The 144,179-nt window shown below is 41.2% G+C and overlaps 1 protein-coding gene across 1 annotated transcript; it reads right to left on the bottom strand.

Annotated features, from left to right (window-relative positions):
* Positions 1-34,006: 34,006 nt before the first annotated feature.
* On the bottom strand, positions 34,007-143,859 carry plcl1 (phospholipase C like 1). Its single transcript, XM_086144826.1, has 12 exons — positions 143,096-143,859; positions 68,733-68,807; positions 68,346-68,633; positions 66,966-67,256; positions 63,864-64,255; positions 62,002-63,118; positions 61,732-61,908; positions 50,231-50,593; positions 48,928-49,131; positions 40,707-40,782; positions 39,986-40,095; positions 34,007-38,212 (listed from the first exon to the last, which is right to left on the bottom strand). Exons 1-12 carry the CDS (start codon positions 143,273-143,275, stop codon positions 38,015-38,017), a joined length of 3,471 nt encoding a protein of 1,156 aa, XP_086000952.1. The 5' UTR covers positions 143,276-143,859; the 3' UTR covers positions 34,007-38,014.
* Positions 143,860-144,179: the final 320 nt, after the last annotated feature.

The raw sequence follows: 144,179 nt of genomic DNA, 5'->3' as shown, positions 1-144,179 counted from the left end.
GGCAGCCACAGACGCCTATGCCATGCCTCATGATTAGCATTGCCTGCTGCGCGCTTTTGTTTTTTGCTTTGTTTGTTTGCCACTGTGCAGAAATATTTCTGTGGAATTTAGCGTGATTACACCACAGGTTAGCAACACCCATCCATTACAGCAAAGAAGAGCCTTGTATTTAGACAGCCTCAGCGGCAGCTATATTTATCAGCGAATGCCCGGTCAAATTTACTGCAGATCTTTCCCCACACATTCCAACATACAACTCGCAAACCATTCTTGACCTTTTTGCACCATTAGAGAACCCACCTCCCCAGAGCCGCGTACCGTTTGACTCTGCACTGGCCAAGCCAAGACCATAACAGATGAGGGAAAACACATGCAGAAGTTTTACTCTAGTAAATCCACTCAACAGAAAGCCATAGCTTTCACTACACCAAAATATAAATGAAATGTCTTTGCCTAGAAAGTGGAGAAACAAACAATGAAGCCATTGGGGACTCATATATCAAATTAGATTCATCAAATCAAGAAAGAATAAAAAAATAAATAAAAATATCCCCTATTGAATTATGACAAAGTAGATAAGGGAGCAAGCTTTATATCGCATTCTCTGCAATGTGACATATCTTGGAAGGATGAAGGAGTAGAGACCATCAAACCAATGGCTGATTAGGACACAGCGTCGACATCAGAGTTTTTGGTTGTAGACCCACAAAAGTCATGGCTTTCAAAATGTTGCCAGAGCCACATTTGAATAGCTTAATCTAAGTCATCTCAATTACTGAACAATGTACATTGGAGGGTTTTCGGTTGTCAGCAGTTTGCAGGTAGGTCAGTACCAGAGAACCATTTGGTTTCATATTTTAAATATCTCTTGACAAAGACAAGACCTTATGTAGTTCACTGGTCAGTTCATACCGCAGCAACCCGCAAAACTAAAAGCTGTAAGCATACGAACCAGCTTCACAGGTGAAACCTGCTATCGTAACAAAACCAAGCAGATCACACTTATACAGCCATCGGTGTCCTGGTAGTAAAAGTATGACCCAGAAATGTCGTCATGTTCACTTCCCGAAATCACAACAAATCTGAGACATAGTATCCAGTATTTAGAAATGCAAGCAGTCTGGTGCCAAACCTGGTGAAGCAAGTCCTAGAAAATCATTTATCAATATTCAATCAACTTCTATGTCAAAGAACTCACACTTCTATCAATTGATACGATAAATCACTTCTTGACTGGCTTCATGCAGGTCAATGTCATAAGGTGAGTTTGTATTGGTATATGGCCAAACTAGTCAGGATAACAAGACAATAATGTTGCCAGCTGTGATTGCTGTAACTCTAACATTGTCATCATAATCACCCAAAGGGCTACAGAATATCTCGACAGACAGATTGACATGGCTGATTCCTGCTATTTGGATGTAAGTAATAGCTTTTAACATCCTCTGCTAAAGTGAAGTTTGACCTGCGTGGGAGCCAGTTTCTTCATGCCTTCACTGCTGTCTGATAAAACCCTTAGCAAAAACATAACAAATTATAATAAGACTGAAACTCTGATCAATTGGACATTAGATTAGCTAAGGAAAGTTGATTTGCCTTAAATTAAGTGCTTTTTCTGCAGCCGAATAGATGTACACTTTTTGAACTGTTTGCCATCTGGCTTGCGGTTCATAGAGGCTCAGAATGAATAAAGGAAAATCCTTGGGCAGTCTCACTGAGTATTGAGCTGAAAATTCAGGTGAGTTTACAAGATGAAGTGTAATGTCATGGACTTTGAAGTATTTGGTTTGCAAAAGAGCACCTTTGTTGCTGCCCGAGCTGTGCTATCCCTTCCATTATTATCCCACACGGCTCAACACACACTTGTTTACCATGTTTTGCAGGCACTGAATTTTAAATAATGTAGGATGAGAGGGAAGTGGGCACTGTGTGTGTGTGTGTGTGTGTGTGTGTGTGTGTGTGTGTGTGTGTGTGTGTGTGTATGTGTGTGTGTGTGTGTGTGTGTGTGTGTGTGTGTGTGTGTGTGCATGCGTGTGCGTGCTTGCACCAAGCAGTGGGGGCTCAAGTCTGTTTACAGTTTCACCTTCTACGGACTCACCTATATTATGGGAACAGATTATACCTTACTACCATTCGCTTTTAGATATGAAGGTTAGGGTTTGTGGTTTCAGTAAAGTCTCCAGGAAATTAAGGTAAATCAGGAAAACTAGTCAATGCATGTGTGTGTGTATTAACACTAGCTGAGAAAGGAGAAAAAGCTTTGAGAATGGAGGGGCGAGCACAGAGGTGAATCTGGCAAATCATCATTTTGACTTAAAAACACACACTCATTATGTTCAGTCATGAATAATTTTGCGCCGAAACACTAATTTTGCATTAGACCAGGAGTACGCTGATTCCGCTGCTCGGTAATATTCATGCACTCCTGGGGATTTTTTTTATCCACCACATTGTGGGTTTTTTATTTATTTTTTTATTTTCCTCCATTTAGAGTTGATTTCCTGGCACAGGGAGCGACATAGTGAATATAGGTCATATAAGCACAAGGCTCACTGGTGGCACTAAGGACGGTGCTGTGGGTCTCCAGGCGACAGACTCGGTACCAGGGGAGCCCCCTCTGCAGCAGCTTGGCTTGAGTATGTACAAACACTCAAGCACAAAGTGACTGGCACACCACATTGCTATTAATACAACCACCAACCATTTTAATATTTAATTGCTTTGATGGACTGCATCTGTGCTGCTCTGTGATGCAAACATTATTATACATACTAAGTGGCTTAATTGCAATTAGAGCTGAAAATTTAATTAAAGTCAACAATAAAGGAGATCGCAGCACTTTTTTTTTCCTGGGCAAACCCTCTTCCCTCCCCTCTGTGCAGTTTAACTCCTTCAGTGCTTGCAAACATGCCTTTGTCCAGATGCCCCTGCCTGCATATTGGGTTTTTACCAAAGTAGGAGCCAACATTTTGTTCAATGATATTTTTATTTATTGGTGCATTTTTAGAATTTTAAGACGATGTTTAGCAAACTGGAAAAAAAGGACATTTTACCAACTGTCTGCTTAGTTTGAAACCCAGCCATCCCCATGTGTATTCCTTATGATCCCTGAAAGTAAAAAACACATATATTTTGTAACCCATTACTGTTCCTGTCACTCCAGATTGGGAACTAGTTAGTTGGGGCGGCCTAATTCAAAGCATCTCCTGTTAATACATCGCAGTATATTATTTTTATCATATACCAAACAGGGAAACTCAAAAAAAAATATCCAGTGTCTGCAATTTCCTGTTGCTTTGATGATCAGACACACACACAAACATGGCCGTCTGTTGGTGTGTGTATTATTCATCAGGAGCGAGGCGTGTCAGTGTGGAGTGTTTGCGGCCTGGTGTGTAAACAGCTGTGTGCTGCTTGACATGCTTTTGCACTCACAGCTCAGCATAAACCGGGTCTAGCAGTGCTGATCGGACCAGAGCTGAGGCGACAGGACAGCCAGCCAAACAACAACCACTGGCCTGACCATGCTCTACCCCCCCCAAACCCTCAGCACACACACACACACACACACACACACACACACACACATTTTTGCAAATGCAAGATGATAAAGGCACTTAAATTGTCACATAAACTGACAGACTTTCACATGTGGATCATATGAAACACATACAGCCCCACAAGCTGGGTTGAAGCAACAAATCAACACAGCAATACAGTACATAATAAATGAGTTCTCTTGATTTATGTTTCCAGTTACACGAATCTTCTCAAACTGCTGGCTCCATGTCTGGAGATTAATAGTTGGGTGGATACCAGAGAACATTTTCCTCAATAAACCCAGAGAGAAAAAGCACTTCTTTGGTGACAGCCTGTATAATGTTCAATCTCAAGTTATTCTATATAAACGATGACAGTGCTTTTGTGTGTGTGTGTGTGTGTGTGTGTGTGTGTGTGTGTGTGTGTGTGTGTGTGTGTGTGTGTGAGAGAGAGAGAGAGAGACAGAGCGAGGAAAGCTTTTTCATCTTTTCATCTTTGCCACTTAAGGAAGGATTTCACAGTGATGGACAACTTTTATAAGTGAGCGCTCTATTCATTTTTGTAGGTTTTTCTTTTCTCTTCTTTTCTTTCCTTTTCTTCAGTTGGTCTGTGATCGATACAAACATTCTGGGATTTATCCAGAATCTTCTTTCTATCTGGATTCCATCTTCAGTGAGGACATGCATCCACAATGAAGCCTCATCTACGTTCTGGTTACTATCCCGACAAAACTTATCACATACATCACTTCTCATGCACTGTTGGGGAATGTGTGAAAAAAAAAACACCCTCTGGATTTTTCCTGGAGGCTGCCCCTCCCCCCCACCATCACCACTGCAACCCCAATTTTTTAATTAGAGGCGTGAACAGGCAGCAATAAGAAGCTTTTCAAAAAAAAGAAAAATTCACAAAATATTAACACACTGCTACAGAACAGCAAAACTTTTACACACACTTTTCACAGATCTCCAAACACGTATATGTTATATGAGGTTCATAAACATGAGTCATACCCTGAATGTGACTTTATGAATATACATATGAAGTGCATATCATGTATGTTATTAAATAGTTAGTTATGCCCTTTAACTTACTGACATCATCATGTCTCATATTGTGTGTGCATGTACAGTGTACGTGTGCATGGGACTGAACATAAATGTTAATTGAAGGTTCATAAAACTTCCGTTGTGTTTATTAATGCAAAAATGCAGCTAGCAGTCATAAAGCAAGTTGAAAAATTAATTAAGATTTATAAATGTCTTCAGTAAGTTAAAATAGTGCAAGTTTATCATTGTGGCCAAGATGAGTCATTGATCAGTGGCTGTCACGTAACCAACAAAATTTTAAAATCTGGCCTTGTTTATGTAATTTGTCCCTCCTTAGGTTCACATGATAACATGTTTTTGTTTAAAAAATGTTTATGCTACTTTAATGAAGTCTGATGAGTGTCAGAGTGTGTATGACTGTGATGCATTTCTGTTTTCTTCATGCCAGCAAACCATTTATCAGTTAGTTGGATGTTTCCAGTGACATATACAGAATGCAACATTAGCAAAGACAATACATATATAGACTTTCTCTATTGGAAACCTATGACATAAAAGGTGGTGCTCACATAGCAGGGCATGTACTTTGAAAATAAACTTAGAAAAATATTGAAATGGTAAATATTGAGATAAGATTTAAATTAATCTAAGATTTAAATCTCACAGCAAACGATTTACCCAGATGCTTCCCAGTTGAGGTTTCTAATCCAATTTATACGGTATAATTTCTATTTAATCTTTACAAGAAAAAACTCCTTCGCCATTTAATCTTTAACCTTACAGGGAAAGCAGGGAAGAACTTTAGGAAAAGCCTCCGTTAGAGTTTCATGATGCTCTGATGCTCCCAGAACACAAATGATGCTCCATGTACAATTAGAATATGATTTTACAAAGCATTTGGAGCAGGAATATGATACTAATTAATTAATAATCCCACATGTAAGATCCTGACATTTTTTGTCGAGAAAACACAGCTCTAAGACTCTAAATTACCAACAATGCAACTTTGTATATTAATATTAGTATAGTAACATTATTTGCTAGTCTTAAATAAATGCCAGGCATTAAAAAGATGTCCCCCATCTGGCAAGACTGGCAGGGTTTTTCCTTCAGAGTAGCACTTTTATTATAGAATGAAGTAAGTAATTCAGTGTTTATATGATAAAATTTTTTCTCAAATGCAATTTGAAATTGAAAGTAATGCGATTAATATCGCTTTTGTACCCCCATCTCTCCGAAGCCTCATGTATGCGAATATGATCACGAGTCTGGCTCCACGACAACCGTTCTTGTACACATCAGCATCTGTGGCATCACATAGAGGCAAGAGTTCCTCCTCAGCTATTTCACATCAACAGAGCTCATTTCACATTCAAACATTGAATCCGACATATGCGAGATTCAAGGGATTATTGATCCACCAAGACTTGTTCCGCACATTCTGCCAACTCATAACTAAATAAAGACAGAAATGCACAGGCTCCTTCATAAATACACATTCATTATTATGTCGGGCTATGAGTGCAGCTGAAAGTCTCAGTTGGCTTGGCGAGGTGTCTGCTGCTGCCTTCATCTCTTTGTATTTTGATGTTTGTCAGGCGTGTACGCACAAGACGTGTGAGCACTCCAACTTTCATTTGGAGTAATGCTAAGAGCAGCGGCGGTAGCTCATATGCAGTCTTGCTGACAATGATGGAGAATGAGTGAAACTGACTGACATTGAGACAAAAAGATGAAAAGCAGAGGGGAAAAAAAGAGCAGGATAAGAAAGATTAAGTAAAGAAGTGCAGTGCGGAGAGGTAGTATATGTGGAGAACGGCTTCGAATCGATGCGGAGACTAATGTATTCAATGCCCAGTCTGTTTACACAGCATGTAGCAGGCCTGATGATATCCAGACTTTTGGCCACAATCAAATGAAAACCTTCCACCAACTGCTTCTAATGCTCATGTCTGAGAAGTTCAAAAGCGCCCGCTCTGCAAAATGCATGTGAACAAGCTGTTTTGGGGCACCATTACAGTATGTGAAAATAGTTATGATACCGTTAATGTACCTCTTAATGGTTAAGGGAAAACTTTAAAGTAGACGTATTCTGCCTCGAAGGATATCTGATGATATGCTGTTTCTTTTTTTTTGTTCATCCATTCATTTGTTCAACTTCTTCGAGGAAATGGCCAAAACAAAGAATGCATCATTCATTAATCAGACGTGTTTCCCTCCGGCTTTGAATTCTTGCTTATCACCTCAGAAGCTTTCTGACCTTGCTTTCTCACAATGCTCCTTTGTTAAGCTGAGTGTTCGAATGGTTGACAGTTGTGGAGGAAAACACAAGTAGTTGCACAGACATATATCCTGGTAAATTCTTAAATCTGTTGCACTCACACACTACTCTTACCTCTTTTAAGCATAATCATTGGTATTGGTATTTACCATGCTATCAAGTGCAGACGAATAGTAACGTTAGATACGCAGATATCCTGTTATATCTGTCATCAAACGCATACTACACACAACTATTCCCACGCTAACATATTTATTGTCTTTATTTGATTATCTTGATTATCTTTATTTATTAATTCCTGCAAATCCCTTCATATTTATTTATTTTCTTACTTTCTGTGTTGAGCATCTGGGATCATGCAGTTGCCCTCGCTCCAGGATTCATAAAGTATTTCTGATTTTTACAGCAATATACTCGTTTACAAACATATTGTTGCATGTTGCAGGTTGGTATGCCTTTTACAAAGAGATCTGTATAATTTTTTGAAGTGTGTATAAAATTATGTTGATATACGTTATTATAAAGTAGGCTATGTACAATATACTAGATGTGAAATTCGAGCTCACTGTGTGTCAGACAGCATTAAGTTGTATATTAAGCCTAACTGTAGTATCCGTATGAAAGATTAGTTTGCAACACGATGATAAAAGTGGACAGGAAAAATTGTGTTTGTATACAAGGTTGATAAAAGGTGGCCAAGAATGGATGCAAAATAGAGTATTATTGAAGACGTTACATTGCTTTTTTTAGCTTACCACTCACTTCAATGTGCCTATTTACTGCATATGATGTACAACTACAATTGCTCGTGACTCGATGGGTGTTGTGTGGAAATAAACACAAATTCCCATTTGACTTAAGTCTCATCTGCATACAGAGGGGTATTTATATGCATTGCCAAGATATTAACCTGTTGATGAAAGCGTGATAAAGAAAATATAAATGTTTATCTACCATATCAAGAAAAGTATCTCTTGTAACAAATTGTACCTACAAGTATTGTTTTTGTACAAGTTCCTTTGTCATCAGTTTCTTAGTATCTGCTTAAGTTTTCTGTAACTTTCCTTTACATATTTCATCATTTTAATAAAAAACATTGTCCAATGATTGGGAAATAATGTCAATGATCGAAAGTGACTCTTCTGGCTCTGTTTCGTCATCAAAAGGATTGTTGAGGTCTCTGAAGTATTCCATCCACTGATGACAGGATTGAAAGGAATTGCAACTTGTGTATGGCCACAGGAAACAATCTAGGATTTAGAAAGTACATGAGGAATGATTTTTGGGGTTGACCATTTCAAGGATTTTAATATTAAACATTTTTGGTAAAATAATCAGTCATATTTCTTAAAATTCCGCGGTGAGATTTTAACCGCTTTGCAAGCAGCTGGTTGAAGAGGCGTCACTTTCTCCATTATTTTCCTCCGCTGGGACACCGTCGCACTCACATGTTAAGCAGAAGTCGCTTGAGTCATGTGACATCCAGGAAGCAAATAAATAAACTAGCAGGATTAAAATACAAAACATTCACAACCTTGTTTAATCAAAGGTGTGCTCTCCAATAAAAGTCTGTAATCTGAATGGATCAAGGAAGTACCTTTTAGCATCATTAGCTAATTGAATCCCGTATTGATTCCATATCAATAATAAGTGATATATGGGGCTTGAGTAAGTTACTGTATATTAGGTTAAGTAAAAGGCACAAGGTCATGTGCATGAGACATTTCACGTTCAGTTACCATTGATCTGCTGTGTTTTATTAGAAGGGCCAGTCGTAAAGAAACTTTTCTTTTGGAATTTTCAAAATACATTTTACCATCTACCTGGTCTATTTAGTCTATCTTTTGGTAATTATAAAATATTCAATTCATATGAGATATTTTGAAGACTTTGCATAATTTTGTTAGTGGACATTGGTTTAAAAAAAAAAAAAAACACATAAACAATTGAAAACCTTGTGCTGTTCTTGTCATTTCAGCGATTTTTATTGGCTGCTCAAGGTTTAAAGTGCATAAATAACCCCTACCGCAGTGTGTTTTCAATGTTTTTATGACGGCCGAATTCTGATGCACTGACAAAGGCTGACCCCTGATGGTATGATATAAATGTTGGCAAAAACATGCAGGAACCCCCTCCCCACCCCAAATGTACATCACTGTGCATGTGTGTTCATAATGTTTAACCATTTGTAAGCATTACAAGATTAGTACATCCAATTATCTTCCACCCTCAACACTGATATGAACAAATGCTCAAACCATAACTTGGACTTAATAGACGTATGTACAGTTGATGTATCGCACAGCTAATTTTATGATTACATTTTCAGTGACCAGACCTTTTCCTGTCTGCTAATTGCAGCAGGTTAAGCAGCAAACAAGGCAATACAAATCTATTGAGTCCTGTTCCATATACAGATGTCTGTTCTCTGTGTTTACTGGACTCCATCTACAGTATATTCCATGATGTGTTGGCTTTGTGTGTGTGTGTGCGTGTGTGTGTCTGTGTGTGTCTGTGTATTTGCACATCCATTAACTATGAACTCTCACCTCTTCCTATTGATGGCTCTCATATGACCACCCTCTATAAAGCAGCATTTCCATCAAATAAAATACACGCTCAGCAGTACAGCAGGTACTTTTTTTACAACTCCAGTAAAAATAAAAGTGTTTTATAGTCTTATTGTTTTTAGGCAATAGTTAACGATAGGGATGAGGAGGTATTTTATAGACATTTTTATGGGGGTCTTCTTTATAAAGAATCATCGGGTTAGAGATGTAAGAACACGACTCACGCAATGCCCTGGACGCGACTCTCATGCACTGTCCTGGATCGAATTCGACCTGGACCCGTATTAAAATCAAAATTGGTTTAATTAAATTCAATTTGATTGGAATCACCAACTATTCTGAATCAAAAATGTGTTTTGTTAGACAAGCTCCACATTGATTTTCATAGGAATTCCATTGTGGACTATGTTGACTCACTTTTCGATTTGATAAAATATAGTGAGGTATCTTGTTGAGGAATCTAATAAAACACACCTTCATCTTGGCAGCTATTAATAATTATTATGTGAGAAGCAAAAAAAACTCCCGATGTAATTATGGACAACATCCTAACTTATCCTAATGCCTGCAGAGCAATAATGCTCAACCCAGAGTATAACTTTCGGAGCTTTTTAATTTCCCCGAGGGGAAATAACTGATCAAACATTTTTATCGAACAAGCCCCGAAAGCCTTTATTAATGCATGTATGCATATTTCACAAAGAACATACACTATTAAATAACCACATAAATAAGTAGCTCGGAATTTAAATTAATTAGGCATCTAAAATCAAATTCAAAGGGAATGCATCAATTAGTATTATTTAATTCATATTCATTTAAAATGTAAAAAAACGATAGATGGTGAAGAATCTCAATCATTAGCGGTCTTTTTTTCATGATTGACAGTTAACAGTATTTATTAGAAATGAGAGATGAATCAATGGAAATCAGTCCATCCTCACGAAAGAAGGGCGAATCCCAGAACATCCCAAGAGTAAAGACTACTTTTAGTAGTTCAGTCACCGATACTGCCAAGGAGGTTAGTCTCACCGAATGCCACTGGTGTGTTTGTGTGTCAGCGGGATGATGCAAAAAAATTCTCGTTTCTGCTATGTAACAGAGAGACGCCGCTGGGCCTTCTGCAAACCCAAGTACTTCAATTTATCCAGCTACAACATCAATGTCCGTACACTTGAAGTTCTTTCCATTTGAATCTGCTGTCCAATGGGCATATTTGTTCCTCATCTTAAACTCCTCTCCAACTTTAAGTTTGGCAGAAATGAGCCAAGAAGTATTTTTTTGAATGCCGGCTGATTGGCAGTGCATATGTATGTCCACCCGGCACCGGCATGCAAAATGTTTTTCCTTATACACATTCCAAAAGTCCCTCCTCATCTTCCGCACACGCGTTCCCCAAAGTTCATGAAAACCAGCCCGGTAGTTTTTTTTTTTAAATAATCTATGCTGACAGACAGACAGACAAACAAACCAACAGACATGGGCGAAACATAAACTACCGATGTAATTAAACGCATCCACAGACAGCAGGTTTCTGTGGAGCAAGTTTCAAACATGGAGCAACTGAAAGACCTTTCCGTTGCTGCACAACAGCAGAGCAATGTCAAGTGAGAAGAATGCAAAGAAACAGGATAAATTGAAAAAAAATAATTAAGGCAGGGGGCTCACTGTCAAAGTTTTCACTCTATTTTTATTCATGTATGTTTGTATGTATATATTTATTTATTGTCAATTATAGGAGTCAGAACTGGATAAAGATGCACTTTTCAATCTCTTGGAACTGCCATTTACCAGGAAGAAACCGTGAAGCTCATTATGGGCAACCTTCTGCCTAGACCAGTTGGGGTAAAAGAGAGACTGCTCCAGAGAAGAGGGTAGAGATAGAAAGCAAGTATGGGTTGCAGACAAAGGGTCTGCATGACTAACATGAGTGTTGGGAGGGACGAGCACAAATGATGTCTTACTATTAACTATCAACAGTAGTGCATACACTTACGCGGTAATAACTGAAATTATAAGCATTACCCTTCTAATCGCACCTAGCCCCAACCCCCTTCACCCCCCACCAAAAAAAAGGATAAAAAGAATGTATGTATATGATTCTGAGATGACTATTTGGTTGAGTGGTCACTTCTGGCTTTCGACTACTGGTACTTCGGATTTTCAGTGACTGAATTGCACTTCTTGTAAGTTGCTTTGGATAAAAGCGTCTGCCAAATGACTGTAATGTAATGTAATTATATAATAATACCTTTAATATTTATAAAAGAAGAGATAATGATGGACACCTGGTAAGACCGCTGTAGTGGATCGAGCCAAGATTACTGGGAGAAATGAGAGAGTGGAGGAACGGACTCTGGAGAGGATATGGCATTTCTGTCATGCATTGATGGAGGAATGCAAGGACTTTCAATACAGGAAAATCGGGAGGCATTAGAAAGGTGCATTATGGGATACCCTCAGCCGATGGCAGCATAACCAGGGGCTACCCCAGGACCCATCAGCTTTGCCAAAAAAGATACATTTAAAGAAGCGTCTGAAAGGAAGAGAGGAAAAACGTGCTAACAAACTAATTCTAGCCAGGACCTATTTGTATTTGTCAGTAAAGGAGATACAGTTAGAAGTGACACTGATTCCTTAGCAGTCTTTAACACTAATACAAAGACACGATCGAAATCCCTGATATTTAGCTTCTAAAGCGTCATCACCAACTCAAAAGTTCTCCCTGATAGTAGTTGTCTTAAAAAAACAACTTAAACTAACAAAACTGAGAACTGGTAAAATTGTGTGTTTGAGCATATCTTTGCTTCCAACGTAAAGTTAGACGGTGCCTGTTTTGATAATTGGCACGTTTAAAATGTTTTTCCAAATACATCTGTCCGGCCAACTGGTTGGGAGCCCATAGACAACATTGTAATAAAGTTGATTAAAAAATAATATTGGTTGGGGATGTGAGGTTTTCACGGCACAGTTATGGTGCCTCTGCTGTTTTGTTGTGGCAACAGATAACAACTGTTGTGTGTGGTTGGGGCTTTGGTTATCCTCCTGTCCCTGCCTGTTGCTGGCCAGTATATTTAATGTTCACACACTGCGCGCGGCCAGAAAAGGCCCACAGTTGGCCCAGAGCGAAGGCGCCTGTATGGGTCAACGGCCTCTCCCGCCTCGCCTTTACCCATCCCGACCACAGCCCGAAGCCCCGCCCTGTCTGCCTCCACCGCAGAGTGACCTCTAAGTGTGTCAAGCTAAACCTTGGGAACAAACCCCACTGGTCACCGCACCGACACCAGAGATGGGGCATCAGCCAGCAGGAGGACAGAGAGTGAGAGTGGAGGCTTGGTCGGGTGAAGACAGAAGCGGAGAAGTCTGGGAACTGCAGTGGCCATGATGTTATATTAATCCAAGTTATAATATACATCTTCACCGTTGCTGCTGCAGCATTTTGTTGTCATGGGACCCAAATGTTAAAATAACTTTTGTTATTTAAGGTTAAAATAACTTTTTTTCAAAGTTTATTTTTGAAACTTAAAATTTTCTTTTTAACTGCCGGCTATACCCGACATGGGCCGCAAACATACACCAGAAACCCCACAACCCCACAAAATTTTCCATTGTATATTTATATAAATGCACCTCAGCATTCATGCTTTTTTTGACTATCAGCAGTAAAAGCCGTAAATCAATTCATTTTTACTATCTTTAATTTGTTTTGATTTCAATCTTTGATAAATGTTCACCTTACTATTGCTTTTTAAAAAGATTAATTTGGAGTGCTACTTTATTATTCTCTAAATTATATTGAAGAAACATTGCAGATGAGGCCACCTCACACTGTTTCAGGATCATTCTCTGATTCAAGGTCAGGAACCAAACAATGTCCAGTTTAATGAACACAGACAACAAGCCTTTTGGCTTTGTTTACTGTTTATATGTTTTGTTTGTTTATTCTTGCTGCAGTGAACCATTCAGCAAAGTTGCCTGACTTTCCTAGTAAACAATATGGACAGTCGCTGCCTCCTATGGAGATACAACTGCATTGGTCGAAATGTAAGCACCGACACACGTATATTAATATCCATACATGTGTGTGGGTGCTTGTGGTTAGAGAGAGAGAAAGAAAGAGTGATAAGACATGTTGAGAAATTAAGGTATTGCTTATTATAACCTACATTTTGTTGTATAAACATTACCGAAAGACTCACTATACTAAACTAAAAGAGAGCTAAAAGTATCATATGTTTCATTAAATGTTAAGCCAGTAACTTGGAGTCAGATGTTGTTACAATGTTACCAAGAACTTGTAAAATGTAAAAAAATAAATAAAATAAACAAAAGAGACATGAAAATCATATGTGCCTTTCATCGTGGGCAAGTTGGATCACCATCAGCAATTATAAAATAGATTTAAGAAATATTAAGACATAAAACTGAAAAAAGAAAAATATGACAATTGATTGAAACATTAAAATCAGTTGTTTTAAACCCCAGAATGAATACATTATAGTGAGAAGGGAAAGCACTATGAAATGACGTAAGGAGAAAATAGAGGGTCCAAAAGAGAGGGAAAAATTATATATATTTAATATACATAGATTTATAAAAAGAATTATATCTATGAGATACATATATTTATTTATTTATTTTAACTTATGCCTTAAACAAATATGAATTTTAAAAAAAAAGATGATTGAAAAGCTATGGGAAAGTCATGGACACATTCGAAAGGTAGATAGACGGACCTTACAGGATTCCTTTTAGCCTGTTTGACCCCTAAAACCATTTTTATAATACTGACTGTGTGTGACTTGAATTTATTGAGACTTTAAGCAAGAGAGTGATTTAAAGGATGCATACACACATGCATATACACACAAATACATACACATATATACGTACCTGCAGTGCACACATTTGTTTGCATGTATATGTGTATTACTGTCAAGTTGTTGCTTCATAAGAGAAATACAATATTCCATCATCAAACTTTCTTAAATATATTGAGTGGTAATTTCATTACAGTCATTGGTAATTTATACTTGTAAGGTATTACATTATTGATTACTTATACAAGCAGCCAACAAATTTCAGTTCTTTCAGAAATTGATTGTATCAAACCAAGACAACTTGAAACTAGTGCTGATAATTGGATTATCACCTTTTTTTGTGTTTATAAAATACTGTTTAAAAGGAACAAAATAATCAAGACATTTTCAGAAACATTTCAGGGTGATCCAATTCATGCCAAGCATTTGAACCCAGAGCGGTTATCATAAAACATTTGGCGGAGGAGCACGGCATCCTATACTTAGCAGGGTAATGACTGGTGCCGTTTTTCATGGATATGTATTTTGATTAGACTGTCATTTTGAGGGACGTCTGCAGCTGCCACAAGGCAGCCAGATACAGTTCACATGGAAAACAACAACAACAACAACAGAAAAATAACATGCACGCTGTACCCAGTGCCCTAACTGCCTCTGACTTTCCGTACCGATACATGCACACACAAACACTCAACACACACACACACACACACACACACACACACACACACACACACACACACACACACACTAAAACAGAGAAAGAAAAAGAGAGAGAGTGTGGGCAAGGAAGAGAGTCAGCCATATTTGTTTAAGAGACGGAAATTTATACATGATTATGTTGAGAGACATTTCACAGCAGCCTTTTCTTCCCCTCTCTTACCCCCCAACCTCCCACCCCCCCTCCCTCATAGATAAACACACACACACACACACACACACACACATATACACGGTTCTGATTGGCAGAATGACAGTCAGGGGCCAAATCCAGAGGCCAGCAGAGGTGAGAAGGGAGTTTTGGTTGAACGTTGAAAGAGAACAGCTGACCTGGAGTTTTGTCAGGCCTCTACTGCTCTCTGTTGGTCACACAGGAAACCTCCGACCTCCCGTCATCTAGAAGAAATCTCAACATTTGCTCTTCCTGGGTTGTGGAGTATGATTTTTTTTTTTTTTTATGTATCTCTGACCTCATGTATGGGACATTCTCATCCTCTTGATTCCTAATGCTCCCCGCTCTATCATTTCAAAGCTCCCCCAAAAGTCCAAGCTGGAGTTTATTTGATTGCTGGTATAACTATGCACCGTTATTGTGGGATAACAAAGTCCCAAACGGCGTGCATTGCAGAGAGTGGTGTAACACTCAGTGTACATCCACACAAGCAGCTTGAGTTACAGTCACTGAACGCCACAACCTGTTATTCAAGCTCGTCTCCCACAAACACACCGCGTCTCTCTGGTTTTGCTCCCTTTCATCTCAACCTAGTTCTGCTTGTTGTGGCGAGGTGATCTTGAAGAATATACCACTCATGCATACAGCACACACACACACACACACACACACACACACACACAATTACAACTTGTCTATGCAACACAGGCATGCAATTGTTGCTCTACCCAGCAAAACATACAATAAAGGATGAAGACAAGAAAAGAGGAAAAGTCAGAGGGGTTTCTGCTCATGTTTCTAAAGTTTCAGGGATCACAAGGGTCCACCACATTGTTAGCGTCTTTTAGCTTTTTTTAAAATCTTTTCTCTCAGTTTTTGTTTGCTTCCAGAATTTGGTACAAGTAAGATTTAATGGGGCTGGGGTTCTATCATGCTGTAATTTCTACGCCAAAAAACGGATCAAGACAGTATTCAGGTTCAAACTCTTTGCAAAATTTGCAATGATTCAAAATCATTGTTTCATATTCAAGATTAATTGTTTTATTTATTGACATAACAGATATTATCTTATAATAGATTTCCAGTCGAAGGCTTCACTGTAAAGCCCACTTTCCGAAAGCATGGTTTGTCCCCCCCGCTCCCTCACAGGGTGACCTCTGCCGGTGATTCATGTTCAGCATCTCACCCGAGGGCATAGACGCATGAGGATAAAGGGTTGAAATGCAATGAAGGGAGGAAGAAGAGGCAGAGAAGGGCTCCATCTGCAGAGCCATATAAATGCTGATCTCACGTGCAAAATATTAAACAAGATGCTGTAGATTAAACTTCCCCCCATGGTAGTTAAAGATGTTAAAACAGTCCAGGTGTGTCTGTTAACAACTACTTTACATATAAAAGGATTCCACTCCAAACTCCCGAGCAGCCACTTTATACTGTCATAATGCAATTCATTACGGGATTAATGTTCTTCAGAATGTGTTTTCCCCCCTGCCTGTTGTTCATAAGGAGCCGTGGCCTTATCAGAGGGGCTATCTGAGTTCTGTGTGCCCAGGAGAAGAGGCGGGGAGGGGAGCTATGGAAGGTATGACACATTGCTTGGTCTGAAGCCCAGGCACCCAGCTCCTGTTACCAATGACAGAGGCATGGCAGGAGAAAGCACAGTGGTGCTGGCAGGCAGGAAAATGCGAGATGAAGTTCTTTGTGCGTGCGTGTGCGTGTGCATGTATGAGTGTGTGCAGGTTTCAAGAGTCTCCCCACAGTGAGCATCTCTCTGTCTCGGCCCATTATTCCGTCTGTCTCTTCCTCCGAGGACAGTTAGTGTCGTTTTGCAGGAATTGTTTGAAACCGGCTATTCATACGTTGTATATGAGACTGCGGGTTTTTGATTGATATATTTTGACCTTGTGATGTCCAAATATATCCCTTCCATTTGTGTCACTTGCTTTTTTTTCACATCTCCTCTCCAATTACAAATTGCTCAAGCCCGGTGAAAATCTGAGTTTCAGCCCAAAGTCACATTAACAGCATTTTGAAAAAACAACATCCCTCATCGTTAAAAAAAAAGAAGAAGGAGGGTAGGTAACCAGAAGGGGGGGGGGGGGGGGTTGAAAGAGAGACACGGGGGAGAGGGACAGAGGCTGGAGGAGGAAGAAGATGTCAAGTCAGAGCGAGTCGGCAACATGTGTTATTTATTTCCCCATGTAAACACAGAGAGAAGGCAGACATAATCAATAGGAAACTCCAGATTGTAAATAGACGGCTCTAATAGCCTAAACACTGCCCACTATAGTTACACTCACACACACACACACACACACACACACACACACACACACACACACACACACACACACACACACACACACATACACACACACACACACACACACACACACAGATATGAGCAGCACTTAGACTCCACACACAGAGTTGGCGGGGAGGGCAGCAGAGGAGGGCGAGATGGGATGGATAAATGCAGCAAAAGAGAGATTTAACAGCATGGAGAGGGAAAGGGAGAGGGAGAGGGAGAGCAGGAGGAGGGAGAGGAGGGAAGAAGAGGCCAGGCTGGGCAGCCCACCCTTATTTACCAATAAAGAGCCCTGATGAGAAGATAAACACAGAGGAGACAGTCTGGGCGGAGGGAGAGGAGGCAGAGAGGAAGGTGGGAAAAAAAGAGAAGGGATTTGTGCTTTTAACCTCCACTTTGTCCCTGCAATAAATGCATGCGGTAGAAAGGAAATAGGAATGAATGACGAGATTGGGAAGGTTCCCCTGCATGCAGGTGGTGGCAGTGAAGGGGCAAATGAAATGGGTGCATGTATTAGTGCAATAACTGGTGAATCAACAGCAGCCGCTGCAGAGCCCAGTTGCTCTTTCCTGCATTTTCTTTCTGCTCTTCTTACTAATTACAGTGGTAACTATGACCTAGCCAAATTCATAAGGCAAGGAGACAGTGATTTCCTCTAGAATCTAACTAATTGTTTTCATCAATCTTATCTATAAAGTGACCTCAGCCTGCTTTCATATATGTGGATAATTTACCCATAATATTGAAGAACATTCATCCACTAATTGTTCATTCTGATCATAATTTTTTGATCACATATTTGAAAAAAACAGAGTGAAATGTATTTTTGTTTGGAGGTAAATTATAATCCACTGATCTATTTAATGGCTCAAAAATGTTGTTGGAGGAAAATTTTATTATCATTGATATCATTACTATTATTCTTATTATGGGTAGAGGCAGTATTTACACATTACATTATTATAATTATTAGCAGTGATGGTTGTATAAATATAAGTATCAAAGGACAAATGAGGGTTTTAGGTCATTTTATAATTTCTCAAAGACTCAGTATAATGCATGTGTCTTTGGCTTTTAGTAAGACGAGGAATTAAGACAAAATTCGAAATAATGGTTGCTGGCAGTGGATATAATTTTGTTCACCTTGCACATTGAACCTTTAAAATGTCTGTCATAATTAGCAAACTGCATTATATACGACAATTACATTTCCTTTTAATTACAGTTCTCTGGGCTAGTACATCTCAAATAAAGAATTGGGTAAAATGAGACCAGTCTCGTTCAAGACCCCAAATTACAGCTAATTTGATGATATGATTAGAGAGCAATCTCGTCATAAATATAAACTCTGAGTCTGACGTTGACCCATTACTTTGATGTCAGAGCTTCTCAAATAGGATTTTGTTCCTAATGTGTACTTACAGCACAAGGGGTGTATTTAGATCCCCCATTATAGCCAGAACGTTAATCAATATTTTAAAAGTTACTTGTGTAAAAGAAGCGGCACTTGATCTCACTGTATCAGTGTTCTGGCATCCCTAAGGATGTGGCTTTGTGTGTTCTTAAATCCAACGCGTGTGTGTGCATGTGTGTGTGTGTGTGTGTGTGTGTGTGTGTGTGTGTGTGTGTGTGTGTGTGTGTGGTTTTGGTTGCTCATGTGGTGTCAGAAGTCATCAGGGTGAGGCTGAGTGGCGACCCCATGACCCCCATCAGAGATCAGACGTGAAGCACTTAGCGGTCGCCTCCCCTCTTCAGCCCCCCTTCCTTCCTCCGCCATTCACGCAAACAGCCTTCTCTGATTCCACCGCTGCTGCTAATAAAGGCAGCAGGAGACTAATTCAAGTCAACAGTTGAAGGGGAGTCCTTGGGAGGAGGGTGGGGGGAGTAAAAGGCTATCGTGTCACTCGATTCGCAGCTCTGTGTTCTTTAAACAACTGATATTATCCCAAAAGTCAAACGGGAAATGAATTCCAACTGGTCAGCTGGACCACAGAGCTGACGCTTTCGAGACAAACAGCCGCCAGTATTTTTGCATGCAAAAAAAAAATTGGCCAAATAATTGAGAGTATAACTTTTAACATTCTGAAAACAAAATACGTCAAATTTATTGCAATGCATTTGTCAAGATCATTCGCAAACCTTGTTTACGTGGTAATGGCTTGTGTTATATTAAGTATTATTGGCTCATCAGAATCAAAGTTCTGTGAGTTTTTTAAAGTTGCATTTGTTAGCATTAGTTGCTGCTTTATTATGCATGAACTTGTAATTAATTAGCAGATGTTTAGTCTATAGTATCAATAAGTCTTTCCATGTTTAGCAAAGTTTTAAGTTTGGTTAATTATGTATTTATGTGTTTCACGTTGGATTGAGTTTCGATTAGCAATAAAGATCAGAAATTCAAATCAGGCAATCCATCAGTAAGCCTCAGGCAACTCAATAGTTACTGTTGATTCAGAGTTAGTGTTTGCTAATATCATTAGTGATTTATTGGTGGTGATTGTTGAGCAATTCTCAAGTGTTACGGTATTGATATGTTGAACCACATGATTTTGTGGTTGTTGTATTACTATAGTTATGTAATCCTGGTAAAGAAATATCAGGTGGATCACACACGGAGCCTTTTCTTTCCCACAGAGATTCAATTTACGATTGCAGAAATGTTTAATAATGTCAAGCAAGCTTTTGCTTAGAGGTTAATAGCACTTAAAAGCAGGCGTGTGGGCTCTCCGAGACGAAGGCCTAGAACAGCCTTTCAGCATTTTGCGACCACGGGCCCCAAACCATTCACTATTTATTTTGAATTGATTCGACACACCCTAATCCCATTTGCTCAACGCACCTCAGATTATGTGCCGCAGACCATCGCAGCCCTGGCTTCCAGCCGCCATTTCCCAGCATGGGCGCATGTTCTCTGATGCTCCAATTGCTCCACACCACGCTGACATATAACCCTTTGCAGTTGGAAGTTTTTCTTCCCCAGCTGTGTCTTCCTTCTACCCAGTATTGCGATTAATGTCATTTTTATCTCCAATATTACCCTCCTGCCCCTGGCTTGCTCGTCCTGTTTCTACCAAACTGTCCACTCTCACTCCACAATCCGCCACCTGCGATTCACCTGTGATCCACCTGATTTCTGTTATATGTTTACACCTGCATTCTTTGCTGCGAATGTTCTAAAAGAGTAACACTTAAACTATTCTTGCCTGGGAATATATGTTGGGTTGCTATTTCTGAGTGTTGGCTTTGTGTTTTGGACTGGCGTTTGGAACGCCGGACCTTCAAGTTTCCAATCATGGTTTTACTGTCTTTTTTTAAATTTTGTTATTTGTTACACTGTCTTTGTTAATTATCCTGATGTGTTCAATGGTGAAATGTATTTCCTGCCTGTTTATTGTCTTCAGCTGAAATTTACACTGGCCACGTCCTCTTTATCGTCCTCTCCCCCCATCAGATCCCCACCCGTGCTTGTGTTCCACACCTGCCTCGCATTCAGCCAGTAGTTTACGCTACATTTAATTATTCCATTGTATCCTTTTTGGGTCCTAATGTTTCCTCTAGTCCTTGCGTATTTAAAAAAAAACATGAATCGCATCTTGTCGTTCTTTCTCCAGCTTCTCGCCCTCGTCATCCCTCGAAAGTGTACTATCAGTGCAATTAGTTGCCGGTTGCATTCCCATAAATGTCAATCATCACATCGCCAGGGACTCTCTTGAAATCGTTTGGATGCAGTTGCTTGAGGCTATACACTAATCTCCTGCCTCCAAACAGGAATATGTCATTACTTACAGCAACTCGCGTTAACTCAGATACCAGACGGTTTATTAACCGATTAAAACATCACAGGACTGAACACGTTTACAGCAAGAACATTTTTCTTCTCCTTCCTAAACAACAGCTTATGAAACCATTAGTTGCCAGTGCTGGGAATGCAGGAGTCACTGCACAATTCCCTCCGTTTTTGCCAGCTTCATTATATTGACGGAGTGGGACGGTCTTGAGGGAAAAAAATGATAGTTTCTCAGAGTAATAACAGGCCTTGGGATAAGCTATGTTTAAAAGGCCACCACAATGGCTACCCTGTCTTGCACCGCAGCACCCTCATGACCCCGGCTGCTAGGGACGGCACTGGCCAGACACAATTAGCGTCTGGCCAATTAGAGTCTGCCCAATGCCATGTGTGGGAGGATGGATGCTTGCAGTGCATGCATGGACTAACGGGCGTGTCGACGTTTGTGTGTCTGCCAGTCCGAACGTACATGTGTGCATGGCATGTGTGCACATCAAACCCGCATTCCATGCTCATTGTTGGCGGGCGTGCGCAGTCTGCCTGTTGAGTCAGTCGTGTCCCTAAATAACAGCGGGTCAGACTATTGGTCGGTGAAAATATGTCGTAACATGCTTGACATAATTTAACACTGCTGGCACCGGCAGAAATAGCCCTCAAGGGGGGCATCGGTGTTGTAACCGTAGTCTCTGCAGTATTCCACACTGGGACCAGCGGACGTGGGTTTCTTGGCGGCGCTTTGATAGCAAACCAGACAGTCATTAACTGCCCTCCTCGCCACTGCCCGGTGAGAAAAGTGTCTTTTCGGTAGCAGACTTTAAACCGAACTCTCATGGGAATGTTGGTACCCACAGACATATTTTTCTTGTGCGGGGGGAGGGAGCTTAACCATCAAAAAATAAGACGCATCTAGCTGCAATTTCATGCTTCTTAATAGCGCTGCATTTGTTCTTTTTCCTTTCTGGTGAATTATTTCTACACTTAGTGTTGCTGATTGGACTGAGACTCATCCTGTGCTCTGAACAAATCCAGATACATTTTGCATGTAAATCACATCAAAAATCACATCTCACACATCCAGGATTATAAAGTATGAGGAAATAACTCTTCCTGAAAGTATATTGTTGCTTCTAGGCACACTGTCGTCTCTCAAGAGTGTATCAGCTGTACTTTGTCGTATTAAACAAAGGAGTTAAAAGAAAATGCACAAAAGAAGACACAAAGCTTATGCATATCTGGACAATTTGGCCTGGCAGGAGAAAGGGAGCTCTGAGAATGTTTGTCTTTGTGTGTGTATGTGTGAGTTAGAGAGTACGTGTGTGTGTGTGTGTGTGTGTGTGTGTGTGTGTGTGTGTGTGTGTGTGAATGTGTGTGTGTGTGTGTGTGTGTGTGTGTGTGTATGTATGTGTGCGTGTGTGGTTGGGTGGGTAAGACATTCATCTTACATTTCACTGTCAAAGTAAAGAGAGATGAAAAAAATGATGCCATATTTTTTATTTTTGCATGCTTTTGGATTTCACTGTCTTTTTCGCCCTCTTGTAAATTCAAAGGACAAATCCAATAGTTATGAGTCAGCCCACAAATTTGATTTTACACCCTTCTGATTTTTTTTTAAAACAATGACCTGGATTTTTTCTCGTTTTTTTTTTTTTTTTATTGTTTTTGAATTAATCTGATTTTTTCCACATCTTTATCTGTTCACTTGATAAGACGCTAAGGGGAAGCGACAGTGCAACGTATCAGCTTGCATCAATCAGGTTTCTTCTTAAGACGTCCTGACGCTCAGGTTTATATCCACTGATTTGGTTGTTTTACAAAATGTTTTTGATCTCAGGAAGCAGACTCACAGGCCCGGTAAATATTATATTCATTTGTAGCTTTTCCCACAACACGTTCATTGAGCAAACTGATTGAATCTGAAAGACTTTCTTCAACCAACTTGGTTCACACTCATCCTGATTACTTATTTTGCTTTGGATTATATTTAGTGTTTTGGTTTCCTCTTCTTAAGGAAGTCTCTGCTTTGGATTTCAATTTTTGTTTTTCTGTCATCTACATCTTTAACAAATTATCCACGGATTGCTTTCTGCATAGTCCATGTGTTGTATCAACAAATGCTCAAATAACTTGGTGTTGCATTCAATGACATACAGTTTGGAGTTTGTAGATTGCAACTCCTTATCCATCTCACATCGAGAACCCTGCTTATCCTCTTATGATTCGGCCTTTGTTGCTTTCCAAAGAATATGAGGACTCTCTTTGAGTAACCCCACTATGGGATGATTTAAAGCACATTGTATTCTATTCTATCTGTGGGTGAAGGATCCATGGTTATGAGGATGCGCCAGTGGAGTATGTGATGGGGCTTTTATGCAATGGTGGCTGAGAGGTTCATTTAATAAATCATGAGAATAAATTATATTAAAAAAATTCATTGATTCATTCGCTCATTATCAATCCTGCTAGATCCCCCCCCCCCATTGGCATCAAACCAGGGAACCTTATGCTGTGAGCAAATAGAAAGCAAAGATTGAAATGACTGGCTGGAAATGTGAAGCAGGAAATTTGTCCATCAGTCTGTTTAGGATCTGCACAGTTGCAATTTACAGTCTGTCCTCAGGATAATGCATGTAGTGATGTGACCACTGTGGCAGGCTGCGCTTGTTTGATCGCCATGTTTAGCAAGCATGGCCATCAAATCCATTGTGCTTAATTAAAAAATCCACTACACTTAATTAATTAAAGAAAGGAGATTAAACATAAAATAGTTCAACTGTCTTCCTTATTGGTGTCCATTGTCTAGGCCCGGGGCCCCAGCACCGCATGCAGCTTTTTCATCCTTACACTGCGGCTACGAGCGGCTTGGGAAAATAAATCATAAATATTTAATTGAGGTGTATTTTATTTGTTCCTTTTTTTATTTTAGTTCTAAGTTGGAAGATTATTGTGATCTTGTAATATTGAAATTTAATTATATTTATTATTTTTCACCGCTCAAAATAAATGTCAAACTCGCGGAAGCTGGAATACTCGCCAGCCGGTATAGTCCCGATTTGCAGATGCTGTGCGAAGTTCAGGAGCAGAAGTCCCATTAACCAGGTAAAACACATAATTATGAAGATATTTTCCAAATATTTATTTTTTATTACTGATACAGTGATTTTTTCCCCAATTTATTTTTGAAATTCAGGTTAGGGCTACGCTACACGCTCTGAAAGCCCAAAGCTCAAAATGTTCAAAATGTGTTCATTCCATAAATAAAATTTAATTTTCTGTGTAGCACTTTGTGGATTTCATAAGCAACACACTACACACTTGCATATACAAGGTGTAAAGGGAATAAAAAGCAATATATATATATGGTACTTCATGGTACAATATGGTACTTCATTTGCTTATTTGCAGCTCCCAGTGTTTTCTTTTCCATGGAAACCGGGTCCAAATGGCGCTTTGGGTGTTAAAGGTTGCCGACCCCTGGTCTAGGCCCAGCTCACCTATATCTTTGCAGTGCCCATCTGTTCACCTATCTTGTGTTATTCTGTCAGCATCAGAGCTTTTGAAGGCACAACAATTTTATCTCCAATTGGTAGCTTCTTTCTGAGTAACTGTGCGTATGTGTGTAATCAAGATAGAGATTCAGGCTGAGATGACCTGGAGTACCAATGCTGTCCTCATAACCAATCTATCTTTGAAATGTGATGCTTTTCCATATCAATGCGACGTTCAAAAAACTGGAAAATAAAAGTGGTTAAACACTTGCTTTAACACAATGACAAGTGTTTTGACATTGGTTTGTATTTTAATAACAGTCTTCCATTGTGAATTACTTGTTGAAAGGATTCTTAATTCAGCCTGACTTTGCAACAAAACCACGAGGCCCCAAAAAAACACACACACCGTATGTTGCATGTCCACCCAGCCACCCACCAGCAACTGATATCTGATCCCCTTCATGTTGCCTTTAGTTCCAGTAAATTGCCTGTGGCTTGTCAGACACCAGTAACAGACACTAGTAACAAAAAAAATTATCACTATGACCCGGTGAGCACAAGCTGACAATATTCGCTTTTCTTTTACATTGGTGAGTCAAGAGTGAGGCTGGAATCACTCTGATGTTGGAACAGTAGAAATGAAAATACTCCAATGCGTCGACCAATCCATGGAGAGAATCAGCAGGTTCTTAGTTCTGAGGTGAGTTCTGCAGACTCTTGCAAAGTGGTTCAAAGTGTCAATGAAAAGACAGAGAGGGTTAGAGATATATAACCAAACATTAGTTGATTTGCTAATGTAGCTGTGGATATCAAGTAGGTGTTTGTATAAACGCTTTACGCTGGATCACGTTCACACACATTCACACACCGGTAACAGCAGAAGTGGTGGCGCAAGCCAAACCATCAGGGGCAACTGGGAAATTCAGCGTCTTGCCCAGGGACAATTCAATAACCAGGGATAGAACCACTAATGTTCAGACTTGAAGCACGCCCACTTTACGGGGCGACAGTCGGATTATTATCTGATATCAGAATGTAGTTTCTTTTTTAAATCAGCTGTGGGCTCAGTTTAACATACATGCGTTGTTTTACACGTTTACGTTGACTGATTGTATTTGTGTACATGATGCATTTCAGTGAGCTGGTGTGTCACAGCAGGGCCCTGGCCAGTGTTACCTCCATCCTTCACATGTAGTTACAAAACAGACAATGCACATTGATTTATAGCTCAGGTTTTACTCAAGTCAACTCGTAATTTAGTGATTTATGTTTATTTACAAGCCTGCCAAAGAACATAAGAAAGAACACAATCCTACCTCTGTGGCTTCTCCCACGACTCACGAGGCGGTTTCCCCAGGGGCGTGGGTACCTCGCCACACAATTCAACTGTACTGGATCAGGGACTTTTTCTGTTGTTGTGTTTTAAATGTGTGTTTGTTGTGGGTATGTAAGATGTTTGGTGTGAATGCTTGAATGAATAACCCTGTAAATGCTGGCTAATTGGTGATTTGTCTGGTTGCTTCTCAGTATCAGCTGATAAAATGTTTCCTTGCTGAAACATTACCTCCATAATGTCTCCCCTTCCTCGGCACCCGGATGATTATACAGCGATGGAAACAAAGTCGGACACATAATGCTCCCCTTTTAACAATCTATTCCTTTTCAAATTCTGCACGGAGCACATTATTTAACTGGATATTATATTTATCTGGATTTTTTTTTAAATGTGTTCAGTTTCTCCGAAGCGTGTAGAGGCTCATGAGAGCCTCTGGTTTGTCTCACTGTACCTACTTGGGAACAACAGGCTCTCTGAGATTTTTATGCACACAAACAGGCTTCACAACCCTCTCTTCCACTTTATGCACACACACACACACACACACACACACACACACACACACACACACACACACACACACACACACACACACACACACACACACACACATGCATGCACACATACAAACAGCAGTGTATGGCAGTTCTATTGGGGCTCTTCACATTGTCCAGACGGCCCAGTGTCAGGCAGTGAAATGAATGGCTGTTTATATTAGAAGGCTGGTTTAATGAATTAGACCCACCGTTCCTCTGTGTCAGCACAAGGCACATACAGACCAGACCCGCCGCGTTCCTTGTCCAGTCTTACCCTTGATTCGAGGTAGGGGGGATGTGGGGGATATCCTGATTGCGTCCGCCGGGACGGGTAAGTCAAGAGGCCCGCCGGCGCCCCTTTAAGGGCTCCCTGCTTATTTATAAAGGGCATCTGGTAGAGGGCGTGCATGCACCTTTCCTCCACTGTGTTCCCTCTCACTAGCCTCACCCTTAGCATCTCCTCATGGTGGCTGAGGTGGCCAAAAGTCTGCCTGTTTGTATACATGTGTGGGAGGGGAACAGAGTGTGGAGGATTACCAAGCAACTTGCACATTTGAGCAAATATGTATACAACATGAGGTTTGCCACCCAGCCATTCATGTATACAGGCCTCCAACAAGACCAACCTCTGTTTCTACTCACCCATCGTCAGCAGCTCAGTCAAAGAGAGATAGTGAGAAACGGAGAGACAGAGAAAGAGAGAGAGAGAGGGAGAGAGCGAGAGAGAGAGAGGGGACAAGGAGGAAAGGTGGCTGTCAGCTTGCATCATCATCAGAGCAGCTTCTGACTCGGCGCCTCGGGATAGACAAGGACTAACAGATGGGGAGGTAGGTTGAGGAAAGGAAAGGAAAGGAAAGGAAAGGAAAGGAAAGGAAAGGAAAGGAAAGGAAAGGAAAGGAAAGGAAAGGAAAGGAAAGGAAAGGAAAGGAAAGGAAAGGAAAGGAAAGGAAAGGAAAGGAAGTTTCTGAAATGAAGTTCCTCCTGAGGAGTGTTTGAATAATTTGCACGGAAACTAAGAAAGAGGCTTTACGGCTGTCATTATGCCAAATGAGACAAAGGAGGAGTTTTTACAATCAACAAAGCTTTTCCTCTTCATACAATTCCGAGCCAATACTGGAGCAAATCATCTCCCCGAGTCTCACACGGCCACGTGCGATAAAATGATGCCGCCTCTTCTTCCCCTCATAACACTAATTATTTTCTTTCTTTTTTTTTCGCTATCATGTACCCTCATTTTCTTTTGTTGCCTGCTCCTTCTCTTCCCCTTGTCCTCATCTCTAATTTGCCCTGCATCCTGCAGTGTGCAGGAGCCTTTCAAATTGCTTTTGTCCTTATGCGTTGCAAAGCTAGGGACAGCTTGTGGCGTCTGCTCGTGCGTGGTGGCCGTCTGTAGCAGCGGGGCGGTGGGTCGAGATTGCTGTAATCATGGAGTGCTACCTGTTCATCAAACACACAGTGGGAACTCTACTTACAGCGTTTAAGAACCAATTAAAGAAGCACAGGCTATTAACATTAGCAACATTAGGTGGAGGAGGTGAGTGTGTGTGTGTGTGTGTGTGTGTGTGTGTGTGTGTGTGTGTGTGTGTGTGTGTGTGTGTGTGTGTGTGTGTGTGAGGTATAAGACGTAAACAGATCCAACGGACTGCCATTGCTACATACTTACTATGGCTTAAGTGCTTGTGCACATATAGAAATTACATGTTGCCAGAGCTGTTTCAAATGTCCAATCATCACTCCCATAGACGGTTTAACACACTTCTTAGTCATTGATCATTGCAATTGATCGGCCTCACCCCCTGGTATTCACTGCAAGTCCTCAGCCAGTTTGAAATATTTCATATTTCAAAAACACATTGAAAAATGCCTGTTATTCTGCAACAAAGAAGAAGGAAGCATCATATCATTGCTGCTTTTCACCCACACAGCTGTGTGCCCTGTGCTTCTGGAATCTTTGGCAAAATTGTGTGAATCTTAGGCCAAATTCCTTTTCCAATTCCATTTGGCGCCAAAATCATCCTTAACAACAGATTTCTTATACTAACATTGAGATCCAAACACAAGCATTATGGAAGATGGTACAAATATATTTTTATTTTCTTTAACACCTTTTTTTTTTACCACATATCACCTCATATATCAGGTTATCTCTATTGATTTACTCAGCTCACAAATGTAAAACAAAGACCACTTAATACGACTACAACAATAATACCAAAAAAATCCCCACCTCCTAATCCCCCTCCTCTGGTACCTGCTTGCTCCCTTTCAGGTGGGAAGGCAATTTTAATTATTACTATCATTTTGATTTATTCACTTATCTGCAGGATATTTGTGGGTATTCAGTTTGTTGTCTTGGTATTTATTTGTAATTTTTTGAAGCCAGCTCTAGCCTAAGCAGTTCAAAGACGGTATACGTGTACACAGCCTAGCGATGTGAAACTGAAATCTGAGCAAAACCAGTATCACTGTGTGTGTGTGTTTGTGTGTGTGTGTGTGTGTGTGTGTGTGTGTGTGTGTGTGTGTGTGTGTGTGTGTCTGTGTCTGTGTGTGTCTGTGTGTGTCTGTGTGTGGCTTGTGTCAGTAATGTCTCTGTGTATGTGTCTTTGTAAAGCAGAGGCTCAAAAATGAAATATATGATATGTAAAGCCCTTGCGTAGCATTTCCCTCTCTTGCAGAAGTAAAAATGTGGCCGAAACTTGACTTTGTGACGGACTCTGAATATCTGTTGATTGATCCATGAGCCCGCAATCAAGAGAAAATATTTAGAAGAGACAAGGCCCTATTTAGGAAGATAATGGAGAGATTTGAACGTCAGCGAGTTGTGAATAGTTATGATTATAATATAACATCTTGAAGATGGTGCGCAATTGCTCAGGAGTGGGAAGAGACAGCCAAGGGCGACATGAACGTGGGACCTCAGAAAGGTGAAACTGCCTGTCTGGTTTGTATAATTATCCGGCAGAGTACGGCGAAGTGGTGGTGTGAGTGTTGCCTTCTACTCATAGTGATTATTTGGACCCTCTTCCCTCTACTTCACACAATAGAGTGTGATTTGATTGCCACCTTGAGAGGACCTCATTCCCCTGTCCCAGATCTTTGGAGAAGGTTTGTGGGTTCGCCTAACAGAAACTAGGGACAGTTGCAAAATCAGGACACTTAGACTGCGGTCAACTTTTCCTTTTCCTTGTGTGTCATCCTCCTTGCATTGAGTGGCGGCGGTGCTTTGAAGTTGAACTGATTTCTACAACCCTTGAAATACTAAGAAGTGAAATGTCAAGCACCAGAGGACAGAATTAAGAATTACTCACTGATTCAACATTGTGAAGTCTCACAATGCTCAGTTCCCTGTAGGAAAAGAATATTATTAGTCAAGAAAAGGAAAAACTGCAACTGAAAGGAAACATTGTACAGAGTTGTGCAAGCCTCTTTAAAACAAACATGCAATAGATCATGAGTCAAAGCAACAGGGAGGCCCACATGTAAGACAAGTTGTTTTATTTGTTTTGCAATGATATATTGCAGCACCCTTGTTTTGTCCAAATTAGACTAACCAACACAGGCTGAGGTGCTACATAGATCCACGTCATCATGACCGGCTGGAGTTCTGTTGTCTGATGATCTGCATGTGGAGGTTCACAGTTATCCAGGTCATTGTAAAGTCTTGTCATTTCACCTCTCTTCCAAGTGACTTCTACAGTTCGCTTCTGCATATGAAAAAAATAGAAATGAGGGCTTATGTTTACTTGACAGAACAGAGGAGTTTGAAATATTAAAAACCCAATTTCCAAAGTGATGGATCAACTCGTTTTTTTTCCTGATAAAAAAAAAAATTGGAGTGGCTTTGTTTATATCAGAAACCCAAAAAATAAAGGTATATTCTAAATTACTACTAGTATATTTACAAATATATGTGAATAATAGTGCAGTCGGATTATTGCACCATTAATGTACGACTAAGGTACGCTTTCATGACAGAACTTACACAGTGCCGCTCTAAATAGATAGAAAGATGGATAAAATCTGCTCTGAAGCTTTATTGAATACATTTTATCAGGTGTGGTCCCAGTTTTAATGCATCCATGACAGTTTCATTAAGAACTCGGTCTTCATGGCGTCCTACACAAGAGCTTGTTCACAAGTCGGGGTTATTTGTCACCAAACTGGCCTCCTTTGTGGAGTGAAACTCATTAGCTGCACAGATTGAAACTCAGCTATTAGTGAAACACCATTATCTTTTCTGCAGAAAATCCCCTCTGTCTGCGACAAACAAGCAACAAATACACACATACAAAGATAATGTTGCCCCCCTGCCCTCCCACTGCCCGTTGTCAACATTCCATGTTAGTAGACTGTTGTGTGACACACATTCACATGCTCAGATAAAGCTTTTTTTTTTTTAACTCTCACCACACATCAGTCAGTCTTCCAAAAGTGGTCCCATCACTGTCACCATGGAGACCCTCCAGGGTCTCCCAGCAAACATATTTAATACCCATTTAACAGTGACACAGATAATGATGAAACACGCAGTGCCATTTGCCTGTCGGTGTTAGTTTAACGCAAGATAAAGATGCAATCTCTACACTTTAAAAGAGATTTTTTTTTTCCACCCCCACTGTAATCACACTAAAATTACCTCTGGGTGAGGGCTGTCATTAAAATAGAAGTGCACTTGTTTCTTGGATGCTCGAGGCAAGCCTGATGCGCTAATAGCGCGCTTCCTTGATAGCCCTGGCTGTTTTAACTGGCCCAGCAGCACGTCCCAAAGTTCGCACCCCCACACCGATGATTTCTTATAAGTAGTTTTCACACCTACTTATTTTTTTTAGATCATATTAGAGTCACAGTTATTGAAAAGTAAGTGAATGTTACTTTGAGCGCCATCACACTGAACAATGACCAACGTTCTGGTTACTGGTTATCCATCTTGAAGATTGTTCTTTTGATTTTGACTTCACCATAGAAGTAAATGACTCGCTGTTCATACAAATGGCTGTTTTTCGTATGAACTATGGTTGCTGCTTCCTTTCTCTCAGGCTTCGGGGTTTAGCCTCGGGTGTGTTTCCCACAGGGCGGCTCCTGGCCCGGGGCTAGAAGACCCTGCCGGCAAGCAAGAAGCGACGTGGGCCAGCAACCTCCAGATGTTAGCCTGCATTAGGGTCTGACAGCCTGTCATGTTACCGCCTACGCAACCGCACAGTCCCATCACCCCCCATCTGCTGCCCGACACATCCTGAGGGAGAAAAAAACAGGGGCAGAAAAAGAGCCCCTTGAAGCCCCTGAACACCCAAAATAAACATCAAGAGATTTAAATGTATTTCACATCCAACAATACTCAGGGGTCAATATGTTTTCACGTACATTGTTCATATAGAGCGTTGTGTTTGAGTATATGTGTATGTGCGCACTCTCAATAATGCAAACGCATATAATATTTCCTTACTTTTAAAGGTAATAAGTAATAATAAATATGTCACCCTAGCTTTTTTTCTGTTGACAGGTTGTAGCTTCATATTCTTCTGATAAATACTAAATACACTGAATGTGCATTTCTAGGGCATCATGAGGAAAGAGGATTTGGAGTGAGAACCAAAGAATAACTTGACGTTTGGCACCATCTGCTGGCACTGAAACTGGCATTAAGAGTGCCTCTCGTGATCATTAGTTCGTCAACAAAAAAAGACTACACTCAAAACATGTTGGTCCCACAGTTTCTCATCTTCCCATCATGTTTCTGTTCCAGTACTGAGATTAACCTCCTGAGGGACATGATAGAGAACTCAGTGGGAGTCAGTTTTTCCTAAGGGACCAAGGAGAATGTTGGATATGCATGAGTTGCGGATGGTTTACAGCCCAACCGCAGGGTACATGTCCAGATAAGAAGCCCCTTGTGGACAGAGTTTGCTTTCCTTCTTGTCTCCTGATACTAACAGGGACTTATTAGAAATGTCACCGCTGCAGAAGATATGTGTGAAACAACACATTTATATCTTGTCAACGGCTCAAAATATTCTTAATTGGTCTCAGTGATGATGTTCAATAAACACTCTCACAGTCATACAACCAGACTCATTTTTATGACTGTAGGTATTACATGAGAACAAAAAAATAGTGTATTAGATCACAGATTTAACTGAGATTTATTCTTGAGTAATCACAGAGATTATCCAAGTTTTCGACCCTTGTGAGATTAACCTGAGCTTTTATATTAAACTGGAAAAGAAATGTAACCCAGGGAGGCACACAACTATGACCACAATGAAGCGTCAGTATTTTGAATAGCAAAGATGATGGATGTCTAGGGTAGGGGGAGAGGAGGTGCTGGAAAAGTCAGGGAGAAGGCTACAATCCTAAATATAAACGAGTTATTCCATTCCCTGATTATAATCTGGCATCAGTGAGATGTAAAGTGGTAATTTCCGGTTAATGACCTTGAAGATTTAAAGATACCAATGTTTATTGAGTCTCTCTGTCGGAGACCAACCCACTTTATCACACAGGATGCAGAGATGGGTAAATGTCAACACCAGAGCCGAAGGTCATACATCTTTGTAAAAATCAGGAAAATTATGGACTTAAATTCAAGCTTTCTTTTGACACAAATGTTTCTACTAGAGCCACAGATGTTGTGTAGGTTCTACATTTTACAGTAGTTTAAGGTACGATTTTCTTCTTTTCGCTCACAATATAAAAATTACATAGTCGAGTTTTATTTTATTTTTAAAGCAAATCACAGCATGGCTTTCTCATGCCGATTTACATTTGGAGCAGGTCTGGACCGTCACTCATTACAATTATTTACAGACCCAATATTCTCCCAGGAGAAACCACTTGGCAAGAGTAGTGAGGAAACTACCAGTGCAGAAACCTTGGACAGATCTAAGCTCAATGGAGGGATGATCATAACATCTAGATTATTATTATTGTTATTATTATTATTATTATCATTATTATTAGTATTACTATTATTATTATTATTATTATCAATAATAATAATAATAATAATAATAATAATAAATTAAAATAATAATGATAATATCAGACTTCTAAGCAAAAAAAAGCTCTGTGAGATAGATAGAATCACCTGTGTAATTGAACAATTTAAATAGATCCTCTGGGTGAGCCAATAGTAGCCAACAATGACCTCTGAATTCAAAAAAATTGACCCAAAGAGTCTGCTGGACAGGATTGATGGAATTTTCGCTTCATTCATCACTTTTACCATCCACTCAACTGTAGTTTGCACCCTGTGATGCAGGTGGATAACAGGTGGAGAAGAAAACGCACACCAGCATGCAGAAGGAATGACAAGAATGGTCAGAAAAAACATAACTTTATTTAGTTTGGGATACACACTCTTATTATATTTGATTACTGGTCAGATAGAAACCACAATAGCTTTTCAAAATAAAAGCAATGTCCATTTTATTCATTATATTGATTTGTTCGTTTTTAAAATACATGTCAATAAATATTTTTCTTTGTTTGGTCATTACTATTTTACAAAAAAAACACAGAGTGTAAGAACAGTTGAGGAAACAACACTGGATTAAAGGTTAGCAGTATAGACACGGGCATACACACACACACACACACACACACTGCAGATACCACAGGTAGTATACAACCTAAAATACCATCAAACAGTTCCAAGTTTGACATCGCTTCATCTACACTGCCAGAGCAGGTGTAAAAGACAGACATGTTTTTTCCAATTAACTAGCTGAATGCTATCTGAACACACATCTGCAAAAGTAGACTAAGAAACATCACGCACTGAAGAGTACGGGCAGGCCTACAGGTTAAGACACGGGGAGGGGGGGAGGGAGCAGCACCCTGCATCCTCAGCTTGCAGCACTGGAAACTCAAAATTAAAAGCAAATAATGGTCGGAGGAGGCATTGCGAGGCCAGTTTGTCTTTGCTGCAGTGGGGTCCATAACATAGATATTAAAGCACTGTAGTGATTGAGAAACCGCTTCCCCCAATAAGGAAGAGAAACAGCTCCATGCTAAAAAAAAATGGATTCAGCTCCTGATTTTGCTGCTGCCTTCTCCAAAAAAAATACCCATAAGGTGTAAATTCGTCAGAAGCCAAGAATCAAAACATTACCGAGAGAGCTAGGTGTGGTGCTGGTGCTAAAAATGCTGATCCACTCAGTCACATCCCAAAAAAATTAAAATGCCTGAGCAGGATGTTCAAAGACACTTGTTTAAATCTCTGAAAGCTGACTCTCATAGGATGATATAAAGCATGCAGCTATAATTATAAGATTTATAGTCAACCATATAAAAACCTAGCTTGGTCTGGATTTGTGATACACACCGTAAAGGTCAGTTACCATTGAGATAACAAGCTGTCAACTTTGATTTAATTTTTTTTGTGCGTCGTCCAATGGAGTGTCACTGCCTCCCCCCTGGTCTCTGTAGGTAAAGCATGAGCCTGATGAATTACTAAACTAAAGAACTAAACCAAAATGGACCTAATTAGTTACCCAACCTGCTCCCTTGCTGACCCTGTTCCTCCGCAACTATGTCTCAGGTAAACGAATCCCACCACAGATTAACACCCTGACCCACTTGTGTTCCCCGTATCCGCAAGTGTGCAAAACCGGAGCATGGAAAGCCAATACTGAGGTATGTTTTACTGGGGCTGATGCATCATTGATGCGGAGGGATCCTCCTCCCAGGTAAGCAGATCTCCACAAAGGACTCCTCTGACGAGCTTTGGATACATGTGTTAGCCTCTTAGGGGCAGCAGAGACCCTGTGCTGCAGTGCAAATGTGAGGGATGGAAATGGCAGTGATGCCGAGGAGAGGCCGGCGATAGGCTACCGTGGTATCATGTCAGACATACGTATGGCGCACATGTCTCAAGGCCTCCAGTGATTCACAATATTATTACTAAAACCAAAAAAAGATGTGGGCGGTCACTTTGTCAATTACTCACAGCCAAATAGGCAGGCTTGTCCACCCAGACACCCCGCACTGCCTCAGTTTACTCCACCATCAGGCCCTATTATTTTCTAACCCCCAGAAGAAAGGCCCATTAGCTTTCTCACATTTCTGTCACCTGCATTCAGAGGCCTTCTCTGAGACGCTCACATACAAATGTCTCCCTCTTCATGATGCTGTCCTTAACCCTCACCTGCAGCCGCCGGAGGATGCAAGAAAAGCGAAGGGATGAAATTATATAACAACACGGAATCAGTATAAAGACTAATGAAAGGCAACAAAACATTGTGTAGCAAAGAAGATAGCTTTCATAGCATACTATAGTCCTGCATGACAGCTTGAAAGAGCTTCAGAGGTTAGTAAGCCTTATTTGGATCATCATATTTCAATATTTTCCCATCTTTTTTTTTTTAATTCGTCAGATTCCAATTCTCAGCCGTAATCTCTGATCATCTCCACCAATTCATAGGGATTATTCAAGGAAGTCTCCGTCAGACTCTTCGCCAAAAAATATTTGTCCAAAACAGATTTTTCTTTTTACATCAAACCCTTATGTTGACAGAATGTCCTTTTCTGTTCAGCAGGTTGTTACACTGTTGTTCTCAGTGTTGAGAGAATCACAACAAAATGCTGTTTTTATGTACGTTACTGTGTCTGTTTTCTTCACTTTGTGCAAGATCTATGACATCACAAACTGTTTCAGCCAGATCTAGTGATGTGGAAACTCGTCATCTCCAGGTCACAAACACAGAAAACTAACTTTATAGTGACATCTTTTGTTCATTAGTTACAAATTAGTAAGTAAAAAGGACTTTCTTATTGAATTGACCTTGACCTGGAATCTGATGATGACCTCAACAGCCAACAGATCTTTCAGGTCTAAAGGGGTTGAGCGGAACTGAGTGCTAAATAAAGCTGGAAAACAAAACCGCAAAAAGGATTTGAAACTCGACCGTATCTCCAAGCTGTGCAACATTCAAGGATGTTGGTTTTTTTTGTTTTTTTGATCACTGATGCTTACTTGGTCGGCAAAAATGCAGGGTTTACAGGATACATGACAGAAAATATAAAAGCTGAGTCATAAAGCACGTACTGGGGGTTTTCTGGCATGAAGAAGACACACATTTAAACTCCGGGTTGCTATCGGCACGTAAACAGCCATCATTAACAGGTAAGTACAACTACAGTATGAGCTGTCATCAGTAGCACCTTGTACATTATTCTTGTTGTTTTCACACATTTATAAGCATCACTGAGTTATGACATTAATTATACAATTTTCAGTCAGTACATTAAGTTATACTTCAATTTATCATTCAGATGTTGGTTTTTAGTGTCTGCACAGAGACTTTGTCGCAGGAACCATTGACCCACATTCTGGAATGGCAAGGAGGTTATGCGATCCACACATTTATGACGGTATCAGAAACATCCATAACCTCTCCAGTTACCACGACTGTCCTGCACTTGGCCTCGGTCCTCGTGTTTCAGCCGCAGCCAGTAATAATTACAGACTGGTCTGGATGGTGTTGGGTGAAGTATACCTGCTGCTGCTTTGGATGTTCATGTGTTTGTCTGCAAGGCCAAAATGTACACCGGCGATGACACGCTTTCCAATAGGAATGTCAATATATGTCAGGCCTGCACCTTTTAAGCATTTATCAATTCATTCCCATGACCGTTTCAGGAAACAGGAAACGAGCCTCCTACTGCCAGAAAACCGTAGCTATGGGAGCAAATATCTAAGAACAAGGTGCCTCATTAAATAGTAAACCTCATTAAATATGATTATTTAATGGAGGTCTATCTGTTTATCCCAGAGGCAGTTTTGTCTTGAGGTTTATGAACTGTAGTATGCCGAGGCCATGTACGTGTGTGAGGGTGAATGTGAGGAGGACTGTCAAAACAAAAACAAGATTATGGTACAATTGTTTTGACTAAACACAAACCTGGCTACTGGTAAAACTTACTCTTGTTGTTAACAAAGGTCAGCCCATCCCCAATATTTAAGCTCTGTCAAAATCAAAACAACGTCAACAATTGCTGCTTTTCCAAGTGACAAGCCACCATCTCAACAGTCCCTCCATCCTAGCACACATCTAAACTGTAACTTGGCGGTACAGGAGTTACAATGTTGAGTTTCAGTCTGTTCCCTAATCAAAAAAAAAAAAAAAACTCTTCCACTTCAGGGTAAAGACATTCATGAAAGGCCTCTACAGGCTGGACCTCAATAAACCAGTGGACTCGCCATAAGTCTTCAATAGGCCTGAAAGCTGCTCAGCTCTGGGCCTGTTTGTGCTCTGACCATGCTGGATTAAGGAAAACACCCTGCCAGAGAAGATATCCTGAGTCTCAACTGAGGCCTTCTAAGCCCAGATTCATTCCTCATTGTTCCCTGTATGTTCCCCTTCCACTCCCTTTTAATCTTTGGCAGTGCGTTCAATCCAGAGGCATGTTAGATGCGTCCGTTGCCATGGGTGCTGCTCCGACGCCCAGCCACAGGGTGTGAGGTGTAGTGCAGCTCAGCCGTGGAGAATGTGGAGGATGAGGAGTTGGAAGAGGAGGTGAGTCCGCAGGCTTCGCAGGCCAGGCCTAGTTGCCTAAGAGCATCCAAGGAATCCATTTTGGCTCCCCGCAACAAATCGATCTGACCCTGCCAGGGGGGAGAGGGGGAGCGTTATTGAGAAGTTTGCTGGAACCATACAAAAATATCAGATATACAGAAAGCTTCAGCTTAGTTTCGACAGGAAACTGGAATGTACAGCTCAAAAGGATCAAATATTGGGGTTTCAATGTCCCTGACCTCCATGACCTCTCATTCAGTTAAATAAAGCTGGAGTGCAAATTAAAAAAAAAACACAAAAATGGATATTTACCATAAAGATGAGAAATTGCAGTAAATCATACCAAGACAGGGAAGAAATAACACTCCTTGATGAGGCGTTTTTATTTGACGAGGCTAAGTGTTAAACGTAGCTATCAAGAAATGTCAAGTCAGATCTAAAGTTCAACTCGAAAGAGCAACATGATTTCCCAAGAACGTCCATTCAAATAGAAGAGAATTGATGGATGGCAAGGGGTTCAAAAGCACTGAAAATAGCACAAGATATTAAATATACACTGTTCATAAACCATTTTTGAAAAGCATCTTAATGGGAAAGAGCGTAAAGTATTCCAAAACAATAAAGAGCCTCTTCACAGTCAAAATGCATCAACTTCATGCTATCCTATTTACAGATGGAAATAGTTCAGAGTCAGGGTCTGAACACCAGCAATTCTGACATTTAACATCCTGTGGAAAAGACTTACATGATGCTGTCATCTATTTCTAGCATCATCTGTTTAAATTCCATTTTTTTTTAATTTGTTGCAAACTCTGTTACTATCCTGTCTGCACTCATGTCTCTTCATTAATGCAAGATAATAACCTCAAGTTTCCAACCAAGTCCTTTGGGTTCTCTCATTTCACAGGTTCCCAGGCTTCATCTACTGCAGTGGTCCTGCCAAGTGTCCACCATTGTTATTCATTTATAAATATTAAATCTAATATTGTTTCATTTCAGCGATTACCATGTAACTGTTAGTGCTACTGTTATAAGTGATATGAGATTGTGTTTTTTCCTTGCTGCTGTCTCAAGTGCTTGTTCGTAGGGGAATGTTAGGTTTCTGTATTATTTTCAAGAAGGTGGTCCAGATCTGCTCTACATGGAATTGCGTTGCAATCTACCGCCATATAATAAAATAATTTAACTTGACTTGACTATTTAATGATAGAAGTATAAGCTAAAAGAAGCAAACTTTGACTTGGCATTTGGCCTCAAGAAAACTCTTCCTTTAGGTACTTGTCCAGATCTGCTCATAAAGATCCAGATCTACATATAAAATGTCATGAGACAGCTGGAATGTGATTTGGTACCAAATTAAATAAAGTCTGACCTGACCTTGATTTTCCTTTTTCTGTGCGTATTTTCTAAATATTGAAAATGCTCAGTCAAATCAGTTAAGGGAGTATTTAAATTGTAAATTTTATCTTTTTGTTCGTATTTTCTTAAGCAAGACCATATTCGGCGAACTGTCCAACACAGCTGACGGTTGGACAAGACCATGGATTGGTCTTTGTGTTGCAAAACTTGTTTAGTAAATCAAAGAAGAACCTTGGTGATTCCAGTGCAGAGGGTACATTTTCCCTCATTTGCAAAAATAACATTATTCTTCAGTTCAGACATTTAATAAAATATGATCTTGCCAAGTTTATATACAGCATTTATGGTTCAGTTTTACTGCCTTAGCAGCCAATCAGATAACAACCACTATTCAACTTTGTACTGACAGCAACGAAAGCCTGAATACAAACAGCTGGAGAGAAAATACTTAATGTTGTGACTAATAAGAAGGGTCAAGAATCTGTGCATGTGACTCCCAGCACCTTGAGTACAGTGATGTTCCAAGTGAAACTCTCCACAGCTTTGCTCAACTTCCGTCCTTTCAGGCCCTCCTTCTCTCCAAGCCGAGGGAGATCTTCGTGGTAGTCCATGCCTGCAAGACACAGAGGGCCCAGACGGAATGTCAACGTTAAACATCAGCTTAAGAGGTGACACAACAACAACCACAAACACAAAAACAGCCAGAGGGAACTGTCAACAAATGGCTCGACATGGCTGGTGGATGGAGATTAGCATATTTTACACTGTAGCAAAGTGCCATTCCTCATAACATTTACATCGGCACTGAAAGGTCAGGTGTTGTATGAGGCTGTGAGAAGATCTAAAAATAAGCCAGTTTGGTCTCCACACTGATAAATATTTGCCTCACAACTGTTGTCATGTTGTGAGAAAATGTTCACAGAATCCAAAGGATTAATAAGGGTCAGAACTGCTTTCTTGTGCAGAATTATTATGAAAAAAAATGTCAGGCAGAGAGAGTTTTCCACATTCCTTTGAAATATTGAATTTTTCCAGAATCTCAGGATAACCAGTGTGTATTCCCTTTCTTTTTATGCACAAAATAATCCTCAGGATCACCGGCTGTGTGACATTTAATCAATCTTTCAATTATTTGGTGAATTTTTGTGGAGGTGGGATGAAATAAGCATACTGCCAACTGCCATCTTTGCTTTGATCAGTTGGTTTGGCGGCGTTCATCATTACCTTCTCTCAGCACCTGTGAGATCCTCTCCTGAACACCATCAGCGTTCTCAATCAGCTGTTTCTGGGCGGCAATCATCTGAAAAAACAAAACAGCAGCATGAATGTTAACCTTCAGATAATTGTGCACCGCGTGCTGCTCAAACCCTCCTCACTCTCACAGCTTTGAGTCGAGGAGTCAAGGGAATTGAGATATACAATCATATGAACATCCATAGGTCTATATATGGTGTTTCTATTTATGACCTGGAAAAACAAAAGAATATATATCACTCTGGCAAACAAAATACAATCTGGGGATCATTTAATGAAAATAACTGCCTCCACAGTCTTTTTTATAGCATTTTTATGATGGATTGCAATAACTAGCTGATCATACTCATGTCTTTCCAGACATGTACTTTACATGTATTATGGATACTGTGTTGGGAAGCCTGGTGGTACATTGGCTAGCACTTACAGCTAGAAGGTTCAATTCTGACCGGGGACCCTCTTGTGTTTCAAGAAGTCTGAATAAGAGTGAAAGTCACTACATGACACGTAATTAGGGGAGTAAATAATCGCATGTCCCCGTATGTGGTCCTGTGATCAAGAGGCTACTAGTCCTACCAGTGAATCATTATGAGCAATACACACAATATTCATATATGCATAGTCGGTCCAAAACATACAATATTTGGATTTGCATTCGTCTGGCACTAAAATATGACTGCCCTATTGATACTTACGTTATTTTTACATTTCACTGACGTTAACTACTATAATTTACACTTTGTTATAGGCTAGGTCTGTCTGGAACCTGTTTGTGAATAAAATCATCATCTTTAATAAAAGATCTTGATAATATTAAAGTTTGCTCTGAGGCTGTTATTGAATGCAGCCTCAGGGCGGCACTGGCCCGTGTCTCTCCAAGCCTGCCTTGGGGGGGCACGGAGCAGTGTCTCCCTGAGCCAGTCCCAAGCCCAGATAAATGCAGAGGGTTGCGTCAGGAAGGGCATCCGGTGTAAAACTTTTGCCAAAACCAAACATGCGAGTCAACCAAAACTATACCATACCGGATCGGTCGCGGACCGGGTTAACAATGACCGCCATTGGTACTGATGACCTACAGGGTGCTAATGGAAATTGGGCTACTGTGGGTCGAAGAACAAGAACAAGGAGAAGAGGAGGAGTGTGTGTTCGGAAGCAGAGAGAGAGGAGGTAAGGAAAGAGCCTGGAACTGAGAGGGACTATGGGACTATGACAGGAAAAGGCAGAGATGGTCGGCATGATGCAGAGAAGGAAGGTGGATATACTGTGTGTCCAGGAGACCAGGTGGAAAGGTAGTAAGGCCAGAAGCTTAGGAGCAGTCTATAAGTTGTATTAACATGGTACTGACAGGAAGAGAAATGGAGTAGGAGTTATCTTGAAGGAGGAGTTTGTCAGGAATGTCCTAGAGGTGAAAAGAACTTCAGATAGACTTATGAGTCTGAAACTGGAAATTGACGGTGTGATGCTCAATGTTGTTAGTGGCTATGCCCCGCAGGTGGGATGTGAAACTGAAAGAAGGAGAAGTTCTGGAATAAGTTAGATGAAGTGATACAGAATATTCCCAGAAATGAGAGTGGTCATTGGTGCAGACTTCAATGGACATGTTGGTGAAGGCAATAGAGGGGATGAAGAAGTGATAAGCCGATTTGGTATCCAGGATAGGAATGCAGAGGGACAGATGGTGGTAGATTTTGCAAAAAGGATGGAAATGGCTGTAGTGAACACCTTTTTCCAGAAAAAACAGGAACATAGGGTAACTTATAAGAGCGGAGGTAGGAGCAAGCAGGTCGACTACATCTTGTATAGACGAGGTAACCTGAAAGAGATAAGTGACTGCAAAGTAGTAGTAGGTGAGAGTGTAGCCAGACAGCATAGGATGGTGGTTCGTAGGATGACTCTGGTGACTAGGAAGATGAAGAGGACAAAGCCAGAGCAGAGGACAAAGTGGTGGAAGCTGAAAAGGGAGGAGTGTTGCATGGTTTTCAGGGAGGAGTTGAGAAAGGGTCTGGGTGGTCAGGGTGAGCTTCCAGATGATTGGACAACAATAGCTTGTGTTATCAGGGAGACAGGTAGAGGAGTACTTGGTGTGTGATCTGGAAGGAAAGTAGATAAGGAGACTTGGTGGTGGAATGAGGAAGTGCAGGAGTATATACAGAGAAAGTGGTTAGCCAAGAAGAAGTGGGATACTGAGAGGACTGAAGAGAACAGATAGGAGTTCAGGGAGATGCGGCGAAAGGTAAAGATAGAGGTAGCAAAGGCAAAACAAAGGGCGTACGATGACTTGTATGCTTGATTGGACAATAAGGAGGGAGAGAATGATCTATACAGGTTGGTGAAACAGAGAGATAAAGATGGAAAGGATGTACAACACGTCCGGGTGATGAAGGACAGAGAGGGAAATGTATTGACAGATGCTAGAAGAGTGATGGGAAGATGGAAAGAGTACTTTGAAGAGCTGATGAATGTGGAAAATGAAAGAGAGGCAAGGGTAGAAGAGGGGACTATTGTAGACCACAAAGTAGCACAAATTAGTAAAAGTGAAGTGAAGAAGGCATTGAAGAGGATGAAGAGTGGAAAAGCAGTTGGTCCTGATGATATACTTGTGGAGGTGTGGAAGTGTCAAGGAGAGGCAGCGGTAGATTTTCTGACTGGATTATTCAACAGGATCTTAGAGAGTGAGAAGATGCCTGAAGAATGGAGACAAAGTGTGCTGGTGCCTATTTTTAAGAATAAAGGGGATGTGCAGAATTGTGGCAACTATAGAGGGATAAAGTTGATGGGCCATACAATGAAGTTATGGGAAAGAGTAGTGGAAACTAGACTGAGAGCAGAAGTCAGCATTTGTGAACAGCAGTATGGCTTAATGCCTAGGAAGAGTACTACAGATGCAGTATTTGTGTTGAGAATGCTAATAGAAAAGTACAGAGAAGGCCAGAGGGAGCTACATTGTGCTTTTGTAGATCTAAAAAAGCATATGACAGGGTACCAAGTGGAGGAGCTCTGGTATTGTATGAGGAAGTCTGGAGTGGTAGAGAAGTATGTTAGACTGGTGCAGGACATGTATGCAAGCTGTGAGACACTGGTACGGTATGCTGTAGGGGTAACAGAGAAGTTCAAGGTGGAGGTGGGACTCCATCAGGGATCAGCTCTGAGCCCCTTCTTGTTCGCAATGGTGATGGATAGGCTGACAGATGAGGTTTGACAGGAATCCCCATGGACCATGATGTTTGCGAGTGACATTGTGATCTGTAGTGAGAGCAGACAACAGGTAGAGGAAAATCTAGAGAGGTGGAGGTATGCTCTGGAAAGCAGAAGAATGAAAGTTAGTCGCAGCAAGACAGAATATATGTGTGTGAATGAGAGGAACTCGGGTGGAACGGTGAGGCTACAGGGAGTGGAGATCATGATGGTGGAGGATTTCAGGTACTTAGGGTCAACAGTCCAGAGCAACGGAGAATGTGGAAAAGAGGTGAAGAGACGGGTCCAAGCAGGTTGGAATGGGTGGAGAAAAGTGTCAGGGGTACTATGTGATAGAAGACTTTCAGCCAGAATAAAAGGAAAGGTGTACAAGACACTGGTGAGACCAGCGATGATGTATGGACTAGAAACTGTTACGACCAAAAGACAGCACGCAGAACTAGAGGTTGCAGAGATGAGGATGTTGAGGTTCTCTTTGGGAGTGACCAGGATGGATAGGATCAGGAATGAGTCTATCAGAGGAACAGCACGTGTTAGATGTTTTGGAGAGAAGGCCAGAGAAGCCAGACTGAGATGGTTCGGTCATGTACAGAGGGATAGAGAATGTATTGGTAGACGGATGCTGGAATTGGAGCTGCCAGGCAAGAGGTCTCGAGGAAGACCAAAGAGAAGATTAATGGATGTAGTGAGAGAGGATATGAAGGTAGTTGGTGTGAGAGAGGAGGATACAGAGAATAGGGTTAGATGGAGAAAGTTGACTTGCTGTGACGACCCCTGACGGGATAAGCCGAAAGAAGAAAAAGAAGCTCTGAGGCTGTTATTGATTTCCATTAACCTAAAACTTGAAGTAAAGCTGAAAATATCTACAATAAGTATTATTTTACATGACGGACGGAGAGACTGACTTCAGACTTGCAATGTTTGTGACAGTTTGTGTGTGTGCGCTGGGATCCTATGTAAACGCCAATGGTGACTCTGACATGTCCAAGCATGGAGTGATGGTTGCGCTGAGATGTGTGTAGGTGTGATAGCAAAGTGCTGAAACAGGTGGGAGAGATTTCTCCTGATCTGATGCAAGTGGAGATAAGAGTGGGAGGAGATGCAGCTGGCAGTTGGTGTGCACGCATGTGTGTGTATGTGTATGTGTGCGTGTTTTGCACTTACGCTTGAAGAGGAGTGTGGGTGACTGTCTCATGTATGTCACCTCAGAGTATCTTTCTGTATATTTAACACCACAGGACTGAGTACTTGCGTGTAGGTTGTTGTTTGTGGGTCGATTTTTGTGAGGACGTATTCATGCTGAAGACACTGAGAAACGCAAACGTTCTGCAAGACGCCCACAGCTTCAGGTCATCAAGGTTAAAGCATCATTGTGAAAGATTTTGAGAGATGTTTTGGTGAAATTATTCATAACTATATTTCTATTTCCAGCACAAGCTAAGGGGTTGCTGTTTTTGTTTGCATATAATTCACTTTTGTTATGCCCACATGAAGGGGGCTTCATCCACAAGGCTTATATCTTTTGCTAGTTTAGTGACTCAAAATCAGAAAGCTCCTTTCCTGTCATAGAACTGACTGAATTTTTACTTGCAATTATCCAGATAAAGAAATAGTTGGGCCAAAAGCCCAAGATACACCCTGGATCAATCACAGGGCCACATATACAGACAGAAACCATCACTCACTCACTGATTCAGGGCAATTTTTCCAATTCTTTCCAATGAACCTTCTAAGCAACTCCAAGGTCCGGGGATGGATTAAAAAAAAAAACATAAATAAATCACATAATATTGGTAAGGGAAAACACAGGCTGGGGATGAGCAAATTTTTATTTCGTGATGAACTACTCCCCTCAGCTCTGCCCTGACGAAGCATCCAACTAGAAAGTATTCAACTTGTTTACCAGACTCATTTTTTAGCCTACAGTCCTCACTATCATCATCAATATCATCATCATCATCCAGGGAATTTAAGCTTTTGCATATTTAAAACTCTTCTCCACCTCCAAACTACTCAAAAAATACAAGAACTTTAATGTTTTCCTTTATCTTCAGAACTACTTTTTACAGTTGCGGGTATATAAGGTTACTGTTTACAGTTAAGTCCTCAATTATGACTACCATGGGCAAAATGCTGTGGTTGGCACTTTTGCCTCACAGTAAGAGGGTCTTTATTCCAACAGGGAGCCTCTCAGTGTGGAAACACCACTTTCATTGGGGAACCCAAAATTGCCTAAATGTGTGAATGAGGGGGTGAATGGTTGTATGTCTGTATATGTGGCCCTACGATGTCCTGGTGATGTATGAACAAATTAATATTCACAGGTCTGTCTGAACAAACCAGAAGTTGATTTTAAGGACATTTCGGTGACTATCTCAAGAAGAACAACTGTGAACAACTGTTGCACTGCTCTGACAAAAGAATTTGCCCGATGGGGATGAATAAAGTTTATCTCATCGTATCGTATCGTATCGTATCGTATCGTATCGTATCGTATCTCATCTCATCTCATCTCATCTCATCTTATCTTATCTTATCTTATCTTATCTTATCTTATCTTATCTTATCTTATCTTATGTTTTAGGTATTTAGCCCCTACTTCTTTGAGAGTGACTAGCAAGGTGCTTTAAGTGTCTTTTAGCACTCACTGCATGTTATTCAACCATGTTGTAATTGTTTCAGAACAGAAAGCAAAACGACTGCATCCAACAGCAGTCGTATTATAAAACTAAATGTTTCATTTGTTTTTTCCACCGTGTCTGCACTTTTTCCCCTCGTTTGAATCAGCAGAAGACAATTGTTTACCAATATTTAATCAACACTTCACATCTGGGATTTAATTCCCACCCCTGAATGAACAACAATCCTTTTTGTCGGTTCATTTGAATGAGCCTCCCACCTTTGGTCAACTCCCTCTGCATTTCTTACATATCTCATAAATATTTATCTGATTTGCAAAGCGCTCACAGGAATAAAAACATTGTGCAATCCATCATAAGAATTCATCATCATCTCCATCACCCCAGCAACAACGTGGCGGTTGGAAGTCTCTGCCTCTATAAACTGCTACTACTAATTAGTTTCATTAGTATGCAGTGTTGTCATCAATTCACATGTGCCTAAAATAAGAATAAAATAAGCCCAAATCTATGTCCTCCAGAAGGATGCAGGGAGTATAATTTCAGCTCACATTTTATTTTTCTTCTTTTCTTAAAAAAGAAATATAAAAATTTAACAATATTTTTGTAAAAGTTTGGCTCAGAATTTTTCTAAATGCTGAGAAATCCTTAAAAAATATATTATCATTACTATTTTAAGGTTCCGCGTTATTGTCAGAGCTAACTAAGCACCTCCCTGGTCAAATTTGAATTCCCGTAAAAAATGATCACCAGTCAATCATACGGCCCCATGCAGATACATACAACCATTCACTCACTCATTCACACATCTTTTTGGACTGTGCACACTGCAGACACGGGGAGAACACAGAGACTCCACACAGAAAGGCCCCTTATCGGAATCCAACTAGGGACCTACTTGCTATGATGAAAGCGCTGAGCACTGATACACTGTGACACCGATTATCCTTCATATCTAATCTCAATATCTCCTGGGATTGAACAAACCTAAACTAACCTAACCTAACTAAAGCCTATCATTTACAATTTAACAACATTATGCATTCAAAAGAGGATTAAAAGAGCAAACTACTAGTGTCCCTTTGAATTTGCAGAAAGAAAGTTAGTTCTCCAGATAGTCTTAGAGAAAACCAAGCGGTATAACGTTTAAGGAAAAGGGATCTTGCTTGAGGGTGCAGTGGTTAACGCTACCATCTCAGAGCAAGAAAGTCTCTGGGCTAATTCCAACAGGCAACCATTTGCATGTTCACCCCGTGCCTTTGTGGGGTTTCCACCAAAAGTCCAAAAACCTGGAAAGACCCTAAATCAGCAGGACATGAGAGTGAGCGAGTGAATGGCTTATGTCTAAATATTTGGCCCTGTGACGGACAGCCAACTATTCCAGGGCGAACCCCTTCCCTTACCCAATCACAGCTGAGATCTACCTGCAACCCGGAGTGGATAAGCGTATAGACGATAAATGAATTCATGAGATTTCATGGCTCAGAACTCACGTGTTCTGTCTCTTTACCTTGTTTTCTTTAACTTTCTTTTCTATCTGCAAGCGTCAATGGCATAATAGACTTTTCAAATGCTCTATAGCAGGGGTCAGGAATGTTTTTGAGTGGGAGAGCCATACAAGCCAAATATTTCTAAATATATTTCATTGAGAGCTATATAGTATTTTTTACATATAATAAATTAAATATGTCTTACTTTAAATGTGACCTCTGGTGCAGCATGGATTTGTTCGAAGTGCCGCTTTATATTCAATTGTTTCATCACTGCAATTTTATCATTGCATATTAGTCATACCACAGATCCAAATGTAAATTCCTCTGTCCACACAGCTTGGAATGCACGGTAATCATTGTCTTTTTTTTCTTTTCGCCATCTTTTCCGTTACAAGAGTTGAAGCTGATAAACTAGTTGTATATCTGATAAAATTGATTTCATCACCTTTACAATGACCCAGACATGCTCGGAAGCCATTGGTGCCCGACCCGACCATCGGGTGACCTGTGAAATTTATCCTAATTTCAAACTAATTTCTGTATACTTTAAAATGACACAGTATTATAAAGAAATATAACACGTATTTTAAAATCAGTTCCAAACTGATTTTATTTTCAACTCAAAATTGTCTGGGAGCCATATACAGTCACCAAAAGAGCCATATATGGCGAGCCATAGCTTCCCGACTGCTGCTCTAAAGGAATGGAGTGTGGAACATCCAAATGAATTACAGTGTTTTTCTAAAAACAATTTTCTGAAGGAACTGGATGATGTATTGTTTCTTAATGCTTTAACTCAGCGTTCAGTCGGTTTAGCGAGTAGTTTGAGAGCCGAAGGTGTAGTGTTACTGCAGTATTACTCACCGTGTTGTAGGCGGCAAGCAGTTTTCGTGTCTGCTCTGACAGGTTGATCAGAGACTCCAGACAAGGGTAGCCATCCTTCATTACCATGGTGGCCCCCATCGTACCCTCGGGGCTCAGCAGCCTGGTGGTGAGGCTCTCAATGCACTGTTTGAGTTTGGCCACTGTGGGGAGCCCACACAGCTCTTTGAAACTGGCGGTGATGCCCTGGAACAAGATGCACAACATTACAAGGGGGGAGGAAAAAGAAAGGTGTTGTGGAGGTCGGGGGTGGGGGGGGTGGGGGGGGGGGGGAGGGCACAGCTAACATTTATTTCCAGAGGTAAGTTTAGTTAAGTTCAAAGAGATGTGTCACTTTGAATGTGCTATAACTGATCCAGGTGTGTCAGCAAAACTGGGTGGAATTCCAATGGGGATGGTGAAAAAATACAAATAAATAGCAGTTTTGTGTTTATCTATTCAAAGAGAATTTTATCGGTCACTGTGAAGGTAAAATATCTACTATTGCACACAAAAGATAAGAACCTCAATATGTTCACCACCTGGCAGAGCGATTATCCCACCCCACCTGTGTGTGTTTGCTTGTGTGTGTGTGTGAGAGAGAGAGAGAGAGAGACAGAGAGAGAGAGAGAGAGAGAGAGAGAAAGACTCATAATACATGACGAATAATCATAGTGGGCTGTGGCAGATGAGCCCACAGCTGGACTTATGGCACCAGGACAGAGAAGACAGAGAGACTGATTTATCTGTCTAACCTACATTTCCAAAAACCAATGACGGTTACTATGAATAATCATCCCTCGTGGTGTAAAAAACTTTCATTTTTAAATTTAAAATCACCAAAACCAGTCCAAATGGAACAATGATTGGGTGGTTGTGGATTAATCCACAGAAGACTACTTATGACATACTTCCAGCTAAGCCAAGTCCATTAGAATGTTTGATTACGGAAAAAAATGAAAGTATATAAATATAGTTAACATAAAAATAGTCAAGTTATAACAATCTCTGCTTTTCAGTCTCTGTCTGTTGTTCTCTTTCTCTCTTCGCTATGAAGCCACAAATCTCAAACTCTCAGAACCCTCCTACCCAATCCCATCTTTTCTAGGAAAAGCTTATAGAAAGTTTAATAGTTCGGGTTAGCCTAGCCCCAAGTTATGCCAACATAGGCTCACGCTGTTGGGTTTTTGGAAATTATTTTCCAGAGTGAGGTCCAGACGTGCTCTACATGAAAAGTGTTGCTACATGAAGAAATTGTGCTGTGATTTGGTGCTATATAAATAAAATCTGACTTGACTTGACTTACCTGTGCATCCTCCCGCAGATCCATCACCTCCTTCAGGGGAGCGCTGGCCAGTTTGAAGGTCTCATCCACCACCTTAATGCCAGTGTGCCTCAGGGTGACATACTCCCTCCCTCGACGTCCCACCCTCCTCACCGACAGACCTCGGCGTTGGGCCTTCCCACCCCCTCTTCTGTTGGTGATCGCAACATGGACGAACAGGCTGGTGTGGGGAAGGGGATCTCCTGCAAGCCCCAGCAGGGGCACATTGCGGTAGCCAGACTGAAGGCACTCAAAGGCCAAAGTGAACTGGCCAATGAAATCGTCTCCAATGTAGTCATCATCCAAGACAACAAAACGCAGCAAGGCCAGCTCCGGCATGTTCACCTAAAAACAGGGGGAATTTGGGGTGGTGGTGTTGGGAGGGTGTCAGTCGCCTGCTGAAGCATTCATTCATTGATTAAATCAAGGACACAAAATCAATGGTAAAGCCTTCCTATAGACAGTGATTCTTGAACATTTTATCTCTTCGTACAATCCAATTAACTCTTCATAGAATCAGAACAGACACGTGTATGCATGTATGTATGTATGTATGTATGTATGTATGTATGTATGTATGCATGTATGTATGTATGCATGTATGTGCCGATGCCAAAGCAGGAGCAGTTGTCCAATCACAGGTCAGGAAAACCGAAAATGAATGATCGACAAAGACGGCTCCGGTACTTGCCGACTCGTTGTCGCATTTGTTGATACCAGGGGCTTTTTTTAAAGCCAGTATATGGCTGCAGCCACCACTGCCTAATTCCCCTTCGATCTTCAGATGGACTTAGGCTTGTTAAAGACAGTGAGGCATTAAAAAACAGGTGGAAAAGCATAACGAAGCTCCCTTATCACAGTTGGAGGCCTGAAAGAAGTTCCCTCAACAACCAATAACTGAAAACATGTGAATACCACCCAACCTGGAAGAGGTACAGAATGCTATGAGAAAAATGCAAAACTGCAACGCTGTTGGACCCGACAGCATCTGAGCAAAAGTACTGAAGGAAGGTGGACCTGACATCCATGCCCTGCTTCTCAGAAAATGTGAGGAAGAGAGAATCCCTGCCCAACTAAGGGATGTCTTATTGGCCTAAATTTTAATGACAGGAGACAAGGCAGACTGTGGAAACTACAGTTGCATCTTCCTACTTTCCACCACTGGGAAAGTCCCAACCCGAATTTTGGCCAACAGAATTACCCACTTGTCAGAAATCTTCAGTTTAAACAGACGCACCGCAGATATGATTTTTACTGCTTGCCAATTACATGAAAAATAAGAGGAATAAAATCAACTCCTATATATGGCCTTCATAGACCTCACCAAAGCCTTCGGTGAACTGTCAGGCCCTCTGCCTGGTTCTGGTGAAATCGGATGCTTAGAAAAGTACAGCTGGGCTTCTGAGACTGCTGCATGACAACATGTTAGCTTCTGTACCCAGTAGCACTGCTAATAAGACAGAACCCTTCAGGGAAAACATAGGAGTCAAACAGGGGTGTGCCATTGCCCCAGCATTATTTCCAAATTTAATCATCGCCATTTTCTACCCTAGGGATCAACATCCGCCTCAGGGAGTCAAAAACATCTACAGAACTGATGGGCAACTCTTTAATCAATCAATACTTTTATTTGTCATTGTCAAAGAAAAACGCAAATATCGAGATATTGCTTTTAGTGTTCTCCACTGACAAAGTACCCAGTAAACTGCAAAAAAAAAAAAAAAGAGTAAGAAAACTACGCCAGTTAAAATAGGTTAGGGCCACTGCATCTGTGTAAGCCACATCTTGAATAACATCAACCATTTCATGGCTAAAGTTAGAACGACCATTATATCCATCATGGAGCTGCAGTATTCAGATGATAATGGCCTTGTATTACAATCAGAGGAGGATCTGCAGTGTACTTTATCTGCTTTTACAAAAGCAAACAGGCAGCTTGGTCTAACCATTAAAAAAAAGACCCAAATTCTTTATCAGCTCTCACTAAACAGTAATAATCCTGTTCTACTCCCCAAACATCACACTCCACAACACTAGTCTGGATAATGTGGACCACTTTCCATACCTTGGCAAGTTTCTGTCATCAAATATTGCTATTAATGATAAAATACACCACTACCTCAGCTGTGCCGGTAGGGCTTTCTCAAAGCTCAGAAACAGTCTTTGAGACCCATGGCCTCCAGGCAACAAAGCAGTAGTGCTCCCCATACATCTTTAGGGTTAGAGACCTGGAGCACACACAGCAAGCACTTAAAATCACTTGGGGCTTTTCATCAGAGATGCCTCGATAAAATCATTAGGATAAATTGGGGGGCTCGCCATACAAATGTCAAAATGCATCTCTACCATCACTGCCACCATCGCTCAACAACAGCTCAGATGGATTGGCCATGTTGTCCGAATGTCAGACACCCACCTCCCAAAACGATGCCTTTCCTCCCAGCTTGCAGAAGTAAAACATGTCCCTGGAGGCCAGAAGAAGATGCTCAAGGACAACATTAAAACAAGCTTGAAAAAGTGCCACAAAGATCTCAAGGCTTGGGAAGCCATGGCTAAAAAGCAGGAAAAGTAGGAGAAAAACTGTCCATGAGGTTGCTGCATTATATCCTATGACCTCCACCATTCTTCAGAAAAGAAGGGTCGACTTGGGTGGTCTAGCCCGAACACCCCAATACAAACATCAGATTCCCCCGCCCACACTGCACAAGAATAGTCTGGTTCAGGATTATGTTCTTCCAACACCTGAAGATGCACAAGGACCAAGAAGGACTGCCATATTCCACTACCAGTGACTGCCGATAAGGATGACAATGTATGTATGATAACGTATGCATGCATGCATGTGTATGTGTATGTACATGCATGCATGTGGGTAAGGCGTATATACAGGTATGCATGAATATGGTTGTTATGAATAAAGAGGTGAGTTAACTACACTGATTGATCATTAACATCTGCAATAGAAGTACTTTAACTGAAACAATTTATACTACCATTCTATTTTGCAGTGGGATGGTGAGCCACATATCAGATAATGAAAAAACATGGGCTTTTACACACAAACTAAATTGCAGATGATTCAGAAATGGAAAATATAAACTTTGGATCGAGGGGGGTTCATTTGTCTGATTCTCCTGCAACTGAGGAGGCAGATTTCTGCCTAATTAGTGAATGAATGTTCCTCCACCTTGGCAAGTGGAGCACAGACGTAAATATAAGCCTTTTCACATTAAAAAAAAAACAAAAATGCCAGCCTCGGCTGAAAACAGGATAAATTACAGCAGTTAGACACAGCTAAACCAAAGACTATTCATATTTTTCATTATTTGTCTTTCATGAAAAATATTGATTAGTGAAACTCTTCATCCACATTTCAGTTACTCTAATTATACAAAGTAAACTGGTTTTCTCAGAGCCGAACAACAAAGGAAAACTAAAGAATGTTATCATGTAATACAAAAAACAATGTGATTTATTTAGAATCCTCGGAAAAACAACCCATCACAGACAGCTAAAAGTACTGCAGTCATTTGCACTCAGTACACTTTGCCTATATAGGCTTTTAGATGCTTTTCATCTGAAAAAGAGGCGGAATTTAAATAGATGTGTTTATTATTCATCTGCTGTTGATTTAGGATCACAGGGTCAGCTCTGATTGGGAGCAAAAGACACTTCGCCTTTACAGCCTGCAGCGTCAAGGTGCAATCACTTTGCCTCGAAATACAGCCGAGAAGTTCAGACAAGATTCCCTGCTATTAAGTGACACTTGGTGAGCTGATCTAAATTACATGCTCTGACAGAAAGAGCGTTCCTGCGTCCGGCGACTAGGATGCTGGATAAAATACTACATTTCGCACCTTCAGAGGTTGTTACCTTCCCCCAGCTAATAAGACGATAACAACCTTCACATTCAGGCAGAAACAGACACAATTCTGAGTGGGAGGACAAATAATGTCAGGAGAGTGTCTCTGCATATTCATCCACATGGTGGTACAAGGAGTAAACACACTTTACCATGGTACAAATTACCACTTGATTCAATACAACACACTAATATGCAGACACCAACACAACTTCAAGTTAAGCTGGTTGTAGTGACCTGGGTTCTGGCTTTAAGAGCTCTGCATAAACCAAATTACAAAAAGTATGCAACAACAGGTGCGCCAGTTTTCCCTAACTGCGCAAATTCATTAACAGCCCTCGCTTTCCTTGGGCCTAATCTTTATATTTCCATTCAGATTTTGCTGTCCGATTGCGCTGGTCAGGAATCCACCCAACTGTTGTTTCCTCCAAAAGTAACTGTGTTAACTCGCTGTAATATGAGTTAATATTTGTATTGTTACGATGACCCTAATTGCTGAGGGATTAAATCCAGTATCTCATTTGACGAGATCGGCTTAATGTCAACTGTCTCATGTCACTGTGATTTTATTTAATTACACCTGCAAAGGATTTGTTCGAATAATGGTTGGAGCTCGAGATGACACTGAAGAGAATTTGAAGCACGCTGATCATTAGTTTAAAAATACAACACAAATACAATACACATATCGTGTGCTTTGTGCAGACAAGATACTGTGTGTGTGTGGTGTGTGTGTGTGTGTGTGTGTGTGTGTGTGTGTGTGTGTGTGTGTGTGTGTGTGTGTGTGTATTTGAGTAAAGTGTGAAAGCATGTAAGCATGTACAAAAAAAAAAACATACCAGATAATGAAAAGACTAAACATGCAAATCAAACCTAATAACCAGATCATACCAGATGACAGTCAAGGCTTGGGTTAACATCGCAATGAGTACCAAAGACCTACAGGATACCATTGGAAACTGGGCTACCGTAGGTCACAAAAGGAGAGGAGGAAGGCATGCTCAGAAGCAGAGAAAAGAGGAAAGTCAAGAGTCTTGGACTGAAAGTAGGGACTTTGAATATCGGGACAATGACAGGAAAATGTAGAGAGTTGGTTGACATGATGCAGAGAAAGAAGGTTGATATACTGTGTTTCCAGGAGACCAGGTGGAAAGGTAGTAGGGCTAGAACCTTAGGAGCAGGCTTCAAGTTGTACTATCATGGTACTGACAAGAAGAGAGATTGAGTATGAGTTATCTTGAAACAGGAGTTTGTTAGGAATGTTCTGGAGGTGAAAAGAATGTCAGATAGACTTATGAGTCTGAAACTGGAAATCGAAGGTGTGGTGCTCAATATTGTTAACAGCTATGCCCTGCAGGTGGGATGTTAGTTTGAGGAGAAGGAGAAGTTCAGAAATGAGCTAGGTGAAGTGATGCAGAATATCCCCAGACATGAGATCGTGGTTATTGGTACAGACTTCAATGGGCATGTTAGTGCAGCCAATATTGATGAAGAGGAGATGGGTAGATTTAGTATACAGGATAGGAACGCAGAGGTAGACTTTGCAAAACGGATGTAAATGGCTGTAGTGAACACTTTTTTCCAGAAAAGACAGGAACATAGGGTAACTTAAAAGAGCGGCGGTGGGGTAAGCAGGTAGACTAAATCTTGTATAGATGAGGTAACCTGAAAAAGTTCTGCGACTGCAAAGTAGGGGAGAGCGTAGTGAGACAGCATAGGATAGGGTAGAAGAGGTGACTTTTATAGATCACAAAGTAGCAGAGATTGGTAAAAGTGAAGTGAGGAAGGCACTGAAGAGGATGAAGAGTGGAAAGGCAATTGGACCTGATGATATACTTGTGGAGGTGTGGAAGTGTCTAGGAGAGGCTGCGGTAGTTTCTGACTAGATTACTACAACAGGATCTTAGAGAGTGAGAAGATGCCTGAAGAATGGAGACAAAGTATGATGGTGCTCATTTTTAAGAATAAGAGGGATGTGCAGAATTGCGGCAACTATAGAGGGATAAAGTTGATGAGCCATACAATGAAGTTATGGGATAGAATAGTGAAAACTAGACTGGGAGCAGAAGTCAGCATTTGTGAACAGCAGTATGACTTGATGCCTAGAAAGAGTACTAGAGATGCAATATCTGCTTTGAGGATGCTAATAGAAAAGTACAGAGAAGGACAGAGGGAGCTGCACTGTGTTTTTGTAGCCAGAGAAAAAGCAAATGACAGGGTGCCAAGAGAAGAACTCAGGTATTGTATAAGGATATCTGGAGTGGCAGAGAAGTATGTTAGACTGGTGCAGGACATGTATGCTAGTTGTGAGGTGGTGGTGCGGTGTGCTGTAGGGGTAACAGAGAACTTCAAGGAGGAGGCAGGACTCCATCAGGGATCAGCTCTGAGCCCCCTCTTGTTTGCAGTGGTGATGGACAGGCTGACAGATGAGGTTAGACATGAATCGCCACGGACCATGATGTTTGCAGATGACATTGTGATCTGTAGTGAGAGCAGGGAACAGGTTGAGGAAAATCTATAAAGGTGGAGGTATGTACTAGAAAGGAGAGGAATAAAGGTTAATAAGAGGAACCTGGGTGGAGTGGGGAGGCTGCAATGAGTGGAGATAAAGAAGTTGGAGGATTTCAGGTACGGGGGTCAACAGTCCAGAGCAGCGGAGAGTGCGGAAAAGAGGTGAAAAGACTGGTTCAAGCACGTTGGAATGGGTAGAGAAAAGTGGTACTATGGAGTACAATGCGATAGAAGACTATCAGCCACAATGAAAGGAAAGGTGTTCAGGACAGTGGTGAGATCAGCGATGTTGTATGGTCAGATATATACAGTTACAGTGACGAAAAGACAGGAGGTAGAGCTCTTTGAGAGTGACCGGGATGGATAGGATGAGGAATTAGTCTATCAGAGGAACAGACCATGTTAGATGTTTTGGAGAGACGGTCAGAGAAGCCAGACTGAGATGGAGAGGAGGGATAGTGAATATGTTGGTAGATGGATGCTGGAATTGGAGCTGCCAGGCAGGAGGTCTCAAGGAAGACCGAAGAGAAGATTAATGGAAGTTGTGAGAGATGTAATGAAGGTAGTAGGTGTGAAAGAGGAGGATACAGAGAATAGGGTTAGAGTGAGATGGTTGATTCACTGTGGCGACCCCTGAAGGGAAAAGCCAAAAGGAGAAGAAGATAATGAAGACGCTAATTCCCTGGTGAATAATTCAAAAAGCATTCACATAAAACCGAATTTTGTGTTTGTTTTTTCACATTTGCCTAAAAGTTGAAAGAAAACAGAATCTAAGTATGAAAACTTACAATCCTCTACAAACAAAAAGGTATTCAGTTCCTGTTGAAATTCACATGACCAACCACAAACATTGTCATTTACCAGTTATAACCTCATCCCAAGCTTTGAAAGATATGAAACTGTGTTTTCAGTGAACCAAAAACTCGTCACATGATGATCACAATCCTTCCCTTTAGTTTTCAAAATCAGTGGTTCATTGACTTAAGTGTATCATTCTCCGCTACAACAGTCCTGTCCTCACATGAAGGTGGCTCACATGCTTATTCTTCTTGGAGGCAATGTCCTTTATGATATTGAGAATCCTTGCACTCATATAGCTGCTGGATTCAACATTTAGATAAAAAAAAATAGAGGTAGAAGCTGAAAACGTAAAACAGAACAGCTCTCTGTGCTCAGGGCAGATATTGCTGTGACTGACTATGGCATGGTGAATCTTGATTTCTCAAGTCAAAACACACAGAAATCCCAAACAATCTAGTGTGTGCACACAAACTTGTGGTTCTTATGTGGGGTCCCTGGTTCCGGGGACGAAGTCAAGTCTCAGCATTTACCATATGGGAACTATTGACAGAACTCATAATCTGTGTCAAATCAGAAATGAGCAACTCTTGTTAAATGAACAGGAATTAAAGAAGAATCCTTATAAGGCCATAACCCTCCAGTGTTTGCATCCCTGTGGTTTACGGACCCCCAATAATTGCCGTTTATTCGTGTTTCAAACTGGGATCTTTTAGCAGTCAAACAAAGTAAATTAGATCATTTTATTACTAAATAGAGCTTTGTAAGTTCTTTCGGGCATCAGCCTAGAAAAATCTGGACCAGGACTGAAGCCCAGAGTTGTTGAAATTGTGTGTGATTGCAGCCTGCTGACCAGATATGGAAGTATTGAGCTGGTGGGCAGTCATCGCTCTTCATTAGAGGTAGCTAGTAGAATTTGTGCCCTGGCAGGTTTGTACAGCTGTTTGAAATCTGGGAAAACTAACATAGCCAACAAGCAGAATTTCATATTTGTCAGCATAGGGGAGAAATAGAAATAAATGACTGGGTTAAGTTTGAATAATATATATTGTTGATCTCAGCTCAGTCTGTGTGTGCCACCTGTAAGGCATGAAGCTCAATGAAGCTCGGAACCCCACCCCAAACCCCTTGCTATTTATTGGGTCAAAACCCAGAACACCAGACTATCTCCCCCTTCTCTGAACCACTACTACCTCCGCAACAAGGTTTGATGCAAAAAAGATTCACATCTTGGGACTGTTCTAAGATGGTGGTACTGAGACTTTCACGCCGTGCTAGTCCAATTCCAGTGCCTCTAGTGTCTCATAAAGTTCATGAAAGTGAGACCCAAGCAGGTGAATGGAACAAAATAAGCGCCAGACCACAGATTGGATATATGGACACAGGCTCCGGCTTCTACATTACAGGATGGAAAATGCACAACCATCTACTTTTTGTAAATATAATACAAAATAAAAGGTGTTGTGCAAAATGTTTACCATCATCATCACTACACACATTTGTTGTGTTTTTTCATCCACTCGCACCAGGCGAGTTTATCGAGTGTTTTTTTTTTTTCTTTCTGTCAACTGCTGCAGTAGAGCACTCTCATTGTGTGACTGTGGATGTGTCACTTTGTGGAAACAATCAGGCAAGGAATATGTAGTTATGTCCATAAAAATTAATTGGTAACTAATGCATGTCAACACATGACTGCTGATTACTTTTCCTGACGTGTAAAAAGAAAGAAGAGGTTAAGAAAAAAGAATGCTCCAGTAGGGATTTGACATCATTTTACCAAATAGTCTAACGCTTTTCAGAGCTGGGTTTATAACCACCACCTGCAACTCAGAAATAATCAGCATGAAATATTCGGTGTTGATGAATCGTATTTCACATTTGAAAATGAAAAATACAAATTGAACTTAAACAGGTTATTTTTCTAAGGATCAAAAATGGTAGGTTAGATAGGGTCATAGATGCAAGCACAGGTGAGTCCACCAGCCATACATTCCTCACTTCAAGCACACAAGTGCTTCCAGGTGCCCAGCATGCTGGACCAGATGCCACACTTCTCCCATGTTTCCATCCTTTTGTGATGGAGCAGAACAATCTCCCTGCCACCCACTGCAGGCAGCCTAAGGATCCCTCTTCATCCCATGCTTCTTTCTTTCTCAGGAGCCACAGCAAGAAAGCCCCACTTTTGTCCCCCTCTACCAGGTGTATTAGTGCTTTTTTCTTGTTGGAACTTGTGACACCAGTGGAGTTCGGGCACTGCCTGGTGGTTGGTCGAGCCAATTTCCGCTAATTAGGTGAAAGAACTCCACCCAGCTTATGACCGCACAGCAGTCAGCTTGGTGCACTTTCCTTTTTTAAGACAATATTGAAATTCCTATATCAGTGCAAAATTTAACTGTCACTCTACATGGAGCTTGTTCTGTTTGTCTTTTGTAATTTAAGGTGAAAATATTCTCCATATATATTTGTCCTTATTGGCATTTACTTCAGTTTACTTGTCAATCAATAATACATGCAAAGCCTTTAGTTAAGCAAAACTCATCATTTGTAAAACGTTTTGGTGGTCTTCATTTACTAGACAAAATTGATAGACAAACATACACCAGAAGCCAAAGGCTGAATCAATCAGTGAACCAAAGATTGACAAAAACAGCTTAATGTTAAACCTGCAACTGTATTTATTAACAAAATCTCTAGTTTAAATCATGATGTGAAATGCTTCATGTGTGAGCAAATTAGCTACAGTTAATCTTGCAAGAAACTATTTTTTTCATATCTACTGATGTCTCCAGCAGAGTGAATCAAACATGCATGTGCACACATAGTCATGCAAAAAACAAAACGGGCAAATACGCCTACCCATTCACACACACACACGTGCACACATGCATGCACATACACACACACACACACACACACACACACACACACACACACACACACTCACACTCACACTCACACACACCCTCATTCAATCTGATGGCGGCTGTGAAACATCAACATTCATTTTTGAGTATAAGTATCTTCTGATTTGTCAAAAGCAGACATACTAAAGATATAAATAAAAAGAATGAAATAGTGTATGTACTACATCAAAATGATGCAATTCATCAAGATTTTATTGCTTGACAATGACGTCATCTGTGAGGCAAATCATCCCCGATATGGTGATTCCTGTCACAGCTCTTCTGGGACTACATTCTGCAGTATCATACAGATTGTTTGCTAAGGTATGTTGAAATTCCCACCAAAAATTATAATGACATATCAGGGGATGAATAACAACAGCGTAGGAAAATAATTCGCAAAATAAAACCATTTCCTATCAGACGCAGAAAAAAACAAAAAAACACTTGAGACAAATTCAGACTATTAAATTGCTCATATTGTAATTTTATTTTCACTCTCACCTTTAGTCAAGAAATTGAGTTTCAGAGATTCAGTTGTGTGAAGCAAATGGTCACACAGTCAGACTTTGCCATCACTTTAATAATGGGTTTCAAACTCATCCATCAGTGTTTGTGAGGGCCAAACAGCAACATGTATACGTACGCCGCACTGTATACAGCAGTGACAGGAAACATAGCATATCAGCTGTGACAGCCTGTCATTCTCACTTAACTGCGCTGATACAGGAGTCTGTCAGAGATGGATGGAAGAGCCAAATCAGCAACGCCATTGTCACATCTCCGGAAATGCAATGAATTCTCTCTGAGCTAAGCGTATTCATGGGAGAGCTTAATGTAAACATAACCTACCAACTCCCCGCGTGCTTCTATGTCATACAGTAAATATATTGTCATATGAAAGCAAAAGGAGAAAATATCAGACCCTCCACCTTGAGTCCCTTTTACAAAGTGGTACCAAGTGCAGCAAAAGAGCACTGACAGTAGGAATTCCTTTTTCAGCATATTGGATGATTTATCAAGGTCTAAAATGGTTTACAGAACACCGTCAAGGCTGTAAATAATACTTTCTACCAAACAGGATTAGCATGAGGAGGAGCTTTGCAATTATGAAAAAGGAAACATGTTCTAATCGCATTTTTTTATTAAATGATTATGTAAACTTGAAAATATATAGCTTAATACAGCTGCACTATTATGATTGGCCAGGAATACGTCTTATTCTGATAACTTTTTTCATCTTAATTCATGCACATTGTTTTTTAGAATTTGCTCCACTTAAGCAAAGGAATGCAATTTTGAACAACCATATGTTTGAGACCTTAGAACAAAAAATGGGCTGTTGTGAGTCCAACCACCATTTTTCTCCTCACCACCACCTGATGTACGTGGGTTTATTAACAGCTTACCTGAAACTCAAAGGTCTCGTCAAATAGTGGGTCGTCCTGGTTCTGGGCAGCGGTCCGTGTGCGCTGTTCAGCACAGTCAGCTGGAACACCATGTAGCTCCAAAACCACATAGGGGTCAATGACTTCTCCTTTCGCCCCAGATCCTTGGGGCTTGGGAAGGTTATGGGCACTGATGACCTGCACAGTAGAACACAAATCAGATCCCCTTCTATTTCCCCCTATAGTTTTCCAATCTGACAAAAGTACCAATATCGAATCCAATAAAAGTACCTTAATGCGAAGAGTGTGAGGTGGCACTCCTGGCACACAACCCTGCGTGTGGGCGCTGAAGTATGACACCTCATCCCTCATTACAGCAGGTCGGAGAACGTAACCACAGCCTCCATTCTGAGAGTAGCGACCTCTGTGCAGGTCCAGCATGGCACCAGGGGTCTGCTGGTTTAAGGCCACAAGCTGAACCCCCCCTTTCCAGTATCCTTGTGGGTTGGGGTTACTGGAGTCCAAACGCACCGAGCTTGGCCGCACCCGAGTTAGGGTGCGCTTGGTGAACATTACAAGGTCCTCTGGGCTTTCACTGGTAAGCCGTCCAGCCTCTCCCTCACCCAGGGAGCACAGTGTCCAGTAAGGTGGCTCAGGTGGTGTGGGTGTTGGTGGGGAAGAGGGACTGCTGGGAGGTGACTGTTGCTGAGCCTGTTTGTAACTGGCTCTCTGGGCATAGAAGCTGCGGCTACCTGTTCGAGCAATGGCCACAAGGTCTGACAGTTCTTTGTGGAGGCGCAGTTTCCTGGGTTGAGAGGGTGGAGGAACCACTAAGACCACACCCAGCTCCTCTTCACCAGGAATGGTCATTCTACGTCCTGCCAAAGGCCCCCCTCCTCCAATTTCCTCTTCCTCTTCTGATACCTCCCCATCGGAATCTTCGTGTTCAGAAGGAAGCTTTTTACCCACAATAAGAATACGTCCCTTGAGCTGTTCAGGAGAGGGTAAGGTTGTAGCTCGTCCTCCCAAGCTGACTGGTAGGGCCTCTGGAGTGTACAGACGGGAACCAAGCACCTTCTTCAGGTGTTGTGCCATAGTGCGCTGCTGGCCAGGGGAGCAACGGTGGCACAAGTACAGCAAGAGGGGATACTGAGAGGTCAAGAAGGCATACTTATTCACCACCTCCAGAGCGGAGCGGATAGTGACGGGTGTATGGTGGTGATGGTGGTGGTGATGGTGGCAAGAGATATCTGGACCGTAGTCGACTCCAAGTAGAGGCTCCCCCTCCAGACCATCAGTTACTCCAAGCTCCAGACACCGGCAGCCAGACTGCAGGGCCTTGATCAGTCCCCCGATGTCAGCTCTACCATGGACCTGGTCATCCAGGAGGTAAGACCGGTACGAAGTGCTGAGAAAAAAATGATATGACAGATAAAATGCAATTCAAATACAGAAAAAAAAATTAGTACCTATTTTCCTGACAGTGATTTTAAACAATTTTCCTAAAAAGCACCCAAATGAAATCCCTTTCCAACCACATAGTCAGTTCTATGGCAGATGGTGCTTGGGTGGTTGGTGGGGTCTGACAGAGAGCAGCTGGGTTCCTATCAATGAACGGATTGCATACTTCATCAAATAAGTATTCTGCAGGATCCCACCACGATGGAAATACCAGACAGATGACAACTGTTACTATTATCCCAGAAACCATTCAACTTTAAATTCAAATGTGCAGTTCCTAAATATCGAATTACATCAGGCTGTCTGACTTTAAAGTAAATTGAAAAAGAAACATTCATCATTAGATACAAGCCACATTAAGCAATAACACAACCTATAAAAACAAACGTAGTTGTAAATGCCTTAGACTCTAATTTAGGAACTCTTCAATCTTGCTGAAGAAAAAAGCCCATAGAGACAAAACCAGAGAAAACAACGTTTCTTTAATAATGTTTTGAAACCTAAAGATTGATTTCACATTTTCGTGGCAGTTTTACAGCTATGTTTACTTTCTTAATCAACATTATAAATGCGATTGCTTGGAATTCCGAAGCTCTAAGGGACATTGTGCGCATGGCTATATTTGATAAGCTACAAAAGCATAAGCAGCGTGAGGTGGGAGGGGTGGGGGTTCACTAGAACGACTGATGCACCTGATGTAGTAGTGGCACAGCGGCATGTTCATGTCCTGACAAACGCCCAGGTGCTCGGGGTCAAGCAGCTGGCACTCAGGAGACTGCAGGTAGCGGGCGAACCCATCCAGACCCAGCAGCCCCCTCTCTCTGCCTTGAGCCGAGGGCTCGTAACGCCTCAGGAGCTCCCAGCAGCCCTCGGTCGAGGCCAGAGACAACCCCTGCTCCGTCTCCAAGAAGAGGCGGAGGTCCTGAGGGTCCAGACACTCCCGATCTTTGGACAGCTGCACCAGTAAGAAGTAGACGTCAGGCCGAGTGCAGAGCTCACAGTAGGCCTCCTGGAACTCCTCACGTGTCACATGGGAAGTCAGCTTCTCCTTGCTTCGCTCGATTTCCTTGAAACGCAGGCGTACCTGCGGAGGCAAAGCAATGTTGAAAGGAGGGCTAAGAGAGTCAGGAACAAAGAGAGACATAATTTAATGAGTGTGAGATGAAAGATAATTAGTTGGAAAACATTATGGTTCATTCATTAAATGAAGCTTGCAAAATTTGATTAAACTTTGGTTATCTTGTTTCTGTGAGGATATTGAAGTGACCCACATACTGCACAGTGCAGCAACAATATTCTTAGTCATTCTCCATCTTCTCCTCTCTTTCATCTATTTCTTTCAGCCTGCTGCTTTCCTCTATTGTTTTCTTCTGGGCTTGTCCCATGCCTCTCTGACATTATCATGCTAATATGTGTCTGGGTTCTTGCAGGTTGTCTGCATCATCTCTCCTGTCTGAAGCAATAGTTTTCTATGCTCTCCTTGTTTCCATTACCCTGGAAACAAGGAGAGCATAGAATTGTGCTCAATAGAAGTGTGTTTTCATTTGTGTGTGTGTAATAAGTCTAATGCATCAAAAATTTAAGTATTAAAAAATGGGGAAAAAAAAATCTATTCTGACAGTGTGCCTTTGATTGAGGCGAATGGAGAAGTTCTGTTAGAGACATTATTCTAGCATATGGGTCTTTGCTGTATCTTGAGTGCAATTTTAGTTTTGTTCATACAACTATACAGCCCCTACCTTGCATTCACTCTAAAGTGAAGTGCTTGCTTTTAAGTGCAAATGTGTTTACATTCGTCTGCGAATCCACATGCATGCAGGTTCCATTGTGCTGCATTCAGGTGCATGATTGGAGCTCTCTTACACTTATACAGCTCGCCCTCAGGTCAACAGCACAGTATTTTTCCTGCTACCATACGAACAAATTTTACAAAAAATATGGAGTATGGCTGTGCAAAAAAGCACACACCTTCTTAATATATTACACAGATGTGTAAAAAATATGTAAAACCATTCATCATTTTAAAAATGAGTATTGTTATTATTACAGTAAAACATATTACTGGTTCTCACTTGAATGGTCTCTGTTTCTTTGTTCAACAAGATATTAAACATAATCTCACTTGAGATTATGAGCTGTTTATACTTTAGATGTTGACAAGAGTATTTCTGTCCTCTGCTTTATATATTTCAAACCTCAACTTATTGTCAGCACTCTGGTCGTCTCAATTTAAAAAAGATATAGGCAACCCTTTTACTAAGTCATAGAATGAGTTTAGTCTTTAAAGTGAGCAGCAGCATCAGCTGCATCATCTTCAAATATGTGATACCTTGTATGTGCGTGTGTTTTTTGGCTCATGCCCTTAAAATATGATTCACATTACATGCACTTTTGTCTTCCCAAGTGGTTCTGGCTGGTCTGTTACAAAAGTTTTATTTTCGAGAAGGACCTGCACAAGAGAGATTTGCGCCAAAGAGTTTCCGAACCAAACCATAAGCTCAAAAGAAGAGAAGGGTAGGGAGGCGCAGGTGGTTTTTGTAATTTGGTGAAAGGCTACAGGGTGGAAAAATTATGACACAGTGTGATCCTTGGATTTTGCATTTGTGACGTTCTGGCAATGAAGTCCTTTTTTGTGTATCCACTGGAAAAAATCATCATATTCAAATATGGAGCAACACTGTGTTTCTTTATTGCATGCTCCACCGATGCATTTCTCTATTCTTCAAAAAAAATACAAAACAAATAATGCCTTAATTGTGTTTCCTTACACAAACAAATGTCTTTACAGAATCTAATACCTCTGTTATAAACACACCAGGGGTATAATAAATGTATTTCCACTGTTCATTTATGAAGCAATTTTAGGTGTATAAAAATAAGTGACATTGTTTGTTTCTCATACTGACAAATCTTTCATTAAGTCAAAGGATTAATTCATTTATTTGACTGAACACACAACACATTTGTGTAATTCTGCAATTGTGTAATTAGGTGAAGGACTATTTCTATTCGTCCAAGATTAGAAATAAGTTTTAAATCAAATCGGAATTGAGGAGAAAAAATAAATAAATGCAAAGAACAGGTAGCAAAAGTGTCAGGGTACTGTGGTACTTTCAAAAAATATAGTCATGAGCTAAATTCATTCATAATAAACAGACACTGTGGACACCAGCTCACTTTTTGTTGCTTAAGGCTGTGTGCCATCTCGGTTTCCTTTCAAAGAGATTTTAAATGAGATAGCCATTCCTTATTAGATTGCCTGCACTTTCCCAGTTATTCTTTCTTCCGATATCAGGTAATTAAGAACATTCTAAAACACATATTGTAAACACAGCTTTAGTCTAATGTCAGCCTTCTGTAGAGCTTGGAGGACTGATACTCGAGTGCATGGATGAAGAGTAAAATTAGGAAAGAGACAAGTTATGCGCAGGTTGGTGGGGGTGTGCAAGAATCCCAATGGTCAATGAAGCAGAAGATTAAACTTGACATGCCAGGCTTAATAAATATGCTATTTATATTCAGTATACAGTCCATGTAAAGTTTATATATACATACATACATATATATGAAATGACCCTTTCACAACCATATATATATATATATATACACACATATGTATGAATGTATGTATGTGTGTGTGTGTGTGTGTGTATGTCCATGTATATATACTGCATATATAAATATACTCTACTGTATATAGAAATATGTGAATGTATATGTGTTCATATATGTACATATACAGTATATGTCCATTTAAACAAACATGTACATACATGTGCCTTATCTCCCCTCACCTTGGCTTCCTTGATACCAGGGCACAGTTTACAGATGGTGGCGACTGCAACGTCCTCTGACACAATGCCATATCCATCTTCATCCACCTTGGCAAACTCTCCCGTCAACCACTCACTCCTCATCTTGCTTCCCAGGCTGCCCTCCACTGACACACCGCCCCCTTCCACCAGACCCCCGCCACCACTGCCTCCGCCGGCACCCCCGATAACAGAGGGGTGGGCGAGCAGATAACGAAGGCCTGTCACCCAAATGTTGGCCACATCTGCTGACAAGGCAACCAAGTCCAGGGACTGTTGGGAGACAAACAGGTAAGTCATTGAATGGGGTAGGAGGCATGCTAGTCGGGCAATCCCGAAAATAACCCTCAGGGGTCTTTGCAGTTCATTTTCAATATATAACTGACAAAACCGCAAGTCGCAAAATTAATGTTGAAACAAGCTGTTACTTAACTGCAATCATAATTACTGAAATACATTTTCCCAAACTTTTAATCTTCAAACTGCTGTGTCTGTTTGTTATGGGCCTATTATTTCTCATAGGCAATTTTTCCAAACTAGCAGAAGCTCCCTCCCTTTTTTTTATAATCTTCATATTCTCCCATAAGTGAAATGGCTATGTATTAAAAAGGGTCCTAAAGAATCTCAAAATTGGCATAAGATTATTGTTATTGTAACCTTCATCACATTTCACCCAACCTTATGCGGTTACTATCTGACTCCATCTTGATTGTCGTATTTTGTACACAATAATTAGTCTTTCAAAGATTGACTGTCTTATGGGACGTGCACAACTACATGGTGTCCCTTTGCTGCAGTGAAGAGTGATGCAAATGTTTAATATACTTGTAAATGCTATTTATAACTGACTTTTATAAATGTAACATTACCACAGGTCACCTACATAAGGAGGCATATAAGTTCTTTTCACAATGTTTCTTAGGAGCTGCTTTAATGAACAACATTAATTATGGGTCCACCAATGTTGCTGCTTTAACAACAGCCACATTTTTAAAATGATCTAATGGCCTAATTTTGGGTTAAGGGGGATTTGTACATCATAATGATAATAGTTGTAAATGAAAATGACCACAGAGTATCAGGAAATAAGCAATTATGTTAAACATGCAGATGGAAAGCTGGTCTTTGGAAAGACAAAAAATGCTGGAAATTGGTAAACATTGGGGAATTTCAAGGTATTTAAGTGACCGAAATCTCCACATTTGTTGCATGATGGACACTGGCTACTTACATAACACCGCCTGAGGCTGAAATGTTATGACAGTAACTGGGTGGAGTCTGTTTGGCAATGTCTGGCCTTGCAGAATAAGTGTGGATTCAGAGTATTTTCTATCTAGTGACAACTACTCAGACCCTCCTTACCTGGTAGTCATCTCCATGTATGATGGAGAAAGCAGCCTCTTCGGCCAGGTGTTCGAAAAGCGGGCCATTGTGAAGGAATGTTTCGGTGCTCTTCCCTGTGCGGACCTCACGGATGCTGGAGACATCAAGCCGGGCCCGATCCCCATCCTTCTTAGACGGTTCCCATCTTAAGCAGCTCAGATCAGATTCAAGCGTGTAGAATCGACAGTAAACTCTGGAGTTAGGCCGAATTTTCTTCAGCTCACACCCACCTTGCATGAAGGCCAGGCAGTCTGCTGCAGAGCTGACCTGAAGAACAAAATTTGAATCAACCCTTTCTCTGAGCTGTTTTTATTTTGTCTTTATTTCCTCAATATTTAAAGAGTAAGTAAAAAAATAGTACTTTACCTTCTTCTCTGAGGGCATGCTGCTAAAAGACACTGTCTTTTTTCTCCCTCCACCCACCTTCTGCACTGAGGGATCCTGAGAAAAGAAAGATAACTGGAAGGTCAAAATGAGATGTGAAACAGACTAATCGCTGCAGGGAGGTCAGGGTAAAAGCTTGGTATGACCCCATACTCAAAAATAATGAAATGAGCATGAGTTGTTTTTGTAAGATATCATGGTAATGAAGGATAGATTTATCTTGTGAACTATACCTGTGCGGATCACGTTGTTAAAAATGACTTAGTAGCATTTATCAGTTGAAGGAGGCTACGGTGTTATAAAACAGCTATAAACTAATTTTACAAATACAATTTTTTTTCAGTATGACTGATTATGTTTCATTTCTATGTGAAGTTACTCAAAAACGTAGTTTGTGCAGAAATAAAACAGTCAGCTAGTTGGTTAGTTTCAACACTTTTCTTGTCACTCAGGTTTCTATCACTCTACTTCCCTTTTCTAAATTTAGACCAAACCTCTTGTGTTTACTCTCAGCCTTCCCTCTCGTCAAAGCATCCTTATTTAGGCAGGTGAGTTAGCTTAAAGGCAAGTTTTTCCAAATTGGGATGGAAGCGTTCGCAGGAAGTTGAGGAACAGAGATATGTACCTATTAAAAACATTTACTAAGCAAAGTTTGAACACTGTGAACCCAGAACTGCAAGTTTGGAAATAAGATGTGGAAACAAATTATTTTCACTTCAATTATCTATCCCTTAGAGTTATCATTTGCCTTGATAATTCTAAAATAAAATCAAAAGAATTGGCCACATATTGATTTCAACCATAATTAAGAACTATATATACACCATATTTATTTTCTTGCAACAGACAGGGACCAAGGGGTGACGTTCTCAAGGCAAGACCACAGCATGATGGATGAATATGAGTCAAGGTCATGTGACATACAGATAACAACTGACATCAATTTTTATTACCAGGAAGACAAAGGCGGATTACACCTGTGAGAAATGGTGGTGCCGGTTGCCTTGTAGGAATCTGAGCAAGATTCACTTGCTGGTGCTAACAGAGAGAATAACCCCATCACACATTCTGGATGTTTTACAACCATCCACTGAGGCACCTCTCATAGATGCTGGGGTGAGGAGAAGACAACAAATAAACATCTTTTATTGGGATTAACTGCACTAAAACAGGGTCATATCTTGGTGTGAGATGGTATCAGATACGATTTGCTCAAACATTTTACCATAAATTCAGTCCGCTCATCATACCTCCAGTATAAAAAAAAATGAAAATATAAAAACCCAATCCCATTATCTCATATTTGTGCACTTTAAGGGCTATCTAATCTGGAAGCTTTATTTTACAAAATTACGTGATGACGTCAATTTCTGAAGGGACGTTTTTGCCCTTTTGCCCTGATAACAGTCATGTTATCAGGTGGTCCTTTTAATTCCCACGCTCTCACCCTGTCATCTATTAGGGCGCAGTCAATTTTTGTTGGTCTAACAGCAGGAAAGATATGTTTCTCCACTGTCAATGTTCTCGAACAATGACTGGAATCGGTTCTGAATTTGCATTTATGGATTAATCAGTGGAAATTAACGCACAAAGTCAACCAATTCTCAGCAGACTAACTGTTGGCTCATTAAGTCCAAGTTGCCCCTGTTTTTGTTATGTATTTAGTTTGTTTTATGTCCTTTTCTATAATCTTAATCTGGCCTGCCCTCCTTATTTTCTATTTGGATAGCATCCATTACTATAGCCAAGAGTGGAAACGGGCATCAATCATGTATCTGTGGAGTTTGTTCTTATATTTCTACCTATTTTTAAGTAAAACAAAGGTGAATCCCAGGTAATGCAGTCAATGAACGGAGAACATTTATGTTGCGTCCTGGTGATGGTAACAAAGATACAGACATGAAGCATATTAAGCTTTTACGAGTCGAAATATGAGATTAAAACAACGATACTTGTCAAAAGGTCCATCATTACAGTGCAGTTGTAATTTTTCTTCATCTTTGTGTTATTTGAAGTAAATCCCACTGTTAAGATAACTTTCATCTGCTGTAAAGTCTCACAGGAGGCCATCATAATGGCCTCTCATTGAGAAATTCCGGCCTGAGAAAAGAAATGACAGACATAATTTTTTTGTGCTTTTAAAAGAGCTGGCAACATCGGCTCAGAGCAGCCCCATCAACCCACGGTATCCAGCAGCCCCACAGCTTGTGAAGCTGAGCTAAAATGATGGACAAAGGCAGCGCTTCCAGCCAAGGCTGCTTTATACCTCAACACTAGCAGAGACTTCAGAGCTCAATGAGCTGGAATGCAGAGGAAAAAATAGATAATGACAAAAAAATGTGGTAATAAAGAAACACCTACATAATAGAGATACCTTCAGCCAACTGTTTTTTTTCCTCTTTCTTTTTACCTTGAGGGCCAAAACAAAAGGACAACAAGGAAATACAAAAATCCACAAATCAAAACTGCAACTAGCATGTCATAACAGTAAATTTCATTTTGTTACTTGTTTGATGTATGATTACAAAATAGTAATTGCAATGGCAAATATTATAGCAAACAAAAAATGTAAAAGTAGACTTTTATATGCTGCTGTGTATGTGTTATTTCTCAATGTGATTTTCTGTGATTATTATTCTATGCAGTGAATTTTGATTGATTATAGTGCTTTGTTATGTTGCATTTTTGTTGTGTTTTTGTAGTTTTGCTATTTACAGATGAAAATTATGTCCTGGGTCATACTTCTCATTTATGCTTGAGGGCCATCACAGTACTGAGATGAAAATTAATTGCTGTTACTATTGTGTACCTTCTTTTCTTTTTCTTTTTTTTTACTATTCTTATTTATCTATTCATTTAAAATGTTTCCAATATTTTTTTTCTTTACCTCCCTCCATCAGACACCACCACCCTTGCAATTCTATTCCTTTCTATGCATTCATGTTCAGCCCTTTGCCCCCCACCTTCAAATAATTGGATTCTGGAGCACAAAGAAGATCTAGCATCCCTGAAAATCTGCCACCAATCGCACACATATTGAGCCCATATGTGCTAAAAAGGGTCCAGATTTCTGGACATCTGTGTTTCCTGCTCCGCATCCAACCATGACAGTAGACTTAGAGCACATTGACCTTATTTATGAATGAATCCTGAACTAACTGGGACCCAGTGTGTTAAACAGCTTCCTCTCCTTTCGGCTTTTCCCTTCAGGGGTTGCCACAGCAAATCAACCTTCTCCATCTAACTCTTTTCTCTGTATCCTCCTCTCTCATATCAACTAACTTCATATCCTCTCTCACTATGTCCATAAATCATCTCTTTGGTCTTCCTCCAGGCCTCCTGCCTAGCAGCTCCAATTCCAGCATCCGTCTACCAATATATTCACTATCCCTCCTTTGTACATGACCGAACCATCTCAGTCTAGCTTCTCTGACATCTAACATGTGCTGTTCCTCTGATAGAGTCATTCCTGATCCGGTGTGTGAGCCTAACTTTTGTTTTTCATATATCCAGTACTTTATTCAATCTGAACAATTTTTTTCTCTTGCTAAAAAAGATAGCTAAACTAAAGGCTTAACATTCCAGCTCAGTCTAATCATGAAGGAGATGTTTAATCAAAACAAAATCGTTGTTTGTGAGATTGGATCTTTAGATCCCGTGAAGAGCCGTGTCAAGCAACAGACCCACATACGAGTAACCTGACATTGTCATCAATAATGAAGCCAAAGACATCAGCGGCAACCTGAGCTCCGATGGATTTGACTCAGTGCCTGACTCCGCAGCAGCTGTTGGGATTTTTATGAGGCAGAAAACTCAAGGATTAAAATGAATCAGAATCGATCTTTGTGAAAACATGTTGCTAACAAGAGGGCAAATACACAAAGCTAGCGCTTTCCCGTACAAGGGGCCATAACAACGCAGTTCCCACAGACAACAAAGTGCTAACTTTGTGTTCCTGCAATAGAAAACCAGACATTGTGTCTTTGTGTTTGGGCTGAATGTGCTGCAAGTGTTTAAGGTTCAGTGGTAATATAGCGAGACAGTGTCAGGATAGCCACAGCTAGTGTAAATCCTCGCAGCTCTGCTTCCTGACCCATTACACTGGAAACAAGTAATATCTGGCTGTCCAATGCAGTGGAGGCTCAGGGACAACCAATATGACCTTAGAGGGCCTGGTAGTCCGGTGTTTCAGGGAACATTTATGCACATGTGAATAGAGGATCTTATTGATTTTTAAGCAAATTAAAACTACTGCCATCCAACAACTTTGACATTACACTGGGTAAGCACTGACAGGATCCATCAGAGGCAGGGTACACCCTGGACTGGTCAACAGTCAACCATTCAGTCACTCATTCAGGGCGATTTTTTTCCAATTAACCTGCATGTTTTTGAACTTTTGGAGAAAACCGGAGGAAGACGCAGACACAGACAAACTCCACACAGAAAGGTCCCCTTGTCGGAATCAGACCAGGGTCAAAGTCTTACTGACTTGACCAGCCGGCAGTTGATTGCAGGGGCCACATGTGTTCTCCAGGTTCCGACACCGCACCCCATTGAGCTGCTGAACAATAGGTGAGCTGGAGGAGGGGCCAGGAGGTCAGGCGGGAGTGCTGGCGGGGAGTCTGTACCAGGGGGAATGCTGTGCACTGGCAACCTGAAACTCGAAGGGGGGGCCCGGACAGAAACTGGAGGCCAGAATGGGAAGTGGCAGCAAAATCAAAACAAAACTGGAGGATAGGCCTGGCTGGTAGGCCAGGAAGAGGGGTGCTGGCACCCAAATTTGGGGAGGGGGGCCAGGACAGAACCAGGAGGCCATTGGTTGGTCAAAACCACCAACCAATGTAATGTGGTCATTGCAAACAGAATTTTATGTACTTATCTTTTATTTATAATCTGCAGTGAACAGTATCAATGCTTAACTAACAGCAGTCTATTGGGCCTGTAGTGCCATATACTGGTGGTATTTATGGTCACAAGGGAGGCACATTAAAACATGAGATCTCTATAGCTGAATGTAGAATTAGTTGACACCCCTGACTGCAGGATGAGTCATCGGACACTTTGACCTTTTTTTTAAGGAGACAGACAGGCAGGGTTTTTGCTGTTAAAATATTGGTTATTTCTCTGTTTTTGTTGTATTTTTCAACATTCAGCAGACAACCTTAGAAAAATGAAAATGTGAAAAAAAAAATTACAGAAGCATAAATAGCCTCTGAGGGCTCGGAAAACCGGATCTAAAGATCGTCTTTGCTTTGATTTATTATGACACCACAAAAGTTTATTTAAAATGAGAGGTACATCTACATACATAATTGGAATCAATTCAAGCTGAAGGTTCATTGATGCTCAGTGTTTAGTACGTTTATAAAGGGGCCTTCAGTCTGTCCTTATTTTGGGCGGAATGTGGTATGTTTTTCAAGGAGCTTGCGTAGACCAGCAAACGGAACACAGAACAAAAGGACAACAGAAATTGTGGCACTTCCAAATTAGTACAGATAAACAAAAACTTTTCTAAGACGTCAACTCTCCCTGGCCTGTACGAAACACAACATGGAACTAAATACTTGGGAGTGAACTCTCCACTACCTAAATGTAAAGCCCACAGTGGATATGTTGGCAGTGATGTTTGATAACACCTGAAACGGACATACCTATTTACATATGTAAAATGACCATGAATTTTATCAATTTGTTTAATAAAAAATTTAAATAGTTGAACTCATTTTTGAAGAAACTTGTTCCCCATCCAGAGCCTCATCCTTGATGTATGCCGCCTATTGCTTTTGTTGTTTTGTGAGAGACCAACACAGCAAAATTAAGAAACTAAAACATCAAGCATTCTGTATGCTTGAACTGTGGTACAAGTTAGAGTGAATACTGAATAAAAAAGAAGTGAATGGTTTCTGGGAATGCTTCACCTTCAACTGATCTCAGCCCTGATGACTACGGTAAATGTAAGCCTTGATTGTGCAGGAAAGGCATCCTCCTACACAGCCCTTGTTTTGTTACACATGAGCAGAACAAAAGAACTTCAACTGGCGCTCCACAATAAAGCAAACTGCTGAGGGTCAAGCCTCTTTTAGACAAGATGAGTTCCTGGAAAATAATGCGTGTGAAACATCTGGACGAGTTCTCGAGAGGCAGGTATCACGTTCACTTTGTTTAACTTGTTGTTCATATGTCTTATTACAAGAGCAATTTAGCGTACACTCAGCTACTCATTTCTGTTCTTGAAGCAAGAAACTCATAAAAACACATCACACGGTTATTCTCCATCCACCGGAGAGACCAAGTCAAAATGTCTGACAGAAAAGATGGTCATTTTGTCTAGAAGGTACTGAAGTAAGGCAAAGTTTGGAAACCACACAGCATGAACCCACTCTCGACGGTGATCACCTATGAGATGCCGCTCTCATTTGTTACACTCACGTGTATTGATTTCAAATTCAAATGCTCCGAGGAAGCCAGGTAAAGGTTTCCAATAAAGATCATCTGCACGTTTGTCTTTGTAAACATAGCTGTCCCACAAAATGTCTTTTTTCTTATTAAGTGGCAGGAGGAGACTGAACGGACAAGCTTAGCAAAAGCAGGTCAGTGGGTATTTACAGTATGTGGACAGAGCGGGGGGCTGGATATGTTAATGACCCTGTGGGACATTGGACATTTGGGAGCATCGATGTTGTGGCTGTCGCGGGCTAATCCAGAAATGCATGGGTGTGTGTCATACATGTGCTTGCTTCCCGATGTTATTTGGGCATCTTTGTGGCCGATAACGACTCCATCCAGGAAAGTATGACCACGGTCCCATAAAGCCTCTGATGCAATGCTCTTTTTGGCCTAAAAGGGTATCTATCAGTTATAATCCACCGCCTGCATTAAGCTCCATCTCCCTCTTTCCTGTTTGTTTTACTTCATCGTCCTCTTTAGCTCCAATTTGATCATTCTCTCCATCACTGAGTTGCTGCTGGGGAAAATCTCAGTGCAGATGGAGAGATGGTAAAGTGAAATGGGCCAAAAAGCTGGAGGCAAAGAGACAAATTAAAAGATTGGTTTAGAATGAATGGATGTCCTTAAGTGGAGATGGAAAAAAAAAGAATTCGGGGGAATGGAAAGGGAAGAGGACAAACTGGAGAAAATTATTTCACAATGGTACAAATAGAAATATAAAAACAGTAAGGAGATGCTCATTGAATTAGAGGTGTGAGTGGGCACGCGGAGCGAGGAGCTAGAATAAACAAGAACAGAACAATGGCTTGCTGTATTGAGCAAACCTGGACAGCAGATGAAGTGGTAACATCGGCCGGCTCTTCACACAGTATAAATTATTCCACATGACACACGAATACACCTAAAGAGAGAAACGCTATACAGGCCCCTGCTATTGTCAAAGACAGTGGGTTATAATGGAAACATTCTTAACCCTCTGAAGCCTGTTAGGCGTCTGGCAGGCAGTAAGATCCAGGCCAACATGGAGCTTATTATGTCAGTCAGGAATCAAGAAAACCCTCTTTCTGTCTGATACAAATTAAGTCTATCAAACCGAAGTCTATGAAATGGCAACAATTTGTATGCTTTTGTCAGCAGTTCATGCTCTGGGTCTTCACAGGGGTCGCTGTCTTGTCAAAGGCTGAAAAGAATTTTTGATGTGGGCCAACACATGGGAGAAAATACTCAAAAATACATCCATAAAGGCGAACCTGTATTTTTCTCCTCTAAGCCTCCTCAATCCCTTCTCATTGTTAATCGTCTTTGTGAGTCTTCTCGATTTTCTTTGAAGGAGAACGCTCAGATCTGTCGGGAAAGATGGTCAAAAAGTTCTGCTGAGCACATTTTTATTTCTTGCATTTCTACTGTTTGCAGCTCTATTGAGTGAAGGAGGGAGGGTGTCAAATAACAGCAAGGGTTAGATGAGACAGATGAACTTATTCCTATATGATCAATGCTATATATGATAAAACTAAAATTATAGTTTGTGTAATTTGTCTTGTTCAGATGATCCAGCTATATTGTCCTTTTATCGGTCACAGGGCCTCATATAGCGACACACAACCATTAACTCTCTCATTCACACATTTGGCCAATTTAGGGCCTCCAATTAACCTTCTACATATTTTTGGAATGTGAAAACTCCACTCAAAGAGGCCCTTGTCGGAACCAAACCAGGGAACCTAGTGCTGTGACCCAGAAGTGCTTACCAACCTTTCTTTCTACCAGCTTGTGTATATTTTTTATCATTTATATACTACAGAGTGTGCTTGGTTTCTATAACTAGATTCAATTACCAGACTACTACAGCAGTGGGTAGACCCTGGCAACGAGACAACAACAGGGTGGTTGTTAAAGACTTCTGCTGTTTTGAGTCCGTGGGAGTCATTTTGAAAGGTCGTTGAGGTTCAGTTTTTGGACGCCATCATGTGGCATCCCATCCAAGAGGGTTCTGGCAAAAACACATATCAGCTGGGGAATAATGAACAGCCTGAAGGAAATGATGAGCCTCATTGGGATAAATCAAGAATTGGTTTTCCTTCTGGATTCATCCGATGGGGACGTGTTTGATGGTTGTGACTGGGAATGTGGAACATTTTCGTGAAAAAAATGGAGCTGAACTGGACTTAACCTGTCGAGATCCCAACTACTATACTTTGCATTTTGTATCTGGGATCACTGGGACACAAATAAATGTAAAAACTGTTAAATTGAATTTTTTTTTAGATTATCTATATAATAGTTTTCACTAATAAGACACCCTTCAAAATGTCCTTTCCCTCTAGGGCAAAAATGTGTTCCAGTCCTATAAAGTCCTTATTTTATGCAAATTGGCAGCATCATAGCTTTTATTATAATGTACATCAGTATTGAATTTTTTTTTGCTTTGTTTTTAAATCTTTTCCATTTTTGCAGCAGAATTTCATCTTACTTTTAAAAATTCCTCTTTATTTTTCTAGCACTTGCAGGCATTAATATGTATATCCGTGAAGAAGCAAAAACTCTAAATCAAATATTCTGATGTGCAGACTTGGACTTGCAAGAGTTTACCATAGAGTGGTAATGAGATTCCAAGGGTGTCAACAACACAGGGCAATCATTATTGCAACTGTAATGTAATAACAGTGTTGTTAATTCAATAGTTTGAATGTTGCCGCCCAGCCCAGTATAACCTTCAACAGCTTGGATAGACATTCAATAAACTTAAATGAACTGTAAGAGTCAATGGAATATTCATGTGGGAGTTCATTTACAACTGTGACAAACCTCACACATGCGAGCACCCACCCACACACAAACAAACACACACACACACACACACACACACACAAGCAAAGTCATCACTCCATACTATGTCAGTGTCGTGCTTCAATATTTCCATTCACTAACCAATTTGGTTTCTGAACTTGCTAAGCCTTGGGCACAATTCACACACGCATACACACAAACACATTACTGACGTGACACACCAGATTCCCCCACACCTGGCAGTTTCATACATCTAGTGCAAATCTGATCCCATGACCTGATGCCATGATCCTGCTAATGATCCTGCAGCGTGTCGTCAGTAGATTACCATAATACATTACTGGCCTCCACCAAGCTACACACGAATCCAAACCAAAAGATGCACCCCTGATATATCGCATCACTGTGAGTGAAACCTGAGGGCAGAGGCCACAAAATTTAACGCACACCAATGAGGTAGTCGGCATTAACTGACGGCGGAGGCATGAGACGAAAGTCTTCAAATCAGCTGTAATTGTTTTTGTCATGGCAACAAAAGAACACATGGAAATAGCAGCATAAGCTACGGCTGTGCGTCTGTGAGTGCTTCCAGCAAGACCTCGCCTGAACAATAGCGAGCAAGCTCTTCCAATTAGACACTAAGAATAAATGACTGCAGAGATGCAATCTAGGTTTTTTCAGGCATAATAATTTCAGGAATTTACACAGTGATGGTTCTAGGAATCATTTGGGGGGGAGTTAAGATTAGATTTTAGCTGGGGTTATGGAAATGACCCAGGGTAGCATTTACAGCAGTTCCAGTGTTTACAAGCTCCACATGTAAACTTTGTGGGTTTTAAGGCACTTACTCTAGCATAGCTTTGACGTTAATTCATGTTAAGTGTCCCATGACAATAGCAGTAAGTTACATGAGTGACCCCTTGGACTGACCACCAAGGATTATTACATAGATTTATGATCCTCATTGTGAAATACTATTTACCATATTGCTCCCTGAAATGCTCTGTCTTGTACCTCCCAGAGGGTAAAAGGATCTCAGCACCTATTCCAAGATGATGTACTCGGGAAAATTCCTACCTTCTGTTGCTATTTCTCTCAACATGCCCATTTTTCTCAATAAAATACAGGATACACAGATAAACCAATATATTCACTTTCCCTGCAACATCTAACATGTGCAACACATCCTCACACTCAATGCCTCAACCGCCTGACGAAATGTGAAACTTCCCTTAGCATCAAATACCGACACATTAGAATCCCTTTTTTGTCATTTTCTGACAACCGTTGGGCTTCAGTTTTAGACACACCTGGAGAAGCGTCTACTTTCGAATAGTGATTTCGAGGGATTTCTCATTTACAACAGAAATATATGTAAAATGCAAACTCTGCTTTTATTTACGTTGGGTTTAGAATTCCTCATTAGTCGCAAAGAGAACCTCGACATCTTTATCTCTGCCACCTCCAGCTCTGCCCCTTCTCTTTTCTTCAGTGCCACTGTCACCAAACCACACAGCCTCACTAGTCTCACACTGTCTTGTACAACTTTCCTTTCATTCTGGCTGATACTCTATTATCAAACATCACCTCTGACACTTTTCTCCACCCGTTTCCACCGGCTTGTGCATGTTTCTTCACGTCTTTTACACACTCTCAGCGGCTCGGGACTATAGAGCCTAAGCACTTAGATTCCTGAACCTTCTTTATCTCTACTCCCTATAGCATCAACGTTCCAGTTGGATTCCTCTAATTCACACATGCATTCTGTCTCGCTGCAGCTAACCTTCATTGCTCTCCACCTCTCTAGTTCTTCCTCTACCTGCTCCCTGCTCTCACTACAGATCACAATGTCACCTGCAAACATCACAGTCCATCCCACTGCCCTCTGCCCTGCAACTGTTTTTCCCCACTCATAGAAGGAAAAAGAAGTCCTTTACCCCTCTAATGGAGAACTAGTGCATTCTTTGTATTTGTTATGAATCCCTTACTATGCTTCCCAAGTCTTCTATCCAAACTTTGAAAGCCTCAAAGACACTTCTTGAAATTTTTCGTTGTGTATCAGAGGAATGACTTGGACGTGCCATTGATTAAGAGCCAGGAAAAACTGCAGTCACCTATTATACTGGGATGGATTCACAGAGCTTGCTATGTTTTGAACTAAAAAAATATTTCTCTTCAGTGTGATGTAACATAATTGAAGAAACTCTGATGATTCATGTGTCTGCTTGCTTAGTATTTACCCCACTGAATTCTCCCCTTTGTCCGTCCTCCTTGAGAACTCGTAATTCATCCATATTTTGTGTTCATTACCCTTCACTTTATACCCATAGACAATCTTTTTCAGTTTGTATTCCAAATAAAGGTAGTAGCTACAACCAGTGACTTGGCTCATGTTCAAAAGCCGAAGTATTGATTTTTTTCTCACATACAGACGATAGCAGCGGTATCTCCATATATTTTAACTGTTATGTAATCTCTGTTCAGTCAAAGATACATGAGTAATTTTTATGAGCAACAGTGAGAGAAGAATGTGTAATCTAAAATATATATATATATATATATATATATACTGTACATGGAGAGCAGATTCCTTGACGGAAATCAAACTATACAAGAATGGACAAAGACAAGAAAACAAAATGCTCCGCACAAAGAGCAACTGCAGAAATGTCCTCTTCATGAGTAACTGCAACAACACCATGCACCTAAATATTGCACATCCCCCTCTATTTAGACACAAACTGTCACACACACCTAAGAACCTTTGCAGTTGAGCTGATAGAAGGAATAATGAAGATGGATAACATAAACACAAAATATAAACATATAAGCATAAAGCTTACAGCTGCAACAAGGTACAATGTATACTATACAATGCAGTGAAATCATTTATATATGATTCAGTTGAGAAAAATTAAAAGTTAAATATTAAACCTGGGGGATTAAAAAAGGACAAATGACATTGCAAGTTCATCAAGGTTTGTATCAATGTTCATTTTGATACAGTTTTTCATATGCATGTTATAACATTGCTTTTATTATGCTTTTACATTCCATTTAGTTTTCAGGTTTCAGATTGATATTGTGCAGAGATGTGACATCTGTTGACTCGAAAAACCCGATCGTGACTTCTGTTAACCCCCAAAGCCGTAGAACTGAATGAACCATGGTGGTAGAAGCCGGAAGAATTCATGTCAGAGTCAATTCTTTGCAGTTTGATCACGATGGGAGTCACTGGAAGGGAGACCAATTCTAAGTTTAACGCAAAAAGTTAAAAGTGTGCAGTGGTGCAGGATATCCTGTGTGAACGTGTCAGGCTACCGATACATGAAAACCATGAGGGCTAATGAAATGTTGGCCTCCCACTGTAAAGATGATTGTGACTGACAGTGGTGTTGATGTGAACTTTTTAATCAAAGCCCTCTACTCTACAGGCTCACCCACACATGCACACGCACACACGAACACACGCACACGCGTACACAGACACACACACACACACACACACCATTAACAAGCTCAGGCAACTGTCTGGCTCTCTGCCCGCCTGCTCTCATATAATGAAGAGAAACTGTTATGGATTTCAACAAGGCTTTCTATTTCACCTTGACTAATTCTCCGTCCACACACACACAGACACACAGACACACAGACACACAGACATACACACACACACACACAAACACACACACACACACACACACACACACACGCGTGCATATCTAAATACAGTGGCCCTGGTTATAATGGGCATAGCCCCTCCTGAAATTAGTCAGAGTAAGAAAACGTGCATGTTTAATCCTGAAGACCCTGCAAACAGTCGCTTCAGCCAGAAAACGTAAATAAAAGCGACAGTGACACCGGAGGATGCGCTGAACCCGTCACACCAGCGAGGACGGCAAGCTCCACCTCATGTCTAAACAATTCCTCTTAATCTAGCCTGCTGCCTGTCTGTGTTGCTTCAGCCCCCTCCCCAAATCCCACCCAAATCCCAGTGGCCCTCCCTTCTCTTCATCTGACTTCAATCTCACTCACCCCAGCTATCAAGACTCCTTTTTTGTTTCTGCCCTTCTTCCATGCCCTTCTGCCCACTGTTTTCTCTCTGACACTCCCCCCACCCCTCCATTCAAGCATTAGCGCTATCAGGGGAAGCCTGGAGGGGTCTTTAGGCGATGGCCGCGAGGGACCCTTATCCAAAGCAATGACACACTTCCAAGTCAAGAGGACATTTGTTATGTAACAGCTTAAAGCTTCCTGACTTCTCTGGTGGGCCTCTGACTCGGCTGATATCAACGACACACACACAAACACTCTCTCGGGGAAGAGCATGCAGAAGGAGAGAGGAAAGATTAAGCGGGAGCTGGGATCAAGAGGAGCGAGAGAGTGGGAGTGGGAGAAATGACAGACGTGGAAAGAGGAGAGGGAGAGGGGCAGCAGACAAAGTGACAGATCAAGAAAGACGGCTGCGAGGTAGGAGGGAGGAAGGGGAGCAATCAGGCAGTAAGGAGAGAAATCTGGTAAAGAAAACTTGTAGGGAAAATAAATAAATTACTGGAAGAGGGGTAAGAAGGGAGGGAAACAAAGAACCCAAGAAGATGTCTCACAAACATAGAAAGCCATTAAAAAATGAAAAAAAAGAAAAGAAAACAGTCCAGACTGACATTGGAGAGCGCTATTCCTGCCTCACTGTGGGAAGGAGATGCGAAAACAGCGATGAGGAGAGGATGAAGGAGGGAGGGGGAGAGAGGACACAGTTGGATGGCAGCCATGTATGCTTTGGAAAAGGAGATGTTCAGTAAATGGCTTGATGAATCTTTCAGAGAAGTAGAAGTCAAGAGCGAGGGAAGAAAAGGACTGCAGGACGAAGAAAAGAATGAGGCGCTGGAGATGGGAAGGTGATTATTCTGAATAATTGACTATAAGGGAATCAAATTGAGATATCACCTGTCAGGTGATTTGTGCCATGTGTTAGGGACAAACGTACACCCTCACTGTGTGTGGATGTGAAATGTAATGTTCTTAGGAGGTTGCGTGTTTGTTGTACACTGTTTGTTACAACACATCGTACAGTTCTCCTTAAACATGACCTCAGAGTTGTGTCCCCTGTCTTGTCTCAACTCAAAGAACAACTGTCTTTGCCAAAGAATAAGAAGTAGTTTGGTTTTACTGAACCTGACTAACCTAAATTTTACATAGCTGTGCCAGATAACGTGTAAGAAAATCAATTCGAGGACTAGGGTCCTGTAATTGTTACCACTGAGTCAGAAGTAAGAAAAAAAAACAGCGGTGTTGTAGCTTGTCTTTCTTATCAACTCCTTGTTATCCATTGGAAGCAAATGGGACTCTGTACAGCAGACATGTCAAACTCAGGCCAATTTTGGCCCGAACTACAATTATATTTGGCCAGCGAGATGATTTCAAATATGTATTACATCTGGCCCGCCGGCCCGTTATACAGCGCACGTACCGCTAAAGGTGCCTACACAATGAACGTGTCAAGCGCTGGGTGGCGTCAGCGCAGCCATTCATTGTGTATGTGCGACGTCCGCAACAGAGCACAAGTCCGCGCTGAGGCGCAGAGCGTCGCGCAAGGGTGGCGTTTGACGCCTTGACGCTTGACGCCGATTTAAAACATTTTAATTCGAGCGTCAAAACGCTGTGACGACATCTACGCGCGGCCAATAGGAGAGCAGCCAGTGCTGAGGTCGGGAGTTCCCGATGTGGAGCAGGAAGCTAAGCTTAGCTGCTGCTAAGCGATAGAAGGGGCTCTGCCGTCCGCGACACTTTTCGTTCGTGTCTTAAAAACACGAACGGAAGGGAAATGGAGCAGGCTCGATGTGTGGTAATCGTCCCGCAATTGCGGCAGCATTTTTCTACGAGTGCCGGAACTGTCTGTTTTGATTGCCGAAAATGCCGTGGCATTGGCGATACTCGGGGCTCGAAGTGTCGGCATTTTATGTGGCCGTTTTTAATTTTTTATTATTTAATTATGATTAATATTTCACCAGTATTATACCAGTCCTTTTTGTCAGTTTTAACAATTTACGCACTACATATTAAACTTTATTAAAGGGACACCACGGAGAAAACTCTCCTCTATCGCTTAGCTTAGCAGCGGGCCTACTGTTCCGCGTCGGGAACTCCGTCCAACCTAAAAAACAGCTTCCCTCCTCTTGGCCGCGCCCAGATGTCGTCACGGCGTTGACGCCAGGTCTGCTCAGGCTTCAACGCCTGCTAGCGCCTGCTTGCCCCTGGACGCGTGTCAGACAGTGTCAAAAACGCATTTAATGTGTAGGCACCTTAATACTACAATTCCCACAATTCTGTCCTGGTGCGCCAGACTCCGGCGCACCAGGACAATAAATTAATTTTTTTTTTTAAATTAATAAATAAATTATATAAATTAATAAAAAAAAATTCTGGCGCTCGACAATGTTCTTTTTTTTAATTTTGGCCCTCTGTGATTTTGAGTTTGATACCCCTGCTGTACAGTTTTGGTTTACATTAGTTGCTTTCCATCCATTCATTATTCATTCATTCAGAATCTATATCTATATATCTGCTTTATCCTCCAGTCAGGATCATGAGGGAGCTGGACAGCGCTCCCAGCAGTCATTGGGTGGATTCACCCTGGATCAGTCAAGGTTGATCCTATATAGAGACTCATTCACATCCCTGGGCATTTAGAGTCTTCAGTGACCTACTTCATGGTTTTGGACTCCAGGAAGAAACCAGAGAGCTCGAAGGAAACCCCAGAGAAACAAGGAGAATGTGCAGACTCCACTCAGAAAAGCCCCCTATCAGAACTGAACCAGGAACTTGGTGTAGTTCCAAGGAGAAGGCGCTAACCATTGTGCCCCCCTCCATTAGAAACACCATGCATCAAGGATAATGCTGCTCTGAGTAAAATACTGCCATGCACTACGGCAGCTAAGAATGCCGTCGTTCAGTATGAAGCATATCTTCCTGGTTCGATTCCTAAGCTCCTCCTAGCTTGCCGAAGTTTGGACAAGCAAAACACTGAACTCCTCTCTACTTCCCGGGCACTGTTAAGGGGCTGCCCACTACTCATGGTTCATCCATGATAGGTAAAACTCATTGGTCAATTTTCACTACTAATAACTGAATGTGACAAAAATAAAAGTCTTTCTTTCTTTCTTTCTTTCTTTCTTTCTTTCTTTCTTTCTTTCTTTCTTTCCTTCTTTCTTTCTTTCTTTCTTTCTTTCTTTCTGTAAGCAAATCCACAGAAGAAAATTGAGGGCAAATCAATAGCACGTGGTTGGGCTGGAGGGAATGTCAATGCTGCTGCTCCTCTCTTTGGTGGTGACTAGTTACCAATGACATCACCATCGTGGAGACGTTGGAGCCACACTGTCCAGCTATGATATACAAGTCATTATCCACCTCTTTGGAGTCAGGAAGTTTCTTAGCATTAGCTGTAGCCCAAGGTCTCTGTTTATTGGAAGCCTTATATTATATTCCAATGCACTCCTTGTTCTTGAACATCAAATTTTGCTCTTAAGGAGAGTAGGATCACCAATACAGCTCCTTTCCTGTGGCTACTTCATTGACTTTTGCAGGCTTCAGAGAGACCTAGTTGATTACATAGCGTAACCCTGGGGTTGGCGAGTATGGATGCAGGCCCTCTGCGGCTCTCTTGAGGAACAAAATGGAATTACAGGACTGACCAGCTTTGCCTTGCACAAATGATCCCTTTAAGGCAACAGAAAGGTCTGCAGAAGACTTCCAGAGCAGCCAGTCAAACAGTGGCTCTGTCACTCCAGCCCAGTGCTCGCCGAGACAGCAATTACGCAACCATCCCCTACATACCCATGGAGACACAACATCTCACTGTCTCTCTCTCTCCCTCGCTCTCCCTCTATATCTGCACTTTGTCATTACACTTGTGCGTATCTGTAATTCGGTTTTTCAGCTGCACTATAGCAACCACAGGTGAGGGGTACAAATGTGATTGTGTGTCTAATAGTATAATCATAGAAAAAAAAGAAGCAAGGAGAAATCAAGTGTTTGTGTGTGTGTGTGTGTGTGTATGTATGTGAGTGTGGGCTGGCTGAGTTATCAGCAGGGTGTGGTGACATGTCTAGTGCAGTCTGCTAAGCAAGCCATTGCATGTAGGGATGCCTGCAATCTCCCTCCTTAACCCTCCGCTGCTGACCTCCCCTTATGGGGTCCAGGAATCAGTTAGAAAGTCTTTTGTGGTCAGTACATGTTATGAGGGGACAGGCAATAGACAGAGCCCAGCAGACCAGACTACCGGCAGTCCCCTAAAGCTCAAACCAGAGTCAGGGTCGCCGTGAGTTTCTCATGCCACTGGAAGCTACTCTGCAACAGCGAAGGATGGTGACAGTGAGAACTGCACGCCCTCACCCTCACCTTAAACTCTTCCCTTGTGCAAGCTCCTTGCTCCATCCATCCCCCTCCTCGACACCCCCGAAAAGCCCTTTGGAGATGTGGAATGGTGGCAGGCACAGGCCAAGAAGTGGCATCAATGTCAATAGCGTTGATCCCCCCCATCCCCATTGGGGCAAGCGTCATCATCGGACATGATGGACAGCTCAGCGAGGGTGCGTGTGTGTGCGTGTGTGTGTGTGTGTGTGTGTGTGTGTGTGTGTGTGTGTGTGTGTGTGTGTGTGTGTGTGTGTATTTATGCATGTCTGAACTGTGCAACCCAGTGTTCCACCCATTTCCTGTGTGCGCATCGGAGAGACTGAGGATTTCTACAAACAAACACGTGCATTGAACTTTGCTAGAGGGTGCAAAAGTAATCAGATCTTACAGTGACGATTAACATCTCTCCATTATGCAACTTTGACTGTCTCTGTTTTTTGGTGGGGGGCTCATTTCTAACATCATATCTACCTGAGTTTGCCAATGATGCACCTGTGCACAGCTGTGTGTATCTTTCATTTAAAAAAAAAACATCCCCTCTGGCTATATCTTACCTGGAGCTCTATAAGATCTCGGCCTCCCTATTCCAAAGTAAATATGCAGGAGGAAAAGGGAAACCTAAGGGAAAAATATGACATATTTGTTTTTTTCGCAGCCAAAATAATTATAGCTGAAACACAATTCTAAAGTTATCAACCCAAACTGGATAGGCTAGAGTTATGCTGATCAAATGCTGATAGTTTGGTTGAATTCCTTTACCCAGATGAAATTGAAAGCCCTGTGTTTACCATCCAAATGCAAAAAATTCACACACATACTTGAGAGAGCATTTGTGTGAAGTTTTTGTTACTAACTTTTATTTATAATTAAATCAGCCTACTACGTTACATTTCATCCTCAGTTATTAAGACGATACTTTGTGAAAAAATAGTTTGTCAGGCTCAGTGAAGTAACGAACTGTAGCGAAAAAATCAAACATCATTGGACAACTTTGTACTGTTTAACTCCGTATTACACGTGGTTAGATTTTGGTTGGATATGTACAATGTCATTCTTTTCATTCATAAGCAGGGGGCTGTGGCATAATATAATATAATATAATATAATATAATATAATATAATATAATATAATATAATATAATATAATATAATATAATATAATATAATATAATATATATGACAGCTGGGATAAGCTCCTGTATCCCCCCGCGACCCTGAGTGCAGGATAACCGGCAGACGATGAGTGACTGGATATAGGTTTTGAGGTATTGTAAATGGTTGTACAACTGTACTCAGTTGGTAGAGAGGGCGTCCATCAAATAATAAGGTTGGTGGTTTGATTTCCAACCCCTCCTGTCAGCATGCCAATGTGTCCTTGGGTAAGACACTGAACCTCCAGGTAGCTCAGAAAGCTCTGGTTAGCACCTTGTATGGCAGCTCTGCTCCCATCCATGTGAATCCTTTCCAGTGTAAAGCACTTTGAAGCCGCAAGGTGTTGAAAACGAAGATTTACTACGTATTTTTCAGAAAGGTTTCAGGCAATTAGAATAAGCTGTTAAGCTCATTCATAATTGGGTAGTCGTGCTGTGTCACTGTCCTCTCAATTCAATTGCTTCGTAGCAACTGAATTGTGAAAGATGTTGTTGCAAAACATCAAATTGGTTTTTAATGATATCAAACATTCATTACTTAGCTTAGCCTCTAACATGCCTTCTGCCCCTGAGCAAGAAAATAAAAAGTGGAATATTGTGGCACAGGTAAGTGACAATCCTCTTTCTTGCAGGAGCAGCCACAAATGTTTATTAGCAGCTCATATGCCATTAAGATCTAGTTGTGCGCAAACATAAGAGAGATTATAGCTCCAGTGGAAATGCTGAACAAAGGGGCCAAGTGTCTTGTTGAAATTGTAAAGCTGTAATAATCCCGGTGCCAGGTGTGCAGCCTGCAGTTCACCGAGGTAAAAACAGCTCCAGGATTTACGATCACGTGAAACCAGTGAAAAAGAAACACAAGGTCAAATGGCGAATGAGCTGCCCCGACGCTGGACCGGATCTAATAGAATGAAACCAATGTTGTCAGGAGCATTTCTATCCTTTTTGTTTTTTTTCATGCCATACAACAATAAAACATTCATGTTGAATTTAAGCCATAAGTCCAAAGTAAGGCTTAGGTCATCTAGTGTAAAAAGAAATAAAGAGTTCCTTGGGGGCATCAAGAGTGAATAATTAAGACAGAAAAAGAAATCATGTATATAGGTCTGACTAATGCCACACGCCAGGCTTTTGCAACACCTGGCAGATTAGGAACCATCAGCTGCACTGTGAAAATGTTTCAAACACACTTTGCCACTTCTGCACACGCAATGTGACCATGATTTAGGCAGGACGTTGATTTTGGAGTCTGAGCAAACATAGTTTGAACAACAGACAAATATACCTCCCATGCAGAATGTAACATGCACAAACCTATACATGCATTAAATGTGATTTTATGAAACTTATGTGCCTGGGAAGGGTCTCAATCATCCAAGTCGAGGTCAATTTATCATGATGCCTGGACTCTTTCAGTTTTGTTTTACCATAACTTGTTATGTTGCTACATTTTATAATCAGCAAATCATCGCACCTCCCTCTACTCAGGATGAATCATAAAGCAATTAAATTACAGTGTAATAACAGTTATGTACAGTCAAAATAATTTGTTAAAGCAAAGTGTGAAAAGAAACTGTGAACAAATGTAAAAAAAAGTGAAAAAAATCACAGGAGTGTTAAACGTAGATTAAATGAAGAGGGGGGTGATGGGGGTGCTCACTGGGACAGAGAAAATAAAAGGAGGAAAAGACGGAGAGGCAGGGAGCAGCTGCATGAATAAACCAGCCTGGGATTAAGGCCTGAGGAGAAAGCAAAGTAAAAATGAGTTTATAAGAAAGACAATGTTAAAGGCAGAGTTTTGGGGAGACAGGCCCAAAATGACTTCAGACAATCCTGGTTTAAAAGTTACAAGGCAAATTATATTTTACCAAACGAGCATGTGTACGTTTTACGACTTGGTCATTACAGATAATCTAGTTTTGTGTAAAAAAAACATTTATGTGGAGAGAAATCCCCCCGCATAAAACAGCTGACTGCAATAATATCTGGAACAGTTGTGAACAGCCAGGACATGTTTCTAGGCATCGTCACAACACAATCAATGTAACAGCAAAATCAGTATAATGTTGCTTATGAACTAAAAATACAGTATGAGGTGAATTATAGTGGGGTTGAATATGCAATGCCGGGACACGAGTGAGCAGGACATAAAGTAGGTTGCATTTTCCAGATTTCCCGCTGAGCCAATAACATGTATTCCATAAAACGGCTACACATATATATAAAAATCAGCTCAATAGTTGACAAAAGATAATACAAGAAGACAAACGAAAAGCTCCCTAGCAAGTGTTGATTTGAATGTCGGAAAGGCTCCAAAAAATACAAGTATAGCAGCAAAGCTAACGCTCCAGGGCCTACAAGAACAACGAGGCAGCGTGCCACCGCACCTAACACTACGGACCAGCACCCTCCTACCAGGACCGTAAGCTTAGGTATGACAACTGAAGATATTGAAGCAGAGATCTAATCCTTAAGAGACAAACTTAAAAGTGCAGAAGGACTTAAGGGCACTTAAAATCAGAACTGCATCATCATCTTCTTCTTCATTCCTGATCCTATCCATCCTGGTCACTCCCAAAGAGAACTTCAACATCTTCATCTCTGCAACCTCTAGTTCTGCCTGCTGTCTTTTGGTCATTGTAACAGTTTCTAGTCCATACATCATCGCTGGTCTCACCACTGTCTTGTACACCTTTCCTTTTATTCTGGCCGATAGTCTTCTATCACATAGTACCCCTGACACTTTTCTCCACCCATTCCAACCTGCTTGGACCCGTCCCTTCACCTCTTTTCCACACTCTCCGTTGCTCTGGACTGTTGACCCTAAGTACCTGAAATCCTCCAGCTTCTTGATCTCCACTCCCTGTAGCCTCACTGCTCCACCCGAGTTCCTCTCGTTCACATACATATATTCTGTCTTGCTGCGACTAACTTTCATTCCTCTCCTTTCCAGAGCATACCTCCACCTCTCTAGATTTTCCTCTACCTGTTGTCTGCTCTCACTACAGATCACAATGTCATCCGCAAACATCATGGTCCATGGGGATTCCTGTCTAACCTCATCTGTCAGCCTATCCATCACCATTGTGAACAAGAAGGGGCTCAGAGCTGATCCCTGATGGAGTCCCACCTCCACCTTGAACTTCTCGGTTACCCCTACAGCACACCGTACCAGTGTCTCACAGCTAGCATACATGTCCTGCACCAGTCTAACATACTTCTCTACCACTCCAGACTTCCTCATACAATACCAGAGCTCCTCTCTTGGCACCCTGTCATATGCTTTTTCTAGGTCTACAAAAACGCAATGCAGCTCCCTCTGGCCTTCTCTGTACTTTTCTATTAGCATTCTCAACACAAATACTGCATCTGTAGTACTCTTCCTAGGCATGAAGCCATACTGCTGTTCACAAATGCTGACTTCTGCTCTCAGTCTAGTTTCCACTACTCTTTCCCATAGCTTCATTGTATGGCTCATCAACTTTATCCCTCTGTAGTTGCCACAATTCTGCACATCCCCTTTATTCTTAAAAATCGGCACCATCACACTTTGTCTCCATTCTTCAGGCATCTTCTCACTCTCTAAGATCCTGTTGAATAATCTAGTCAGAAAATCTACCGCTGCCTCTCCTAGACACTTCCACACCTTCCACAAGTATATCATCAGGACCAACTGCTTTTCCAGTCTTCATCCTCTTCAATGCCTTCCTCACTTCACTTTTACTAATTTTTGCTACTTTGTGGTCTACAATGATCACCTCTTCTACCCTTGCCTCTCTTCCATTTTCCACATTCATCAGCTCTTCAAAGTTCTCTTTCCATCTTCCCATCACTCTTCTAGCATCTGTCAATACATTTCCCTCTCTGTCCTTTATCACCCGGACCTGTTGTACATCCTTTCCATCTTTATCTCTCTGTTTCGCCAACCTGTATAGATCATTCTCACCCTCCTTACTATCCAACTGAGCATACAAGTCATCATAAGCCCTTTGTTTTGCCTTTGCTACCTCTATCTTTACCTTTCGCCGCATCTCCCTGAACTCCTGTCTGTTCTCTTCAGTCCTCTCAGTATCCCACTTCTTCTTCGCTGACCGCTTTCTCTGTATACACTCCTGCACTTCCTCATTCCACCACCAAGTCTCCTTATCTACTTTCCTTCCAGATGACACACCAAGTACTCTTCTACCTGTCTCCCTGATAACACTAGCTGTTGTTGTCCAATCATCTGGAAGCTCTCCCTGACCACCCAGACCCTTTCTCAACTCCTCCCTGAAAACCATGCAACACTCCTCCCTTTTCAGCTTCCACCATTTTGTCCTCTGCTCTGCCTTTGTCCTCTTCATCTTCCTTGTCACCAGAGTCATCCTACAGACCACCATCCTATGCTGTCTGGCTACACTCTCACCTACAACTACTTTGCAGTCACTGATCTCTTTCAGGTTACCCCGTCTATACAAGATGTAGTCTACCTGCGTGCTCCTACCTCCGCTCTTATAAGTTACCCTATGTTCCTGTTTTTTCTGGAAAAAGGTGTTCACTACAGCCTTTTCCATCCTTTTTGCAAAATCTACCACCATCTGTCCCTCTGCATTCCTATCCTGGATACCAAATCTGCCCATCACTTCTTCATCCCCTCTATTGCCTTCACCAACATGTCCATTGAAGTCTGCACCAATGACCACTCTCTCATTTCTGGGATTATTCTGCATCACTTCATCTAACTCATTCCAGAACTTCTCCTTCTCTTCAGATTCACATCCCACCTGTGGGGCATAGCCGCTAACAACATTGAGCATCACACCTTCAATTTCCAGTTTCAGACTCATAAGTCTATCTGACATTCTTTTCACCTCTAGGACGTTCCTAACAAACTCCTCCTTCAAGATAACTCCTACTCCATTTCTCTTCTTGTCAGTACCATAATAGTACAACTTAAAGCCTGCTCCTAAGCTTCTAGCCTTACTACCTTTCCACCTGGTCTCCTGGACACACAGTTTATCCACCTTCCTTCTCTGCATCATGTCGACCAACTCTCTACCTTTTCCTGTCATAGTTCCAATATTCAAAGTCCCTACTCTCAGTCCCAGACTCTTTCCTTTCCTCCTCTCTCTCTGTTTCCGAACACGCACTCCTCCTCTTCTTCTTGTTCTTGCTCTTCGACCCACAGTAGCCCAATTTCCATTAGTACCCTGTAGGTCATCAGTACCAATGGCGGTCGTTGTTAACCCGGTCCACGACCGATCCGGTATGGTATAGTTTTGGTTGTCTCGCATATTTGGTTTTTGCAAAAGTTTTACGCCGGATGCCCTTTCTGACGCAACCCTCTGCATTTATCCGGGCTTGGGACCGGCACAGGGAGACATTGCTCCGTGTCCCCCCAAGGCAGGCTTGGAGAGGCACGGGCCAGTGCCGCCCTGAGGCTGCATCATCAATAGCGCGAAACCTATCCAGCCAATAGTCCACCACATGAAGGCAGACATATGGGATATGAAAGGCAGATTGTCAACATGGTTTGATGAAGTGACCTCGCCACGAGCCACAGTTACCAGCCTTCAAAACCAGGTTTCAACCCTGGAAGAGTGCTGCAAGGTCATGGAGGAGAGGATGAGACAGAGCAACATCAGAAGCAACTGAACGCCAGCTCGCTAAAAGAGGTTGCCAAAGTTATCAAAGAAGTCTTACAGCTGGACCAGGATGTAAAGGTGGACCGTTCACACGGTGTGCTTAATACCAGGAACCAAGGAGGTCAGAAGAAACCACGGGTGATCATCACAAAATGACACCGCGACAGAGAGGCTGTGGAATTTCTGCGGAAAGCCGAGCCCAACCGACCTACAAGGGGCAAAAGATTGCCATGTTCCCTGACTACATCGCAAGTGTAGGGAAGGCAAGAGCTGCATTTACAGATGTGTGAAAAGCAATACAAGGAGAGAAAGAAATCTGCTATGGTCTTCTCTACCCAGCCAGACTCCTGGTCTCAAACCAGGGTGAAGGTAAGGAATTTTTGGACCCCAAAAGGCGATGGAGTATGCCAATACCTTTCTCCCAGAGAACCCTAACTGACAGAGCTTAAAAGCTAAGTGTACCCCTCTCCATATGTAACAAAATTAAAAAGAACTGGTTAGGATTATGACTGGTGACAAAAGTCTTAGTTGACTTGTCTTAGTTTACGCCATCCTGTTTGCTTATACTGTCTGGTCCCACTCCCAAAAACCTTCAGAATAGGACAGGATTCATATGGAGTATTTGCCATAAGTATAAGAGAATCAGAGTATAGCAAAACGTTAAAATACATAAAATACGTACATTAAAAGTCGTAAACTATAATGATAAGGGTCTTTATAACCCAATTAAGAAAAATAAAATATTATGCCAAACTGAGACAAGTTAACTGCCAGATAGCGTTCCTACAAGAAACCCACCTATCTGATGCAAAACACTAGCAATTAAAGTCATGGGCAGATAAGGTGCGCTATTCCTCTCACCGCTCAGGGAGAAACAAAGGTGTCTCCGTACTTAGACACAGGCAAATTAATTTCACAAAAACCTTGTTGCATCAAGACACAGAGGGGAGCTTGTTTCTTAGTTGATGGATTAATTAATGGGGTAGCGGTGTCTTTCATAAATCTATATATGCCGAATAAAGATGAGCCCAGAGTTATTAAGATACTCTTCCACAACTAGTGGTGAAGTACAGTACTGTCATTCTGCTGATGGGGGAGATTTTAAGTGTGTAATTTCCCAACAAATGGATAGACAGACGCCCTCAAAAGCCCCTCTTCCTAGAATGGGTAAAATGCTAGGACACCAAACTACAAAAGCAGGCATAATAGACATATGGAGAAGTACGTTTCCAAGAGAAATGGATTTTACCCTTTACTCAAGCAGGTATGCTTCATATTCTAGGATAGATTATTTCTTTACCCCAAAAGTAGATTTATATAGGACAGGGGCGGCTCTCTGATCCCTATGATGCGGCTCCCTGTGGCTTTTGAAAATAATTGACTAGTAGTTGATTAACATGTATTTTACTTTTGTTCGTTCATTTTTAAATGTAATTTTAAATTTGACAATTATGGCAATCTTATATTATCTAAATAAAATGTGTTAAGATATTTTTGTTGTTCTTGACAACATCAGGCAAAGAATGACAGCACACAGAGCGAGGACGGAATTTTTGGTTTGCCACCATTGTGAAATTTAAGTTCGGCTTATTTTTTTCATAATTACAATGACTCAATGGCAGGGTATCACACCTGGGTCCAATCTGTAATCGGCACCAGCTGCAGCAGATGCCGCTAATCAAGATCCCTATAAAGGGCAGCAGCGTGCTCTGCCTGGGGCTGGGGGATTGTGGCTCTCACAGACCACGACCGGACCCCATCCTTGCCACGACCCCACCCACCCACCCACCCACCCACCCGGCCGTGACCCTTCCCTACCCTGTTACGACCGGACCCAGCCGGCCGGTGTAACATTGGACCATGACCCTGCCGTGACCCTTCCCTACCCTTTTATGACCGGACCCAGCCGGCCGGTGTAACATTGGACCCTGACCCTGCCGTGACCCTTCCTTACCCCGTTACGACCGGACCCAGCCAGCTGGTGTAACATTGGACCCTGCCGTGACCCTTCCTGAGATCCTGCCATGACCCTTCTTGCCTTCACCCACCCTGCCTGGGGGCCAGTCCTGCCTGCCACCCTGCCTGGGGGCCAGTCCTGCCTGCCACCCTGCCTGGGGGCCGTCCTGCAACCCGGCCTGCAACTCAGTCTGTCATCCGGATTCCACATAATAAAGCGCTTTCAACCCAGATTGTGCTCTGAGGTGTGGTTCCCTGCTCGAGTCCGCCCCTGCGGTTCGTGACTCAAATAGACATTGAGTAGTTTGCTTAAAAGTAGTCTTTATAACCCAATGTCTTTTTTTCAATTATAAATGTTTTGTTGCATGCAGAAATGTACTTTAATTTTCTCTGCGGTTGTTCCTTAATTAAAAAAAAATACAACACATATTTTGATTATACATAGCATAAAGCCAAAAAAATAATGGTATTTGCCTTGTTAATTCATTTTAAATTTCAAAATGGTTGTATGGCTCCCAGTGTTCTTTCTTTACTGACGATCGCTATTTCTTATCAAGCAGATGTGTTACTGAAATGGGATATAGGACAAAGATCGACAACCAAACATTGGAGGCTTAACACTTCAGGATAAAGAATCTATGTTCATCACATAAGCATTAAAAAGTATTTAGACACGACCACGTTACTAGGAAAGTATCCCCTGATACTGTGTGATTGTGCTAAAGCGTACATCAGGACCCTACTTATTTCATTCGCAACTGCAAGGAAAAGAGAGAGTGAGGCCAAACAGCGAGAACTGTAAGATTCAATAAAAGCTAGAACATAAATGTAAAAAATCTGCAACAATTAACATCACAAATTATTTAAATACAAATCGTAGATAACTGAACAGCTTATTATCTAATAAGGTTGAGGGAACTGTTAGCATTCAGACTGAGAAAGCAACAATCCTACCAAATAGTGACGAAAAAAAAGGCTGGTAAATATTGTCACAAAACCAAACAAAATAGCAGAGGAGTGTGCACGGTTTTACAAATCATTGTATAAGAATGCAGACACATGCAGACACTTAAAAAGCATAAAAAAAACTGGACTGACAGACTCAACAGCTCAGGAGTTAGATAAGCTGATTGGGGAATTGGAAATGAAGCAAGTGATTTCATCACTTAAGAGTAACAACAGTCCAGGTCCAGATAGTTACATCAATGAATTTAATAAAACCTTTAAAGCCCTGCTATCACCTCTGTTACTAAATGCATATGGATAGCCTTAGATTCTAAAACTATGGCAGTTCTAAGTCATAAAGAGGGTAAAGACACTACTGAATGTCAGTCTTATTGAACTATATCATTACTAAACAGAGACTTGTGTATACTGACTGCAATTCTAGCTAGAAGGATAAATGAGATAATTATCCAAATTATACAACCTGACCAAACAGGCTTTATCACTGGAAGGTCTTATGTAGATAATGTAAGATGCTTATTAAATAAAATATCTTATCAAAAACATACATAATTAGAGTCAATAATTGTATCTATAGATGCAAAAAAAAACATTTGATCAGATGATACCTACTTCAAACATTATAACCATTTAGGTTTGGTCCTAATTTCATAAATTACATTCAAACACTTTTTTCATCCCCACAGGCAGCTGTTAAGGTAAATGTATACAGATCAGAGAGCTACACTAGAACGAGGATGCAGACAAGGTTGCTTTTTATCACCCCTGTTCACTATTATCATTGTTAGCACTGAGCCTCTGGCCCAGCTCATTAGAGATGACAATAATATAAAAGGAATGATAATAAATAAAGCAGAACCTAAAAATTTTTTTTGTATGCAGATGATGTTTTATTATATTTAACAGAACCCAGCATAAAAGTCCCATATCTAAAGGAGGTCATATTCCGTTATGGTTATTACTCTGGATATAAGGTAAATGTGGATAAAACAGAGGCTATAGTTGTAAATTATCTGATTTCAGAAACAGTTAAGCTACAGAGTACATTCAGATGGCCCAAAGAAGGCATCAGATATCTGGGCATTTACATTCCCCCATCTCTATATAAATTCTATGTAAACTACAATAGAATAATTCGGCATATTAGTAAAAATTAGGAGGAATTGTTGTAAAGATACTGCCAGCCACACACATATATTCTGGCTTTGTCCTAAACTAAGTCTATTTTGTAAGACAGTCTTTGATGCCCACAAAGCGGTTTTCATCGGGACATTCAACAAAGCCCTACAACAGCATTATTAGGAGCAACCCCTATGGGATGTGTAGAGGCAGAAAGGATGAAAAGCACATCCTAAACATATTGCTCACAGCAGCATTAAAAGGCATAACTATCAGTTGGTTAAAACCAGATCCCCCTACATATAATATATGGCTCCAAAAAGTATGGGACATAGCCAAATGGAGCAAGTCAAATATTTATGACATCAGAAGCCTATTTTTACTAAATGATGGGCACCTGTCATGTCTTTACTAATCCAATGAGGTTGTAGTCAAGAAGGTTTGGACTGGCACCAGACATATGCATCGTATCCTTTAAGAGTACCTATATAGAGTGGATTTTTATAAGTTTTCGCCCCCCTCTCACTGAACACTGATGATATTACAAGCTTACAGAGGAACTTCGCCTGCAGATTACCATGAAAATGGGGGGTGGCCTGTGTGTGTGTGTGTGTGTGTGTGTGTGTGTGTGTGTGTGTGTGTGTGTGTGTGTTTGTGTTTGTGTTTGTGTTTTTGTGTATGAGAAAGGTAGAGAGAGAGAGAAAAAGCATGAAAAAGGGGGTAAGAGGGATATAAATAGAACAGAGAATATGAGAGGGAAAAGAGAAGAGAGTCAAAGTGTCCAGCTGTGAGTGCCCCCCATGTTCACAGCATGCATGTGTGTGTATGTGTGTGTGTGCTCGTGCACAGATGTGCATTGATGTGTATGTCCAAGGTTACTCACCTCCATGAGTATTTCTGTGTACAGTGTGTCTGTGTGCCTGCTTATGTGTGTGTGTCTGCTTGTGTGTGTGTGTGTGCGTGTGTGTGTGTGTGTGTGTGTGTGTTCGCAGATGTGTTTGGAACATTTTGGGGAGTAAGTAAGGGGATACAGGCTCTACACACACACACACACACACACACACACACACACACACACACACACACACACACACAGGGCTGTAAGTAGATGTCATGCAAATAAATACACACATGTGCACATATTCCTAAGAAAAGAAAAGAAGACAAAAAAAAAACACTGTTATATAATATAATCTCCTTATGTAACAGATAGCACAGACGCACATATGGACAAACAGACTCACACACACAAACACAGACACACACACACACACACACACACAAAAGAGTAAGACAAAAGCAGGATACAAGGTCAGAGGCATGTAAATCAGATAAATAGACATAAAAAAGACTTGTATATAAACACAGGCAGTAAATAGCTGGAAATCTGGAAACAAACAGCTGCTCTAATATTAGCGGCACCGTGTGCTTTCTAAACATCAGCTTGACCCATACTTATTTATCTTTGTAATTTACTCACCAAGCAACAGGCCCGGGTGCATTGACACACACACACACACACACACACACAAACACAGATATCCAGTTGGCTTAGCTTCAAATGTGTATGTACGTGCATGTAGGGTTGAGTATCAAAGAATTAAGTGTCGAAGTATCTGTTAGTGAGTGAAATTTTAACCATGAAGATAATCTCAGCTGTGACAATTTGTCCCCTCCGTCTCCTCTCTGTTCAGTTGATGACGGAAAAATGTAATGAATATTTCAGAAGGTACATTAAAAGAAGCTAATGTACATTATTTGGAGGGGTAGCTGTGGCCCATCCTCTGACAGGCCTCTGTCCCGCTGACCTTCAGGGACTGTTATTGCATGTAAGACAAAAAGACTGTCATTGATCAGCTTCAGGAAGCAGCACTGCTTCCTGGAGCCCTTACTGGAGCCACAAACTGGCACACACTCGCTCTTTAAAATCATAAGCATGAACCAGAAATGTCACTGAGGGGGATTAAAAAAAAAAAAGTCAAACAGGATAGAAAACACCTCTGGTATCTTCGTTGGCCTGAACAGACATCTTCTTGCAAGATGAAAATGTCAGCTTTCTCCAGAATATTATTCCAATGAATTTCTTATACTTCCAACCTACAGTAGAAGTTGCTTCCATAGAGGACTATCAGTTCGGGAGAACGTGTCAAGGTCCACCCGGACAAAGTTTCTGGATTTTCGATGAGTTTTTCCATGCGGTTCTGATGTGGTTTCCCTCTTTTCCCTTGTGTGTCGTCTGCGGTTTTGTGGCGTTTATTCCCTCGGTTTAGTGTTGAAGCCTGTTTTCAATATTTCCTATTTTCTTTGGCAACATTTACAGTATAATCCCCTTGCTGCTTACTTCAGCTCCCCTTGTTTTCTTTTCTTACCTCTTTTTCATGTGATCACCTGTGATCTCATCCTCCTCTGCCCCACCACTACTCTTTCTTGTGATGTTCAATTGCCTCTGGCGAGGAAAAAGTTGGGTTCATTTTTCAGGTCTTCCTTTACTCTTTATCAGATCCTCTGGTCTAGTGAGAGGGTCTTTCCGCCTGATGTTTAGTTTAGATGCCAGTATGTTTGTTTTTCAGTTAATTACATAAACTATCAGTTCTCCAAGTTGCTCTCCGCTGAGATGAGCATTTGGGTCTAATGTGAGCTGCTGCAGGATGCGGGGGACAATGTGAGTAACAGAGTGGCATGGTTTCATTGAAGGGGGTTCAAAATCTTACTCACTGGAAAATACATACAAAAGTAGATCTACAAGAACCACACCCTACCAGACGGGTGGATGGATGGATGGATGGATGGATGGATGGATGGATGGATGGATGGATGGATGGATGGATGGATGGATGGATGGATGGATTGATAGATAGATAGATAGATAGATAGATAGATAGATAGATAGATAGATAGATAGATAGATAGATAGATAGATAGATAGATAGATAGATAGATAGATAGATAGATAGATACTGCCCATTGTCAACATTCCATGTAAGTAGACGTGTGACATGCATTCACATACTCACAAAGTGCATTTGTTTCATTTTCTTTTTTTCATCTCACCACACATCTGTCAGTCTTCCAGAAGTGGTCCCATCACTGTCACCATGGAGACCCTCCAGGATCTATTTGGGTGTCTACAGGTCTCAAGTGTAATTGTTTCTTAAAGCAGTATCTTTTCAGTATCAATATTGCATGATCTTTGTTGGACAAGAGCCCTAGGTTACATAGCCTGTGGAACCGGATACTGAGGAACGCTTCATTTCCTGAAACAGAGACATTCTCCAGCTGTCAATCAACTGGCACCACTTTGGTGGATTACTCATGCTACTGTTGAATGGATGGATGGATGGATGGATGGATGGATGGATGGATGGATGGACGGATGGACGGATGGATGGAGGGATTGAAATTTCCCCATTTCTCAGTTTCAAATTTCCTCGTTTCTATGAATGGATGGATGGTTAATAAGAAACTATCTGTCGCTTGCAGGTAAAATGGCAATTTGCAGTATGCTGTATGAGTTCATGATAACTAGTTACATATATGTCATTTTTTAAACATATTTTATTATTATTTCATATTTAACATAAAGAAACTGCAGGTGAATAAGTCCAGTCGCTTTACCCATTCATAAAATACCAGCACTTCTAAATATTCAGATCTCTGCAGGGGACGATCATCTAAATCTGAAAACATTAAAATGAATAGCCAGGGAAACAAAATTATAAGATTCTATTTGCAGCAGGAAAAAGATCACAAACATATATCCTAAGCACACAGAGCAGCCATTTGTGACTCCTAGTTTTCATGATGTGAAAGAGGATAGATTATTTTGAGCATACTGATTTTCAAAGGCAATCACTTGGCCATGTTAAGGATTTAATCGTCCCCAGAGAGCTCAACATGACTCGTGAAATATGCAGCTTTTAGCAATGTGATTCTCAGACTGTTACTAGAGCAGGCTTTACATTACCAACAGGTTTTGACCCATTTGAAGTTACCTGATACGCAGTGGCGGGCCGTGCATTTTACACCGAGGCCTTCAGTAATGCTCATAAACAATCCACCCCCCAATAATTAGTTTATGGCCATAAAAACATCTTATTATGCAGAGATGCAGTATAAAGAGAGGTGCATCGCAGATAGACAACTCGTGTAGTGTTAAAATTCGCCTGCAGGAACGCATCACGTGACGACAAATACAACAGTCCGCCCTCTGAATATCTAATAGGGTGTGAATCGGCTGATGTTGCTGTAGCCTGTGAGAAGGCTTTGACGTTGCTAACTCAAAATCTGATCGGTTGAAGCAACAACATCATCAACACTTATTTTTTGCGTTAAGGGCTAGCAGAACTGATTGTGCAGCCCCCCCCCCCACACACACACACACACACACGGGCAGATTTTTTTGACTTTGACCCTGCCTGGTAACAGATGATGGCTGAAATGTGATTGGTTAAATGTTTTAAAATGAAAATGCATGTCTGGAAGCAGCCCAACCAAGGGAAAAGCTATAAAAGGAAGGAATAAGGCAGGAATAAGTATGAATACTTATTAAATAATTCCAAATGGTCTGTTTACTTCCTTTCATAGCTTTCCCCCTGGACAAAATATAATTAACCTCTGTGATTCAGCTATTTTTTTAGGCCAGCAGAGAAGGCCTTGCAGGCCCACCACTGCTGATACGTGATACAAACAGCAGTTAATCAACAGTCAAGGGACACATTTACAGATTAATCCCAGGAAATGTGTGGCAGAGGGATTTTTGAATTCAAAGATAAGGAAAAATGTATAAAGGTTTACGAATAAGTGAAGTTTGACTTGCCTTTGCCTTCTCTCACTCTCAGACCTAAACTTCCCTCTGTCTGACTGTTTTCACCGTCTCGCCACCAAATCTGCTTTCCTCTATCATTTCACCCACTTTCCACTTCCCTTTTTTAATTTCCCTCCGCTCTACATTTTCATCATGTACTTACTCCTGCATCTTCTTTCCAGCCGTCGCAACATTGTAGTGTCGCCCTCCTTCCACACTAACACGCACACACCCAATCACTCACAGCTGGATGTAGGACACATACAGGGCAGTAATGAGAGCACACAACAATGTCTGCAGGAAGCCCACATTCATAGGCCATCCTGGATAACCGTAACCATGGAAATAATCACTGTGAAGGTTCCACATGCACAGATGTGGTGCTTTGGCCTCCTCAGACAACAAATGTTTCATTTAGTGTTCACTCCAGAACGATTGCAACCACTCTTGTCTGCAAGGGGGAGGCAGCTTGATATCACACAAGAACCATTTTGGACAATATACTGTTCATATTCAAACAAGTGATTATTGGAAACTTGCAGATAAAATGAATGTAAATATACATACATGCATCTGACTGAGACGCAAGACACGTCATATTCAAGTAACATATCTTTGACATTGAAGTTGAGTTGTGCGTTCATAGTGAATTTCAGCTGCAGTTTTTGTAACATTCCAGTCTTTGACCCGAATGACATCAAGCCATGTCGTTGTTGCAACATGTTTTACTTTAGAAATCAAGGTAAATTATTGTGAGAGGCAACCAAGGAGCTATAGATATTGTGACAAAACTCCATATCTATGACCAAGCATAGACAAAAGGATGTCACAACTAGTCAAATGGATAATCAAAAGTTGCAGATCCACATAGTTAAGTGGACTTATGAGCGAGTGAACAGATTACAGGTCTGCTGGATGAAACCGGTGCAGAAATCTGCGTGCTTTCCAATTGCCAGCGAAGATTTGATTTGATTTGATTGCGTGCGAAAAACAACATTGTAGATTGTACTGATTGAGAAGAGGGAGGCCCTACTTCTCATTTGATTTATTACCTCATTGAATGGTTTCCAAGAGTATGTGCTCTCAGTCAGTAGTCAAGTGCTCTTCAGTACAGAATGATGTTCTTTGGGGAATGATGGTCCCATTTAGGGGAACACGGAGAGTAAATCAGGGTAGGATTTACAGCTCCGATGTGGCTATCAAGTTGTCACTTGATAACTTGATGGCCGCGTGCCTATGTCCCAGGCGCATTCAACTCTCAATCCTCTTTGCAATACTAAAAAACTCGACTCTTCAAGACAAGTCTCTATGAGCCCATGGTTGAAGTCCATCATGGAATCATGCCACCATCAAACCTGAGGTACGCATGATTCATTTTGTGTGGCACTCCACTGAAGGACAATATGAAAAGAGATCTAAAGTGGATATATACTGAAATTAATCCCATGTTCAACAGGAAAATTATATAATCCTCCAATATGTCCAGGGTCTGACAGCTTGATCCCCAACCAGATGGATATATCTCAACTGCTATGCCTGCAAGAGCCAGGATGAATTATAAAATCATCATCAGCTCAGTAGATTCAAGACAATGTGACCCAGATGACTTGGAGGAAAACCGGGACCTTGTCTGAAGGAGGATAAAAGATTAACCTGGAGTAATCACACATATATGCTACGACACAGGCAAGATACAGGTTCAAGCAGACTGGAATGGTTGAAGAAAAGTGTCAGGGATACTATGCGGTAGAAGACCTTCAGCCAGAATGAAAGGAAAGGTGTACAAGACAGTGATGAGACCAGCGATGCTGTATGGCCTAGAAACGGTGACAACGACGAAAAGACAGGAGGGAGAGCTGGAGGTCACAAAGATGAAGATCCTGAGGTTCTCTTTGGGGTGACCAGGATTGATAGGATCAGGAATGAGTCTATCAGAGGTTGTGGAGAGAAGATCAGAGAAGCAAGACGGAGATGGCTTAGAGGAGGGATAGGGAATATATTGGAGGAGGTCTAGAGGAAAACCAAAGAGAAGATGTATGGATGTATTGGGAGGATATGACGGTAGTTGGTGTGAGAGAGGAGGATACAGAGAATAGATGGAAAAGGTTTATTCACTGTAGCGACCCCTGAGGGGAAAAGCCGAAAGAAGAAGACAGGCAAAAGTTCACAAGGCTTGCCAGGTGGTAACATGAACTCATGAGTGCTGGGTCATACAGCAAGGAAGTCACAGGCAAGAGCTAAATTCAAAGTGAGAGGTGACTAAGTGGAAAAACATCATGAGACAGGACCTGTTCTTGCAGCAAACTGATAGCTGCATTATTTGGACAAGGTAAATTGCAGTCAAGAAAGAAATTACAAGGCTGACACATGCCGTTGCACAGCCGATGGTTTTGGTATAGCAATCTGGGAATCATGCCGTTCCAAGTTTCAATTACATCAAGAATGCACCCGAGTAGACAAACAGACAGAGTCAACCCGCCTCATGCATCTCCCGGGTGTGCAATAGGAGTTTTTGCATTCATCCCCCAGTTTGGTGCTTCATTTTAAATGCTTGAGATCGAAGAGTCTTTCGAATTCAGTGCTCACTTAAATGACAGGCTTTCCTTAATGGAAAGGTTCGCTCTCAAAATAAATTATGCATAAAATTCAATCTTTATGTATTTTTAACTAAGGCGCATATGAATGACAAATCATATAATCATACATTTACACACTGACACCAGTGAGGCAAAAAGGTCATAGAGAGAAGGATGCCCTGAGGCAGTCTCTGTTACACAGTCTCTCCATGTTATGGACTTTAACAAGATGTCTAGACAAGGACATCCTCCAGCGAGAAAACAAGGAAATATGGCGAGAGACAGACGGGCAAGTACAGGTGAGGGGACAAGGCAAAGGACATTTGGATGGGAGTGAGCCGAGACATGATAAACAGGAACGCTAGAATTCACCTGCAGCGATATTCCTAGTGATTCATTTGGATCATCCATCAAAATCTATTTTTCGTGATTTGCTGTGAATAGACATTCTGAAATTTTTTTTTTGTGAAGGAGCCGCAGACACTCTCATTACCAATAATGGTATATAGTCTGTAATATCGTCAACAGTATCTAACTTGGGATATGTGTCCATATGCTGTGTTTACATCCTTTGTTCATTGCAATTTGCCTCCAGTGAATTCACATCGCTTCTTACCAAAGTCTGACATGTTTCTCAAATGGCAGCAAGGAATTGTGCAAATGCAATAAAACCTCCCCAGTCCAAATCCAGCATTGAGGAAAAAAATGTATTCCTTATTTCAGTCAAAACTCAATGATACGTTAACTGAACTTCTTTTATGAGAAAGTTTCATGTAATGTGAGTTTTTTTATCCTTCAAAATATAAATAATATAACTAAATAAGGTGACAACAGATTCGACTACCCCTATCTCTGATTTCTATAAATTTGAAGCCAATAAAATTCTTCTTACAGCAGAATCACCTGAATACATCCTGTGAGAATATGAGGAAGAAGAAAGCCTTCTATTTAGTGACATTCAGTTATATACACACCCCAAGATCAGAGAAATTAGTCTCTGCATTTAACCGATCATGGATCAAACATGAGCAGGGCAGAGGGAGCAGTTAAGGGCTCAGCATCTTGCTCGACAACACTTTGGTGGGCGGTAGAACGTTTGGTTCCAATGCAACCACATTAACCATCTGAGCCCCCCCCGCCCCATGGAATAATGTTACTATGCAAAAAGCAACAATTTTTAAAAATGTAGAAAGAAGCATTCTTTTAAGCATTCATTAAATATGTTAATAAAATCAATAAATGAATAGATAAGTAATTACATACAGATTAAGAGTGAAAGGGTCTCCAACTCTCAGGGGCTGATGAAGACGGGTCGCCAGCCACTTCCGGGTCCCAAAGTGAGTCATTATTTCCTGTGTTATTATCACAAAGGTGGTTTTGCTTTGGAGTGGGATGTGTAACCATGGTAACCTTTGCAGGAATCCCAGCCTGTTCAGGGGCAGGTTAAGTGGCGTACAGAGAGAGAGATTAAATGCAACTGACTCAAAAACTCACATCAGCATCGCTAGAAAAGCCTTTCGATGCTTTCTTGTTGTTATTTGCAAAAACATTTATTTAGTGATGTGATGTTGCTGATGCATTAATATGGTGATTTAAGTAAGACCAATTTTGTCAATAAGTCCTGTCGAACATGATGCAAGAGTCATTCATTTACCTTATGGAACTATGTTTTAGACATGGCAGCATTATGGACAAGTTATTCAGTTATCATAATCAGTCTGAATGAATGCATAAAATATTTATTCTGAGTAAATCATCCAAATTCTTAATAGAATTTTCTTCCTTGTACTAGATCATGTCGTGGTTTTTGGGAAGCTGCTCCTTGGGAGCAGTTCAGTCTTAGGGTTAATCTCAGTGTTGGGTTTTGACTCAATAATAAACAGGGTGGGAAAGGTATTTCCTGTTTGATTCTTTTATAACCTTCCCTTGCGCCCGTTTGGATTTTAAACTAAAGTCTCTTGCCAATTCCTGCCAATTTCATCCACTCACCTAATCTAATCATAGTTTAGCCTATTTTTTTTTTGTCCTTGCCAGGTTGTCACCAAAGCCCGAGTGCATACGGGCTCTTCAGCTTTTGTTCTCCTCTTCTTCTTTCTATGGGTTTTTGTCGCACTGGTTCAATGTCCAGCTTTTGGACTTTAAGCTTTTTTGTCCCCCTGCATGGCTTCAGTTTCCAACTGACGTTCAAGTAAAGACATATCAAGGATGTCCTGAGTGCGCCCCTCCTCTGAATCTCTGTTTTGTGCAGATGTGTTTCATGCACCCTTGATGCTGGTACCATGTTCTGAACTGATTTCCATGCTTCTGTACTTGCAAACCATAAATGAACTGGTTCTTTAACCACATAGCCTAGAGCAGGGGTGTCAAACATATGGCCCGCGGGCCGGAACCAGCCCGCACGGAGGTTCAATCAGGCCGGCAGGATAATTTGAAAGTGAAAAAAAATGCATAAAAGACAAGGTTTCATTTTTTTAAATTAAATCAGCAGAGGTTATCAATGCGCCATCTGCTGCTTGTCACGACGTTGTTTCTACCCTGTTCTCTGCCTCCCCGCTACTCCCTCATTAGCCAAAATGTCGTTATCAAAACAGAGAAAAGTAGATAAAGAGTGTAGAATTTTCAAAGAAAAATGGTCTACGTCCTATTTATTTACAGAGACGCACGGGAAACCTTTGTGCTTGGTGTGTTTGCAACAAGTTTGGGTATTTAAGGAATATAATATTCTGCGCCACTACGAGACTCATCACAGCAAACAATATAACAGCTTGCAAGGACAACTAAGAAGAGATAAGATCAACAAATTGCTGGCGGGTCTGAGGAAACAGCAGTCCACTTTCACCGATAGCCAAGAAATCAGTGTTAAAGCAGCTGTAAAAGCCAGCTACCTAATTGCTAGTGAAAATGTGCAATTTAATGTTAGTCACCAGCCTCACTACAAAAGAGTATGGTAGAATTCTACTGTTCATGCAACTCAATACATTTTCAGTATGTATTGCTTGTGTATGCATGTTTCATGGATGAAGTTTACACATTTACAGGACAGGTAAATACTTTCTTCCTTACACATTTAATAGCACTATTTAATTTGTAAGGTGTATATAGGGATTCAATTTAGATTTGATATGCACATGTGTAAATGGTTTAAAAATCCCTTTCTTTATGCGTTCTTTATGAGTAAAGTGCATTACTATATTTTTCAATAGCAATTACCAATGTTAAAGTTTTGTGCCTTTGCACAATTATTGTGATCAGTTGCAATGCATCCATGTGAATGATAAGAGTAAATAACATGTTTGTCTAAGGAAATATGAGGTATTTCATGAAATGTTTTCTAAAAGGATTGTTCATTAAATTATAAGATTTTCCTAATGTCCTTGTACTTCTTTACACCAAAACAGAGGAAAGACATGATATTTTGGTTACTTACTGCTGAGTATGCCATCATTTTAATGGTCCGGCCCACTTGACATCTATTTAGGCCGTATGTGGCCCGCGATGAGAAATGAGTTTGACGCCCCTGCCTAGAGCATAATCTTCGATTCCTGGGTCAATTAATTACACAGTGATTTAACAAATTGCACATATGATTGGCTCAATTTCATGTTGATACCTGAGGGAATTTTCATACATTTTACCAGAGGGCCCTTCCATGTTAACAGAGTAACAGACTTTGTGGCCTATTTTTCTTGATTGAAATATGTTTTTAAGTTAAGGCTGAGGAATTGTGCTCTATTGGCTTGAAATGTCAAAAAGGATCACATGAATATGAAATATGCTTTCAGGCACAGGCGTCCATCATTAGCACCCTTAAGCCTGGATTGCTTGAGTGGAGGGTATGATGGACAGAGCTGCATGGGAGAAGGAACAGAAAGAAATTAAACAGCAACACCGTGATAAGATAGAGGACTGGAGCTAAAATAAGGTAGTGTGGAAATGCAGCGATCAAAGGTAGAAATGGAGAGAGAATGGACGGTGAGGGTCAGTGAGAGGAATGACAGGCCGAGATGGGGATGGAAGAGACATCTTTGTGAGCGGGCAGACAGCACGGTACGAAATAAACCAGCCCGGCGCCGCGAATAAGTGTGACTGAAATGTTTACGATAGGCTGGCATTGCGGACAGACAGATGGGCAGAGATAGAGGAAGAGCTAGGGGAAGCCCGCCGGCCTGCCTGTCAACTGGGAGAGACGACAAAGAGGGGAGAGAAGAGGGTCTAGGCGGAGCTTTGTGTGGATTTAAGGTTGGGGAGACAAAAACGCTAATGCCAATTTATTTTTTGGGGGGGGGCACATAGCATTAAGCATTAATTTGTAGGTCACACAGTTAGTTGAGCGATTTTAAAGTAACATTAATGGCTCTGTCCTGCTCTGAATTGGATTTCAGGATATATATTGCCAACATGACCAAGGTCAGTCCCCTTGTCATCCTGCCGAGTCAGGCACACGTTTGCTGTGTTTTAACAGGACAAAGTATTTTTTACAATACTGAGATTATTACATGATAATGATTGAATGATTTCTGTGTATTTTATAAGACCCTACATATGGCATTTGACAGTTGTCCATATTCAGAACAATCCTGACTGTGATTTGATAAAGAAACCACTGACAGACTGACTGTTTTACTTTCTAATTAAAACACTTAAAATTGAGCTATTAAAAAAATTAAGCTGGTATGAAAGTGTCAGTGCATCACATATTTCCATCAGCTTTGAAGTTTTTTTTTAATTACTCCCTTACTGCCTTCATTTATCTAAATGTAACTGTAAACTTCCAGGGCAGCAGGCTACCACTGCAGGAATACAGATAGTGGTCATGGAATAAATCATGCTTTTTCAAAAAAAGAAAAAAGGAGAAAAAAAGGGAACCTAACAAAGTAACAAAACGTTTTTAGTGTCAAAAACAAAATGTTCTGTTCTTTTGGGAAGATTTAGTTCATGGTTACATGGTCAAAGTCAAAGGAATGGGGATGAGAATTTTTGTGAGTTGTCAGAAACTCATTGGTGACATGACAAAGACAAAAAAAAGAGTTTAATGAGTTTACCAATGTACTTTGTTTGTACAGTGACCCAGCATGAATATACAATAATTGGCATATCATCATTTTGAAATAAATCCAGGTTTGGAACAAAAGAGAAGATGATTGGTTACATGGGAATAATTACAACGTACATAAGATCAGCTCTGACCAGCTCTGAAATTCATGTGATTTTTGTATGACCACCAATAAAACAGGAACCTATAATGGTCTGAAAACACCATTTATATTACTTTTTTAACAGTTTAGCAGGTGTTTGTGTTGTCATATTACAAAGTTGAATGGAATGGCAAATTATTTAGACTTTCTACTTACCCCATACTTTTATGAAGGTAACTGCTTGAAGCTACATTAATATTAATATTAATGTTAATATTAATATTAATATTAATATTATACACATGTTAAAAATACATAAATGCTTCTATCCTGTTAAAAAATAAAATAATTAATACAAAATATATATATATATTACATTTCACACATCAGAACTAAACAGACATAATAACAGGCTCCCGGTGGCTATTGGTTATAAGTTCCTCATGTGATATTCAAAACCGAAGCGTAAATTAAATACCCATGTCATAAAATTTAATATGATTTTGTATGTCTGCACAGATTCTAACGGAATTCTGTTTGCGAATCCGATTACCAAAAAAAGGGGTCACAAACATCCATTGAAAATACCACAGAAGCGCAGTTGCTCTACAGTTGCCTTATGGACTTTAACTGTGAAGTTTTACCACAGCATTACCACACGAAGGCCTTATAGATTCACTTTTAGGATTTTATAATCCACCTACAGGTACCTCTGACAGCACAGAACAAGAGTAGCCCCTTTCTGATTGTCAAAAGACAAAACAATAGCGAATTTCCCTGGAGCCTTGAGTTGGCATCATTTTATGAGATTCAAAAGGCAAAAATATATAATTTGCTTATCGCTCCACAATTTCATATCAGTTGCATAAACAAACACAACAGCATCCAAAGTCCTACTGGAAGCCAGGTGTTGTTTATGTCATAGCCTGAGTGTGTTTTTAATGCTCGGCAGTTTATGCTGACCATGCTGATGAGGAGAAACATGAGTAAAATTATGAGATAAGAAATGAATTAGTCAGCTGCTTTGGAGGATTCACAAATGTGCAGCTTTTCTTTGTATTCTTTTCTACCCCTTCCATTTCTGGAAACCTTTACAGCATTTTGATAAGAGGACCTCATTAAATTCTATCTAACATGTCAATTTTTAATTCAAAAAATTCTTCCTGAGTGTTGTGTTCCTCTTTGGCCTGTTTCACCAGCATTTTTGACTGAAAGGAAAGTGAAATTCTGTGTTTTGGGGAAAACATCTGCCACACTGTTAAGGTAATCCAATTAGAGCCACCTATCCGTAAAACTAAACCAAGTCTCCTGTAATCCTGTCTGAGACAATGCCACTCAGTTCATCAATGATGTGCTTACGCTCCAGGTCAAGAGTCAAAGATATAAGACAGCTAATAGGATTGAAAAGTGCGGCTTTCTTTAGCTTCTGGCATACAGAACGATAAACATAGCAGGACTGCTAATAGAAGGGCTGATTACTAAGCCTATTACACGGAGAGGTGTGTCGTACACTTTTTCACATTCAGTCTTACACAAAGCTAAAACCTCAGTTCATTGGAACTCGGAGTAGGAGGGATGGCTGTCACTCATTCAGGATACACATACCTAGGAAGGCGGTTGGGGCTTTTGGTTTGAGCTTTCACAGTCAACAATAACCAGCTGATTAGGATATAGACATGAAAACCATTCTACAGCACAGTCAAGCCTGAAGCCTGTGTGTGTGTGGGGGGGGGGGGTGCCAACTTCCTGTCTGCTGGCTACCTCTTGCTTTCAGAACTGCTGTTGGCTAGCCTTCTGGTGAATGAAGAAAAGTCTTCTCCTGCCAGTCCAAAGCCTCTCCTTGCAGCCCCAGTCAGCAGGGGAGATCCATCTTTGTGGATATGCCCTGGTACTTATCAATCTCTGCCTTGTGGGTGAGTCTGGGAGGACAAAAGGCTAAGGGAGCATACCCAAAATGGAAAAGCATTGTGCTGGTGGGACAAAACAGGCAGTACTGCTGAAAACTAGAGCTCCAGCAGCCCCCTGCAACTGCAAGAGAAAGCCAGTTGTCTTCAGCCCTCCTTGCCACAGGATTACACCCTCCTGCAGTGAAGAAGTGCTGCTGGGACACACGTACCCCCAGTGGCCCTCCAAATTATCTCCCTGCATAGGTATCCACCTCTGCACAGCTCCTGCAACTGCCTATAGCAGACTGGGTGTCTCTGGAAATGTAGCAAAGACCAATTGTGCCAGTGGGCAGCTACTCCCCCACCTCACCCACCAACCTACACCATCTTAGCTCAGCCCCTTGCAATTACAGAATCTTTTTGATACCTTGGCAGCTTCCTCTCCAATGACTGCAGCATGGGAAGAGAGATTCAAAAGTGGATCAATCAAGCATCATCTTCTTTTGGGTGACTCAGACATAGGGTCTTTCAGAACAAACACCTAAACCTCCACGCTAAAGTTACAGTTTACCAGGCAGTAGTCCTACCAATACTCTTCACTTGTGAAACATGGACACTGTATGCATGGACACACATAAGGATGCTCGAGGCCTCACACATCAGATGTCTACAATGCATCCTAGGTATATCCTGGGGGGACCACATCCCCAACATGGAGATACTCCACAAGACCAACTGAGTCAATATCGAGGTCACAGTCAGCCAGCACGGCGGGGTTGGCAATGTCATCAGGATGCCCAAACATTGCCTGCCACGGAAAGTTCTCTACAGCCAATTATGTTAATGCCGCTGCTCTACTGATCAGAAAAGGCGATACAAAGACCAACTGAAAATCCTGATGAAGAAGGGCAGCCTGAAGCCAGCTGGAGGAGGCCACTACCCGGCGCTCCACCTAGCGGAGGCTCTGCCAACAAGGAGTGCACAGACTTGAGGAGGACCCAACTGATAGATGGATAAAGAAATATAAGGAGACATGAAGCCAGCAGTACATCTACACACCCAGCCAGTGGATTCGCCTGCTCTGACTGTAACAGACAGTGTAGATCAAGGATTGGACTTAAAAGCCACAGCAAGACTCACAAGTAGCAGAGGCGGGATTATCATCATTGGACACAATGGACCAAGGAGAGAGGGAGAAGAGTGTGTGTGTGTGTGTGTGTGTGTGTGTGTAAGCACATGTACAAGCAATCCTCTTCTGCATACACTGTTCAGCACACCACAGTGTGACATTTGATCTCCTTTCAGGAGTTCCATGTTCGATACGCGAAGCAACAAAAAGCAATAAATACCATATAACATGCTGTAATTACCAGTTATTTTTATTGGTAGTTTTTGGGTCAATCCACTGTTTTGGTCTGTTCTTGTTCACCTCAACCATGAGTAAATAAACTCCCTGATTTCATTGTTTGGTGCTAATGAACAACTGTTGTGTGAACGTCCACGCACTGTCAGAGCTTAATATGGCTGTTTGTTTTAAGTAAATCATACTACCTCGCATGTTGTTTGTTTTGTATTTTGTAAAGCCCATTAATATTTAAAACAGCGATATAGAAAGGACACTTCTGGAGATACATAACTTGAAAAGGAGCAGTTCATCCACTTTTTTCAAACAGCAGCGTACTTTTTGAAGACTAGCTTAATGTAGACAGTCACATGTTGACACTGACACAGATCTGTGGATTATCTTGATCAGGCTCAGATTCCTGGAAAGACCGTCTGCTGTTTAGGGGTTTTGTTTTGGTTTTTGGTTTTTGTTTTTCTGTTGTCCAACTATGTTATCTTTGAGAGATGGCAGACACTGCTCCAGCTGATGTCAAAATTCAGCAAACGGACATGCCTCATGGGTAGGAAGGTAATTTGTTCTGTTCTCTGATGTTTTCCTTTATTTGGTTTTGTTAATTCTGTTTAAGTTGAATGTATCATTTTTATATATCAGAAAATATATTAGACATTATAATAGACTTTGTCTTTCCACTAAGAAAAATATGAATTTCTTATTTCAAATATACATTTTTGAATGCTATTGAATATTTTGCACTCATATGTAATATAGAAGGTTGGAACAGGTGGAGAGAAGTGTCAAGGGTGATGTGTGATAAAAGAAGATCAGCCAGAACGAAAGGAAAGCTCTTAAAGGCAGTGATAAGACCGGTGATGCTGTATGGTTTGGAGACAGGAGGCAATGAGGAAAACCAGGGGCAGAACTGGAGGCAGCAGGGGATGAAGATGTTGAGGTTCTCTCTGGTAGTGACGAGGAAAGATGGGATCAGGAATGAGTCCATCAGAGGGACAGCACGTTAGATGTTTTGGAGACAGACAAGGTCAGAGAAGCCAGACTGAAATATTTTGGACATGTGCAGAGGAGGGACAGTGAATATATTGGTAAAAGGATGCTGAGGCAGGAAGCCAAGATGAAGACAAAAGCAGAAATGTATGCATGAAATGAAAGACGACATTAAAATTAGTTAGTGTGAGAAAAGAAGTTACAGAGGATATGGAGATGTGGAGATGTCTGAAGGGAGCAGCCGGAAGGAAAGGAAGAAGATGTAATGTAGAAGGTCCCTGGTTCGAGTCTAAATAAGGACCTTTCTATGTGGAGTTTGGTAGTTCTCCTCACATCTGCAATGGTTTTCTCCATTTTCATCCAACAATCCAAAAGCATGCAGTAGGTTCACTGCAGACCCTGAATTGCTCAGACATATGAATGAGTGGCTCTATAACCGATGGGATAGGCTCCCGTAACCCCACAACCCTGACTACAGCTTGACTGGTATAAATAATGAATGAATAATGAAAGAATGAAAAGTAGCTAATGAAAACCAAACCTGTCGGAAGCCATATCTACAAGGAGGCGGTAGGAAACACCCCTATAACTAGGCTGTTTTTTAATGAGCAGTACAGAGAATGCATAAATGAATGAATGAAGAGATACTCTCTTGAATTCCTATGTGTCTCCATGATTATATATCTACTATGTCTCAGAGAAATTCTAAATCAGATTCAGATTCTGTCAGTCAAGTAGTTCATCTGAGAATCTTTTCAAATGTAGACATTGGGTACCTGGAGTGTATGCGCTTACATACAAAAATAACAAAAGAAGAGAGTACAAAAACAAATTAAGATGAAAGCAGTGTTACAACCAACGATGTCTTGGAAAAAAATAAGGAGCCAGGAAAGAGGCAAGAGAGTAAAACGGAGAGATATTCATACAGATAGGAGCCGAGTATTTCAGGAGTGAATAGACTCCTGATGATGCCTCCTGCAGCAAAAAAAAAAAAATGAGGGTGATGGGAAGAGGACATCTCTTCATGCTAGAAAGGAGGTAATTATTTTAATTAGTCCTTTTTTAACATCTGAATAGAGGCCCAAAGCTGGGGTGTGCAGCACTGGCGTGGGCTCCTCGTGCATTTGTGCACGTGCACGTGTCAGTGTCCCACGTCTTGCAATCCTCCGCTGAAATCACAACTTTGCGAAAATTTGTTTACGCAGCGCTGTCTACATACCAGCCATGTTTCCTGTCTCCCTGCCTGCTCATTAAGAAACATGTCAGCCCATTAGCTCCTCTGTCCGTCATTGTGAAAATGTTGTACATTAGCTAAGACGGTGAAAAGACAGAGGATTCCAAGAGAAATGGTGGGAGCTGTGAGCTTCTACTTTTGGTCACAGGTCATCAGCTTAGCTCATACTTCTGCAACGTTGTCCCATCGCAACTCCGCCCACCCAAAATTGACCAGTATCAAACAGGAAGCTTTGCTCAGAGCTGAGACCCAGTACACACTTCTGAAGAAAAGAAAATAGCTCTTGAATGGGGAGCCAGACGAGCCAGTGTTTTTTTTCTTTTTCTCCTCTCAGTCACCAAGGAAACCAACTAGTGATGTCCTCATTTGAGGTTACAGGTCATATGTGACGTACATGGCTGCTAAAAGAGAGAATCTGATAGAGATTTGACTTCACCATTTAAGCACAAGTTACACAACAGTGTATCAGACAGAACAGGGAGTGCCTGAATGGTCCTAATAGGGGGGGGCTTTTACAGCTTATGTGAGATGTATCCGCTCTGCTCGGCACGTCTGGGAACGTGGTGACTTCACCGTCCACATTCAGGGGGATGATGTGTGGAGCGGTAAGTGAAATCAGGCATTGTGACTGAGACACTGAGGGGGCCGAATCCTTCAAATGTGTCTTTATAGAGCACTTTCTGAATCTGGATTGGAGCTGTTTAAGCAGAAAAACATCTGCACAATCAAACCCCATGTGGTTTTTTACCAGTAGGATAGTTTCCAGTTTGTTTGCAGAGAATGCATTCGCCGCTGCTAATCCAGGTAGGACAATCGGAAAATTAAAAAAGCAAATATTTCCACAATGGACGGCTTGATCCTGAATTTTTCCAAAGGAATTCCTGAAATTTATTATCTTCATAATCAGTATGACCATAAACAATATCCCCAGTATACAAACTGACCTTCCACCTCAAACACCTAAACCACGCTTCACCCGAGCTTTGACAAGGATTAGCCACCCTCAGTGGCAAATATAAAGCTAGAGCTGCTTTTGTATCTTTTTCATTATCATCTCTCCAACCATACAGTTTTATTCTTCAAATCAAATACTCAGTCACCAATAGAAATAAACTTGAAACAGCAGCTCAGTGGAAAAAGAGTACCTTACTTTAATCATTCCCAGCGTTTGGTCCAACCAACAAGTGTGAAAAAAGTAAGGGAGCACGTGGGGGTGCAGGAGCGATATAAACCTTTCGCACATTCCACTGGATGCCAGATACTAAGCCTTTCCTTCAGAGACACAGCTCTGAAACTGTTTTAAATATTCTTAACAGTCCCGCACTTAGCAAGGCAATTTGTCTGCCAAATAAACAGATTGCTGTGAGTTCAATTAGTCACTAGTTGTCTAAAAGCCTATTTAAAATGGGATTTTCACATGACGCTCCAGGATAAAAGGCCTTTACATTATATGCATGGACTTGCATGCATTCTTTAAATTACTTGTGATTTTTTTGATGTTTTGTTTATTTCCTTTGCAATGAATGGGTCTGTGCAGCTACCAACAAAATCTTAATCGTCATACCTAAACTTCATATATTTACTATAGAAGCTTGAGATGATCTACAACAATGGGAGGGTCAAAGGGTCCTAATTCGATCATGACAGAGGGCTTGCTGTGTGGAGTTTTCATGTTTTCTCTTTGAGTGCGTTGATCTCTTCCAGGTTCTTCAGTTTCCTCCCACAGTCCAGAAATATTCAGCAGGTTCATTGGAGACCTCAAATTGCCATGACATACGACTGAGTGAATGATTGGTTGTATGTCTCTTTATGTAGCCCAGTGATCAACTAGTGACCAGTCCAGGAAGAACCCTACCTCACACCAAATGACTGCAGGGATAGAGTCCAGCAACCCCAACCTTCCTTTCCTCCTGCCATTATGCATTCCTTCACCTCTTCACATTTGGCTTGATTAACACTATTAGCAAATCATTTGACTTGATCACCATACACCTCCACTCTATTAACATTAATCAGTCCGAGTCATATTCAATTTTAAATTGCATTACATCAAACCAGTTAGCATTTCATTATTACCTACATACAACTCTATGAGGTGAACAGTTATCTGATTTTTTGTTTCTTTTAAAATTCAGTGTGACACCAACACAACATAAGCCACACACTCTTCAAAGAAGGGGCTGGATTTTCAATTGTTTTTTTGTATGTTCGTAAAACTTTTTCATTGTTACAATCTCCAGTCCTCTGTAATACAGAATGCTGTGCATTAAATAAGGCATAGTGCAAAGTGGGCAATAAGAACACATTACTTAGGTAGGATATTAGGAATAGCGTTGGCAAACTATATGGGTACATTCCGTTATGTATTCGCATAATAGCGGGCCTCTGACCTTAGCAGTTGTCTGTGCCCTATGAGTGGCCCTCTACTTATTATGCAAACTCCACATGTATATTCAACAGTATGTGTTATTATTGGTGTGTACTCAGACCCGATATTACATAACGCAACACTATTTCTTCTCTGCTCCCTCCATTTTTCAGAAAATGTGATCTGGTATGCTCCCTTGAGATATGACATCATGGATCAATTCTGGCCCATTTCCCACTAATGTAGGACTAACGTGATGCCGAGGGCCAGCAAACTTTTCCATTTCTGAAGGAAAAAGTAAAATATAACCTGCATTTAATACTTAGAAAAACAATTTTATGTTCTATGGAGAATGATGTTAGAAAACAGAATGGGCCTCTGGTGTGATCCAACTCTGTACAAGCACTAGTGCGTGAAGTTAGGTCAAAAACACATCATAACTATGCTTTTAGAGGAAGAGTGACAGTTTCTGCAAACGAATGTTATAAATGTCACCTGCTCGATTCAAATTCTCAGGTCCTAAAGTTGCAGGGCTCTGTGAGTCTGCTCGTGATTTGTGAGCCAGGAAATTCAGTCTGACCTACTTTGCAGCTTTGAGGGTGAGTATATATTGACTGAATCTTCATTGTTAAATGGATTAAATGTATCAGCAGCAGCCTACCACCAGACCAAATTCCTTGACTTTTTTTTGCTTTCCTGTAATATTTCGATTAGCTGGGGGTTCAGTGGACTTGCACAGCAGCACGTTGCAGTGCTAGTCTTAAGAGGTTTCTTCTGCATTTTTCTCTATGCTTTGTAACGTGACAATTCATTTCATACCTTAGTGGGCAGAGTCTCCTTCTGGTGTCGGTGAGGCTGCCTGGAGTCATGACAAAGGAGAGCATCCATTGCTGTCCTCCTTTTCCTCTCATCCTCTCACTAAAACTAAGGGGTTGCAATAAATCAGTCGCTAAACGATTTTTTTGTCTGTGTGTGTGTATGTGCGTGTGTGTGTTTGTGCGTGTGTGTACCACTAGCTACTTTACTGATTGTTTATACTCTTACAAAAGGAATCACAGGAATTCATTACATCATGAGGGAAGACAGCTCCAAACCGCTTTGAACATCAAGTGGATTATTGCTGCTGTTCACATGACCCCTGAGTCCCTGAAGCATTCTGGGGGAGAGGTGCATGAGTAAAACCAGCTCCAGTCTTGCGTGTTAGGTTCATACAGCTGCTGGCTCCCTCACACTCATCTTTTGCAACCCCCGACCCCTACCCCTCGTGCTTATTCACAACAAAACAGACTTTGCTGTGGATGAACTTCCAACAAAGCATGCATGTTGTCAGCCAAACACGTGGAGAGGTTTCATAATAAATTCAGCTGAGGTCTTTTACCCGAAGGTTTTACTTAGAAAATAATAAATCATGCAACATAAGCTGAAGCAGAAATGGGGAATTCTTGTACGGGGTGACACAAGTGGTTGATTCGGAAACACAGACCAACTTATCACCAGTCCTGAAGAAGGTTCCAGATGAGCTCAATACTTGTAACCCATTTACTCTGTTAAAAGTGCAACTTCCAAAGGTTTCATTATCATCGTGCAATCTATACACACGTGCCAAACTGCCTCCTTTCCTCAGATAATGCAGATTTAGCTCTGCAGCTACACCCCGCGGTACCATGTTGTTTTCACTCGCTCAAAAGAGTCACTATGTTTGTAGTAATGCAGGAACAAGTCACTTTCAATAGACTGTATGTCATTGATGTGTTGGTAATGATTTCTCACACACATGGGAGGTCTGTCGCTCTGGGGAATAAACCACGGGCTCAACAAGGGTCAAAATAAATTAATCAACGGTAGCTATGATAATATTTCCAACAGTTATATTTTGAATCTTAGTCTCTCAGGCCTAAAAACAACTAATGGATCCCATTCAGAACTCACAACCCCATGCAATCCCCTGTCTCAGGTGGGCCAATGTTTGTTTTGCTCATACCAACCCCTGTTCCCACTGAGCATGGGGCACATCGAGGCCCCTCCCCTTCCTCGGTGCTTATATAACATCTTTAAAAAAAAAAAAAAAACCTTAACATGTCCTGTTGCTGTGACAAGATAAAAAAAAAAAGCTTTGTGACCTGGATGACTGAGAACCTTCGCAGATGTGGAGAACTTGAGAACGTCAAGGCTATCTAGCACACACACACACACACACACACACACACACACACACACACACACACACACACACACACACACACACACACACACACGCACACACACACACACACACACACACACACACAGGGGATAATGGCTGCAATTAGGTTGGAGTAGTTAAGGTAAAGATGAAAACACAGGAATACTTTGGGACTTGGGGGGGGGGGGGTCTGTGGCATTGCAAGTGCCGCACCAGCATGTGTGGGAGTGAGGCAATCAAGACTTGCAACTGTTCGTGGGTGCACGTTTAGTAATGATATATTTGTTTTTGGTTTTTTTTTGATGATATATTTAGTGAGGACCTCAAAAATCTGTCCTCTAATCAAATTCACATAAAACGCTTTGTTTTTCTAGAGAAAATGAGAAGATGAATATCTGTGACATGTATATTGCACCTTTCTGCCTTCACTCACAGGTTTTGCGTATCACGTTTAGTAATGGCAAAGAGAAGCAGGTTGCAGAAGAGATCACGAATCAGGATCAAATTTGAGACTATTACAGTTGTCACAAAATGAAATTTTGGTAGTAAACAGGTAGAAAACAGTGAAAACTCCAGAATCCCCAAAACTGGAGTAGAACAGAGCAATGAGGTGGTTACATAATATATACCCAAGAGAAGAGAGTGGAGCAAGGCGGAAAGAATGGGACATAGCAACACAGGGAAAAAAAAAGAGACTTTGGAGAGGGTTCATTAATATTTTGGGAAAAACAGCCTTTCAGCGTAGAGATTGTTGAATGAACACTCTACATTTCAGAGTAGGATGATATGTAATATTAGAATGCAGCTATATAAGATCAATAGATTGCAGTGAGAGGACGCTTTGGACCGTAACAGTCTATTGTTTGCCTGTTCAAATCTACCTTTTATAATCTCTTACTCCATTGCCCTTTTTTATATTCATTCAGATTCACAATTTGTGCATTTGAAGGCTTGACATCATTTATCTGTGTTCACGTTATCTGGTGAATCCGCCACACTCCGCGCCATCTTCAAATTTAACTTGTCATGTTCACTTGCCAAATATTTTTGTTTTTAAATCCAATCTGCAAGCTGAGTGAAAGCAGCGACGAATATAGATGAAAGAAGTTGATTCTGAAATTTCCAGAAAATGACAAGCAGTGAAACTAGAGAAAAAAGGAAAAGAGTATTCCATGTTAATGGAAATAAATTACGTAGTTAGCGATTACCTCAATCGCCTTTTCTCAGGCATTACTCATGCTAATTTACGCCTGTTCTCTGGAGTGAAATTCTAAAACTTGAAAACAACTTCTACCCGAGAAGAAAACTCACTACAATAAGAAAGCCCTTCAGTTATTTACTGTCGTTTCCAGTCACGCAGCAAAATGGACAGTCACATCTCTCTGCATTGTTGGTTCTTTTTGCTCAGGGGGAACTTGCTTTGTTTGTACATGAACTAGTTCTAGTACTAATAAAAGCAATTAATATTTTTGGATGTCAAATTAAATTACTGTTCAGAAATTTAGTGTATTGCACTTTCTTTTTTTACAAATTTTTTATCAGATTATCTGCTCCTCAGGGAGCACAGCTGGGACCTTTGACTGAAACATGTATACAGCTTGGGAAAAAAGAAAAAAAACTTACACTCATGTGGGAATAATATGTCCCAGATGTTTGCAGTCACCCTTCTATGTGTTTGACAAGTCATTTCAAAGGTTTACAGGAGTGTTCAAAACACACACACACAGGCTGTGTCCCAAATTTATTCACTGGATGGTAGAGCTCTAATGTAATTTGACTGCACCCTTTTCATCTTAGCATCTCCTTTTCCATTTCTGCACTTGTTATATATTGTAGTAACTGTATGGTAAATTGTGGATATTTTTGACACACCACATTTCTAAATCATTTTCAAATAAGTCAGTTCAATTTGCAGAGAAAAAGATGAATGACCACATTTTGAGAGCACTTTCTGAAATAAATATAGGATCATTACCAACAGAAGCAAAGTTTCACCGCAATGAACAATCCCTCTTAGTTTTGCTTTTTGAATCTCAGCCTTGGAAATCAAAATCAATTGATTTATTTGTAATGTACAGATTTATGAGGTGTCGGGCTGCAAACAGAGCCAGGTGATATACAAGTGAGCGGCATGGTGGCACACTGGTCAGCGCTTCCGCCTCACAGCAAAAAGGTCACTGCTTTAATTCCAACAAGGGGGTTCTCCTCTGTGTCTGTCGGGGCTTCTTCTGGGCTCTCCGGCTTCCTCCCATGGTAGGGAGAGAAGGTTCATTGGGCCCAGACATGTGAATAAGAGAATGAACAGTAACCAAATACACTGGAGGTGAAGAAAAGAATAACTGCATGGCGACAAGCCTTACGCTGTTTACTCTAACCAACCAATACAGTGAAATCACCCACTTCCAAACCCCCATCTGGCCAGCTACAAGTATCCATGGAAGTCTCATTCTCAGCGAACCATCAAGATCTCGCTTCAAGGGACGCAAACTTGCCAAACTTCATCCTCTACACAAGGCTGAGTGCACGCAACTGTAACTTTCACATTTCAAATGTTCATGTCTGAACCAGCGATGGCACTGATGTTGTTTCCGGTGCGCAGGACAGACTCCAGTTGTGTTAGAAAGCGTTTCTACGGTTTGCAGAGAAGCTCACTTTACAGACTAGAAAGCAAATGAGGGGATCAATCCAGACACAGCCATAGTGAAATGAGAAGGGGGTTGGATTATAGGGTTTTGTCATGGGTCCTGTATGTGGTTGCCATGGTAGCAGGTGAACATGATGCCAAGGATCTCCACTGGTCCCAGTGATGTCACAACAGAGGGCTTTGGCAGTCACACCGCATTCCTCATGTCTGAAAGAGTCGAAATATGTGTACTTACATATAAACTCTCTCTCTCTCTCTCGCTCTCTCTCTCTCTCACACACACACACACACACACACACAAAAACACACACACGTGCTCGCACACGCACACAAACATATGCATAGCAATTCAGCCAACAACGGGCTCCCACTCGAACCCAAGCACGCATGAACCCGAGCGGAGCGCTGGTCTGTCAACAGGCTTTTTTTTTTTCAGCATAGGAGTGGTGAAAATACTGTGCGAAACTTTGTGCTACATTAGGACACATCCCCTTGGCTACAACCTGCACAAATTATCTAAACGGGACAAACTTTTACCAATGATGTAGTACTGCTGCAGGGAGGGAAGCATTAGGAAAAACTAAATTGATTGATTGATTTTGATTTTGAACTGGCAGCAGAGTCTGAATGGGGTGGGGTGGTTGCCAAAATGAGTTTGGTAATTTGAAATCACTTTTTCCAAGAAATAATACACAAGTTCAACTGGTCTGCGATCAGCTCAGTGGATGGTAGCAAGGAAATGCACCATGATTACATCATTAAGGACATTCCTGACCTTCTGGAAAATGAAAACAGCAGAGAAAAAATGTCTGCCTGATAAGATGTGGCATTTCTGTGCCACAGATACTCCATCACTCACTCACTCACTCACTCACTCACTCACTCACTCACTCACTCACTCACTCACACACACACACACACACACACACACACACACACACACACACACACACACACTCAAACACACGTACACACATACACACACCCTCAGGTTACGCTGCCTTCAGTTTGATGTCATTTAGATATTTCATCTAACAGGTACAATAGTCTTTCACGGGGAACGATGCCCTGGGTTATGTGTTTTTCATATTACTTTGGTAAATAAGAGAAACTACCAAAGAACAATAAGTGAGTCCTGAAGACAATGTTCTGTTCCAGGTCCCATTGTCTCTCATCACTTACAGTTGAACTATAAGAATTTAAAGTCTTCCAATCTGCCAACCAAGCTTTCCTATATTTATATACTATTGATACTCTTGGTCGCATAGGTGCTGGAGCCTGTACCAGCCTACCCCAGCTGTCATACCTGTCCATCATACAGAAACGTCAGCCATTGCCATACACTCTCTCATTCATAAATCTGGGCCATTTAGGGTCTTCAATGGACCTGCTGCATGTTTTTGGACTGTGGGAGAAAACTGGAGAACCCGCAGGAACCCCACGCAGGCACATGGGACAGCATGGACACTCCACACAGAAATCAGAATTGAACCAAGGACGCCCTTGCTTTGATTAATAAATGCCAACCATTGCACCACCTTGCTGACAGCTCTCTGAAAAGGGTTAACATATCTTAACATCTCTTAAACTCACGTTTCACTGAAAGCCAAAGCACTTCCGTGCTGTAACAGTCCTGATAGATGCAATGGTCTGTCAGCAAAATATAATCTGGCCAACTTGCTTTTAGATTTATTTTCACCAACAACGAAAAGACCGTGTAACAGCTCATGTATGAGTTAATGTGGCTTGTCTAAACATTGCAGCAGTACAAGGTTCTTTGTGGATTACATAAAGTCAACTTAAAACGTGGGATTGTCTGGTAGTCCAAGTCATTATGGCTCACTTGGTTGTACTTGTCTCTCATGCAGACTAGCAGTATGAGAACATCTGTGGATACGACTGCGTTTGAGCAGGCCGTAGACTGGGAAAACGAGATGTGAATGCAGCCTGCCTGCCATATGTCACAATTTACTACACTTACTTACGCAACCAAAGCCCCTAAAAGAAGCAGAATTACATTTTTAAAGGAAAAGGTTTCGGCCTGCAGTGTGTTGTTGAACTTACCAGACACAATTTCTTGTGTGGGAATATCTTACGCAAACATTGTGGACCCCATAGCTCTATAAAAACACATGGCCTTGAGGACAGAATAGAATAGAATAGAATAGAATAGAATAGAATAGAATAGAACAGAATAGAATAGAATCTTTAATCATCCAACAAAGTACCATAATTAAACCCATATTAAAACACCACACAGGGTTCTCAAAGATGAGGGACGAACCTCCTCTGAGATGAATGTTGGAAATACTTTCAACAGAAATGTATGTTTCTGTTACTCAGCAGCAGCGGGAGGAATGGACGTCCCAAGAAGTGAAAAAGAACAGAAAAAACAGAGCTGAGAAACTCCTTCAGCAATTGAATTAATATGTAAAAACCATTAACTTTGAAAAACAGATGCCAAGAACAAACTAGCTTTTCGGAAGGAACAGGCTACTCTTCAATAAAGGCCTCTCCATGATCCTTCTCCAAAGTTCTTCCTGCCCGTGGCATTTCAGACCGCCAGAAACTCGGGCAAAGAACTTTGGGGAAAAAATATAAATATTTTCTCTTAAAATGGCAAAACCTAGATTCCAATGGAAAGCAGTGGCATTTTTTTTTTTACAGCAATGATAATACTAAATAGGCCTTTCGGATTATTGTTACCTGCTCGCCCTCTGTGGGGAACAATTATAATTTAATACTATCATTGTTCACTTATTTAGAGGATTTTTATTTTATGGAAAGAGTATTTATCTTGCATTTCAGATTTGTTTGCATTTAATTATAATTTGTTAAACATGTATATTGGGTGGCATGTAATCTTATTGATTGAATAGGATAGAATTGAATTGAAGATTTCTTTAGTACATGTATGTAAATCCCCAACAGAGTGACATCATTAACCGCTTGCGAGTAATTCCTGTCTGCATTTAAACCATCAATGGCGAACCATGAACAGTAGGCAACCACTAAACAGCGCCTGGGGAGCAGTTAGAGACTGAGTGTCTTGCTCAACAACACCTCGACAGGCTAGGAGGAGTTGGGAATCAAATCAGGAATGTTCAGTTCCAAAGATGACCGCTAGGGTCACCATCATTTTTCTGTACATTGTCTTTGACCTTTGCTAATTTGACACTCTCCTCCAGCCTCCTCTTTCCAAGAATTACTGGCCATTTGCACATTTCTACATAAAGACATAGAGAGAGATAAGATCAAATCTTAATTATCAGATCAAGTCTGAATTTTTTTTTGTCCCTCCTCATGTGTTATGCAGATTTTCATACTTTCATCCGACCATCACACAATAGTTCAGACATCACTCGAGGAGTAAGTTCTGCTCAGATGATGGTTTGAGAACAAGCTGCAAGAACTCCCAAACTAGTGAGAGTGAAGACTTGTATCAAAAGTGAGATAGATCAACCTACAGTGACCTGGCAACTGCTAACTGTTTAGGTTATTCTCCTTTTTTCTATATTACGCCTTGTAATCTAACACTATCAGGACCACCAGATTGGTCAAACAGAATACCATGCTGAGGTCTTCTAAAGGGATTTTTTTATACTGTATATTCAACTTCCTTCTTGAGCTGCCACCTGATTGTGGTGGAGGGGTTTGCACATCCCAGTAATGCTAGGAGCTATGTTGTCAGGGGGTTTATACCCCTAAAAGGGTCACCCAAGACAAACAGATCCCAGGTGAGGAACCAGACAAAGCATGGCTCAGAAGAACCCCTATGATGAGGAAAGCTATTGGACCCAGTTGGTGAACCCCAAGTAATAAGGGATGTCGTCAAACTGAAGAAGGAGTCATATCGGGCCTTTCTGGCCTGTGGCACTCCAGAGGCAGCTGACAGGTACTGGCAGGCTAAGCAGCATGTGGCTTCGATGGTTGCCAAGTAAAAATTTGAGTGTGGGAGGAGTTCGGGGAGACCTTGGAGAACAACTTCTGGTGGGCAGCTCCGAGATTCTGGTCCGCCAACCGGCGGCTCAGCAGGGGGAAGCAGTGCTCCGTCAATACTGTCTACAGTGGGAGCGAGGCGCTGCTAACCTAAGCCTGAAACGCTGTAGATCGGTGGAAGGAATACCTCAGACACCTCTTCAATCCCGTCAAAATACCTTCCAATGAAGAAGCAGAGCCAGGGGACTCTGGAGCGGCTGAGGTTACTGAAGCAGCCAAAAAGCCCTTCAGTAGCAGGGCCCCAGGGTTGGATTAGATCAACCCCGGCTTCCTCAAAGCTCTGGATGTTGTAGTGCTGTCCTCGCTGACAAGCCTCTGCAGCATTGTGTGGACGTCGGGGAAGAGTGCTGCTGCATTCACAGACCGGGCTGGTTATCTCCACTTTTTCAAAAGGGGGGAATCGCCTACCAGTTTTCATCCTGGTTGTGGAACAGTGGACCAGCTCTATACCCTCAGCGGGGTCCTGAAGGGGCAATGGCTTTTGCCCAACCAACTTTTTTGGTTTGGTTAGATATTGTGAATAAGGGAAGTTTTGACATGTTGCTACAAAACATTAAAACATGAATTTTACTACACATCTGGACTTCCAGCCAAAACTCATCCAACAGAAAAGACTAGACTTGGTTGACTAAGATAATCAGATTCAAATCAATACATTTGTTACTTCACTGAATTTTATTTAACCCTTTTAGCAATTGGTCATGACAGTTAGGTGGTGTTTACGGGGTGGGGGGTAGATCAAACCAGCAAACGTCACGTTAAAATGGCATCTGTTACATCACAGCTCTGGATTTGTCTGTGTGTGTGTGTGTGTGTGTGTGTGTGTGTGTGTGTGTGTGTGTGTGTGTGTGTGTGTGTGTGTGTGTGTGTGTGATGCCTTCAGCCTGAAGCTTAAAACAGAAAAAACAAACTGACATGCAGTCTCTAGAGTTTTTCCCAGATATGTCCATCCTAAGGTTAACACCATGCACTACTAATCACACACACACACACACACACACACACACACACACACACACACACACACACACGCACGCACGCACGCACACGCACAAACACTGCAAATTGCATTTGGCAGGATGACACCCTCTCTTGCTCTCTCCTTTGTTGTCAAAGACCCAACCCACCTCTTCCCCCCTGTTTATACATTTTCAACAGAAACATCAGATTTTTTTCCTCTCCATCTCTGCATTGATTCGGACACAGAGATGCCATTTAAGTAGTTTGAACAAAAAATAACAGCGATGACAACGGACGGACAGACAGACAGACAGACAGACAGACAGACAGACAGATAGACAGATAGACAGACAGATAGATAGATAGATAGATAGATAGATAGATAGATAGATATAGATAGATATAGATAGATAGATAGATAGATAGATAGATAGATAGATAGATAGATAGATAGATAGATAGATAGATAGATAGATAGATAGATAGATAGATGTGAGTATGCAGAGAGTCAGAGAGGGTTTTAACAGGAAGTGATTTGTGGATATAAACAGCTTGCTGTCTCTCCCCCTGCCCTTGCTCCGGTCATCTTGGCAGCCACTCAGCTTTAAACCAGTTTGTGTTTTCAGTCATTCACGTCTAAAATCCTCTTTGTGCGTCGGTGTTTTAATTCCACCACTGGAATCATTGCAATGTGGAGTGAAGGTCACTTTTTAAATCCCGGTTAATTCGCATTAACTTCCTAATAACAGACATGAACACCCGCGCATATATTAAGTCATATCCTTCTCGCCCTTGCATTTTCATTTTTTTCAAACACCTTTCAAGGAAAGGGAAATAAAAAGTCTTTCAGGATCATATGATTCGCTACATGATCACATTTGTATTTGGTATATGTGTTTCTCTTAGTGAACAGAAAATGTCAAAAAAGGAATTTTTCAGTGATAAGCATACCCAGCCTCACAGCAAGAAGGTTCCTGGTTCTCTGCAAGTTCTCCTTCTTTCCCCCAGTCCAAAAGCATGTAAAAGGAGATAGTGGGTATTTGGCCCTGTGATTGACAGGTGACTGCTCCAAGTTAAACCCCTATCTCTAGCCCACAGTCTGCAGGGATTGGCTCCAATCCCTCACTCATTCATTTTATAATACATGATGTAATACAATATATACAATATATATTGTTTATTCAGCAGTCAGGGTCTTGGGGGGGAAGGGGGGGGCTAGAGCCTATCCCAGCTGTCATTGGGGGTGAGTCCGGGCTCACCCTGGATTGCCCGTCAATGACTGGGCCACATAAAGTATTGAGACATACAACCATTCACTCATTCACCATTCTGGGCAATTTAGAATCTTCAAATGACCAACTGCATGTTATTGGAAGAACCTGAAGCAAACCCATGCAGATACAAGGAAAACATGCAAACTCTACAAAGAAAGGCCCCCTGTTGGAATCCAACGAGGGGCCTTCTTGCTGTGAAGTGACAGCCACTGTGCTACTCCATCTTCAAACCATACATACTGTATTTTGTTGCAAAAACTTTGTGGTGGCCTATTGAATTAATTTTCCTTATTTTAGTCTGTCTCCATGCTGAAAAGCTGCAGCCGAGATAATTTTGTATCACAGCATTAGAAGCCGATACAAACCATAACAAATAAATAACCATAACATAATAAAAGGCCCCTGTGCTCCACCACTCTTTTTAAACTTTCATTTTTTTATAGCCGCAATCTTAAAGATCTCCATTTTGTTCACTTTGGTGCCTGCAACGGCGCTAAAAATTGCAGCTGCGTTTTTTGACTTCCTTTCCCACAGATTGCATCAGCCACTTTGCAGAATGCGGTCATCATTCTTCATCTCCTCAGTCACAGTAACTATTTACTCACAATATTAGTGGAGACAGAAAGAAAAGGGGTTGAATAGTGAGCTTGCTGCTTCATCTCTCTTGAATAGCCTCAAACTTCATCGCCCTTTCTAACCAAATCTTCTTCTTGTGGCAACTAGACTTAATTTTCTTCCCTTCAATGAAGAAAAATGAACTCCAGTTGCCACGAGAAGAAGGTTATGACAAAAATTAACCTGGATGAGTAAGAACTTCCACAGACTTAACTGCCTGTTCTTTGCCATTATATGCAACTTGTACCGGACTTGCACCTTACAATTTTCCAGTCGCAGATTTCAAACTGCGAAGTCAAAAGGAAATCTTAAGAGTATGTTACTTCACAGCACAGTCCTGTCATCTCGGGTGTAAAGTGTAAGCTGATGGTCTAAACTCTAAGCGCAGTTGGAACTCAGTCTTTTCCTAGTCTATCTGTTTACAATGATATCAAATATGTTGGATAATAGTGAAAGGCTAAGCATTATGTCACTTTAAAGACTGAATCAACGACTAATAGATGAGAGCAGTACTGGCAAAAGAGACAGTATTTGTTAGCGGTACGGGCGAAGGACGACCCGATCAGTATGGAGCATCCTGAAAGAGGAGCAGATGGTGGAGCTGTGGGCAGAACAGCCCGGCTTCTACGATGTCAAAACTCCAACATATCACGGGTAAATGGTGAAGGAAAAGCAATAGTCATAATAATAAAAATAATAACAATACATTTTATTTAAAGGGCCTTATACATGTTAGAGTTCAATTAATTCTTATCGATTTTTTTTATTTTACCCCTCCATTACATTTCCATCCATCCCTCCATCTTCTGCCGCTTATCATGCACTCAGGGTCGCGGGGGATGTTGGAACCTATCCCCACTGTCATCGGGCGAAAAGCGGGTGTACACCCTGGACTGGTCCCCAGTCGATCACAGGGCCACATACAAAGACAGAAACCCATTCACCCACTCACTCATTCGAGATAGTTTTTTTTCCAATTAACCTGCTGCATGTTTTTGGACTGTGGGAGGAAACCGGAGAACCAGGAGGAAACCCACAAGGGAGACATGGGGAAAACATGCAAACTCCACACAGAGAGGTCTCCTTGTCAGAATCGTGCTGTGAGGTCGAATCTCTAACCACTGCGCCACCATGCCACCCTTTACCTTTATTTCATATATTTAATTTAATTTTTGATTTTTTAATTCGATATTTTTTAATTTGATAGATGTTCATCTGCTCTAGGTTCCAATGCCACCCCTTGTGCCCTCCAATCGTTCCTCGGTGACATCATTTTTATTTATTCTGATTCTTGGACTGAAATAGCGGAGGCTTCGCAAAGAACTGCGTAATAATGCATGGAGGCAAAAAATTGCTGAAATAACCTAGTTGTAGATTTCCACAAGTCCTTTCAAAATCTTTGAAAAGTATTTGGATAAGGGACTTTCTGAGTCTTTTCAACATCTTCAGTCCTGAGCTTTCCACTCCAAACCAGGCATGTGTGAAGACATCTTTCAGACTATCCTTAAGGTCTTAAAAGCCTTATTTTACTCATCTTATTCATTCATTCATTATCTATACCATCCATCCTATACTCAGGGTGGGTGGGATGCTGGAGCAAATCACAGCTGTCAATGGATGAGAGGCAGGGTTTACCCTGGACTGGTCACCAGTCCATCACAGGCCTACATTTCATACAACCATTCAATCACTCACACTCACACGTCAGGGCAATTACGGGTATGCACAAAAAGGTGTGTCTGTACCAAGGGAGGAACCTGGAGAAGAAGCAAAGCAGACATTGGGAGAACATACAAACTCCGCACAGGAAGGCCATCTGCTGGAATTGAACCAGGGACCTTCTTGCTTTGGGGTAGAAGCACAAACCTCTGATAAACCATACTGATAAATTGATAAATCATATTCCTCCCCCTAAAATATGATTTCAGACACTCTGAGAATGTTGTGCATTAATTCCATTTGAGATCCTACTCTGTCTTCATAGCATGTTCATTATACATTTTGTTCATAAATCAAAATATAAAAAACAGTTGTTTTTTTTATGAAGACTGTTTCTTCTAGTATTCAAATAATTTTTTATCAAACTTGCTGCCTGTAAATCAAGTTTCAGACTCAAGTCTGTCGTGCATTCTTTGATCGCGATACTTTGACCTATTTTTTCTCAATGGTGTATTCTTTAAAAATGTTGAAAATCAATCAAGATACAGAATCTGCAGTTCTGCTTTTGTTGTTTGTTTTGTTTATTTATCCGATTTAAAAAACCACCTTTGGTAATCAAAGCATTTGAAAAAAATGCACCATAGGCAATCAAAGCTAATTTATTCGCTATATATGTCATCCCTTTGTTATGTTTCACATTAATACTAGGTTATTACCATTTATAAATGTTTTTTCTGCTCTGATTAACCACACACTATACACACCTACTGCTCTGAAGGTGAGTTGCTGGCAGTTATATAGTGGTTAAAATCATATTGTTGCATGTTGAAACGCACACACACATGCACACACACACACACACACATAGCTTAAATATATAAATACTATATATATAGTATATATATGTGTGTGTGTGTGTGTGTGTGTGTGTGTGTGTGTGTGTTAAATATATAAGCTTAAATATATAAATACTATATACATAGTATATATATATGTGTGTGTGTGTGTGTGTACCGTATAAATGTTTATATCAAGGACAGGTTGACATACTAAGCCTGTAATGATTGAATACATCCAGTTCCAGAGTCTACAGAATTTGAATTTAGAAAGTTCAACAAAGTGTGTTTAATATTTCTGAAGAAAGTGATTTGAAAAAGGTCCAGACCTGCATCAATATTTACAGTAAAATGTTTTGAACTTAAATTGAATAAAACCATTTGTATTGTGAATTTTTGTTAAATCCTGTGTTGGGCAACTGGAATCCATTTTTTTTTCTCAAGTCGAGTTGTCAAGACAAGATTTAACAATGAACAGCCGTGACCATGATGATTGAGAACCTTCATAAATATGTATTGTATTGTATAAATTGTATAAATTGTATTATGCATAGCTCATTCAGGTAAATCATATTTCATAAACAAAATTTTAAGGGTAGCACCTTAGCACAGCAATTGGTCCCTCCACCTCACAGTAAGGAGGTACCTGATTTGATTGGGGGGGGGTTCTGTTTGGGGATGCATGTTCTCCCTATACCTGCAGGACTCTCTAGCTTTCTCCCTCAGTCCAAAATCATGCATAGGGTTTTTTTTTTAAATTCCCAGACATGTTGTGAATGAATGAGTGGATGGTTATTTGTCTCTATATGTATGTCGTCCTGAGATTGACTGGCAACTGTACCCCAACTTTCAGCTGATGACAGCTGGGAAAGGCTCCAGTACCCCAGCGACCCTGAGTGCATGATCAGTGGTATAGATAAGGGATGAACAAATGAACGAATGAGTAAATGAATGAACTTGATTTGAAAGTTACAAAATGGTTATGCCTTTGCTTGATCTCACTTTATAGAAGGTTCAGGGTTGAGCATAGGCATTTTCGTTTGCTGCTGTTGACACTGGAAGAAGCATCATTATGTAAATCAGTGTCATGACAATGAAGGCAGCATGTGTGCATTTGTGTGTGTGTGGAGGGGGGGGTACGTGCGTGCGTGCGTGCGTGCATGCGTGCATGCGTGCATGCATGCATGCGTGTGCGTGTGTGTGCCCGTAGATCTGCTTTGTCTCAAACTCCTGACCAGCAGCTGCGATGAGGTGATGCTCATTGCCAGAGGGATGAGGCACCAGTAACAGAATGATACTGGGAGACAGTGGGCCCTCAGTGGACCATAATTACTTTGCATGCGGGCGTACACGTGTACACGCACGCACACCCACACTCACACACAAACAGAATATCACAGGGGGTTACATTCTAATTACTATTGACAAATTTCCAGCAGTTAAATGTTGAGGAAAAAAGTCAGTCTACTTGTGATATTGGAGGGTTCAATATATGGCCTTAGAACAGATATACCCCATCCGAGGGGTGGTGACAGACAGTTAGATTGAATAGTGGATATGTATTCTCATCAGTCATGAACAAAAGGTAATGGTAACTGTCTACAGAGATGGCTGAACTCAGTAAGAGGCAGAACTATCTTTACAGAGGAACAAAAGAAAAAGGGAATGACATTAAGTTTAGGAAACTGATGATCAGCAGGGTATAGGAGAAAGGGGAGATCAACATTTAGCTAGAGTTGCCCAAGACATGTCATGGCAAATATCCTTTCAGAGAAAATGTGTATGGTTGTGACTTTTCTTTTTCATCAGTCATTGTTCAGTTTTTGACACTGCAGGAGGGGATCTGATTATCAGAGCGAAGAGAACAGAGGCTGAACAATTATATCAAGGAAAAAGACAAAGTGTGATAAAAGAATGGAGAGAAAACTAGCTTAGATGGAGGAAGAAAAGGCCAAGCACCAATAATAGGATGGAAATAGAAATAGGCTATGAAGTCTTAGAAGGCTTTATGGGAAATTCCATAATTTTTCATTACAAAATTTGACTTGGGTTTATTTGTTATTCTCAGGTACGAAAACTTGCAGGTGCATTTAAGGAGAGAGCAGTGTGGCACTTCAAGCCACTGGATAAGTCTGTAAGTCTGTTTACCCATCCAGGTCTTCGATTATAAGCGAAAGGTCTGAAACACTTTTGTTTGACTGTGTGTTTCACACAATTCCCACTCAAAGTTGGTAAAATGTATGAGATTACATGCTGCTATTAAAATTCCTAAGATATCAGGCAGAGTTATCTCTCTGCGCTTCTTTAGGTTTCTTTTTCCTTTTGTTTTTGTTTTTTTCATCTCATCTTTAGAAAGTAACTATCAAATAAATAATAATAATAAAAATAAAATAATAAATAACAAATTTATAACTTCATCTGTCCTTCAATAACATCATTAACTAGATTGATATCTTGATTTGATTCATATTTCACCCTGACATTTACTCACTTCATTAAAATCAGTATCAAATGGATGTTAATATAACCATGTAATATAGAAAATTTTGATTACCTTGTCGACGAGATGGAAGCCATTGGTCAATGTAACTTACAAATTTGGTAATGAAATAAGTGTAAAACGTGAGCGCGGTGTGAAAAGAACCCGTTTAGTACTGATTAAAAGTCCAAGGGAAAGATCTGTGATTGGGGCAGCCCTGACAGCTACTGTTCGCTTCTCCACACCCTCCAAACTGTATTTAAATCTTCATCCCCAAATCAAAAGTCCACCAGTCCATTAATGACACTATTCTATTTTAATAAAGACCATGGGCTTAAACTCTTGTTAGATGCCAGAAAACTGAGATTTTACCAAATACATAGTGACTGTTAAATACATAGTGTCTGTTATTACACTGAAGGGTAAAACATCATGGCACACTGACATGACGAAATGTTCATCAAGTTTTGCTTTTTTTCCCAGACAGCCTTATTTTCTTCAGTCTTGTGCCATACAGATGCCAACATACTGACCCTTTACAAATAAATGAAAGGGCTGTGTTTTTTCAGCAAAAAACTTATGTCACAGAATTATGCCTCCAAAATGCCAAATGCCTCACACAAAAGATTTAGAAAAATTATGGATTGGAAAAAAATATACATAAAATCCAGAATAAACACTTTGAAATTGTTTCTTGAAAACTTGCTGTGATGCCAAACCCACTCTGGAGTAGTGAGACAAGCTGGTGTGCACCCGTGAGGAAACAGCAGGAGAGGCTGTGTCCTTCAGGGCTAACAGCAAGCACTCAGGCAGCACAGACCTGTCAGGAAACATCCAAGCATGCCTTCCCCTGAGCCTCATCCTGGAATACCCGGGTATGTAGCGCTCAAGGTGTGAGGACATAAATCTCTTATCATCATCAGAACAAAAAAAAAAGCACCATCTTGTAAATACTTTTGGTATGAAAACATGCTCTAAAGATACGGTGTTAATGAATTTCAGTCAGAAAATGTCAGGTTTCCATGATAATTATATGAGCTAATTGCTAAGGGGGAAACTGATAAAGCATGCCAAGTCCAATGAGCTCAACTTGATGCAAATGAACATCTCTTTAACTCTTTTCGTGCAAACACACTTTAGCTGACGAACGATCCTTGGGCTTGACAAACCATTGATTGTCCCAAGAAAGTGTTTGTATCCACTTCGGCATCACTCAATGATTTGTAGATCATCCAAGGCTTAAATGTACTATTCTGGACTAGAGGTGACCATTGGATGAGAGGGCGGTGTCCTTTTATCCTTATTCACTTGCCATGGTATAGTCTCAAAAAAAAAACCTAGCCTGACCCTAGACCCAGTGGTTCTGCTTTCAGATTTCAAGTGGGCATCAATGCCTGTCATTGGCCAAACAATGTTGTGGACTGATTTGAGCAACCTAAAACCATAGACAGTGTAGTGAGGCTTGAGGTATCAGAGACCGAACCCACAATGGCTCAGCTGTAAGATCAAGCACATGACTGAGACTCTGAAAAGTATCATCAGTGGACATTGATTGACTAATTTTCCATCTACGTCACCTACTCTACCTGAATGCAGAGGCCCGTTGGGCTTGGAAATATTCTTGACAGACACTGGTTGAGAGGCGGGTTAAACCCAGATAGGTCAATCACAGGCCAACATATATAAAGACATACAGCCATTTACTCTCGTTCACACCAAATAACTGAAAAACTTCTATTTATGCATGTTTTTGGGCTAGGGAGGGAACATGGAAAGACATGCAAACACAAGATGGCCCAAGCCAGAATCAAGGCAAGAGTGCTAACCACCGGTAACAAATGACATGTAACAATAAATGCAAAAAGCTTCTTTGCAGCAAACAGAAGTACATCTTTTCCAGTAAACTGTGAAAATAAATTGCTTTGGCCTTTCAAACCATTTCAGCACCAGTTGCTATCTGGTGTTTACAAAAATGCCTGGGGTGTTCCTGTTGCTATTGGCCAGCCCTGATATCACACAAGGCCTGATGGAATGGTATTAACTGGTTGTGAATGGACCATCATTTGCATTAATGTCTGATATCAGAATTGAAGGAGAAGGTGTCCAGATGGGTCTGCAGAGCAAAAACATTTGAATTCATTAGACTTGTCTAATTGCCAACCATGAATATAAGCGACTAAGTAGAGAGATATGAAATCAACACTCAAGAGCCTCAGTTATCGACTGCGGCTGGTGGGAGGCTGTTGTTTTTGATTCAATCAGAGGTGGGAAATTGCAGGAGGTATACATTTATGTATATCATGTACTTGTTAGCAACTAACAAGAAAACATGCTTCACATTTTCTGGGACATAAATTTATTGTTTGTAATAGTGTTTACGTGTCAGCGTGCATCAGGAAGCGGCCAGTCTGATATATCAGTGATCAATTTTGGACCCATGCTGATTGACAATACTAATGAACAGATTAAATCACCTCGGTCTCCATGCACAGCCTCACTTTAGTCTCCATGATGGAGAACATAATTGAGCACACATTCATTATCTACACCGCTTATTTGCCACGTTTAGGCGGGACAAACAATCTTTCACACACATTCTGGATTCTTTTGTGAAATAATAAGGCAATACTCCTATAAATGGAATAAGAATAATGGCTGTACTATCCGTATTGTGCTACATACTGTTAAGTGCTGGAATTTACTATTTACTTCACTATCCATTGACACAGACCAGCAGTGTACAGGGTTGTGTATGCTATCTGAAGACTGTGCAGCTTTCCCTCTTTGTGTGTTTATTGCCATTGTTAGTGAGATTATATCATTTATAAATCTATTATACCACTGCTTAATTTGATTTCCGCAGCTAATACTGTTTTTGCAGCTCTTGCAGTGTCCTAAGTTTTTTATTTATCATAGGTCATTTGTATTTAATTGAATTAAGTTCCATCCTCTTTTCTGGTCAGTTCAAATCAAGGCTACACGGCAAGGGCAACACAAGAACAGTGATTCAGCTTTCATTAAGTGCATCACGCCCCAACTGGTGCGGGTCAAATCTCACTGACTCACAACCCAAAAGCTAAAAACTAAATATCACTTGCTACATTCTGTTGTAAATCAGACAACAGCCCAGGCAGAACCCCTGTGGAACATCATGAGGGAGTGATTAATGTTCAAAACCAGTGATTGAGAACATCCATGAATTCTGACATATTTACTCAATCAATAAATGAAGTGACAAATAGGGTCTAGTCAACAGTCATACATCTGTTTGGCATCACTGATATCACCTCCTGCTTCTGATTTAAATCAGAATTATCAGAATCAGAAAATTTTACTGATTCCTATGTGAAAAATTACTGTTGCAGCGGCTCCTTCTCACAAGGTACAGATAAGAAATATAATTATCCATGTGAAAAGAAGCAAATAAAACTCAATATAAAATAAAGCATATAAAGAATATACAATGTACATACAAGTATCTTTATAGGTATATGTGTATAATTGTATTATAGAATTATTACATTATATATGCATATACATACATATATGTGTGTATAACTGACAATGAGTCCAGCAACTGACTCAGAGTGTCTGACACTCAAAGTGAGGAGTTATACAGTTTGATAGACACAGGCAGGAATGAGTTTCTATGGTGCTCAGTGGTGCATCATTGTGCATATTCATATGAATGTGTAGCAAGAGCGCGAAAGTCAAACCACGAAGTAGCAAGGGTGTATATATATATATATATATATATATATATATATATATATATATGTGTGTGTGTGTGTGTGTATATACACATATATATATATATGTGTGTATATACACACACACACACACACACACACACACACACACACATATATATATATACATACATATATATACACACACACACACACACATATATATATATATATATATATATACACCCTTTCTACTTCGTGGTTTGACTTTCGGGCCCTTGCTACTTTGCGGATCTAAGAAGAAAAAAAAACTATAAAAAATACTGTAAAATTAAACTACAATTCATTCATTCAGATCTCCTTTGCTTACACACATTCTTGGAGGAGATGGCTTCTCATGACTCCTGGTGACATCAGTGGCATAATACACTGCCATTCGAATCCGTTGACAGATGAGGATCTCAACGAGATGATGAAGTCTACCAGTGAGGAAGAGGAATAGAAGCGACAAGAAGAGGAAGAAATCGCAGAGACCGGTCTCACATTCGAACAACTTGCAGCTATGACAAACGCCGCAAAAGCCTGGCAAAATATATCACAAGATTGGGACGAGGATATGGTTCAGTCGGCCCACCTTTGTATCTTGATCCATGGGCCCATGGCAGTTTATAAAACCATTTTCGAGGTTGCATACTCATATGCACAGGTTTGTAAAGGGTTGAGAGAGGTCCGTTGAGGGTTAATATATCTGTAAATACCATCAAAATAATCAAGTCTATTTTACGGAAATTCACTTTTCACAGGCGGTCTCCCATGTAACTTCCACAAAAAGTGAGAGTTCACTGTATACATACATCAAATCGAGTCAAACCAGGGACTTTCTTGCTACACAGAGAAAACTCGACCTTTTCCAAGATTCTTGTGATAGCTGCTGAAGAATTAATGAACATGTTCAGATTTTTACTGCTATTAAAATGGCAACATCTTTTAATGACCCAGTCTATTTCCTGGATAGAGATATGCTTCTTATTCTCATTCTTGCTTTCTTAGCAACAAGTTAAATGTCACAGTGCAAACTGGTCAAACCATCAGTTCAGAGTCCTCAGTTTGTTACCTGTAGCCATCCAGAGATTGTCCAGCTTGTGTGTGTGTGTACACAATCGTGCTTGGGGCAGTGGTTATCATGAAAACCTACATCAAACTGAGACAGCAGAAGATAACGGCGAAACATTCAGATTGTTAGCTATTTTTCGGTTAATCCTTTGGATATTTCCAATTCTGAGCTACTCCAAAGACTGAACTTTCTGTTTCTGCTTCAGGTCGACATTAAAAGGAAATGTCCAAGCCTTCATTCACGGTGACATGTGGGGCAACAACTTCCAGCCACATTGCCACCCATAAATAGGGAGCAACTTGATACTGATTTAGAATATTACAGAAACAAGTTGACCATGACGCATCCTACGCTGCACGTTAAAGTGCAGGGAGGTTGTTTGGATTAGACATCCACAAGCGGCAAAAAAAAAAAAACCTTTGTTTCCCAAAATAACCAGCCAGATCGTCCTCAGCTCTTGGTATTTTGACAAGTGAGGTGAGAGGAACGTTCGCAACACACAAATGATTATCTTCAGCTGCAGGATAACCTGTTGTTTCCAGTGATAAGAGAACAAGAGGGATATGATAACATGATGAACAAGATGCCTTGAAATACACTGGTGCAGATGAATGCACCATTTAGTTTAAACAGCCTCTAGTTGGCCTCTAATGGTGGAACTGGAACAACCTGATATGGAAAGGAGTGATGACCATAAACGAGAACATGACAGTACAAAAGGGAATTAGACCATTTTAACAACATTATAGTTGGGGGGGGGGTCATCAGTTATGTTGTAACAGGTTTTACCTTCATGGAAAAAAAAGTAGCCGTGTATTGCTATGATCCCTGGTGCTGCTCCCATGGTATTTCCATTAATTTCACTAACCGTCCATTACCTACATGCAGCATCTTGAACTGAACATGTAATTTGTTGGAGTTTAGTGCTGATGTGAAGAACAAGGTTGGCTTAATTGCATGCATATGCGGATGCATGTATGCATGTTTTGATGGGGGTTGTATAAACATGGGTGCTTTTGTGTGTGTGTGTGTGTGTGTGTGTGTGTGTGTGTGTGTGTGTGTGTGTGTGTGTGTGTGCTGTGGAAAAGTGACATGGTATGTGTAGGCTTTTCAGACACATGTGAGCATTTGTTTTTGTAGTAATGGGAAACCTGCCGAGGTCTTTGCCTCCATTTCAACTGATCCCTTCAGTAGATTCCCCTTAAAGGGCACCCTCAAATATTTTACACATAGACATCCACACACAGGTGATGCCCATGGCTCTGTGTTATAACTGCACCGTAGCATTTCTTGGTTAAAATACAAATTCCAATTTCAATTTCAAATATTGTATTTTAATATTTTCTTAATCAATTGTTGGAATTGTATTTGTTTGTTATTTTAAACACTATTCAAGTTTGTCTAAGAACTGTCTGAGATCAGCCAATTATATGGGATAACCATGCTAAATCAATGATATGCACCTTTAAAGTGAGTTTGTGTGTGTGTGTTCTCAAGCTCCATCTCAAAATATCACCTCATTCCAACATGTGTGTATAGAAAGGTGAGGCACCTGCCTGAGACGGTTCCCACTTTGGTTGGGCAGTACTGATTTTCTGATACATCTCATTCAACACAGAGCACTTTAAAATGAAGCCCTGCTTGTCACAGCTGACCGTTCCTGTCACTGACATCAGTCCTCTCAACTGCCCATCCTTTCATCACTCCTCCCCCCCGGCCGCATTCAACGGACACTCTGTTCATCCAGATCCGCCAGATGCATGTAAGTAAGCCTTGCGGTCTCCTACGCTGGGAGCAGCTGACATTGGCGTCAGCCGATGATTTGAGCCGAGAAGCTCGTACACATCCGCTGGAGATAAACCACCCGACCATCTACCTGTTGGACCAATTAAGAGTCGCATGTAACAACCCTTCGGCTGATCTGAACCAGGCTCTATGTCCTCTCTCACCCTGCACCTTCCTGACCTGCAACCTGAGCACAGGTGAGGTTGGAACGCATGATGTCACCCTGACATCCGTTCTGTCAGTGGGTGATGGGTCCAACCACAAGATCACACACTGATGAAGTTCATTTATATTGAGTGTGCCTGTATGAGGGAAAGACTGATAGGGAGAGAGAATCTAAAAAAGTATGATAAAAATCCAACGTCAGATTGGAGACTTCAGTGGCCTCCTAAGCAGGTTCATCCCAGGAGATATACCTCATACCTGTAACTTAACTGTCTATTTAAATCAGGCATGGGCAAACTACTGCCTGTGGGCTATATACAACCCATTGGACTTTTTAATCCGTTCTACCGAACTTGAAATTTAATTTTAATATTTTACCTTCTCCCTGAAACACCTGCACCACCCAATAGATGGCGCCCTCCTCGGCCACATTCAATTTTGTTGGACAGTGGCCTATTATTGTCTACGCCTCTTTTTCACTTTGCCTTTTGAACCCTTCTGTAAAAGTGAGTGGATCATGGAAAAGAAACAAACTGTCTGTGAGTGCCCAGTGTTTGGTAAGGAGAGGACAAAAAAATCACTAAAGTCCAATCAATGGCTGTATGTCGGAAATGTCAATAAACATACAATTTTTCAAAGAACATAATATCAGCCATCACTTTGCCACAAAGCATGCTAACTATGCTTGTTAGCAGTCAAAACACAAGAACTGTCGGCCACGGCTCAGACATTGACAGCTAATTTACAGAGAGCAAAATTCTTCTCACTGACAAACCACGATTCAAAAGTCAAATAATAATTTAACCAGTGGGGTATGGACCCAAATGCAAGACTCCACACAACAGAGAAAGACCTCAATGACTTAACTGAGGCTCTGGCAGCAGGTGAACAGTTTGTTATGGCGGAACACAGATGAAGCAGAGCAATTGAAGACAGGCAGCGTCGGTACCAGGAAGACGCACAAGAGAGCGCTGAGGCTCCTGAAGCCTTGCGAAAGAGAATGGAGGCAGACAGCGTCAGTTCAAAGAGGTCTCCCTTGGACAAAAAGGCAAACTGTCCAATGGGAAGGGGAAAAGGACAACCTGGTAACCAGTGGGGCTTCAAGCGAAGCTTTTAAGTCCACACTGATCATCTTCCATGGGCAGCAGCTATCCAGGCGGACCAGCTGATGCAGTGGGACCACGAGAAAAAGCAATGAGAAGTGTGACAACCATAGCAAGTTTGTTGCTACAATTCAAAGTACGCTTCTATACCTCAGGAGGATGGCACATGAGATACTGACGATGCTTGGCTCTACATATGTGAGGAGACAGTCAACGTCATGAACACCAGCAAAGCCTGTCACAGATCCATCCTGAGAATTGCCACAGCAAAACTGACCCCAGACTTTGATGCACTGGCAAAAAAAAGGGAGATCAACAACATTGTTCCCCCTGAACCTGAATGTGAGTTTCTTAACTATGTTAACTGTGGAAAACAATGCTTTGCGAAAAGACGAACTCCTTTCATGTAATGGCTTTACATGTAATTCAATTCCATCTAAGTTATTTCTATTACTTCACACAAATAATATCTGTTCCTGGCCCAGCCCCTCAGTCAAATTTTAGAACCCATTGTGGCCCGCAAGTCAAAAAAAATGCCCTACCATGAGTTGAACTGTCTGCATCCAACCTGCAGCTGTACTTTGTGAGTTGCAAACTCAAAGCTGCACTCAATTTTATCATGCAAAACTTGCCAACACTGTTTACATTTCTAATGCTGTTTACATTTCTATGTACTGTTCCCATTTCCCTGCATGGTTGCTGCCGGTTACAACACAGTGTAGATTGTTCTCAATTCTTTTCTTGATGCACTGCAGGTGGCGTGAAGTAAGAATTTCATTGTACAGGGAAACAAGTTTCCAAAATCGTGCACATGACAGTTAAGACTTTGAATCTTTGAGTGAGAAGATAATCCCGGGGCAGAATGCGGCGGGGCAACCTCGGAACCCAGTCAGAGGTGAAAAGGTTGTCTGAAGTTGTGCACAAGTGACATGGAGGGAAAGAACTGGAGTCTCCTCCAAAAGTTTGGCACATCAACACATATGACCGTGTGTTTAGGGAAGGGGGGGCAATAACGGCTAATCAAAAGGTCACCTTTATTATGCTGCTCCGGCGAGGCGCGGCTTTCACCGTCTCCAGAAGGATGGTGTCGGCGTCCTGGCCGATACCGGGGAGGATGACGCCGCTCCGTCGGCCGCGGGGCGCCCTGGGCGGGACGCACTCCGGAGTGCCGTCGCCGCACAGTTCGTCTCCGAATCCGTCGCGCTCGGACATGTCGCTGCGAGGTTGAGGCTGGATGAAGGCTGGATGGTAAATATCTATCTACTCAGGGTGTCGGTGGGTGCAAAGTTCTTCCCCCGGATGTTCCGGTGACAGAAGAAAGAGCGGCGGGAACGGCGGCTCCGATGTGCTCCCGGGAGGCGCGCAACAAGTCCTCACACTTGGCGATCCCGGCGGCAATGACCGTGCTGCAGGCGCCCAGCGTGCGTCCACGGACAGCCGTGCATGACGCGGGGGGGGTGACGCCGGAGGATCGAGGGTCGCGGACGAACTAGACTGTTCTCGTCGGTGTCAAAGTGCGGGGAAGACAACTTGCGCCGATCCTATTTTGGCGTCGGATGAGCTGGAAAGCCGCGGGTGTGACGCGGCAGCGCGCAACGCCGGCATCGGACGCACCGACCAAGACCGCCTCGGTTCAACAGAGAGCGACTGACAGCCGCGACTTTACGCGAAGACTAAGGTAGACGGCCGACAGCCGCGCCGCCGCTCCTCCCTCCGGCCCCCGCCAGCCCGGCCCCGCCCTGCAGCTGTGACGGACGCGCCGGGCGACCAATGTGCGCGTCCGTACTGAAGTTTGGAGACGATCGAAGCCCCTGATTTGGCAAGGGCTTCTGGATTCTTTTTCGCTTCTCCACTGGAGGAGTGATAGTTGTACTGTCTCGGTGGAGAAGCAGGATCCGACCTTTCAGACCCTAGGCACTGTTCTTTTTCTGAATGCCAACATGCAAATACGGTCCCTTGGGTACTGTTTTTTTCTTTTTGCACATTAAAATTCAAATTTGTAATTTTTTTTTTAGCTTGTGTTGTTTAACTGTACTGTATTTTGTATTCATATGTAATCTTTATACTTGTAGCATAATGTATTGTAGCCTTAAATATATGAAATGCTTGATGTCTT

This window comes from Fistularia commersonii, chromosome 4 (genome assembly GCF_037954325.1).
Source record: "Fistularia commersonii isolate RoL2024-O1a breed Wild chromosome 4, RoL_Fcom_v1.0, whole genome shotgun sequence".
Taxonomy (NCBI): domain Eukaryota; kingdom Metazoa; phylum Chordata; class Actinopteri; order Syngnathiformes; family Fistulariidae; genus Fistularia; species Fistularia commersonii.
The sequence above is the reverse complement of the archived record's forward strand: the minus strand, read 5'-3'. Positions and strand labels throughout refer to the sequence as shown.

What these genes read in the sequence shown, in the direction of transcription:
- plcl1 (XM_086144826.1), bottom strand. Translation starts at nt 143,275, where the DNA reads ATGTCCGAGCGCGACGGATTCGGAGACGAACTGTGCGGCGACGGCACT. An exon ending in TACATGGAGATGACTACCAG is followed by an intron (nt 67,257 to 68,345) that starts GTAAGGAGGGTC and finishes GTCTCCCAACAG; the next exon opens with TCCCTGGACTTGGTTGCCTT. An exon ending in CTGGTATCAAGGAAGCCAAG is followed by an intron (nt 64,256 to 66,965) that starts GTGAGGGGAGAT and finishes TTGCCTCCGCAG; the next exon opens with GTACGCCTGCGTTTCAAGGA.